The sequence below is a fragment of the Chaetodon auriga genome, chromosome 11, assembly GCF_051107435.1.
Source record: "Chaetodon auriga isolate fChaAug3 chromosome 11, fChaAug3.hap1, whole genome shotgun sequence".
Lineage (NCBI taxonomy): Eukaryota > Metazoa > Chordata > Actinopteri > Chaetodontiformes > Chaetodontidae > Chaetodon > Chaetodon auriga.
Genome location: NC_135084.1, coordinates 21,250,739 through 21,362,500, shown reverse-complemented (window position 1 = coordinate 21,362,500; position 111,762 = coordinate 21,250,739). Strand labels below are relative to the sequence as shown.

Sequence of the window (111,762 nt, the reverse complement as noted above, 5' to 3'; positions counted from 1 at the left end):
AGCCTGATATCTCTCCTCAGCCTGGTTTCCACTGCAGGCTGCAGCGCTTACTCATTGCACTGTTTACTATGAGAGGGTCAAACATATTTAGAAAGCGTTTTCTAATACACAGGTGCCTGTAAGCAAGGCTCTGAACTCCCACCTGTTTTATTGGAGACGCTCAAAGGAAGAATACTGTAAAAGCACAACTGGAATATTAATATTAAACAGGGTTGCGGGTCGGGGCTGGGAAATAACTACAACGACTTCAGTGAATACAAGTCGGACACAAATAACAGCTGAATTAAAAACAAATGGAACAAAACTAAAACAGTCAGTAATACGGTCATGAGAACAGCAGCATGAGCCGCTGCCGACCACCAAACAGATCATAGTGGAGCATTTAGCAGCTCAGAAGACCCAAACAAAGCCTTGAGAGTGATGCTAATGTTGCTCTGTGTCTGCTGGATGTGTATGAAGTCGACTCTGTCAACATGTTTGCCATAAATACTATACACAGTGATAATAGCTTTGGGTTTTTAGCTTGTTATGCTGCCCCCTAGTTGCCAAAACAAGACACTTAGCATTTCTTTTAAACGTTAATAATCCATCATGTGCTTCCTCTGCCGGCCTTGAGAGGCCTTGGAAAAGCCCTGCCCGGCCCCGATGAGCCGGGTTCGGTCCCTCGGCGCGGAGGAGGCGAACAGCCTAACATCTCTCTCCATGCCTGATCTCCTTCCATCCCCCTTCCTCTTCCCAAAGCCCTCTTCACACCGAGGGAGCATTATCGAGGGAATTATCCAACAGCCCTGTACGTTTCATTGATAGGATAATTAAAGTCACAGAGCTCACCGATGACCCTGAGACGTCAGCGTAAGGTCAAAGCTTCACACTCTGTCAAGCAAACCATGACGTTTTCCAAGAAAAGGCTTTCCGAACCCTCCTCTGTCGATTCCTCTCTGTGGCTGACATTATACACTCATCTTGGTTTGCATAACTAGTGTTATCAAGGGAAAATTATGCTGATATTTCCATCCATATTTTAGTGAAGACAGAGGAAAACATCTAATATGGCAGATCTGAGATAACTATCAGAGCTGAGTGCTGTGGAACTGCTTAAGGGTTAAAAGCAGTCAAGCTGCGGAGAAGAGGAGGGAGGGTGAGGGAGTTTATGTAATGCGACATCACAAGTAGAGCTTTCCTGTAAAGTTAGCCCCGGTGGCTATGCTAGTGGTGTGTGTGTGTGTGCATGTGTGTGTGTGTGATATCCCTGCTGACATTACAGGCTTTTGAGGATCGCCCCTCTGCCGCTGAGGGTAAAGAATGCTTTGTCAGACGAGGTCTTAGTTCATTCTTATTCTGCTCTTCAAGATCAAAGATGCTGCTGGTTCGATCCCACCTCCACATGTTGGAGTGCCTTTGGGCAAGACATCGAACCCCGAATCATTTGGATGTAAATGTAGTCTAACCAGTAATTGTTGAGATATTTCGGACCACGGTGGAGGATCCGCCAGAAAAACAACCTCCATGTTCTTTGAACTTAAAGCCATCTTTTTAACTTCTCCCTCTTCCCCCTCCGGTCAGGAGAAACAGAGGCCAGAGGAATATTTTGAATACATTTCCAAAGTATCGGCACAGGAGAAAATATCATATGATTTTGACCTCAGACAAACGTATCTGCAGCAGTGATGAGTTCAGTGAATTTCATTATCCTTCTTGAAATGGAAAAAGCTGGTGGGAAATACACAGATTAAATGTCTGTGCAGGAGAACTGTGTGCTGTGAAGGGGTTTAGCGCTGTTTTCCATTTGTCTCAAGGATACTGTGTTGGTAAATAGAGGTCATTCCACGGCTGATTGCAATCCATAGAAGCTTCCAGATGAACCCACGCTTCCTGTTAGGACAGCTTGATCTTAGTCCCAAACTAAAATGCTGCAGGTCCTGCAGAATTCACAATTCCCTTCCTCAGCTTTTAACTGTCATTCTTGCACATTACAACTCAGATGGTCTGTCCTGATTCGAGGAGAGGATGGTAAGTCATCTGAGGAGATCGCACTGAGGACGCAGTATGTCTTCCGAGGACAGAGCGCTTCTCTTGGACGTGGAAAGTGTTTCTCCTAAAGGCAAATGATGATGGCTGTAAAACATTCCCTCCTGTAGCTCACCGGCCATTAACTGTTGGATTTCAGCCATGCATCACAAACAGGATGTTTAAAAAACTGCTGCTTTATGCTGCGTGAGTCATTCTGGACCGACAGAGGAGTATGAAGAGTCCTCTCTGCGGTCAGTATCGATCCGGTTTGGCCATGACCAGATTAAAAATATCACCAGGATGCAGTGTTGGTGTTACAAGTGTTTGAGTATGTGTATGTTTCTCTATATCTGCTCATGGGCACTGGAAGGAATCACTGCAGCTCACATTTTGCTGCATCTCTATCAATTGATTTTTGAGTGATCCATCATTTCAGTTTTTTACAGTGTCATCATAGAGCACAATAATATAGCATGGACTGCTTGTTCATAAAAACAAAACAAAACAAGGGTGTTTGGGTGAAATAAACAGTTTCTGTTTGGCCCAAATTTCCTCAAAATTAAGCCTCACAGAGATGATGGTGCTTCCCACGACAAAGATTTCATGACCCATATCACACCAGTCGTCTCTGTGTTTGGTTTAAGCCGTTTCTTCATAATTGCTTTTCTATCAGCTACGCTCAAATTTGTCGATGTTGAATGCAGAAGCCTAAAAAGGAGTTTGTCCACTAATTCTGCATAAATATCACTTCAAAAGGTGTTTACTCGTGGCAAAGCCCAAAGCAAATGGCCCTGATGGGCTTCCGTAGAGCCACAGCTCCTCCAGCAGCTCTGAGTGGTGAAACTTCTGGACCGGTGTGATAAAATATCTACTCAGACTCTTCCAGCCAAACGCTTTCAAAGACTTGAGCTTGATGCCCTTCAGTGAAATTCACTATATTTTGTCCAGATTTCCTCTGGAAAGCAACTGTTGGATGAAAACAGTGAGTGGTGCTGACTCGCATCCCCTTTGGGGTAAAATCAAGGTCATGAGAGCAGCATGTCTGAATCTCTAAGGCACTCTTAAAGATGATATTTAACAAGGTTTCAGAGGGAAGTTAATCCACTTATTACCTGTTTCCACACAATTTTTAATGAGTCTTTGATCCCCTGAATTGGAAGTAGCCCAGCTCTCTTCCATTTCTTTCCATCTCGCTTGGAAATCAGTATTGCATCAATAAAATAAGATCCTGAATTGGCCTGATGCGTATTCGTCCTTCAGGCAGGGGAGCACCAGTCTTCACTTGTCTTTTGCCAGTTGAAGAGAAATTTTATCCTTGTTTTTTTCTCTTGCCAAATGTAGCTTGATATTAACTTATTCCACTCGTTGAGTTGTTTATCAGTTGTTTCAATTGGAAGGGTAGAAGAACAGGTAACACCGTAGGCTAGAAATTCACATTCACTCAACTCATGACTCCAAATTGAACAGGTTAAACTTTAAGATCTGTTTACTCATAGATATCTCATGTGATCCAAATTTAGCTGGATGTTAGAGCTCATGATCTGGCCAGGCCTGTGATTGAAACTTAGCATTTGGATCTTTGGAATACTGAATTCTGTTTTGTCTTTTTAAAGAAATTTTTGCTCATTTTTTCCAACATTTATTCCCCAGCAATTTAATCTTATGGTAATTTCAACTGAAATTATACTAGGATATATTAGGACGAGGGGAGGGAGGGATGAGGGGAGGTGGGGTGAGGGATGAAAGGATGAAGGGAGAAATCCGGGTCATGGATGAATGAATGGAGTGACTCAGTGAACTGTCGCCTTCATCTCAGTAAGTATCTATTAAATTCAGACTGACTCTTCATCCAGATTTCCTGCCAGCCTCTCTCTGTCTCTCTCAGCCTTCATCTCTTTCACTTTGTCACTGTCATTAAAGTCCAAACTAAATCACAACCTCATTATTTTTGCGTAGTTAAATCTATATTTTACAAGCTGGTGTTCCGACGGAGGTCACTCTCTCTTCAGCTCACCTCTCTCGTCTGTGACTCTCAGCTAATTGTGAATCCACAGTTAAAAGTGGAGCCATTTTTATCTCGTCGTACATTATTCATCAGCTTACATTATTCAACAAGTGTAATAAGTGCAGAATGCTGGTTAAATGAATAATGGAATGGAAATCATTTAAAAAACACATTTCTTACTCTGTCTAACTGGCAACAGCTTTTGCATGACTGCAGGGTATTAGGCTGCCTTCCAGAGCCGTGCTGTGCTGAGCCGTGCTGTGCTAGCTTCTGTTCTAACTTCCTATGTGATGCTGCACAGATGCTTGTCATATAACATTTATTGTGGATGCTAACAACTGATGTTTGACTGATATCGGTTTTTAACAGTAAACAGCTGCCGTTACTGTTGATGCAAAAGTGCAAAACTAAATGTGGTTTCATCTGGACTTTAATAAGCTTCGTGACAATGAAATCAGGGATCCCTGTCAACAAAAAAATCTCAAGGATCAAAATGAGGATTTGAGAAAAACATAGCATGAAAAAAAAACAGTTCACCTTTGTTCTTCCTTCAAAGGCTGACAGCACAAGACATGAGCCTTACATCCTCTCTTCAGAGGGGCTGGTCATGACGTTACAGCCATCCAGCTGCAACAGTGTCGGTGCAGCTGTAGCCTCACATCAGTTTTAGCTCACTTATCGACTAAATTTTTTTAAATATTTATATATATATATATATATAAATGCAGGGGCAAAGCGTGGAATTTCCTTATCCAGAGGCAAGCAAAATATCACATTTACCTTTTACATAATAACGGCTGGACCATTGTTATGTAAAAACTGCCCACAGGTCTGTGACAGACCGTTTCCTCAATTTGTGTCCAGCCCATGAAAAGGAATTAGCCAATCTTCTTGTTGCCAGCGAGTAAACTAAACTTGGCCAGACCGGGATGTATCTGCAATAAGACCTTTCAAGCGAGCCCAAGCAGTGTCTCACTGTGTCATGGCAGAGTCAGACGGAGTGAGTAACGACGAATAATCCCGGTCATGGCCGGCTCATCATCACTGCAGGTGAAAATGTGACGCTGTCTTCAGTTTCGGCTGCTTGGCTTCTCTCCCTCTGCGGCTGTGAGAGATGACAGTGCACCTGACATTAAGAGAAGCTGGCAGAAAAAGACAAATCATAGATAATTACCAGATGTCCAGAGGGGGGGCAGCGGGGTGAGGTTCACATGAGGCTAAATATTGAATTTTCTTAAATGTCAAGTTAAAAGTTTGGGCTAAAATCACCAGAGCAAAGGGAGCCAGACCGAATGATGCCAAAGCACAGATCTATGAAAATGAACAAATCTGATTGGCCTCCCACTTCCCTCTTTATCCTCCATCCTTCATTCCCCTTAAACTCCATCCCTTTTTTTATTTTTCCCTTTATTTTGTCACCCTCTCATCCACCTTCCTACAGCAGTTTTTGCTCAGAAAAGGGATGAAGATGAAGGGACGAGGCCAGGGAAGAGAAAAATGACTTGAATTCAACTTTTGAGATGTCTTAATGAAACAGTATGATCGACCATGAAATGACTACCGTCAGTACTTTCTACACCACTTTCTCTTTTTGTTTCATGCTTTTATGACGGGAAAGTTCCGACTTGCTGACTCTCTTTCTTTTCCTCTCATCCTTCCTTTGTTCTCTGCGGGTGTCCATATGTTCTGCTCCTTATGTTTTCACCCTCTCTCTGTCTGTCTTTATGTCTCATTAGCTCTCGTTCCTGCTGCCTCGCACACACACACACTCACACACACACACACACACACACACACACACACACTCTTCCTCTTTCTTGCTTTTCTGCTTCCCTGCGTTTCTTTTCTTTTCTTGTCATTCATCCCTCTCTTCTGTTGTTTTCATGTTTTCCGTGGTCAGGTCACCCCTGCCTGCTGGCTCTCTGCAGCTCTGCTACTCAAAATATACTCGTGTACTTACAATTCCCTTGTTTCCTTCATGCCCTTCCTCCCTTTTCACCCTCCATCCTTCATCACCCGTTCCCTGTAAACCGCTCAATCCCTTTATTTCCTCTTTTTTTACCCTCTCATCCACCTTTTGCACATCCTTCATTTTGTCATCACTCTCCCTTCCTTCACTCCTTTTCCTCTTCCTTTCACTACTTTTCCTTCCTTTCCTTGGCGCTCCCTCCTTTCCTCCTCAGTGCTTTATTTCTAGCCTCCCATTCCTCTTCTTTTCCTCTCTCCTGCTCCCTCTTCTATCTCCTCAGTCCTCCCTTCCATATCTTGCTTCCGTTCGTTTCCGTCCCACCTCTCCCCCTCCTGTCTCCCACCTTCCTTTGCTCACCTCACCTGACAGATTTCCATTTAAAACTCATTTTATCCTCTGCTTTCTTCCCATTTTCTTCCCATCTCCTTTGCTCATGTCAAATAAAGATGCATACAGGTCAGTGTGTGCGCTCACATACACACATGTGCTGGCTTTCAGGGCACTTTCTTCCCGCTTCCACTAACTGTATTTTTCCATTTCCGTTCCTTCAGTTTTCTCCTGCGCGTCGTCTCTCTCCAACTCTCTTCCTCTTCAAGTCTCCCTTAAGCCCCTTCCTCATATGCAGTCCATCCCTCAAATGTTCAGGAGCGTTGCCTGTGGGGTCGTGTGTGAAGGGGAGCAGGGATCGATATTCAGAGAAATCAGTGCCGCCAGTTTCCCACCTCAAGGCCGCTACAGCTGTGCTGTGAATGAAAGCAGAAACATTGCAGAGCCAAGCTTGCAATGCTTGAATACACCTGATGAAAGGTGCTTCGCGTGGAGCAAAAACATTATTTGCCTCACAAACTGCTTGAATATTAAACACATTACAAGAGATAAGACAAAAACAGCTGCTCTCCCATCGCGTTCCTGAAAATAATACCAAAGGTCTTCCGTCGCGTACGTCCAGCTTCACATCTTCTTCTTCTGTTGAGTTTATGGTGTTTGGCATCCATAAGTGTTGCATCACTGCCCTCTGCTGGTCTGCCCCTCGGCCATCTTTTCCAGCATTGCCGTGGAATGTGTGGAAATCACTAGCGATGCCTGGAGGGTTAGCCCAGTAATTTACCAGGAACTACGTGTGAAAGAGGCCTTCCTCTCCTTCACTCTTTTTAGTTCTCCACGTCTGCCCTCCTCTCCCTCCCTCAAGCACAAGTACAGCTGAATTTCATCATTTCTTCTTTCTCCTCTGCCTGTCGTTGTCTTATTCCTCTCAGCAATACTAATGTTTTTCCAACCCGCTTCTGTACCGATTCCCTCCTACATTACTTAATCAGATAACCCAAGCCTCCCGTTGCAAAGCTACAATATTCACATTGTTTACTTCACGAGGAAATCCTCCCTCCAGTTGTCCGTTATCACTCTCTCGTGTTTATTGCATTCAGGGTGGCTTGTGAAGAAATGTTGCATTTTAATCATCTGCGTCTGAATAACTTAATGATTGCCTGCATTTACCCAAAATGCCTTCTGGTATCTGATATGGCGACATTTTTGCTTTGAGACCTTGTGGCTGCAGTGCATCGTGGTGCATGTTCAGAGTAGAAAACTGTCTCGGGGTGTATTCTACAGTGGATTTCTCCCTTGTGTTTCCTGAAAGATGATGCACAAAGACACCTTTCTTTCTATCATTGTCAAGGACTGACACCATGTTATAGCTTTTTGAAACATTGGGTGTCATTGTAGCTGCAGGATATTTCTGCATGTGGTGCCTTTTTGTCTACACTTGGACTGGTGGACACAGTGAAAACAAGAGAAGCACTGTCAAAGTAAACATCATGGACCAAACTAGTGGCTAGATATCGTTTAGGAGATGAAAGAAGACAGGCGCATGTTGAAACTGAAAAATGGAACTACTTATAATATATTTGTATGGAACTGTTGATGTTAATGTCTGTCTTTGATGTGCAAGATGTCCATGAAAAAGTCCAGCAGTGTTTGTGCCCTCGCCGGTGGTCCAGTGTGCAAGAAAACATGATGAAGTGCCCTCTGGGGTGCCCTTCCAGTGGAGGAAACACGATGCAGTGCCATAGGAGCCCCTCTGCATGCATTTGGTGCCCTTTTTTGTGTTTCCTGCCCCTGAGACAGCCTGAGCCTGCCACTGCTTCTAATGTCAAACTCAGCACTTACATCACTCTGCACAGCCAAGGTCAAACATCCGAAAGAAGGAGAACACATTTTTTTTTTAGTCGAGGGGGACTTGAAATGTAGATTTTTCTTTCAATAATTTAAGATTAAGGAAAGATTTTGCAGTACATCTGGTCTTTTTCCCCATAACCCTGCGACTGATTTTGAATTAGCCCTCAGCATTAAGTGGCCCTCCATAAAAAAGAGCTACGACATGACGGATGGAGAAGGCAGCGTGCCGAAACGTCAGAGTTTGTAAGTGGAAATAAACGATTGCATCTGAGTTTGGAGTGTGTGGCGTTCCCATTCTTTCTTTGATGTTTGTCTCACTAGAATAACGCTCAGCTTTCCTTCAGGTCCTCTGTAGAGGTCGTATGTGTGAATCCAGTTTCCTCTACACATGTTTTCGAGATGGAGGGGAAAGAGAAACAGGCCGTCCCCTGAGAAAAGTTTTCCATCACAACATGTTTGACACACAGTCAGGAGATGAAAGATTGAGGGTGAGAGCGAAGGGAAATGGGACAGAGCTTTGAAGTTTTTGTACATGAATATTTAAATGAGATGTTAAGAAGTTTAGCTTTGCAATATGTACAACCTCTGTCCACCTCTTGTTTCTTCCCCGTTCCCTTACTTCTTTTCCTATCTTGACCTCCTCCTTGTATTTGCCCCTGTTGATTTTATTCTCTCCTTCTTTTCCTTTCCTTGTATCATTCTCATCATCTTTTGTCCCTCTGTCTTCCCTCACTATATTCCCTTTCTTCTATCTGTTTCCTTGTCCTCTTCTCTCTCTCATATTCCTTCTCTCGCTTATTTTATTTCCAGTATAATCCCCCTCTGTTCCCTCTTCTTGGTTATCTCCTAATTCTTTCCATCTTTTATCCTTTCCTACAGCTTCCCCTTTGCTCTACAACTTCTACAACAAATAGTGTTACATGTCTTACATGTTAAACTTTTCATCTGACTCTGAATTGGCTGTATAATTGATGCTGTGTGTGTAAACTTTTCAATCTTTTCTAACAATAAGAAAAGGGGAACACTGAGGCATTGTTGGGGTGAATATGGATTTGTTTCATTATTGCAGTTATCATCAATGCTTGGTTAAATGAAAATCCAAAATTGCCAGCAAGGACGTGACAAAAGCGAGGGAAAATTAAATGGCGGACAAACAAAAGCAAGAGCCTAAACACAAGTGAGGTAATTTCACATTTCACATCAGTATGTGCTTGAAAGGGAATTAAAACACAAACAGCTCCACTTCTCTTTTGTCCTCACTGCTGCCATCTTACAACCTGAAAATTGGGTTTTCTTACTTGATTTACTGCTCAATTTGCATCCAAAGCTAAATTAAAGCAAATGATTCAGGACTTCTGCTTCTGGATTTAACATGTTTCATCTGCTTCAGGCACAAAGAGGGCAACTCAAATGCAAACTTCAAAGTGATGTGGACAAAACCTCACTAATTCAGGACATAAATAGGACATACAGCTCAACGAGGGAAACAAACGACTGAACAATAAGCAGTGCAAAAAATATAAAATAAACAATAAATACAAAGAATGATGTGGCAGTAAACAATATATACACACTTATGAAGCTGATATCCACGGAGCATCATTAGCATTCACTTTGCTGAGTTGTGTTTCTCGCCACGTGATGAATGTAAATCCAATCCACCAGCTAACCGCTAACTTTGTTTGTCAGCAGTTTGGTGCTGGAACAGTAGCGTTCAGTGGTTTTTTACTGGAAACAGCTGTGAGAGTGAACCAAAATAACCAAAAGTATAGGGTCATAAAACCAAAACAATTAGCTAAAAGACGCTAAAGCACTCACACTGCAAAGTCGCGTTTGTCACTTTGAGCAACACCTTTTACATTACATATTGTAATTATTGTTATTGTTAATCTATTGTTGATCTATAGTTAATATGAATTACTGATTTGTGCAGCTTTAAATGAAGAAGCTTTGGAAACTGGAGGGCTTTAGCAGCAGCACGCTAGCTGTGAACTGTAAAGCTAGCACTGTAAGGACAGTGAGGCAAGCTTAACCAGGTAACTGTAGTCCAGTTATCCAGTTTTCTGCTTGTGGAAAAGTTTAGGCTGGTTTTTGATACCTTTTGTCAGAACCCCCGTTAGACCAGTCCCCCAAATATCTGCTGAAACAAGCAGATTAAAACAAAGCCAGGAAGGATTTGGTGACAATTATTGCTTTATACAGTTAAAGCCAGGTGTGGCATCGCCTCCTGTCCCATCCTGTCTGTGTGAGGAGAGAAGAGGAGGAGGAGAGGAAGAGGGGTGTCAGAGAGGGGACAGCAGGGAGTTACGGTATCGATCCACGTCAGGTTAAGATGACCTGAAGACAACTCCGCTGGGAGAAGCCTTCAACTCTTTCTCTAACTATCTGCCTCTCTTTCTGTTTCCTGCTGCTTTGTGCTTTTGCTCACCGAGCTGAGTCACTGCCTCATTTCAGCTGAATTCAAGGTCTTTTGGAAATACAATATAAGCACATGTAGTTATCAGCCATTAACTGACTGACCGTGTCTGATTTAATTGCTAACGTTCAGTCTATTTTTCCTGCTCTGTATGTGACTCCTATCACACAGCTTTTAACTACATCCAGCTGGTCAGTTCAGTGTTCACATTCATTTCAAAAAGCTTCTTAAAACCACTTGAATATTGTCATAATCATAACGTTGTCGCTCACGTTTGCTCTGTATTGTTTCATTTTGCTGTCGTTGAGTTTTGGTGGTTTTCAGTTGCTCTGCTGCGTCTCACCTCTTGCTGTGGTTTTAACAGTGGATTACAGATAAAGCTACTTTCACTCTCACTCTTCACACACACAAACTAAAATCACAGCAAACACACTCTGTCCAACTCTTGACTCTCTGCCCAGAGAGAGAGAGAGGGAGACCTTGGCAGGCCGTGTGATAGATGTGTACCTTTAATCTCTAAAGCCACCTGGAGAAGGCAGGTGATTGGAGCATTTCTTCTCTCTGTCACTCGTTCTGTCTTTTTTCCTTCAGAAATTTTGATGCCTTTTTTTCTGTTAAAATTACACAAAAAGAGGAAAAGTGACATTTATTGTATAGATCTATACAATAGATGGCATAAGTCAGTCGATTGACTTATGCCATAAGTGGAAGGAGTAATTGTTGTGATTTAGACATATTATGTATTACCCGAAAGGTAATTACAGTTAGTCATTTGGCAGACGCTTTTATCCAAAGCAACGTACATATGAATTCACACACTGATGGCGCAGCATCGGGGGCAGTTTTGGGGTTCAGTATCTTGCCCAAGGATACTTCAGCATGTGGACCGCAGAGGCCAGGGATCGAACCACCGACCTCCTCATTGGTGGACGACCGCTCTACCTCCTGAGATACAGCCGCCTCATGCTGCTGTTCAGAGCAGCCTCCAAGCAGCACGAGACCATCAACAGCACAAACAATCAGGCAGTGAAGGGTCAGAGTTACAGATCAAAGATAACAGATCATGTCGTCTAATCTGGAAGAGCCAGAATGATCTCGTGAGAAAAGGTCGTGCTCGAGCAAAGCAATAAGAGCAGAGGAGAGAGATGGATGTTAAAGTTCCAGATAAGACTGCAGCGGAGTCTGTAGAGGAGAGAGATTACGAGTCAGCAGGTGGAGGTGATTCGGCGTCTTACTTCGAGCCAGGAGATTTCAGTCTTTGAAGGAAAATGTGGACTCTCGCACAGTAATGAGAGTAGGCAACGACGGTGTGGATATGATGAAATCAATTGTTCTGGGCCTTGTACCACAGCAGAAATTACTTTTTCTTAAACATAAGATTTCTATGTAATGCAATCTAACATATCCATGTTATCAGACAAACAGCTGACCCTCCTGCCTTGAAACAGCCCACTCAGACAGAGCAGAAACATTTTCTTAGTGAGCTGCGCTTCTGTATTTCCAAGAGCAACTTCTCTTACTTTGACTTGAGTAGCACTGAACTCCAGCAGTACCACTGTGTTTACCTCAAAAAACTATTTTCCCACTCTTCACTCCTCCGCTTGCGACTGTACAAAGCCAAGAAAAGTGACTCACTCTTTTACATAAAACCCTGGATGAAGCTGTCATTATGGGGCAATTATTTTGGAGAAAAGTTACTGTAGGAAAGGCACCGATTCTTTCAACAGCAACTCCCACCTCCTGCTGTCACACAGCTGGGAGGCCGTTCTTTCTTTCTGCAGCAAGTTTTTGATTGCAACTCTCCACTGTATTTGGAAAAAGGGGATGTAATGTTGAGGAAATTATCTTGAATAAGGTGAAATTGAGACACATACGGTGGATAATCACCAGACACTCAGGCAATCATGTCCACAGGCGAGAGGTGCTGAATGGTGGCCTGATGCACATGCTCTTGCTCTCTCTCTCTCGGTTTGTGTGTGTGTGTGTGTGTGTGTGTGTGTGTGTGTGTGTGTGTGTGTGCGTGTGTGTGTGTGTGCGTGTGTGTGCGTGCATGTGGCCACTCACGAAATACATGCAAATGACTTGTTTATATGTGTCAGGTGTATCAAGTGTCAACACTGTCATACCTTTTTCCTCTCTGTCCTCCATCTCTTCCCTCGTCTACTTGATCTTTCTCCTGCCTTTTCTCACCACTTTCTCCGCATCATAATCATCTTATTTCCTGTCCTCTCGGTGTGATAATTGATATCAGAAGAAATGAGGAAACCCAAGGCTCTGTGGGGTTTTATATATGCAGCCAATCAACAGACAGCCTCCTGGAAAAATCTCCATAATTTGTTTTTCCTCTGATTTTTTCTCCTCCCAGAACTGAGAGCTTAGCAGAAAGGCGCAAACATGTCATTCACGCTGATTTTTGTGTTTTTCATACAAATGATCCAACTCAGTTTAAAAAGCAGCAAAGATTAATAATAAAATACATTAATCATCAAATCTAACCAACACAATCAGTATATGAAGAAATGAAGAAATGGGACTAGTAAACGTCACAGTGATACAGAGGTGAAAAGTGTGTGTGTGTGTGTGTGTGTGTGTGTGTGTGTGTGTGTGTGTGTGTGTGTGTGTGTGTGTGTGCATGGGCAGGTGTGTGTCATTGATCACTATCCATGTGAGTCAGTGCCAGCAGTAACAGCGGCAGTGTTTTAATGAGGAACAGGATCTGATGGTCTGTGTTGTTTAACAGGAAATGAGAATGAGGAGGAGAAAATTAATGGAGATGAGGAGGAGGAGGATTATTGGAGGAAGAAGGTCAGGACTGAGAAGAAGGATATTTGCACTGCCGTGTTTTTACTTGTCCATTCTAGTCCGTTCTGCTCTGTTCTGTTATATTCACGAAATCCCAAAAGGTTCACAGTGGAGTTGATGTGATTTTGTTTAACTGAAATTTGTCATTTATTGAATTGTATTTTTTTTACATAGTAAAACACTTAATTTTTTTTTTTTTTCTCTCTTTGCTGTTAAGCCTGTCTTGTTTGTTGTCTCACTCTCTGCTTTTTTTTATTTAATTCAATGAACCGTAACTTTTTTCTTTTACAAACCTGTATAGAAACGTACTCCTTAATCTAAGTGTGTATTATGTATTTTCAAAGTTTAGTATAAACCCACATCGTCAATAGTTTCCTATTTTTCAACAGGCATAGTCCAGACGCCTTGTTATCCGTCGAAGGACCCCTCACAATTTCAACATGGCGGCGTCCATTCGGGTGTGCTGTGCCCTCCGCTTAAGACTCGGAGGTGAATTATTTCTCTCTCTTATCCTCCACAGTTTTGTTCAGACAGTTGACTGTTCATATCGGTGTATGTGAGCTGTGTTAGTTGTTAGAAGTGTGGCTGGTTTTGGTCTTTTCTGTGTACTGACCCGGGAAAAGCCTGTTGTTGCTGCAGGGCCGTCATGATAGGGACGTCTAGAAAATAACTAGTTTCAGTGCAGTCAGAATTACGTATCAGCATGCGGTAACAATAACATTTCGGTCCTTACACTGTAGACGTTTATAAAGCATGGAAATGTTAGTAATGTTGCGGGTGATTAATGTATCGTCTTGTTTATGCTATAGAAATGATGCCGCAGTAGCCTTGAAGTGATGTGTGTATGTGCCCCGTTGAACTTCATTCAAAAATGTTTGCATTTAATGTTGCGCTGCTTGTTAGTAACTGTACACACCCCTGAGATTATAATTTAAGACTATCTCCACAATGACTGAGTCCATGCTTTAATTCCGCACACTTGCTAAAACCGGAAAAGCACTTTATTTCGGTGAATGTCAACTTTTATCAGGCTTTACTGTCCTCACTGTCTCTTTCTTCTGTGGGTAGAAAACTGTGTGAACCAACAAAGAAACCTGACAGGTGTATGATGCTGATAAACCTTCATCGCTGTCTTCCTGTGTTAAACCTGCTTGGTGTCATCCACATAATGCTTTGATACGTGTTTCTCCTTCAGGTGCAGCACCACTCCGTGCCATAGGGGGAGCAGTTCAGATATCCCAGTTGGCGAGTCGAGCCTCGGTTGTTTCTCTCCAAAGAAATCCTGCACTTCCACTGTTCCCTGCAACAGCCTGGCAGCAAACCAGACATGGCAGCTTCTTCAACAAGTGTGAGTTTACAGAAAGATTATTTCCAAAATTCCTCGTCCCCACGTTATAGTTTGTCAGCTGCTGGCCATTTTATCTTACAAAATCACCTGTGAATTTTGATCAAATGGTAGTTCATCATTTATTGCTTGAAGATGTTCTTGTTGTCTGTCTAAGAATTACAGCCAGGACTTGATCAGCTTAGTTTAGTTCAAAAACCTGCCTACCAACACCGCTGAAGTCACAGACGTGCTTTCTCTGACCCTCTTCTCCCTTTTAAAATGTTCTTTTTTGCTTTTTCAAACACTGTAAATACACGATGTGGCCCCTCTCCTCGTACTTCTATGTGCTTTCAGTCCGGGCTGTTTTTCATGGTTTTGAGGTGAGATGTTCGGCTGTCACATCTAGATGTGATGACTGGGTGTCCACGTTCTTTTGGCCCTGTCATGTATGTTGGAACTTATTTTCCTGTCAGCAGATGCATGTTGGCAGAGCTTGTTTGGACAAAATGCCAGTTTGGTGACAGTCGTTTTAAATGGGCATATATGGAGCTGTCAAACACTCTCTCTCTCTCTCTCTCTCTCTCTCTCTCTCTCTCTCTCGTCTCTGCCTCGCTCGCTCCCCGGCTCTCTCACTCCTCGTTTTTTTTGTATCTTCTTCATTTGCAGTCGCTGCCTGAGCATTTCTCAGACGATTACATGTTTGGTCTCTGTCAGCACGTCTGCATTGTCATGGCAGGAGTACACAAACACACTCTGTCAAACACTCTTTTAAACCCGTCGTATTCCATTGACTCTGTATCTGAGCTCAGATTTCTCCACAAAGAGTCTTTAGATATTTGCTTTCAGGAGAGTTTTGGTTGTGTTTACTTTTATTGTCCAGGTTTTTTCATTGATGATCATCGGCACCGTTTGACTTCTTGAATCACTCAGTTTGTAGTTTTTTTTTGTTGCTTGGATGTTTTGTGTTTGAACTGAGAGCTCAGCACTGATGAACTATCTGATCTGATCTTATCTCATTATGCTGCCATTGTGTATTCAGCAAAAGTTGGGTGGTGGCCAGATGTGAGCTGTTACGTGTATGTTTGTTCATATGTGTGTGTGTGTGTGTGTGTGTGTGTGTGTGTGTGTGTGTGTGTGTGTATACAGTGACGGCTGAGGAGCTGTGGAAAGGTGTGTTGGCAGAGTCGGGTGCTGGATCCAGGAAGGGCCGAGGAAAGAGAGCCAAACGTAAACTGAAGAGAGATCTGAACCGAGGACAGAGGGTCGGAGAAGGTGAGACATCGCCTGTCTGTCTGTCTGTCTGTCTGTCAGCCGTCTGTCTGTCATGTGATGAGAAACTCTCTTGCAGATGCTGAATTTTGATAAATATGCAAAAACAATTAATTAAACTTGAAAAAAACACTAAAATCTCATACAAAGAGGTGTGTCCTGTTTGTATTTGTACTGTAGTAATAATGTTGGTATTGATTTGAAGTCACTCGGTCACATGACATGAAAGCTGCTGAGAAAAACTGTATTTTCTATTCATCATAATGTTCACTGATATGGTCAGTCAGCACAAAGGCATTGAAATAACAGTGCTTCCTTGTGTTGAACAGTAATTTTTTGATGGTCCCTAAATGAAACCTGTGTGTTAAAGAGCGAGGGCTCCCAGGTGAGCTAATCGACCTCTTGCTGCCAACATTGTGGGAAACTGAGTAAGAGGATGGATCCGGAGTGAATTGTTGAATATCCAGCTTAAAGCTAACTTCTCTGCGGATAATTCTGCTTTCTAAAAGTATTAAAAAAAAGAAGACCTCTGTCGCCTCCGCTCACCGAGCTCTCGTTACAAACTCACACATTTGCCTCATGGATAACGGCCATTCGTCTTTTACCTTCATCTCGCAGACTTTAAGTGTCTCATTCCCGGCTGCCTCCACACTCGAGTGTCTGTGCGCTGGTTTAAGCGCATCAAAGCAGCTGCTGATAAAAGGCACAATAGTTTTAGGGAAAAAAAGCCTTCAACAACAGCTCGATCAATAATACAAAGGTGGCCGCCTGCAGGGAAACTCCTGCACGAGTGTAAACTTTCCTGTCGCTCCGCTTCAAATATTAAAGTTGGATTTTTCACATTATGTTGAGAAGTGCGAAAACGTCTCCTCATTTCTGTGAAGCTGCGTGCTGCTGGACACAACACGCTAGAATATTCATTAGTTGATGTTAACTAATTTATTACTCTGCTCCACTGTGGAGGGGGACTACCCTTCATTCACTCTGCCCGTCCTCGTCTTCCTTAAAGACGAACCATCAGTCTTCATTCGGTCGGAGCGTCTGTCTCGGCCTCGTCAGCCTGTCTCTTCTCTCCTTTGCTTCACTTTCACTAAATGTCTCTAAACGGTCGCTCCTTTACGATCCCTGCTCGTCTGTCTGCGATGTCTCAAATAAATAATCTCATTTGAAGCCAATCACGTGACGCAGCTTGTTGTTGTCATGCAAACTGCTCGTCTTTGTTTTCTCCGTGGTTTGGCTTCCGGCTCGGCTCCGTCCTTTCTCAGTCAAGGTCTTGAAGACGATTACGGTGTGTTCCAGTAAAAACTGAGTCTGTGAGACAATTTAATGAAAAAGTCATCTCCAGATAGCAAGTTTTAAATGATCTGACACCAAATGCATCTGTGTCATATTATCCACATATTTATTTATGTCCCACCTCTGTTGTACATTATTTTGCAGATCTCCATATAAACGGATGAGAATTAAGGTTGGGAAAAGGAGTCGTACTGTGGTATTTTCTTCTCCTGCTCCTCTTGTGTTGTATTTCCCTCATTGTTTTTTTTCCTCTCTTGCTCCGTGTCATTAACCCGCAGGTCGCGGTGGTTTTCTGTGGCCTGGTCTGAACACGCCGGTGATAAAGGACGGGACTGTGCGGTCGATGGCTCGAAGAGGCGAGACCGAGCAGCAGGAGATGCGAGCTGAACTAGGTACAGAGGCAGAATTCACTGAATACACACGACATATTTCAGACACGCAGGTGGACAAAGTGAACATAGATCACCCACCAGAGCTCTTACAGCTACGTAAACACTTCAGACCTCTATGAGTTTATGTTCCCTTATGATCTCACCCAAGAAACTTTGTCCTCAATCCATTTTCCACTTTTTCAGCTTTGTAAAAGCAGCCTGGGTTTTCAGCCATGGTCGATGGTTAGAACACATCCAGCATTTTTTAGCAAAGCCAGAGCAATTATTTTACTGGAAGAGAGTGTTTCCAAGAGCTGCTGCAAAGCAACAGCAATGGTAACGAGGTCTTAAAGAGGCCCCGTGGAGTTTTCTTCCAAATGAATAAAAGTTATGTTTTCATCCAGTCTGACCGAAAACCCGCTGTGTGTGTCCTTGAGGGCCAACAAACGTGTCGAGTGCATTTCCTTCCTCATAAAACATTTACAAAGCAGACTCTTTAAAGCTATTTTAGTCCGTTTGCACCCACGTTTGATAGCTTGCCGTCTTCTTCTCTGCCTTTGTTGGCACATTACCTCTGCCCGTCAGTCAGTGGAATGCTGAGAGGCCATTGGTCGGAAACGAGCGTTCAGTAACTCCAGCTGTGGCCTCTGTGCGTTCTCGGTGTCTCTCTGCAGTGCGAATGAGGGACGAGTGGGAGAGGAGGAAGAAGATGAAGGTGAAGAGGGAACGAGGATGGACGGGAAGCTCGTTGGGGGGCACCAGCCTGGGCCCCCCTGACCCTGGACCCAATGGAGGTAAACACTCACAGTCCAAGCTTGTGTGTGTCTGTAATGCTGGATTTACGTTGCACCAGTCCAGCTGTAGAGGAAGTGATGTAAAAAGAAGAGACAGATGAAGAAATGGAGGAATAATTCAGGGAATCTGCAGCCCTGAGTGTGTGAGAGAGGACGAGAGGCCAGGACAGTATGGTGGCCCATTAGGACTGATGAAGACTTTCTTTAAGTCTAACCCTGAGTCCTTTTATTTTGAAGGCCAGAGGTCCTTTACAGTGTAGCTCAGACCAGTCGTGATGGCTCCATTCCATCCAGTGAGTCAGCTTGCGCAACACTGGGTTCCTGGCACACCTGAATGGAATGCAGCCTTTATTACTGCTGTTAGTCACTCGTGTGGGGTTTCCTGCTGTTAGATGTCACTGTATCTGCTTTGTGTTTGCGACAGTTAGATTCTTCTAGGCTTCAGTGGAGGCTCATAAACAGCCGCCTTCGTCTCCTAACGGGAGGTTTATATCAGGACTTCAGGTGTAACAGGCTGTAATTTAAAGAATCTCTGAAGCCAGCAAAGGTGCATCTGCAGGCTAATCAGCTCTCTTCAGTGCACATAAAGCTGCTTTGAATTCACCTGGTTCTCTGATGCAGCTGCTGGCCTCGGCTCTCAGCCTTGTTACGTTTATAAACTTCGCTGTCAGTTTAGTCCGTTTACCTCAAACTACCGACTGATGAGGGCCGAGGTTACAAAGAACACTTCCTTGCTCCTCTCTCCTCCTTCTTGGTGTTTCTTTGGCATCCTCAGCTCTCTTTTTCTCTCGTTTCCTCTTTACATCTCCTCTCTCTTGCCACTGTGCTAATAAGCTCTCACATCATGAGCCACACTCGCGCTCTCTCTCTCTCTCTCTCTCTCTCTCTCTCTCTCTCTCTCTCTCTCTCTCTCTCTCTCTCTCTCCAGCATGTGCAAACACTTTCTTTTACACACACCTTCATCTGTCGCTCGCGCACAAACGTGCACTGGGCCTGGCGAGTGGGATGTTCAGAGAGCTGTAACTAGGTTGCTTGTCTGTGATCAGGTTTGGTTTCCTACAGATGGTGAGCTAATGTCCCAGCTGAGGTGTGTGTGTGTGTGTGTGCGTGTGCGCGTGCACATGTGTGTGTTTCCTCCTCGGAGCCTTTGAGCCCGCTCTCTTTGTTTGTTGCTAATTGGTTAGCAGTGAACAGGCTGCTGTTGGGAGAGTAACATCCTTCAGAGGTCACTGACAATGAAAAGTGTCAACTCGTTACACTGCTGCAAGGGCTTCTGGGTATTTGTTAGGCCAGCAGGAGCCTGGTTTAATCTGTTTAAAGTGTTTGTGCATGTGTGTGCGTGCGTCCGCCCTTTATGTTTGTGTGTTAAAGCATTTTTTTTTTTTAGCTAAGCGTCTTTGCATCTCTCTCCACAGAAACCTACGAGGACTTTGATTCTCGTGTCATTGAGGTGAGTGTCTCCTTTCCGCTGACAGCACACGTGACCTTTCATTTGTTCATGATAATGTTGATCTTGATGGAGAGTTGGTCTTTTAAACATACCCTCAAATTATATGTGAGTGTTATTGACTTTGAATCTTGCTAGCGTAACGTTAGCTTTCTGCCTCATAGCTGAGTCACATGTAAGGTTCGTCCTATTTACTGGAGTCGTGAGCAGTGTTTCCATTGCATAAGAATGTTATGGCTTACCTTATGGTATGATTGTTCCAGGGGTTAGTCAAACCTTCAGGTGTTACTATGAAAACTGAGTTACGGCTTGTGAAAACCTTCAGATTTGCTCGCAAAATGCATGAAAATATAAATTAAGGAGACAACCGTCCGATATGTTGGCCTCCACGTGGTCCATGAATTCCTGATAATGGACACGTCGTCCTAGAACTGTGCATCACAGGTTTCATTCTAATTTATTTCTTTATATATTCATTTATTTTGTTTTTTATTTCCTAATAACTCTGGTCTATTATTTGTCAGCGCTTCCTGTCAAATAGCCTTGAAAAATCAGCTCATCAAGTAAAATTCAAGAGCAACATTGAAAACTGCTCAAAATATTGAATGAGCACAGTGTCGGGCTGTTAAACATTCATTTTTAATTAAAAGGACAAATGTTATAGCGGTTTAAATAAAATCCTTTCACTTCATTCGGAGCCAAAGCTATTATTTTTAAACCTGCGATAACTGGCCGATAACAAACTCCAGGCGGGGCAGTGACATCTCATCAGCAGTCGCTAAGCGGCGCACAGATGGATGATCGGTTCCTCGTCAGTTAACATCTCTGCTGAGCCGACCAGTACCGGGTCGTGGCCCGGTCACTGTGAAGTCACTGCTCTAACTAAATCGGACTGGACAGAATAATGATGCAGAAAGCCTCCGAGGGGGAAACTGTTTTCAGGAAACTCAAGATGGTGGAAAATCCAGTGTGGCGTGTACACATGGACGGTGTTGGAGGCAAATCTGCTGAGTAAGAATCGCTGCAGTTGAGCAGCGCGTCTTATGTCATTTTACGGCTGCGGTGTCGGGAGACAAGATTCTTCTTTCAGCGTTCAGCTTTGACCTCTAATCTTACTGCTTCCTAATGGTGTAACTATCAAAAAGTCACATTGACGTCTGTGTTTGATGCAAAGCAAATAAAAAATGTCATCGACCTTAAAGCCTTTTAGACCCGAAGAGAAGTCAGCAGGTTGAACCAGTTAGACACTCCGTCATCATGGATGCTTCATTTTGAGTGTGTGTGTGTGTGTGTGTGTGTGTGTGTGTGTGTGTGTGTGTGTGTGTGTGTGTGTGCGCGTGCGTGCGTGCGTGCGTGCGTGCGTGCGTGCGTGTGTGAGATAAGGTGAGCTGTACGGTCAGACTCAGTTCATTTAGATTGTCATCCTGTCGTACTGTATTTTACCTTAATTCAATTAGCACTAATGGACCCTGCTAAACTAATGGCGGTAATGCAACAAGGTCACACACGCACACACACACACAAACACACACACATGCGTACACACAGTAGTTACGTGCAAGAAGACCCAAGCGTGCACGTGCCCCAGACTCACACAAGGATACGCGTGCACTGATTTAATACATGCATAGACTGTCCGTCACACAGTATACATGCACATACGTTGTCAGATGCGTGTGCGTGTCTGTGCGTGCGTGTCACATTAATAGTCTTCCCCAGCCCTCCTGCCTGCATAATTAAGAGTGGTGTCACAGACATTAGGCTTCCCCCTGGAAACTGACGGACGCTTTTATGGTGCCATCTCCCTCTATAAATATATTCTGGGTGTGTGCGCGTGTGTGTGTGTGTGTGTGTGTGTGTGTGTGTGTGTGTGTGTGTGTGTGTGTGTGTATGTGTATGTGTATCTGGGTGTGTGTGCACCACTATAAATTCAGGCCTAATGAAATGAAAAAGGCTTACTGGAATAAAAGGCTTGTCTCCCAAGGACGATAACGCCAGCATTCCATTAGTGAACGCATCCAACAGGAGGAACAGGGAGGGAGGAGGAGGAGGAGGAGGAGGAGGAGGAGGGAGGGACGGCGACAGGGAGAGCTGGAGGAAGAGTGGAGGGGAAGTTGTGAGACTAAGTTAGGAAGTCTGGAGGTGAGAGAGAGAGAGAAAGGACAGTGAAAAGAAAGTAAAGAGAGGAGACAATACAAGACGTTATGTGTCATTAATAGAAAGTCTTTAACTGCTTCAGTGATAATGATATAAAACAGATTTTTTAGTACTGTTGGTGATAGTTTAGGTACAGATAAAAGCAGAAAATGCTGCTTTTTTCATACCTTTGTTTGAGGAATATCAACATGGTTTTTCTACAAAACATTTTATTTTTTTAAGTCATTAATGGACAGAATTCGGCAGGAGCTTTAGCGAGATGAGAGAGAGAGAGCGAGGGATGACCGAGAGGAGAGGTAACCGTAAAGAAGAGAGAGAGAGGAGAGTTAGTGCGACAGGGAGAGAAGTGATGTTCATGGCTGCTCTCCAGGTACCAGCAGCCACTTGGACAGGACTCAGTGATTTCATTAACAGAGATGGAGCGTTGTCAGTGTCAGAACAGGAGTTTTTGTCTTTTTTTTCTGTCTCTCCGAAGTCAACAACCTTGAAAGTTTTGCTGAAAGTAAACAGACAGCAGGCGGCACGAGAGCGGCTTCGTACGAACTTTCAATTGGATTAAATGTTGTGTACAAAACTCAATACCTTAAGTGAAATTCACCAAAAAAAAGACGTGCTTAAGTTTATTTTGGTGGCAGTAAATGACACTAAATTGCACATTTAGTTCACAGTGAAGATGTTTTTACAGCAGTGTTCTCACAAACCTTCATTTCGTGTCTGAACGCTGTTTTAAGATAATTATCAAAAGACAAATTCACATGAGTTCAAGTTATTTTGGTCTTGTTTTCTCGTTATTTACAGTCACTCACAGGTTTACTTTGCGTGATTGATCCCTGAGCCAACATGGCGGTTGTTTTTCTGCTCAGTGGCCATAGTCGGCAGTCTGTCACGTCATTTGAACCAACACGCTCTGGCACGGAAACGTATTTTCACTCTGCCTCTGAGTCATATCTGGTGACAGCAGGTCAGAGATCTGTGGGTGCAGGATCCTTCTAAAACAGTGAAATCAGACAGATTTTTAATGTGACACTCTCACTTCTGCAGTCTGTCAGTCGGCCGGATTCCTCAAAAACACTGACAAAGACTTGGTTGCAAATCCTAATAGCAAGCCTATAGTTTACCTGTTTTATGCACAGTTCATGCATTTTTTGGCTGAGGTGGAAAAGTGCCCATGAATATCCATTCACGTGAGTTACGTTCGCTAAGTCGGAACGTATTCAGCAAAGGTGTTTCCATCTCCCGTTCAGTGATATTTCAAAATGCACATAAAAACACCTTGATGACAGCGTGGCTGCTGTTCACACAGATCCTCACGGGGTCTGCTTTGAGTTTAAAGGTGCATCACACAGGCAGAGCACAGGGCCCGGCTGTTTAACTCTTAATTCACAAGCTAAGGAAGCAGAAAAGACCTCGATAACGACCCCACGGAGGTGAAGTACCGGGCCTCCGTGCCAGTCAGTCAGAGCTGAAGAAGCCCTTCAGATGAAAGGCTAAAGGTTTTGGAGTGTCTGCAGCAGCTGCCCGACATTCAACCCTCGCTGGATAACCACCACCTGGATGACTGAGAATCATCTCAGACATCCAAGGAAACACACAGCAATGTCAACATGCAGACATGAACAATTAAGAGGCGCAGGCCATGGCGATAAGCAGGCTGTGACGTTAAGTACATAGAGAATGGATGTGAGGTTTGTAGAAAGAAATTAACGTGATAATTCTACAAGGATTTAGCCTCTCCAGCAGCGTGTTTCCCGCTGTGCAGGAGTAAATCAACTCCTGACACCGAATAGTGTCAGGAATGGTGTAAAGAGTCAAGATGTCGACTTTAAATCCAAGTGAAAGTCAGAGAAGTGTTTAGCGTTGGCGGAGGTTCGTGCTCTCAAAGCGCCTTCTGCTTCCATGTGGCGAAGACTCCTCCCCTGCGCTGCAGCGCAGACAGATCCAGAGCGGGAGCCGAGCGGCAACAGATTGAGAAAATAAGAGATGAAACAGAAGTGAGAGCGAGCTAGAAGCATCCTCCCACCGCCGTGCTGTCGCTCATCCGGCGGAGAGAAAACTCAGCCCATCTGCTCGGCCGCCAAAAACTGCTGCATCTCCTCCGAACGTGACGAATGTGAAGCCAGAAGCCGAACATCACGTACGCCTCTTACAGAAGCTGGCTGCACGTGAGGCACACTGAAACATGAGAGTTAATGAATTTGGATATACAAAAACAGTGCGTGGGCTCCCATCTGGTCCGGGTCCCTCCTGGTCCTGAACTACACACGCACACAGATGCTCCACTGACAGCAAGAAAGGATGTGCCGCTGCCCTCCTCCACAGGTCTGCAGCCACATGTTTGTGTACATTTTGCACCGGAGAAAAATAAGAAGTGTTAAGTGTGTGGAGGCTTCTTGTGGAAGCATTAGGCCCACTTGTGTGTGTGTGTCCTGCAGGGTTGTGTTTTCAGTGTTTTGGTGTTTGCTGCTACCCTGACCCCAATCCTTCTGCCGCGGCCCTGCAGTCAAATTCTAAATCCTTCACTGAAATGTGTGTGTTGCATAACGGGTGACGCTGAAGGCGCGTCTTGACTTTGAAGTTCCCTCGGCTGAAACTCCACGCTGTTCTGTCACTTGCGCTCTCCGTCGGGGACGAAAGCATCGAGGTGAACTGTGTTGCTTTTTTGTTTTTTGGGGGTTTTTTTTTGTTTGTTTTTGGCCTAGTTAAGTCCCCAAAAGGCGACTTGTGGTCCCTGCACACTCTGCCCACTGAGACGCACGAGGCAGTGGACGCAAACAGACACACCTGGATCCTTTCGGTCGGCGCGATGAGGCGTTAGCACGTGCTTGTTCTGCTGAATTTGCCCAACTTCAGTGGACATTAGGACAACCAGACTGAGGAAGGTCCCCGTGCAGGACTGGTGCACCTCCTCTTGGAGGAGAATATGCCTGTTGTAGAAGTTTGATGATGGAGGTTAAGTTCTGTGCTTCTGATTGTGGATTTCTTTTTTTTTTAATTGGTTTTATCGTCAGCGTGCCTTTATAAAGGGATTTCCTTTCAGTCTCTCACTCACATACACACACACACACACACACACACACTTTCTCTTTACTGTTTCTTTTTATTTTCTCTTGCTTATTTTTCTGCCTCCTTCACACACACACACACACACACACACACACACACACACACACAATATGAGCAGCAGAAGCGTTAAAGTCTTCAAAGTAATAAAAGTCATGTTTGCTTTTGTATGTTTTCAGCAGAATATATAAATATTGGATGACAGATGTTCCTGAATGCATTATCACGCCCTCACTCGTCCTCCCACCTCGCTCGCACACGCTAGATGTTCCTGTATTTGTGTGGACTTAAAGCTGTACGTCGGCTGAGTTCAGTACAAAGAACCGCATCAACAAAACTGATAAAGGCACAAAGTCAAAACCCGCTGACACACAGCCGTGACAGCCACGCGGCTCCAAATGGCACAAAAAATAAACCTGACAGTCTTTATGGAATCACATTGTTTATGTTAAATATCATCCAATCAGTGCTGAAAACGAATCGATACCTGTCGCTGTGGGCTGCGGATGGTGACTGTGATGGGAAAGGTGTCACCTGTAAAGCACATCAGCAGCTGAAGAACAGATATTTCCCTCGCTGTCTTTTTTTTTTTAGGGTCTTCTGCCCCCGAGTGGCCGAAAAGAAAAAACGGATGAATGCAGTTTTAAATAGAAAATGATGAAGTAGTTACAGTGGAGTCAAACGCTTAAAGCTACTGTGAAACTGGAGTTTTTGTTCATAGGACATTACGCGAAGCAGAGGCATAAAAATATCTTCTAATCAGCGCTCTAATTATCTTAATTAACTCAGCTTAATTAGCTCATGAGTATAACTGGATAGTTTTATTTATCATCGTGACGTTCTGTGTGTGTGTGTGTGTGTGTGTGTGTGTGTGTGTGTGTGTGTGTGTGTGTGTGAGGGGGTCAGCAGTTTGCTCATCCATTATATTATTATAAGACACACTCATTTTCACACAACACACTCTCTTCTTGTCATATATTTACAGTTTTCCCTCACACACACACACACACACACACACACACACTCATTCTGTCTCTGCTGTCTCCTTCTTCTTCTCTGCTTTTCTTCTCCTTGTTTCTTCTCACCTTCGTTTTCCTCGTCTTCATTTTCTCATCTAATTCTTTTCATGTCCTCTTTTCGTCTCCTTGTCTCTGAACTCCCTTTCCCTCTTCCCTTCTTCTCTTTTGCTTTCCTCCTCTCTCTCTCCTCCACCCCTCCCCCCTTCCCAACCCAGTTCTCCACCTTTCTTTCTCTCCTCCTCTTTGCTGTCTTCTTTCCCCTCTCCATCTGTTACTCCCTCCCACCCTCTCCTCTCTCACCTGCTCTTTCCTCCTTTGTCTAATCCATCACCCTCCTTCCACTCTAGTCCTCTGCTCCTCCCTCTGCTCTGTGATGTATGAATGCTGCCCCCTGCTGTTCTCAAAGTCATATTGCAGATAGTTGATCAACTAATGCTGCACAAGGGAGGTGCGTGTGTGTGTGTGTGTGTGTGTGTGTGTGTGTGTGTGTGTGTGTGTGTGTGTGTGTTCATTCATTTGTTTGTGTGTGTGCGCTCTGTTTACTAACAGATCGATGAAACTCACTTAAATCTGGAGAGGCATTCTGGTCTGGATTGACATCACACACATACACTCGTAGTAAAAATCTGTTATAGTGTTACAACACACACTCACACACACACACACTCTCTCACTCTTTTTGGCTTAACAATGCTTAACACTGAGAGTAGCTGCTGTTGAGCTCAATTGCTCAGTGTAGTTTTTTATATCTTGTGCTCTTAATTTATTTTGTAACTACTTATTTTTGAAGTTACAAGAGCAATGACCAATATCACACACACGCACGCACGCACACACAGTTGTGCTAATTGTCATACCTGAGTGTGTAACATGAAGGTCTTCGTTGTTTGCAGGTGAAGACTGTGTTCAACATGACGGCCAAGGAGGGCAGGAAGCGATCCTTCAGCTGTCTGGTCGCTGTGGGAAATGGCAACGGAGCAGCAGGTTCGACACCCGAAAAACATGCCGCCTGCCTTCAGCCTCCACTGCAGAGGCTGCTGTAGCAGCTACGTGTCTGTTGTCCTCATGCTACAGTGTTCATGTAGTTTTCTAATCAGTAACCGTCATTTAACTCCGTCCCTCCTCCAGGCTTCGCGCTGGGTAAAGCGACAGACAGGATCACAGCTCTGAGGAAGGTGAGACCTTTAATCCAATCAATGAGTCTGTTTTTGTGTTAATATCCCCACTGTGTGCAGCTCCTGGTTCTTAAAGTCAGGTAAAATTGAGTCTAACTGAGTGATGAAACAGCATTTAGGCTGTGACAGGACTCCTCATCTCCACTGAAACCCAGAGTACAGATAGCTTCTCTGCTGTGCTCCTTTACTTCCACTGATTAAACCACATCACGTTTCATTGGTCCACATTTCCATGTCTAAAATATTAGCCTCCTAATTCTGGTAAATCAGAGAAATGACTCAGTAAACTGAGCTGAGGACACTTTACAGCCTGTTAACACAGTATAATTCCACTATTCCATAAACTTCCCAGTGAAAAGCTAATGCTAAAGACGCTAACGGTCAGTGTGTTTGTGTGTCTGTCATCTGTGATCTGCAGGCCAAGAACAGAGCGATCCACTACTTGTACTTTATAGAACGATACAACAACCACACCAGTAAGTGACTGCGTGTGTTTCATCACCCCGTCTCCTTCACTGACTCTCTCCCTCCTCCTCCTCCTCCTTCGACTGCTCCTTCACGTCCTCCCTTGTTCTCCGAAGAGCCACTGGTTCCTTCTACCTCTCCCTCCATCTCCTCCTCCCCTCCATCCTCCATCCTCCTCTTTGGTCTTCTCCCCTCTTGTCCTCCACTGTCCCCTCGTGTCACCCGTCCGTCCTCATGCGAGCCTCGTAACGTTGAAAGTGGATTTGTGAGGAAAGGTATCAGAGTCCACTTGCACCGCTCGTACTTTCTTATTGTAAAACGCCATTTGGCTGCTGCCGCCGGAGAGCAAAGCCAGAAAGATTAATGTGTGCGTGAGTCATCAGCCTCCACCGCGCCCACCGGAGGAGAACGTTAGCTTCCTGCTTTGGCTTGAGACCAGACGAGATGTGTGTGTGTGTGTGTGTGTGTGTGTGTGTGTGTGTGTGTGTGTGTGTGTGTGTGTGTGTGTGTGTGAGGTCCTGTATTTCCACCCAGTTTGAGCTCAAAACTGTGGTATATTTAATTCACAGGGAAAAAAAACAGTCCAATCCGTCATGCCAGCTCTCGCCGCGCGGCCATCTGCAACCTGTCTGCGCCGTCATTTGATTGGCTGTTTGTTTACTTCTCGGTCAGATAGCTTCTAGATCGTTTTGTCATCCCTGCGTCACCTTTGCCGCTCACTCACTCGCTGAAGCCGGCGAAGTCGTTCGATTTTCCGCCCATCTGTTGGTTTGACAGTCGATAAGATATCCGCAGAAGTTAGAATCCAGCGGCCCGTTCGCCTGCAGGCTGTAATCACTCAGGTTTTTGGTGACGGTCCAGATCTGGGATCTCTTCCACCAGATGATCAACGGCTTTTCTAAATGGAAATCATTAGGGAGGCTGCAGGTTTGTAAGGAGGAGAATTGTTCAGATCTGGCAGATGTTGGAGCTCCGCTGACCTTCCAGTTGTTGTTGTTGGCACCAGTGTCTCACTGTCCCAGCGCGAGCGTTACTTACTGAATATTCATGTGGCTTCACTGGTGGTCAGCAGAAAAAAATGAACAACACAAAGCCAAAACGAATCTGAATACATTTTGAATGTGGCAGCGTGTTTGGAGGGTCCTGTTTTGGACATTTTCCACCTTTTGCAGGACAAAGCGAGACCTTTTGGACTGAAAACCAGCCAAGCAAACAGTTTCCAGTCCTTTTCCTTTTAGCTTTAAAATCATTTTTTCAGTTTAGAACTGGAGCCGATGACTGGAAACCAGTGAAAACACTCACAGTTACTGGAAGAGGTGGAATTTGCCTCTTTTTTTTTTTCTGTTGGCTTTGACTTTGTCGCTGTTTGGATCTGTGAGTCACACAAAAGACACACACACACACACACACACACACACACACACACACACACACACACACACACACACTCTTCCAAATGAACCTGGACCTCCTGCAGCAACGGCAAATGTTCAGCTGTGTGTGTGCGACATTTAGTTTTGCATTTTAGATTTCTTCACCCAGCGGGGATGTGTCCTCTGAGCACCAAATGTTCCACTTGTTTTACTGCATCTCATCCATCCTTCCCACCATCCATAACTTCTTCCTCCGTTATTACCGCGGCGTCCAAGTACCAAACCTGATTCATTAAGTGTATTAAATTCCAACCGGATGTCTAGAGGATGCAGGGAACTCGGCCAGAGGTGTTTGAAGAGTGATGTGACTCGAGAAGAAGGTTTTAGCCTGAAGCTATGCAGTTTTCTCAGGCGTCACTCAGCAGCACGCAGCTCAGCTCAGGCAAGCTGAATAACTTATTAGCCACAGCTGCTGCAGCGAGCAGGAGGCGCTGGCATGTGGAAGGACATCTGGTGGGCAGGTAGAGAAGCCCAGGACCTGAGGGAGGACAGGAGAAAAGATGCAGAACAAAACACAAGCGGCTTCGCTTGGAAATGGCACAAAACACGTGAAAATAATTAGACTTTTTGGGGTAATTTTGTCTGTTTATCATGTCGCTGTTTGTTCTCTCTCCGCTGAGTGTAATTAAGTTTTTTTTTCTCTCTGACAGTTTTTCATGATATTGACTCCAAGTTCAAGAGGACAACGCTCCGCATTAAGAAACAAAACCAAGGTGCATCTCGACTCATTAAGCTTTTAGTCGAAGGGATAACGGTTGATGTTAGTGTTGAGGGAAGGCTGTAGCTGGTTGTCTTTCATATCTCTGGTTGTGTGTTTCAATATCACACTTTATATTAATATTATAAAATGATATTTACTCCAATCATGGTGAGCTCCATGTTTGATTCTGTGTCTGCAGGTCACGGTCTGCGCTGCCACCGGGCCGTCATCACTCTGTGCAAGCTGATCGGCATAAAGGACATGTACTGCAAAGTAGAAGGGTCTGTCAATCTCCTCAACATCACCAGGGCCCTCTTCACTGGCTTAGCCAATCAGGTGAGGTCATCTCGGCGTAGTGGGAGGGATCTGTAGCTCCTGGGTAGTGTGAGTTCAGAGCCTGTAATCGCTCTTCTCCCTCACCTCCTGTCTTTGTCTCCCTCCACCCTACAGGAAACCCACAAGATGCTGGCCGACAAGAAGCAGCTCCACGTCGTCGAGTTCCAGTCGCATCGAGGCCTGCTGCCCACGGTGGTGGCGAGTCCTACAGACGGTGCACGAAGCGACCAGGAGACCAAAAACGAGATCCCCGACACCCGTCTGAACTGGGACGAAGTACAAGCCTCACAGGGAATCAAACGCTCCATCTGGGCGAGCGTCAAACGCACTATCTGGTAGTGTGGGGGCGGGCTGATGACTGGACGGGTCCGTCTGATTGGACTGATAGGGGCCGTGACTGTCAGACTGTCTGACGTTTGGCTTTGATGAGAAAAGCTGAAAATATGTGTGAAATAAGAACTTTTTTTTCTCAAGCAGTTAGCATTTTCTGTTAATAACGTCCAAATGTTTCGTCAACCGAGGACTCAAGTTACATGTTTCTCAAGGTGAAGACATCTCATTAGAAAAGATACACCCAGAGAAAAACAACACTGACACCCTGACAGAACTGAAATATTAGTGTAAAAGATATCAAAGTTGACTGTATATCTGTAAAAAAACATCTTCTGCTTTGTCGTCCATGTGGAATTGTTGCAAAATACAGTATGTGCTAAGGAAATAAAGTACAGACCTGTGAACACATCCTGTCTCTGCAGCTTCAAGTTGTTTCTGTAAAGTAATGAACTCTGACAGCAGGGACGTCTTGTTCTTCTCCATAAGAGAAAGGTTGATCATCAGCATAATGCGGCTTTATTCATCCGAGCTGATCATCACAATGAGCCACTGATTGGACAAACAATGAACTAAATGACTGATATTAACTTCTCTGCGAGACTTGGGAGGTTCAAAAATCAGATTCATGAATGTATGTTCTGTGAATGTAATAAAATAAGGTGCAAAATTAATGTATTTGCTCCTTATTTGGTTTAAATGTAGGGTTTCTGCCTAGTTGTAGCCGGAACCAGACTGAAGAAACACACTGACAATCAAGAATAAAATAATTTTTTCCAGTTGTTGAAGCATTCCCACCTCAGTTTTGCAAGTTTCCATAGATGCTCAGACACAGTTGAGGTGTTGTTTGCCATGAAAACCCACCATCTAACGAAGCTGTTTGGAGGTTGTGAGCGTGTCATTAAGAGGCGAATGGAGCAGAGTGGCATCAGACATGTGAAGGCCAACCATTTGCTGGTACTGACAGCTTTGCTAGATTGTGGATTTTCGGGCCACACAGCATGTAATCTTCAGCGGTGTCAGCCGGTAAATCAAGCGAAGGACGGCCCGGGTCGACCAGCATCACCCTGCGGCCTCAGTGCTGTACTATCACCACGAGGATCATCATCGCAGCTTCAATAAATCCTGTCAGTCAGAGCTGATATCCGTCCAATTTGTTGCCTCCATCTGTTCAGCTACAGCCGACGTATCTGCAAGTGTAGCATGAAAGATTTCATTAAGCTCCACGCGGGTGCAGCCATCGTCAGTCAGGCCAAAGCAGTAGAGTCCAGCCCCGGACTTCTGATGGATGAACTCACAGGTTTACTGAGCAAGGTGCGCTCTGAGTGAATGAGAGTGTATATAAATAAAAGAAATACAGAAAAATGTGTGAATAAAGGAATAAATAATTAATATACGACAACATATGACTACACAAATTTTACATTTCTATATATAATGTCTCATTTAATCTATTATCATTATTATTATTGTTATTATTATTAGTTAATTATAAGTATTCATGTACTCATGTTGAGTTTCAGATTTCTAAATGTGAAAACTTTTGTTCAATACACACTTGAGTGTCTATGAAAACTAAAAATGAGTCCGTGGATCAGTGTGGAATGAATGTTTCAGGGAGGAAATAAAACAACAAGCACTCCATCATTTTTTCATCTGTATCTTGTTTTAATCTTGAATACAAAAATGGCAAAACTATACGAGTTTCAGCCCGAGGTCTCATACCTAAAAAATGCAATTCACCATCTTTTATGTGCTGATGATTTGTTGGCATTAATTCAGTTTGACAGAGAAAAAAAACAATTTGCAGCTGTTCTACAATAGAAATCTTAAAATCAGTGAGAAGTATTTTACAACCTGCAACAAACGTCTCATCTCATCACACATCACAAAGGGAGGGAGGGTGACTCCGACTGAAGCGAGGCGAAACTCACCCAAATCACAAAAAAGACAGATTTTCACACCTGTCTCTCTTTTGTTTTTTTGAAATCTCATCCATCACTGTATAAATAAACCAAATTCAATGTTTCTTTCAAAAAAGGCTAAAAAATGTGAGACCTTCTCTCATGTAATAAAAGATCAGTGGCTAAAAATGATTTGTGCTTTAAAAAAAAAAAGAAGAAAGACAAATATATTTCTTCTGTTGAGCTCGTCCGAAACAACATTTTCTCTAAGAGCAGATGATATTTCTGGGATTCAGCTCTTCATTTGCTTTCATTACTCACGCTTTGATTTTATTTCATGGCGCTTCTTCGCAAATCCTCACTCAACCTTCACTGTGACATTAATAAATGAATGAACGAGGCTTTAAAACTCAGAGAATTTGAATTCCACCAGGTTGATGTCACTTGTGGGTAATTCCACCTTACACACACACACACACGCACACGCACACACACACACACACACGCACACACACACACGCACACACACACACACACAGGCACAGTACTTCTCGGACACGCAGGTCTGTGATTCAGCGTCGATTCAGAAGATTTTCCACCGGATGGAGGAGAGGATGGCGTGGATGAAGTAGAGGAGTGTGGCCACGAAGGCGAACACCTGAGACACACACACACACACACACAAATAAAGGCTTAAAGCAAAACTGCGCTCTTTGCTTATAGGTAGGTGGATAGCTGGTTAGCTTATCTTAGCATAGCATAAACTGGAAACTGAGGGAAACAGCTAGCCTGGCTCTAACCTAAAATAAAATCCAGCTAGCAGCACCTCTAAAGCGAAAACTCAATGGTAGGCTAATTTCTGGCTTTGCTAGCTTACTAGCTAACCTCTTGGAGTTATGTATGGATTAAAAAAAGAGATGTAGCATGTTAATTGGTGGATTTTAGAGGTGCTGCTAGCTGAATTTTGTTAGCTTTCAACCAGAGCCAACCACAGCTAGGCTAGCTTTTTCTCCCTGTTTCTAGTGTTTGTGCAAAGCTAAGCTAACTGGCTGTAGATTCATATTGGCAGCACACTAATTAGCATATATTCCAAGATGCTGAGTTTTTCCTTTAAGCTAAATGCTGCAGCTGCATGTGAAGAACATCATGCCGTAGACACTGCGGCTGTTTGTTATTTAACATCCAGCGCTGTCAGCTGGAGTTTTTACAGGATGAATCAGTTCTCACCACAGCAGCGATGTCAATCTGGTAGGTTTTGAGTGTGCCTGATTTGTTCTTGAAGGTGATGTAGGCCAAAATCACCCCTGCGCTGAGGTAGAAGAACGCCGCCAGGCCGTGGTAAGCAAAGTCCTGGACACACATATACACACACACAGATGAAATAATATTAACAACATGGCCACAGCCCATCACTCTTTCTCTCGGTTTTATCTCCACTTTCGTTCATTCTCTCTCTCCCTCTCAGGTCTTACAGCAGTAGCCCAGCCAGGGCTGCTCCTATGACCTCCAGCAGCGAAGATGATCATCCAGAGGAAGGTCATGACGAAGCAGAAGACGGAGACAAACATCACCCAGCCCAGAGGGTTCGGCGGTTCCACGTGGGTCGACGCCACCAGGATCCACACCAAGCCACCAAACACCTGCAAAGAGGGAGGCAACGGTGCAGATGGTACTGAGGTTTTTGAGATTTAGAGTATTTGTTTGTGCTAAACTGACATTAAAATGCCATTAATGGGTGACTCCAGCGATTTAGCATTGCAACACATTTTATCCAAATTTTAAAGTAATCCATCTGATAGCTGTCGAGACATTTCACTCAAAATCACAATTGTCAACCTTACGATGGGGCTAGATGAAAAGACATTATTGTAGATTATTTATATATGTATAGACTAGAAGCCATGTGTGTGCAGTGAGTGTCAGGAAAGTTGTAAATCACAACAAACTGTCCAAAACAAAGTTAAGACTCTGTTCTTCATTGTCATCAACTCTTGCAATCAGTCTGAAATGACTTGCTAAAGTGAAGGTTTTTTTGTTCCTGCAGGCATGAATCCCTACCAAAATGACTGCCATGCATATTTACGAAGTCAAATCGGGAAAAGAAGCAATCCCTGTTTGATTTGTCTCCTGAAACCACCTTGTTCATGACAGTTCAGACACAGATGAATGAAGATGCAATTGAAAATAGAGAAGGTGTGTGATGTTATAAAAAGCCTGAATCTGATTCCGATGAAACAGCTTTTCTGTCATGATAACAGTGAAAAGACCGGTCCTCCTTTTGCTGTTTAGGCATCCATCACTACCATTATTTTGACTTCAGCAGCGTTTAATAGGTCACCTGTGTTATTGATGAAACATCGCCTGAATGCAGGCCGAGTTACACAGACACAGATGGATCAAATCCTTTAAAAAAAAAAAAAGACTGAATTTGTTCTTAATGCTACGTCTAAGCGTTAATTTTTCAATGTTGTCGTATTAAAGTCAAGAGCTCTTTCTCAAGAATCAACAAACTAAACTTACACCGAACAGGCAGCAGTGTGTGAAAGCAAAAATCTAAATTAGACCAACATGAAAAAGCTGTCAGAACACAGTCAGTGAATTACAAATCAGCAGGAGCAGAAACCACATTTGTCTAATCACTGATAAAACAAACATCTCTCTTTACGCTCTCTATATGTGTCTGAGCGCAGGGTGTGTGCTGTTTAGTTTGTGATAACCACATCCCTGTCGTCTAAACTCTCTGGAATTCACGTACACCATGTCGTGCCCCGCCTGGCTGATGATGATATGAGGGTCTACATGTGAAGACGCATCATGTCAGATTTCATGGTTCAGACCCAACTTTGGCACAAAATCAGCTGTCGTAAACATAACAATAATAACCGATTCCTCTTTGAAATGCACTTCATTTGCCTGAAGCTTCTATAACAATAATATTCCCCCTCATGGTGAAAGGATGTCGTCACTCCTTTAAAGAATCACATTAAAGATCAAAGAAGTTTTACTGCAACACACCACAAAATAACCAGAATACACTAATTCTTCAACTTTGAATTACAGGAAATTCAAGACAATGACAAACTTTCTGTTACTTTCAGCTGCTAAACATCGAGAAGGCTGTTAGAGAAAGCCTCAAGCTGGAGCCTTGATTGTGTTCTAGACTTCATTACACAGTATGAGTGTGATCTAAAGGATGATAAAGACGAGGCATGACCCTCTCTCGGAGCCTAATCAAACATTTATTCAAATAAAAAAAAAGGTTTCGTTCTCGCAGCCTTTAAAGGATACGCACAGCACCAAATGGATCACAAGCAGTGTGCAGTTTAAACACTGAAATGGTATCTGGACGGTTAACTTACAGCCTGTTTAAATGTGGTTGAAAAGATGAGGTTACATATAACTGCTGCTTCAGCTGCAATAATGAGGATCTTAAAGCATGAGCTGTGGCCTCAGGCACATGTGAGAGAGAGGAAAAAGAAAAGTCTCTGAAAATAAAACAAAAAGTACTACTGGTCACCATAAACTGTGATAAATGTGCTGCTCACAGACGTGTGTCATCCACATGTGTGATGATGACAGTACAGGAACATGCTGCACCTGGTCAGGTAAGAGGCATGCACCCCCAAAAATCTGTTATATTTGTTATAATAATAATAATTTTGCATTCATGTCTTTATTTCCTTAAGATGAAATTTGTGAGAAAATGTGAGAAAATGCAATTAGAATAAACTTTGCTTACAATGCAAACAGATGCTGTTGCTATAATGCCAGATTTTATTTATTTATTTGCGTCTTAATAAAATGCAATTTAGAGTTTTAAGGGAGGATCAACGACATGAAACCTGCGACCTCATCACAACCCTTCCCTTGATAAATAAAAGCTCAAATAAACATCCTCAAGTTCAATTCGCTTCTCAGACAAATGCAGTGAAACACTTTCCTCGGTGCAGTTGTTTTCCCAGCGGTCATATGAGCAGTTTCTATCTTTTGTCATCGCTCTGGGAGAAGAAGAGTTGACCGCATTCTTTGTTGGATCAGTAGCACTGTGATACAATATGAGTGAAATGTGAGATGCGAAAAGACGCAGGTGCTCCTCCCATGTGAGGAATATGTTTCATCATCTCCCGTTTCACCAAAATGCACATTTTTGTTCGGTTCAGAGAGCTCAAAATCAAACTTCACCTACATCATTTTTATTTGGAGATTTACCAGCATGAAATTAAAACAAATTCTGGCATCATGGAGTTATTCCATCATGCTGGCATGAGATGAAGCAGGAGAATTTATATTATAATCTGCATAAATGACACATATTTGTGGGTAAAAAAAGCTGAGGCTCAAAACAATTATTTAAATTTTCTGAATCACATGCATCATTTTGTAAGAGTGCATGACTTGTTTTACTTTACAAAAAAAATAGGTTCATTGTTGCCATGAAACAAATTAATGACAGCTTGTTGCAGTATTTGTTGCACTTCAAATCATTTCAGCTTAATAAACGTTTTTAAAACAGCTCAGTTTTAAGAATCGACCCAAAATGGAAAGAATCCCCTCATAACTGACTCCAAGGTCATCTACCCTCTGTCGCTGCCCACTCACCAGTTCAGGCAGGTAAAATATATCCGGGGCCGTGGTGCATATCCCCAGTCCGCTGGGCAGGCTCCCCATAGGCTGAGCAGTAGTTGCAGCCATCTCTGCCTGTTCGTTCTGCCGGGGCCGAGTCAACAGCGAGCGACCTGCCCTCTCCTCTGAGCTCAGAGAGCGGCGGCAGGTGTTTCTGACTCTTATAGGGAGGCTCAGTCGGCAGACAAACCCGTTCTGCTATTGTGGGTGAAAGATCCCTTCCCACAACAGCTCCTTGCACCACCCTTCGTCATCCGGCACCCAAGGCTACCTGGTGTTTAATGTGAGCTGCTGACCCGTGAAGGGATTTTGAAACAGCCTAAAGAGGAATTTTGTGCCCCGAGGCTGCTGTTGAACCCGTGCAGCTGAAATATGGACAATGTTGCTGCTGTGTAAAGAAATATCTCGCTGAGTTTTAGGCTAGGCTAACTTTATAATCCTTACATTGTGTTAGCTGAGTGCCTGCAGCCTGTATTTGTATTGCACACAGGGGCTATTACAGGTGTTTCTTTTCCAAATATAGATGCTGCTGATTGGCTTCATGGGTGAGGACGCTTCATTTCAACCACTTCAACCTCACAGGCACTTCAGCAGGCCCACACAGATTGACTCTTTTTGATTTTTATGTTAACACTCGATCAAATGAGTCACTCGTGGTCCCAAACCCACAGAGGATTATCACTCCTCCTCAGCTTGTGGGGCGTTTTAGCCTCTTTCAGCTCATTGTTTTGCATTTAGGCCACAACTTACAATTCAAATGTAAATAAGCTGCTCGCTTACATGCATCAACACTGTTTTTTGTTTTTTTTACATGCAGGGATAGTTAAATTATTGGATATTTGTAAAGCCACTGTGTCGGGTATGCTATCCCAGAGAACTTGTGTCCTGGGGCTATGTAATACCAACACCACCTACCTGACAGCACACTGGTTTGATTTCAATGGCAAAGACAAAGATATTTTACAGACTGAAACCTGCCATATTTATTATCTAATGTTTTGTTTTTTTCACAGCTGCAAATTACATGTTAATTCTATTATCACATCACCATTTCATGCAGCAGAAAGGTGATTGTCTGTTATTGTTTGTTTGTTTTTTTAGCACTTACCCCATGATATTTTATGGGAAATAAAAGGCAGTTTGACAAACAGAACAGTTTGAATGTCCAGTTAATTTATTTCATATACTAGATTCCAAAAATACCTGTGAAGTGAAATCATCAAAATATTTACATCCTGACATTGTTGAAAGTTCTCGTAAAAATGCAAACAACAAATCAAAACATCAAACCGAGCCTTCAGAAAAAGAAAACTAAAGCTGTTTTATTGAAATTGAATAAAACGACAGGTGGCGGGCAGGAGGGAGAGCTGTCATCCATTTCTATCTATACATTTATCTTTTGTTCATTGTAAACGAGGAGGAAACAAAGGCCATTCCTCTGTCCAGTCGAATGTTTTGGATGTTCAAGCTTTCAGTGGTATTCATGAGGATTTTAAATGCTCTGTGCTGCACGAACACTAAGCTGCTCCTGAATGTGTTGCACTCTTTTTAGTGAAACACTTTAATGTCTCTTTCATCTGCTTAAATGTTTACAGCAAGCTGGAGCCAAACTTGCGGCATTATTGATCCGTAAGACGTAAATATTGATCCGTAATGCATCTTTCTAAAGACTGTGAAACGTCCTTAGAGAAATACACCGAGTTTTGGGGTCACTGGTCATTTTACCAGTGCAGTGAAGTCACCAAACTTGAGAGCCAGCTGACCCTCACAGGGAGCTGAAAGCTGCACTCAGAACAGCCGACTGCAGCAAAATTACAGTCAGGAGTCGCTTCCCAAGGATTACACTGTACCACCCAGTGTCTCCTTCCAGAAGTTGTGCTGTTTGGGGCATGAGCAGAGGAGGTGAGTTAGTCTCATCCTCCGACTCACATTTGTCACATTTAGGGCAAACGGAGAAGCTAAATCTTACTCAATCTCACTTAATCTACATGAGTTATTCAGGACAACATCCTTTATTCGTGTTGGTGCTGAGTCAGATTTTGAAAATATAACAGCTGACAAGAATGATTTCGTCAAATCTACAGACCTTTTGGCCTCAGTCACAAGCCACCTCTGAGACACAGCACTCACATCTACGTTGAAATAAACACCCTGTCTGGGCTTTTGAAGCCACAGGTTGGAAACGCAGTGGATCTTATGTGCCCAAATAAAAGGGATGATTAAAAAAAGCTGGGTAGATTTTGAAAAAAAATACCTGAATTTAGGGAGTACAAACATCTTTATGGCATTAACTTAATCTATCAGTGTCAAGTGTTGGACGTCCTCATGAATTTATCTTAACATATCATAGTGTAATACCTGCTCCTATACTGGTTTAATTAGTTATTTACACTCATCATCCCTCCTTTCACCGCATTTATTTCTAACAACATCATTTCATTTGCATCTATTCAGACCAGACTGTCCTCTTAAGAAAAGAGTAAATTGTGGGTTCACATGCAGGGCTAAGTAACATTTATCAGTAACCTGCTTGTTTTCCACTCCTTCACTCACATGTGTTAGGCTAAAATATAAACTGTCATTCTGTGTTTAGTCCACTGACAGGTCAGCCGGTCCTTTGGTTTCTTCTCTTGTTGGTCTGCTCTGTTTCATTAGGACCTCTTCCACCGGATGGCAGAGAAAATGGCGTGGAGGAAGTAGAGAAGAGTGGCCACATAGGACATCACCTGAAAACACACAGAGAAACACAGACGGACCATTGTCACCTTGAGGTAGACAAACAGAGATTTGACTATCCAGAAAACATCTCATTAGAGCAGCAGGATGAGATTTGATATGTATTATTTCATATCCTCAACCCTCTCCGTCACTGCAAATTTGTGCTGTGCTGCCAAATATTATTCAAACTCACAGAACTTTATTTCAAATTGTAGCAGAGACGATAAGTTTTCCAAATATGTCAGGCTGAACTGTGGAACAGTGATTAAATAAGATAAAACGATGCATCTAGATTATTTCCAGTTGGATTGTATAATGAACGTAGTATGACGTCAAAGACAGAATCTATCACATATATGGAAACTGGAACAAAGCAGTTACATAACTAACTAATGAAGTCACTTTGTGCAGAAAACAATATCCCAAACTTTACTCATTTTAAATATTTTTTTGTATTTTAGGTGGGACAGTCACAAAATGATATTTCCTGTAGTACATGTAAACATAGTAACTGGTAGTATCTGCATATGTGTGTGTTTGACATACCACTGCAGCAATGTCCAGTCGGTAGATTTTGAGATTTTCATCGCCAAGAACACTCGTAACGCCCGCCACAAAGGTGACGTACGCCAGATCCACCGACGAACTGAGGTAGAAAAGCACCGCCAAGAAGTGATAACCCACATCCTGCAGGTGGAGGGACGGGAGGAGGAGGAGGGTGGAGAGAGACAGAGAGGAAGAGCAAATGGGATGATTGGAAATCGGTAGTAAAAACACAGGAAGAAAATGAGAAAGGAGTAAGAGAGAGCCAAGATTAGAGGTCAGGAAAATAAAGTGAGGTCGAAAAGATGGTGATTACAGAGAGGAAGGATGACACAGGAAGAGGAGGTTAAAGTGAGGCGCGGATGAAGATGGGAGGGGGCAGAGGAGGACAGGATTAAGTCAGAAAAAGAGTGATAGTCGAGAAGAAGGCAGGAGAAAATGAAAGAGAGCAGAAAGACGTGAGAGGAGAAAAGAGGGGACAGAAAGGGGAGAAGAGAGGAGAGGACAAAATATGAAACAGGATGTAGAGGAGAGGCAGGAAACAGAATGAGCAATCAACTGAACAGTTAGCTAAACTCTGCACACGTTAGCTTTAGCACAGCACAAGTGTAAAATTAGAACTGTGGCAGACAGTTAGCTTAGCTTAACATAGGACTAATAACAATAACACATACCTGAGCATATATTGATGTATATGCAGGCATGTATCTGTCAGATTTATGCAGGTTAGAATCTATGGCGCCGACCATGGCTGTGACAAATCAAAGCCTATCAGCAGCACATCCAAAACCTGACACACCTGATGTGCTGAGGTACTGCTGCTAAGTTATGATTGAATCTATCGATCCGCAGCTAACTGTTTATCCAAATTAACCAATCAACAGGTGATGGGTGTGTCTAACCAGGGAGGGCCAGATGCTGCCCTGATTGGCTCCGCAGAGGAAGATGAAGAACCAGAGCGTCGTCACTACGAAGCAGAAGACGGAGACGAACATCACCCAGCCCACAGGGTTGTCCGGATAGACACGAGTCGATGCCACCAGGGTCCAAACCAAACCTCCAAACACCTGAGAGGGGGCGAGACAGGTGAGTAAAATAGAAGAATGTTGACACATCATCACTTTTTAAGACGCCATTGCCAACTTTGCTTATATTCATGTCTGGCAGTAACAGAGCAACACTGTCATTCATTTGATTGGTACTCCAGGAGTCAGTATGGCATTCCAGTAAAGTTGGGGGAGCTGTGAGAGACAGATGTTGGAAAAACAGCTGAATCCTACTTTTCCCATAATGTAACTCTAGCTATTTTCTCCTCCAGCACTTCATGTGTCAAACTGGTGGTGTGCTCCTTTAAAGTCAGGGCTAGGCCTATAAGGACTGTAAGTGTTGGCACTTATAGTTGGGTGTATTTTTATGGTATTTCTCTCTCCTCCTTCAACAAACATTCCTCGATAGAGCTTGAAATTCCTCCATTTGTTCCTTGATAAGAAGCGTTTTGTAAGGCTTTACAAGATGGTGTGTACAGGAAAACCACTTTCCTTTTAGTGTCCTTTAATTGTTATTGCACAATAAAACATTCTCTTTGTGTTGTGAAAGCCCTTTTTCATGGAGGACAGTAGGAAAAGCACAGGTGTAAATACTAAAATGAATGATGGCTGAATTCTGGCGCCTCAGTCTCCTGATAGCTCAATGTCACAGCTTACTATGACACTAGAGCAGAGCCGGTGCCATTGAAATGTCTGCTGTGAAAAAGACTGATTGTGTCCAAGCTTTGATTTTCTCCTGTCGGGCAGTTAAGGCCTACACACAGATCACTGCAGCTCAATCAATCAGCATTAAGCCCTCAAGTATCAGGTGTGCAGGAGTAGAGCCGGCGCAAACACTTGCAGGGGGCACAGTCGGATACAAACAAGCAGCTCGGCTTTCGAGACAGGAAATTTCCCACAACTGCAGCAATAAATAAAGCCCTCTGCTTCTCAGGTGAGGGATTAACACATGTAGGAAACATAACAGCCCTCACAGCACTCACACATTCACTCTGGGATACAAAACAAAAGGCATTTTTCCACTTTCCCACTGTTCACATGCTGCTGCTGCTGCTGCTGCTGCTGCACAGTGATGTGTGTTGCCTGAACTGATAGAAGATGAACATGGCTGTTGTGTGTGAAATTTGAAAAGCTGGTAGCATTTATGGTTAGCTTGATACATGCATGTCTATGGACAAAACATAGACTAACATACAGACAAATCATTTAGCAATTCAATTACAGTTGCACCAAAGTGAATCTAAGACATCTAACTACTTTGAAATGTTGGTGAAAGGGTTAATCTCGTCACTCAGTCACTTTAACCAGCTGATATCCTGATAACATTTTGGAAAGTCAAATTATCTGGAGGCAAATCGTCTCACAAATGCAGTGAAGCCAGGTTTCACTCAGCTGTGCAAACACAATGAGTTCAAACACTCTATTCATATTCTAGCCACTGTGCATTTTTCTTTTCATGTTAACAAGCTAATATTGAGTCTGACAGTATGTAAAGAATGCCACACCCTGAATAAAACAATACATCTGCAGGTAGTTAAAATATTTATCTACATTTATACATTCATTCAATCCTATAAAATATGATTTTCAGGTCAAATGTTCAAATGAAGTATCACTTGTTCAAACTGCCTTCTGGAAGCTTTGCAGTCTTTAATAGCAATAATAATGAAGTTCTCTGGATTATGTGTGTCCACGTACATGAGGAGTAAAAGGGCTGACTCACTAATGTGGGAAACTTTACTTTTCATATGATCAATATTTGCTATTTAAGGCTAAAATTAATGCGCCTTTTGGCTGATCATACTCTGAAATATGAATGTTTTAGCTTTTACTAAGTAATTTCTGCCATCTTTAATCTTTAAGACATCCTGATCAAACACTTTAACACTTTCATTTAAGTGATAATTTTGCTTCTTTTAAATTAGTTTTTGTTGACTATTTTTGCCACTCCCTTAAAAAAAACTCTGAAATAGAGAAAAAAAATCATAGGCATTAAAACACCTTTAAAGGGAGAAAGCCACATTAGTCAAATACCAGACACGGAGAAGGCGAGCTAGACAGGTGAGGAAAAACACCTGAGGCAACAAGTCATTACTGTGAAAACACTGCATTACCTCACACACACATGGCTTTAAGATATCACAAGCAATGGTATCAGCAAATATTACACAAGCCTTATCCAGACCATACTGCATATCAATCTTGTATCACCATACCAGAGGAATATTATCCGTTCATATCCATTCCAGGTAAAAGGGAGCTGGTCTGCAGGCCATTACATTTCCACTGAAAATCAGGTGGTTCTGAAACATTTGCAGTTTGCTCAGTGTGTCAAGTACTCCTACCTGGTTGAACTCAGTAACCCATATTTCCATATGGCTTATTTTGAAATGTTTGTTTGAAGTTACTGCTAACTCAAATAACATTGGCAGTACATTTCCATACCCCAGTGGCACAGGCCAGCAGCCAGAACAAAGGCCCATGCCAACAAGTAAACCATGTGAGTTGATTGTTGGTTTAGATTTACACCTCCCTCTGCAACTCAACCTGTTTTTCCACCTGTGTCTTATAGATTTAATCTTCAGTTCCCTGAAGAAAACAGTCGGTCTATGAGTGTTCCTGAATGATTCGTGTAAACTACACGTGGTACATTCCTTTAATAAAGTACTGACTTTTAATTGACCTACAGTAATTGTCTCATATTCCATCTCCACAGCGAGGACAGAAGCACCTCAGGACAGATGTAAGAGATGAGGAGGGAAATGGGAGGTTTCAGTAGTTTTTCCCCTCTCCTTGCCCACAAAATGGCCCCAGAAAGTTCAGGTAACCAATGATCAAGTGAACTTCTATTCATCAGGGAATTCAGTTCCCAAATTAGATTATGAAAAGTTGTTGGCAAAGTTACTTATCAAACATTTTATTGTAATTTTGTAATAGATAATAGACAACTTTAGGGTGCAGTTCCAAACTACTGTTTATATAATATCTGTCAAATAACCAATGATTTTGTCAGAATAGAACAGGTCTAGACTTGTTATATTGTTGCAAATTGTTCCATTTGAAATATTCTCTGTGTTGCGAGTTGTTCCATTTAAAATGTTACATTGTTCCTGATTGTTCCGTATATACACACATATATGTGTATAAGAGTGTTATTTTTTCTTGATGATTAACTTTTTGTTGCTCAGACATGTTGTTGAAGTTGTTTTCCTGTTGCTATGGCAACATGTCGCCCTTTGGGAATAAGGTGTCAGGATAAACTCAACAGGTTGCCAAGCTTTCTGAGTGGTATGATTTTGTGCCAACAGTAACTAATATAACGAGTAGATATGAGTTACTCTCACTGGCAGAGCTCTAACCACCTCATGAAGCGCTTTCATCAGCTTATCCTTGTTTACTTTTGGACCAGACCAAACCTATCAGCTCCTCTGATCTTCACAGTTGGTTTGCTGGTCATTCTGCTCTGTGTTGGCTCCACTGATCAAACACTGATGCCTGCTGACCAACATAACAAGACAAGACGGATTCCTATTTGTAATGGAGACTCGCCTCAGTGAGGAAGCAGATAGGAAACAAGATCATTATCTAAATAATGCTGACCCGGGTGAATAAGGGGTGATAGAGGAGGATGTGCAAGAAGGACACAGGCAGACAAAAGAGAGAGGAATAAGATCTTCGTCTGCGACTCACCTGGGGAAGCAGAGTAAAGATGTAGAGATGGAGAGACTGAAAGGCATAATGTTTCAAACATGAAAGAGGGGAAAAACAAAGGCGAACAGGAACCCCAAAAAACAGCAAAACGAGAGTGACCAGATGAGAAACTCACAAACTCAGGAATGAAGAACACGTCAGGAATGGAGGTGAAGATCCTGCCGCCTGTGGGCAGAACATCACCCGAGGTGGTGGAAGCCATAGTCCAAAACACTGTGTGAGTGTGTGTGTATGTGTGTGATTTCCTCTAGAATGAGGTGTGTAACCTGTTTCAATCTGCTTTTTAAAGGCCTTCTCTCACTCCACCTCTCCCCTCCCGCATCTCCCTCTATGTGTCCTCCACTCCACCTACCCATCCCATTCGTCTTGTAGAAACTACCAGTTAGACCAGAGCTTTTGGGCTTTGTTTGTGTAGCAGGAGGATGTCTCCCTGTGTGTGGCTGTGTGTGTGTTTGCTTCTGTGTGCAGTTTTTATGTGTCTGAGTCTGCCCTCATATGTTCGTGGTGTTTGTGTGTGTCTCTATAAGTGGCAGTGACCCGTTTACATGCACACAAAAAAGTGATTGTGAAGCAACTAATGGAGTGTTCATGTGGGATGGAAAGGAGTAAACGCCATACCCTGTGGCCATGGTTCACACTACTGCACAAGGGGAATATTGATATTGCACAGTTCTGTTTCACATGTATTAATGTTGTTTTTCTTTGTGATTAGCAGATGACATGTGAGACACGGCACTTATTTGAGCTACCTGTAACTGTGTTTGTATGGGATCCCACTGAGCAGGATTCCTGCTCAGTTAACTTCAGGGCTAAAATAAATGGATGGAGAGAGGGACAGAGGAACGGGGGGACAGAGGGAAGGAGAGGGGAGGGAAGGTCAATGGTTTGCTAACGTAGAGTGCACATGTGGATGAGCAAGGATCAGCCAGCGGAGGAGGGGGGAGGGCAAACAGGTGTAGATGTAGGTGAAGTGGCTTGGAGTGAAACAGAGCAAGCAAAGAACAAACAGAGAGACAGAGAAAGGCTGGGAGTGGCTGGGATTTAATTTATGGTCTGTTACACTGTAGTTTTCCACCTGACACTAGGAAATAAATGAGCCAACCAGCAGAGACTCCAGGAAGTAACTGGTCCCCGCCAAGAACTTGTTCAGCACATAACCCCCAGTAAACCTGCTAATTTTAAACAGATTAAACAAGATATAATGTAGGAGCGAGCTTTAGAGGTGCTGGTTGACATCTTTTGTTAGCACTGTACTGAGCCATGCTAGCAATGTCTGCTGTTTCCAGTCTTTGTGCTGATGTGATGTGTTATGAGTCAGATGGTGGTTTTGTGTCAGAGTGTGACAAACTGCCAAACACAGCGTGATGGTTTCCAGGCTCAGGGATTAAAACTCGGCACAATATACAAAACCTATTGTGTAGGAAGTCTTTTTTTTAATCTGTCTCAATTTAATATCAATCAGTCTGCTGTGTAAACACAAAATAAACAACAACATGCATGCACACATTTGAATTTTGTCGCTCTGTTGCAGAGACCACCTGTCAGACTGTGTCGGTGGTTTCTGCTAATTGCACAAATCAAGTTGGCAGGGTATTAAGAAACAGCTACTGAAACCTAAATCAAAACTGGAAGTGAACCTAAAGCACTGAACCTAAAATGATTTTGTTTAACATTCGTCCCTTCTGTACAATGTGTTGCCAGATTTCAGATTGCATAATACATAACGATGCCCTTTAGAGCTTTACATCTGTTTTCAAGTTCTGGTTTCAAATGTGAGTCACAGATTAAAGATTACTGGAACAATGAAGCTAAATGCTCAGATTTCACATAGTCTTAAAGGTAAAAAAAACCAAAAACAACTAGCTAACCGCCTTCAAGTGTGGGCTGTTTCTTATGAAATGTACCTTGTGATCTGCACTAATGGTCCTCTCCGCTAACTAGGCTTTTTAAAGGTACCACATAATTCAAATACCGCAGTGAGTCATTCTGTAAGAGAAGCTTTCATGTTGTCCGAATGGGGGGTTTGTCTCTTTCAGGGAGAGAAACTTGCTTTGTTCTGGAGAGGCTGACACACCCTGATTCAAGCTGTTGACCTGCTAGCCGCCACTAAGGTCACTGAAGTGTGTTTGGAGACCCTCCTCTGCTGCTACAGAGCTAAAGGTCAGTGACACCAAGATGACGAAATGGAGGTGAGGGCCACTCCCTCTGATGATGTGATCCAGTCAACCTGACATGTATGCAGAGACATTTCCAGAACCAGAAGAGGATGCAGGACAATGACGTCTTTCCATTTTTCAGCAGTGCACATAGGTTTGCAATGCAATATCATTAAAGCTGCACTAAGAACTTCATGAGGAGACGATATGTCAGCGTAGTGTTCACAACTTGTTGTTTTGCCATTAATGAGGTTTGAAAGTTAAATGCACCAGCTAGTTGCTAACTTTGACTATCTGCATTGTGGTGGTGGGCAGGTAGCGTGCAGCAGGTTTGTTTGAGTCTTATTGCTGAAAGCGGCTGCCTGATGTGGCTGAAAACAAGCTGTGGGCCGTAAAAGCACAACAGTGAGCTGAAAGATGCTAAAATAGTCTGTAAAAGCTTGTAAATTGATCTACGGGATGTTTAACGATGAAGTTTGACTTCTCATATAATGGAATGTGATCTTAGGCTTGTCTTAACCACCAGACAAACACACACACACAGAAACAGAGTCACACTCACCAAGCAGTCAACAACTTGTGTTTGGCCAGCGTTAAGAGAGACACGCCTTGGACTAGCTCCTCCGCTGTGGGTCTGGTTACGAGCCGTAACCCTCCACACACACACACACACACACACACACACGAATACTTCCATGGGAACCCCTGCCAGCTCTGTCAAAATACAATGGCTATTTGTCAGAGTCAAGTGTAGTTACACACTGTAACACACATGCACAAACAGTGATAAAGAATGCATTGTGTTCTACATCCTCACTCACAAAACGACACATTTTTTTTCCATAAAAAGTAATTAAAATATCTCATGACCTCCTTCCACCGCTCTGTGAACCGGGCATGGCGGCCTGATGGTCGGACAAGCTGCACTTCAACTTGAGGGACCCCGTTCAGGCCGTTCAGTCTGTCTGCTCTGCTGAATTCCTGCCAACTCCAGGGGATCTGCTCTGCAGCTGAACCTGACCTCTGACCTCACAGGAGGATGACAAACACAAATGCTTTACCAATATTTAACATCCTGCATACCTGAAACACGATACTCTCTGTTGCTGATGAAATGACTGGATGGTGCATTCTGAGCAGACTGAGCTTCAATTTTGCACCTTTAAGCTGCATTAAATATACATTTACATTAAGAGTTTACTGAATGATGTGTAATGTGGAAGAGGTCACTCACAGTGATGAACCCACGGAGAATAATCACCAACCCCTCAGTTCCCCTCAGCTGGACAGCGTTTTCGCGTCTTTCAGCTCATTGTTTTACAGCTTGTTGCACTGATCCCGGGCTGCTCCAAAAATGGACTGATATTGCTTTAAAGATGTTGATGGTGCTCTGCAGGTTACGACTGCCTTACTGCTTTCCAGATCTAAAACCCAAAAACATGTTATGAGATGCATTAAAAAATCGAGTTTTGGTCAGAATTGCATTATTATTTTGCTAAGATGCCATGTCAAAAAAAATTGGATGTCCTGACATACGTAGTTTGACCAGAACATAAAGCGTCGCCACACTGGTCTCTCCCCTGTGATACTCTGCTAACACGCTAATGCTAGTTAATGCTATACTGATCACTATTTTACGATGGAGATAATGAACTATTGTACGTATGTTTTAAAAGACACTTTAAAGATGATACTGCTGACTCTCTCTGTCTTCCTTTTGTGTTGTGTAAGAAGGATCTAGTGCTCATCCTTTCTCTGAGTATATGAGATTATGTGTCATTTTTTCTCAAATTTATGTTTGCCTGTTCTGGTTTTCGGCTTTTCTTCTTCTCCAAAACAAGCAGAAAGAAAACATCTCTTGTCTTTCTGGATCATCTATCCGGCTCCAGCCTGAAACTGCTCCCTGGAAACTTTCTTGCTCAACTGGTCCTGACCTGCTCTTGCTCCCTCCCTCTTCTTCTTCTTCTTCTTCTTCTTCTTCTTCTTCTTCCTCCTCCTCAGACACAATGGTCCTCCTGGGGCACAAAGAGAAGTGGGTGAGAAGGTCTCAACGTTTCCTGGTGACAATAGCAGTCACGCTCACAATGAGGCTTTCTGTCTGTGGCTGAGTACTGCTCCACTACACAGAATAATGCTCAGTTTTCAGTGATTTGCAGATGGATCACATTTCAAGTTACTGTACTGTCCTCACCTGCACAGTTAAGCCAGGTTCTACCTATTGATGCAACTTATTTTGGACTAACAAGTGCTGGCTGCACATAATGTTTCCTGCACATTCTTCAGGCTTTTTTTATCAACATCTATCTACGTAGGAGTTGCAACATGAGCAGGTCTTCTGTTCGGCTTTAACAGGCCTCTAATTCATTCAAATGATTTATTTAACATGAAGAAGAACAGTTCAGCAAAGGACGAGTGAATCAGAGCAGGATGCGTACGTGCAGTGTGTTTGATGATGTTCCCTGTTTTTATTGCCTATGATTCTTTTTATTGTGCACGGTAGGCGGTTTTTATTGCACAGTGCCGACGTTGCAAATCAATCCCCCTCTCGGAAAACATGCACTGATTTGTTATTGATTCAGTTAGTCGAGTCAAGTTCATCAGAGATACTCAATTATTCATTTAAGCCATTTATCAACATCTGCTGGTTACAGCCTCTAAAATATTGATCGCTTTGGAGTAACTTTTTGACTATCAGTGAGACAAAATAATCGATCAAAACACCTAACGTCTTCCACTAATGTTATACCCGACATTTTATAGACGTAACGAGGCATGATTAGGATTAATCAACAACGAAAGTCATTGTTGAAGTGAAAATGTAACTTTAAGACTGATGCTAATGCTAATGCTAATGCTAATGTTTTAGAGCAGGTCAAATCGTTTCTGGTATGAGACCCTGCCAGCATCAGTTGGCTAGTTTTATTTTTTATTCAACAGATTAACAACCAGATGTATTCCATGGTTCCGTATCAACATCAGGTTTCTATGTGACTGAAGCAACAGCAGTGACGTGATGCTACAGGCGTCTCCTCAAAGACTTAGTCTCCCTTTGTTTAATGCTGCCTTTCGATACTACCCTGATGGTTGCCCAGTTTTTTCAAGCCTAAACAACGCTCTCCGGTCACCACAGGCACCATCATCATGGCAACAGCGCTGGAATGTGGAAATACAGGATTGTCATTATTTGCCAGCTAACACTCGAGCTAACCAAGGACTGTACAAACTTAAGTTCTGGACATGAGATATTGAGGTCAGCCCTGAGTTGAGCAAGAAGCTTTATGATGGTTAGAGGTGACGCTGTGGGTTAAATGTGTTCATTTTGGGGTTATGGTATGAGGCTTTGGCTTGTAATGTTGAGGGAAGGTTAGAGAATCATGCTGTTAGTGGGTCCACATAGGTGATACAGACAGGTGGATGGGTGATACACGTTCACGTTAAGTCTCTTTCATATCCACATGGGAAATGTGAAGCAGCTGGTTAGCTTAGCTTAGCATAAAGATTGGAAACAGGGGGAAACAGGTAGCCTCGCATTGCACAAAATCTGCCCACCAGCACCTCTACTCACTAGTTACCTCTTTCATTTGATCCGTGTGAGAACTGAGGGTAAATGCAAGTCGTGATGCGTCAAACCGTTCAACACAGGTGTGAGGGTGTGTTGTAGGGCGATGTGTGGTGAGATTAGAGACATATTTCTTGCCATCTTTACATCAGTGGAAATAATCTGTCAATTTAAATACTGTTTATTGAATTCCTCAAATTTGACATAAAAATCATGATGAAGATAAATAACTGTGCCTTTCAATGATTTGGGCTGTCTGATTCTTTCAGTTCCACAGATGTAATGTTAACAGTTAGGATGCATTCGGGAAATGCTGTATCACTGTTATGACGCATCCTAACGGCAAACATGACTGTACAGGTGAGCCTGTATGCGCCCAGACTGATGCAACCTCTCACTGCCCATGCTCTTTTATAGCAGGCTATAAAAAGACGATGGCAGACTAATTATTAACTCTTACGCCCTGTAACTCTACACTACACACACACACCTCCATGACTAGTGTTGAAGTAATGGGCGGAGATGAATGGAGCGGCTCAGTAAGATGACAGGGTTGAAAAAAAGGAGCTCGTTACATGAACACAATTCATGATTTTAACCGAATGTTTATTGAAAAAAAAACAAAAATAGAAATGGTAATAAATAGCAGTATGAAAACATGCTAATAATGTCACTGCTGGTTCTATAAATATGGAAATATTGGTATCAGTAAACCATTATTACAGTAACCTGTTTTAGTGTTTACTTTAGAAGGAACAGAGTGAACTCAGTGATTTCATTACAGAGGGATGAAAACGTGACACGGTCCACATTTCCTCTGCCACACTGAGTACACAGAGGCGTCTTTGTGCATGGGCTGTATGTGTTGTTGTCTGTGTGTGTTGGCATTTCTCTTAATTGTCACAATGCAGCGTGCAGGCCAGTGTTATGGTTTCCCACATTTAGAAGTGGAGTCTGTATGTTTTGTTGTTGTCAACAAATTCCAACAAAAGACCAAAACCAACAATGAGCTGATCATTTACAGGTGTTATCTGTGTATCTACAATCTGAGAACAGCCCTCAACAAATACACCCTTTACTCTGTATTTATCTATGTAGTATTTCTTCATGATGTTTTTAAAGATTTACTTCTTCGGTAGGCAACAAAGGGTGACTGAGAGGTACCGGCAGCCTTGAGGAAATGGACTAATGCATTTTTGTTTTTGTCTTTTCTGGCATATTTATAGCACATTTTTTTCTTTTTAATAATTTTTTACACTATAAAAAGATAATCAACTTCAGATTGTACCTTCCCTGTGAGTGATGTGATGTTACTATTACCGAGCCACATGGAGGAGGTCAAAGGTCAACTCTGAGATATCAAAGGCAAGATGCTGATGCATGGGGCTGACAAAGACCTCCAGGCCTCCAGATTGGCCGGTGATGCGCTGGGTTTGTTTCAGAGCATCCAGGGTGGCGTAGATGACTCTGGCTCGCTGCTCCTCTGAGGGCGGGTCGGCCCAGCGATGACGGGGCAGCGATGGCGAGTGCAGGAGGAAATAGACGGACGACATGTAGACTTTAACAAACTCCTGTTTTAAATAGGACAGGTCTCTCTGTAAACACACAGGGAGGAAGGAGCAGTTTATACACACACCTGATCAGCAGTCTGCTGTGACACACAAACACAGTTTAACTTCTCAGCAGAGAAAAGCCTCTGTTTCTAAAACCATTGGCATCCTCTACAGGTGTGTCCTGGTATTACACACACACACACGCACACACTGACCCTCTGTGCTCTGCTCATGTTGGTCTCTGCATCAAGCCAGGCACTCTGAAAGAAAACATCAGTTGCATCTATTTTAAAATTGAGATGATGTTTTGTAAATCCAATAATTTAGAAGCAGTGATGGACTCAGACACTCAGGTGGATTCAGTTAAAGTCTAGAAACAATCACAGTTTCAGACACATCTTAATTTTGACAAGGATGAGTTTCTGAGAAATGAAAATGCAGAAACGCATCAGTGAATCAGTAACGGTGAAGACATTTTTGGTATGAAAATGTTCACAGTTTAAAATATCTGGACCAAAAAACTGACCCTGAGAGCATCCAGCAGGTCGTGTTGGTCCAACAGCACAGGGAAGGTAGAAAGTACAGGACTACAGATCAGCTCTGAAACAGAGAAACATCTTATTCAAACAGATTTCTTTCTGAAAACCATCTCTAGTTTGGATGAGTGGTGCTGGAGGTGTGTGTCACCTGCGTTCTGCATGGTGGGCCTGTCCATCAGCAGTGCGTCAGCTAGCAGCTGCCTGTGCAGAGCCAGCAGGTGGACGCAGCTCAGAGAGTGCAGCAGAGTGTCTGGAAGCAGACTGAGGGGGAAGACATACTTGTCACTAACGTATACATACATGCATGTACGGCTAAAGTGAACCATGAATGCCTCCACATACATCCAGTAATGATTTACTGTTACTGAATTAGATTTTTTCCTCACTGATGTTCCCACCTGAGCTGGGTTCTGGTCCGGTTGTTGGCTGATTTCAACTTGACGATGAGTTTGGGCTGCCGCCTGGCCTGAAGCATCTGCTGCAAAACACCAGCTGGAGCTGAGAGGAGAGGAGAGGCTCCAATTAATGTTGGTTTTTAATCCTATATTAAAATCAAATATAAAGAGAACTGACTATCCCATTCAACAAACATCAAAAGAACACTTTATCATTCTTTTTTTTTTTTGCGTTGCGTGCTTTCATTTAATCACTTTGTCACACATCTGATTGTTCAGTCATTCTGTGGAGAAACAAATGTTGAGCTCTGAAGAGTCCTCTTACATCCTCTAGTGACTGACGCCTCCACCGCAACATCCTTCTCATAGGGAGTGCCACCGTTCACCGGCAGCTCGTAGGTCCTACACACATAGGTAAGATCAGATTTGAAAGTTTTAAGTGGCATACACACTGTTCATAGAGTGGGTGGGTTTCATTTTCACAGTCATCATTCATTCTCACACACTGGACATGTCTGTAGACAAGAATGGATGACCATGAAAGCAAAATTGTGAGTGTGCATTTATGTAATTTCATATTCATGTGTATTTATTTGTTGCTCTGACTATGTGCGTGATAGGACTGTATATGTGCATGAATATGTGCATATTGTGCGTATGTATGTGGCTAGCTGCAGATATTCCATGAACAAAATGGTGTATTCTTGTGGAATATAATACCGTGTGCACTGATATATTTGCATGTGCGTGTGTTTTTGTGCGTGCACCTGTTGGGGAGTGGATTTCCAGTGTCATCGGTCAGTTTGAGGAAAGCCCAGCCGCAGCTCAGGTCCCCTCTCTCACCTGTGGACTAAAACACACAGAGAAGACTGAACACAGCTGCCTCCCAAAAAAGGTCGCAACAGTGTTTTTTTTCCATTTCCTGTGTGTCTATGTGTCTTATCACTATCACATGTGTATCTGAATGTGTGTGCTTGTGCTTACGTTGCGTATGAAGGTGACTCCCAGTTCAAAGAGGATGCCGAGGTCAGGAGAGGCAGAGTTGCAGCGTAGGAAACAGTCACCATCCAGGAGGGCGGGTAGGATACCTGTCATCTGGAGCAAACACACACGCTGGATTTCAGATTTAAATTCAGCCTAAGACACACGAAAACACCAGAGTTTGAGTGAAAGAAGGAGTCAGAGCAGAGTTCACGTCGCCGGACCAGACGACAGAGGAAAACAACTACGCTGTGAAAATACCCTTGGAGAGAAGCTCCAGGTCTTGGGGCTCTTGGAGTTATAGGTTGCTCTCACTGTGTGGATGTTACTTAACACCTGAAACACAAGTACAGCTCATTAACAAAAGTCTGGGATAGAACAAGATGACAACAAAATGAATAACAGCTGTCTGAGATGTGACGTGTGACAGTTGAATGAGCTGACAAACCAACAGGGAACTAATAGACGATGCTTCCTAACAAATCAAGGAAATTTGTGTTATACATCTTGTATGGGTGGTTTGCAAATGGCTTTTGCGGGCCAATTTTAGCTAATAATTAATACAGCAAAAGTATTTATTAACCTGCTTTCACACTGCAGACACTTGGATAGGGTAAAGGAGTACAGCGTGGCAAAAAGCTGCATGTTTAACAAAATTAACCCCACCTGAGTTCCATCAAAGGCACAGAGGCGCACGTGTCTGCTGAGGACCTGAACACCGACGCCAGGAGTAGGAATCATCCTGCAGCTCCACAGCGTGAAACAAACACAAGTCCTGACCTGCCGAGCACGAACCTACGAGACAGAGCGGGCTCGTTCACGACCGGGTGCTTTGCAGCTTGAGAGATCCGAAAAGATCATCTTTATTCATCACAGGTACACTGAATAACACACACACACACACACACACACACACAGAGTGACTCACCCTGCCAGTGTCTGGGTCCAGAAAGAGGTCACTAAAGGAGAGCTGTGATTGGCTGAGCTCAGGCTGAATATAGTGACTTCCTCTGTATGTTACACCTACAAAAAGACACAAACGGTCTTCATTTATTCATTATCTGGATATCCTGCTTTTTGAAGCTTTTGCTTAAACGGTTCAGTGATTACTTGGACAACAATGCTAAACATCCTGTTTCCAGCTCAAATGTGCAGATTTGCTGCTGTGAAGATGTCACTTACGTACCTTATCAAGTGTGAATGTGTGAGTTTTTGTTTGATACTGCATGTGTGTGACTGTGCTTTTTAGAGAGTGCATAACAACCTTCCTCCACCAGCAGTTTATTGAGAGTCGATGGTCTGAATCCTGAAGGTATAGCCCCCATGGTGGAGAGCACATCTGTTGCATCAATCTGACACACACACACACACACACACACACACACACACACAGTGAAAACCATAAATATACTGCAGCATTTGTTGACAGTGAAATTAACAGTAGCGTTCCAGTTCCAGAGTTTGCAGATATTTACCTCAGTCAAAGCCTTTCTGACAGTACTCCAGTTGGAATGTGAAGTACCGCTGTGGAAGAACAGAGGAATTCAACCTGATAATTACTGAGTGTTAGTCTGCAGATGAAGAGCTGTCTGTCATCCCCGTCAGCAGACAGAACCACAGCACACAACACTCAGTCTACATAAAGTAAGTTAGAATGGAGAACCTCTGTTTCTCTCTGTCATCAGTCAGTTCTTCAGCATCTTGCTCTTCCTCCTCCTCTGACTCCTCTTCATTTTCATCATCATCATCTTCAACATCAACACCAGAGCCAGCCTGAAAAGTGAGGCGTTTAACGGCCAAAGATCCTGAGTTTCTTCAGTTTACAGTGACGCAGTTTACAGTACATTTAAAATTACCAACATATTTAAATGAATATACATGAGCTGTGCTGAGGATATGATTTAAAAAATAGCCATTTACAATGTATGGAAACTATGTTTAGTGTGTAAGACGTGTTACTGAAAGGCAGTTGATTCAGCTGTGGTTAAATACTACAAAAGGCTAAAGAATTTTTAATATATATGTATATTTTGTTTCATAATACGCTGTACTTTAGCCGAATGTTTGCTTAAGAGAACAGGAACAGTCAAACTGTTGCTAAAGTGTGATGCAGATGTTCAGCAGGTTGTGTACCTTCAGGTAGGTTTTTGGAACCACTCCTCTGTTGCCTTTACTGTCCTGAGCCAGCCACCATCCATCTGCTGTCATCCTGATAATCCTCAATACCTCTCCCCTCTGAAGACAGCGGGGAAACAAACAAGTCATGTAACTGCACATTATTCATGTATCACTAACGCACAGACTTTCCCTGCTCATAATTAAATAAGTGTGTAGTTCACAGGCTTGTTGGGAAAACTACTGCACTTCATACTGTTTCCCTGTCATGTTTTCCTTTCATTTCTCTGTACCTGCAGGGCTGTGGGCATGTTATTTGGGGGGAAGAGCACCCTCTTATGATGACTAATGTAATAAAATGCAGTTTTAGATCTAAACTTTTAGATCTTTTCCTCATTCAAAGAGCCTCAACTGAAAATACTTAATCTGAAAGACTATTTTTTGTGAATTGTGAAGTGAATTTCACTGTGCTGCTGTGAAAAATGCAAGAAAGCTGCATGAGCAGAACAGTAGAGGAGGTGGCCGAATGCTGGAGTGCTTAGGTTGCTTCTCCAGCTGAACTCTGGCTACTCATGTTAAGCACCCCCACAGACTACTGCATGTCGCTGACACGTAGCTGGTCAGTGCTTTGTCTCTGAAACAGGAAGTACTTTACCTGGACAGACAGATCTCCCTCCTGTTCTCCTTTGAAATCACTGAGGACTGTGTAGATGCGAGGGCCCGACTGAGAGGGCGGTTTCAAAGCTTGCTTCTCATCTTCATCACTGTCGGCATCATTGTCACTACTGTCTTCATCCTCATCATCGTCCTCATCATCATCGTCCTCACTGTCTTCCTTTGAAACATCGCTGTGGATCAAAAAATGGTGAAAATTTGAAGTTGATGCTTTGAAACTGATGTTTCTGTGCAAATCCTTCACAAAAGATGAGTGTTCATTCAGTTGTTTTGGGAAATTGAGCCACTGCAGCAAAAAATATGATACATATAATTGGATAACAAAGAAAGAGTGTGCACATAATAAAGCATCATAAATGATCCCATCATATCTTCTGTCATTGCAGTGAACACATGTCACTGACCCTGCAGCAGCACTGGGCCCCGGTGGTGAAAGCTCCAGAGAGAGCATGTTTACACGCTCCAAGATGTTCTGCAGTCGTCTCTCCTCTTCCTGCTTCCTCTGATCGTAGTTCCCCACTGGAGCCAGCTCATCAGCCTAGAAAATCAAGCAACAAATAAGGACGTCAATTTAACTGACTTAAGAGTCTACTTTAAAAGAACAGCGCAAATACACAATATCGTACGTTCAAACTGATGTAGTGGACATAATCGAGCTATCTGATACTGACCTGTTAGTGATATGTGACTTTCTTTGAATAATGTGCTGCAGTGTTTAACCAATAATGTACAGTAGTATGGTAGATCTCACTGTCACTGAATGAATCCCTTCACTGCCAACACTAAAACATACTGAACTGAATAATTGTATGACTCTACATATTGCAAGGAAGATATTTAATAACAAAATAATATTTCACAAGTTTACCAACAGTAGAGCACTAACCTTTGTAAGTTTTTTCAGTGCCTTTAGTGTCTTCTCTGCCGACATCTGCACTTCTTGACACCTGTTTGAAATTGGACATGTAAGCCAAAATCAAACCTCAAAGCATTACTTGAAAGGGATGATTAAAATCAGTTCATACTATCAGGATGAAAAGAAGAACAGGGATAAAAGCAGTAAAAGCCATGTCGCTTCAATACTTTCAGTCCTCGTCTGGATGAGGGTCCTAGTCTTAACTGGAGTCACAGGGAGTGAGACTCCTTTAAAAGGTACTTCTGCGACTCTGTCAGAGCTGTTTACCTCCGAAACGCCTCTTCAGTGGATCCATCGTGAGTCTGCACATCCTTTTCTAGACTGTCAACCTGGATTAGAAGGACGAGATGAACAGACAGTGAATACAGGCTTGCTGACACTAATGTGCAGTTAAGGTTGGATTGTATCTGTGCTTGTAACAGTCACATCTGTCACACACACATCTCAGCCAATCAGCCTGTCCACTGAACGTGTGAAAAGATGTTAAAGCTAATGTAGTCTATTCTGCTGGCGAAACTTCATTTAAAGTCTGACCTTTTAAAGTTTCCTCACTTCTTGACCCAGTCTTTCATTAAACTAGTCACATGGCCTTTCTTTTAGTGTATTCTAGGAAATTCGGCGTTGACTTCATGAACCAAAAATCATCTCTCAGCTTCTGTCTTTGAAGTTTACTGACATAACCGGAGTTTATGCTAGTACATAGCACATCACTACAGGGCTTTTCTAATAACACTGCAGACAGGTAAAACAGCCTGTCCTCCACATACCGAGCTGCTACAGCTCAAACCTTACGATCACTTTCTTTGTAAAGCGGTCGGTTAGTGGAACCGATGCAACAACCTATTAAGTAATTTCCTGTATGTTTCACATACAATCTCAATCTGTATGCTCCCCCGCAAGAAACACACAAGCAAGCGCCTTTCTGTGACGAACCTGTTTTCTGATCTCGTCCACTTCCCTCTGGACAAGTTGCAGAGGTCCCTTTCTTTTTGGTGGCATTTACACGCTCTTTTACGGAACATAATCCATGTGTTAGCAGATCGCCTAGCTAGCTAGCTGACGCTACACTTCCACTGGTCGCTAGGCAACCGAGTTCTTCTTCACACTTGGCCTTGACTGGATTAAATTAACCGTTGATAGTAACCTATTTCATAAGTATGAAGAATTTATTATTTTCTGAAAAAATACAAAATATGCGTTGTGTACGTGTTTTTTTTATACATTTATAACTTGGTTAATTTTACATAAATCTAGAGACACTAACAAGCTTTCTTCCCGGATTCATTATCGGTTTGGCATTAATTACCGCCACCTACTGGACTGGAGGACGGAGCCGGAGAAAAACAAAACTTTTTGATAAAGTTGCCTCTATAAGTAGTTAATAAATTAATAAACGCTATACATTGTCCATGATACCTCCCCAAAGCTGATCTATGTTGCCCAACATTGTTTGTATTGTGTCGTGCAACACACTTACTCTTTCCGGGTGTTACAGCAAAAACTGTGACCCACCAGACTTGAGAAGAAAAGGCTCATGGGTAGTCTAGATATGTGAGGTGACGGTTTGGAAATATAGAGTAAAGTGCTCCAAATAAAGACATATTATTTTTCTCCTGCTCGTTGGCTGTTCACAGCAGCTCTACAGCTCCACATCTGGTCTGTACAGAGTTCTGTGTAATAATATGCATAATCAATAAATGATCAAAGTAGGCACGTGCATGTGCAGGATTGTGTAAGTGTCTTCCTAATGACCTATGGAGGGCGCACTTTGCTTGTTGTGAAACATGCTGCCTTCATTTATCCTCGTTACTTTACATTTTTGAATTTCTAATGAGGTCGAAATTGTGAATTCAACGCACACCCTGGTCCTGCTATAGAAAAACACAAGAAAGGTCCCTTGTAGGTTTTCTAGAAGTCACCTGTCAGCAAATTACCTCGCTATGCGGCTCAAAAGAGACAAAATTACGACATTTCGGTAAAACGTGAAGGCAGCAAACACTACTCTACATTCACCTCCAGAGTTATGTCATTTCGCTGTCATGGCTGCTCCCATCGCACTCATACAAGGGGCCAGCAGAGGACTGGGGCTTCAATTCTGTAGATATATCTTGAAAAGCAAAACCCCCGCTGCCGTTATAGCGACATGCAGAAATCCGGACGAAGCGGCCGAGCTACGGAGCCTGGCCGGCCAACACTCGGGCAGACTGACGGTCCTCAGGCTGGACGTGAACCGAGAGGAAGACGTCCGCGGAGCTTCGGAGCGGGTTAAGGAGAGCTTCGGTCGCCTGGATCTGGTCGTCAACTCCTCGGCGATGCTTCACCCCTCCGGAAAAGGAGAGACGAGCCTGAGAGATGTTTCTGCTCAGGTAATACATGGCGATGAGCTGCTCTCTCAATATAAGAAGAAGAGTAAAAGTAAGGTGTGACTCTGCCTGCTTGGATCTCTATAAAATGTGCTTTAAAGTGCATTTAATTTAGATTAGCGTGTTGTTTCAAGTGATCCATTTCAAAATGTGAGGTTTTGTAACTACGGAGGACCCATAGTGATTCCCAGCAGGGTCCTAGACAGATCAGTCCTGACCCCCATTCCAAACTCCCATTATAAAATCTCTTATTTTAAATGGATCTTACTTATCAGTCAGTGTACATGATTGGTGTGGCAGCGTTATCGCGGACGAATCGTTAAGATCTGCTTTTAAAGTCGACATAAATACAGTGTAAAAGCCATATTAATTTCAGGATTAGTTAAACGTCTCTTTGATTTGAGGAGAGCAGGAGGCAGTGTCAATCTATCCTGAAAAAACGACATTTTTTAAATGAAGTTCTGCATGGAAGTGGAAAGATAAGTTTCTACAAAGGTCCATGCAACATCATTGTTCTTCCAGCTGTTCAAGGGACTCTGCTGAGCAGCTGAGTCCATCCAGAGGTCCAGGAACCCACCCAGTGATCTCTGCTGATGTTGTCTGGAGTCTGCAACAAAGTGATCACATCGATCACTGAAAGTTATCTGAGGGAGATCAAACAGCTGTCATCTTAAGCTTATCACTTCACTTATTGAGTGATTAATTTATTTTCCCCCATTATTCCCCATCATTATTATATTATCAGTTATTCATGCTCTTATTCATCTACATCCCATGGCTTCATGGAAATAATCAGACCAGGAGGTGGAAGATTTGATTACTTATCACACCCAATCTTTCATCCTGTCCTGCAGCTCCACCAAACACCCACCACACATGTGTACTGATATGTGCTGATTGACTCATTTTCCCTTTCAGGGCATCATTTCCACCTTGACGACCAACACAGTGGGTCCTCTGGTAATGGCCAAGTACTTTGCCCCCCTCCTTCAGAAGGGTGGAGGGGGTTTCGGTCAACAGCCTGCAGAGAAAGCCAAGCAGCACAGCGGCATCATCGTTAACATCACCGCCAAAGTGGGATCTATTGGCGACAACGGTGGGTGTTGTGTTGCTGGTGGTTTTAGGTCTGCACACGCATCATGTAGACTACAACATTGCAAGGACAGGACACATTGAGGGAAAACGGTAATGTTTGTGTTCCTTCATGTTTTCCTCCCTCCACCACGGCCCCCTCCTCTCAGGTCTTGGTGGTTGGTACAGCTACAGAATGTCTAAAGCAGCTCTCAACATGGCTACCAGGAATCTGTCCATAGAGCTGGGCCGCAGTCGACCAAAAGTAGGTTTGAATCTTCCCACAAAATACCATAAAGATACCCTTCCACATGTACAGAAACCCATGACCACAATCCTTATAGACATCTGATGGACGCGTTTCTGATTTTTCCAGGTGGTGTGCGTGTCCTTACATCCAGGAACGGTTGACACAGACCTCTCCCGGCCATATCACAGGAATGTGCCAAAAGACAAGCTGTTCAGCACCGAACACTCTGTGAACTGTCTGATGAGCATCATAGACACACTGAATATGGAAAAGACTGGCAAGGCGTACAACTGGGACGGGTCTGAACTTCCATGGTAGAATTGATAAATGGGCGAAGAGAGAGATGAATGCACTCATCTGTGTTCTTGATATAAATCTCTCAGCACTGTCTAGACGGTGTACTCAGCTGAAAAGTCATCAGAATTGAAATACAGGAAGTTCCTGGTGGAGTTACGGTCAAAGACAAACCTCTACTGCTACCTCACCACCAGCCAAAGTGCTTAAATCACCTCTAACACGTACAATGATAATAATGCCATCACATAAAGGTCTTACACTTTGTGGCCTTAAGATTGGATGCAGTTGTAACTAGTACTGTAGCAGGCTGAGGGCTCATGTCGGTGGTAGAAATACTGTCATATCACATTAATCTTGGGGTGTTGTGCTTTATCAGTCAATATTACAAGCTGGTTTATGTTAAAGGAATACATTTTAGGAGATAAGGGTCACTTTCTTGATGGGAATTAGATTTGAAGACCGTTAGCTTAGCTTAGCATAAAGACTGGAAACATGGAAACAGCTAGACTGGCTCTGATGAAGCTCACAGGTGATCATGTTATATCTCATTAGGTTAATATGTAGAAAAAGTCAAGTGTAAAAATGATTAATTGTGGTTTTACTGCAGATGATGTGCCAGAATATTTCTTGGCCAGGCTCTGTGACTTCCTCCTCAGGGTGACCAGAAGACTCCAGAGAGTGACTGGGCCTGCCCAAGAAATATACATAAACTCCCAGAGTGAAACCACAACATGTCGTTTTTACCCTTCGGCCTTGTACAGAAAGCTGCTTCCCCTTGTTTCCAGACTTTGAGCTAAGCTAAGCTAACCATCTCCTGGCTGTAGCTTCTTAACGACACATATGAGAGCGGTCTGTACTGGTCCTCTAAATCTCAGCAGCAAAGCAAATAAAAGCACATTTTCCAAAATGTCAGACTGTTCCTTTAGGTGTGATATCTAAAAGCAATTTCAGATATTCCCTATTGTGTTTCATGTCAAATTGTTGAATAAAAATCTGTTTTCGTTGTGACATTAGACAGCTGAATTATATGTCACAGTGTCAAAGCATTAGAATGAGGTTTCAGCAGTAACATTAAATCAATGCTGAAGACTAAACAGGGTTATATGGGTGACATTTAGTTTTGTTTACTCGCTTAAAGTGCAGTGAGCTATGACTGATTGGCTGGATAATGTCTGAACTCAATCCTGTTAGGGGATTTTCACACAACATTGACCTGATTCTTACCAAGTGTCAGTTACCAGGTTAATTCATTAGACTAATAGTACAACCGTATGGTGTGAAAAGTTAAATAATGCTCCTGCTCTCATGAAGGAGACCGCTTTTTACTCTACCTGAGAAGCCAGTGCACTTATTTAATCATAGTGAGCAGAAACGGCTTTGGGTGGAACACTGTTGATTACTTTTAACCACAAGATGGCAGCGCTTTAAGACCAACAGAGAGCACTTGAGCATCCACAGTCATCACATTGATGGCTGCCTCAGTGAGTTAGTGACATAGTGGGAGTTATGGTAGTTGTTTTATTGGGGTTTGATGGTCTTCATTACTCAATATTTCCAGTAATTACTGGTGCAGTAAAAATGAAACCATAACAAAGGATAATATTTCCTCAGTTATTGAGATTATTTTTGTTTATCTCCACTTACAACTTTAAATTTTATGGTTAGAATTTTGCATTAATCATTAGATTAGATTAGATTAGATTTAACTTTATTGTCATTGTCAGAGTGCAACACAGAGACAACCAAATGCAGTTTAACATCTAACCAGAAGTGCAAATAGTCATAATATCCAGAAAAAATATAAATACACGTACGTAGTGCAAGTGGCATGAAGTATAAACATTACAAACAGTATGAGGTAGGTGCAGGTAGTGCAAGTAATTTCTTTGAAACCATAAAAACATGTGCAACATGGTACGTAAACAGGTGACATGGGCAACAGGTAGTAAGTGGCAGTGCAGTAAAAGTGAAAAGTGTAAGTGAACAGATGAGGCATACAGTGTTTAAAATATAAAGTGATATGTGCTGTGTGCAGTATGTGCAGTATGGACTGAGTTGTGATGTTCATCTTGTAGTTTCTTGGGGTGGAAAAGGGTGTGACAGTGTCTATGGGAGGGTGAGGGGGGGCTTGCAGGGGGGTCATGAGGTGGTAGAGGGGGTGTTGGTGTCAGTGGGAGGGTGGTGGTGGTTGGAGGGGGGCTGCTGGTGGACAGACTCCAGCAGGGTAACAGCTCTGGGGAAGAAGCTGTTCCTGTGCCTGCTGGTGCGGGAACGGAGGGTCCTGAGCCTCCGTCCAGATGGTACGGGAGCAAACAGTCCATGGCTGGGTACAGTGTATTTTTACTTTATATCATCTTTTTAATCTTGATGATATGTGTCATGGTATTTTTTTTTTTTTTTTTTCAACTGCAAATGAGTTGTTGGTTCTTAGTTGTGATGGTTTTTTGCAGACTTGGTTGGTTTTTAAACTTTAGATAACTGCATTACAGTTTGCACATTTACAAGTCTTTGAAAGTCCTTCATTATCTCTGTTTTATGAATTGCAGCAACAACTATAGTCTTAACCTAAAGGATCTATAGCTTTAAATATCTATACAACATTTAAAAAGGGACATTTAAATCAGAGAGAAAGAAGCATGTCTTGTAGTGTTGTTGGTTCTAGTGATTGTTCTCCTTTATCAAGATGAGATTGTTGTTGCTCGACCTTTGTATCTTGACTGAACTGTGCTTGCTATTCAATGCTCTGCTTGATATCAGGTTTCTCTTGAATAAATATGCCGGATCCCTTCAATAATCAACCTTAATCTTAATGTAACTACACTTAAATAAATAGAGCTATTTCTTTCTCATTACATTTAATTTCAATTTCTTTTAAAGTCATACTGTGGTTAAGATCTCTGAGGGGAGCCATCCCAGGTGACACACAAATCAACCAGGACAGTTTAAAATGCTCTGCAGCGTAACAAAAGACTTGTTATCAGATGTCATGGAAAGATGTTTCTATATATGGCTGTGCCTTTGCACGCAACTACTGACATATTGACTGTCAGCATCATCACGCGTGGAGAGGACTGCGGGGAGTGAGGATGACAGCGAACAGCGACTTTTAGAAAGAAAGCCCCCGCAGCTGCACACTGGTGCCGTGTGTGTTCAGACTTTGTTTAATATTTCAGCTGGGAGCAACCGCGGTGCATTGCTGTAGTGCAGGCGACACGGGCGAGTATTTTCTTGCATTTCTTTGTGATGAAGTGTAGAATTACAGTGTAATTGTACTGCGGAGAGAAAACCGGTCGGAGGAGGTGAACGGGTTCGGGCCTCGGCTGCAAGAGCTGGTGTGACGTAGCCGTCCACCAACACACACACACCGGCTGCTGCCGCTGCGCCTGCCAGGATCTCAATGTGGGGAAATGACCGCGAGTGACCTCAAACGAAATACTGTATTTTAGCGCCTGCTCGTATTGCTATTTTAGACTACATTAAAGGAAAAAATACGTCTAATTTTACCTTGATATTCTAAGGTAAAATAGGCGAAATTGCGGAAAAGGATACGGTCTTTAGCTTGTCGCGCGACTGTCCTACTAGCTTGCAGGCAGCGGGGCTAACATTAGCTAGCTTAGCTAAAGTAGCCGGGTTTTTCGTTGCTAGCGGGAGAGTTTTCACAGTCTTTTTTCTCCTGCAGATGCTAAGCTAAGCTAGGCTAGGCTAGGCTAGCTGCTCCCATGGATAAAGCCAAGTCAATGATAGACAAGAAAGGAGCGTCGGGACCCTTTCATATCAACAACGGGCAGAGTCAGAGGGGCTTTCATGGCCACGTCGCGGTGGCCGCAAACGGCAGCTGTTGCAGCGGCAATGCATTCGGCTCGGGCTCCGGACCCAACAGCAGCACGTTTGAGACCATGCATCATCTTCACCGCGGAGACGACGAGGAGTGCAACGGATCTCCGGCCAAGAGGTGCAGGCTACGGAGGAGGACGGAGTCGGTGAGACGGAGCAGACCCCGTAAGTGTCAACCAGCTTGGGGAAAACCAAGTTTGAGAGCTACTATTTTTACGCTGTTCACATTGTGTCACATGATTTTTTTCCCCCAACGGTTGTCGCGGCGTTATGTAGGTTGTGTGACAGTACATCGGTTGACTGCTGACCTCCGCGATGCAACACCGACCAGCCGGGATTTACACAACCGTGCCGTGTTGCAATGAGACAGCAGCTACCTCTGACAACCCGCGTGTACTCCCATTTCACTCTTTTTAGTAACTGCTTTTACAGTTTCGTGGTTAATGTGTGTTTCATATCACAAGAGTCCCTTCCTCTTTCTGATTAGATTAGGTGGTTAGTGTCTCTGGCAGATCTGTCCAATCTTCCAGCCTACCGTCGTCAGGGAGACCCCCTCTTGTTTGTATGAACCCTCAGGTTGCATTTGGTGCACTGTGATTGGTCAGTTTCCGGTGGTGAAAAAGCTCCTGATAAGTGGGCTTGGCTTGCCTCAGCCAATCAGCACACGACTCTTGTCTTCAGGAGGCAGAGGGAATGGGTCGGAACCCCGCCCCCTTATTTATCGAGTATTTCGGACGATGTGAGTAAAGATCATCCAGGAAAACTTTGCAGTTTTAGCGCAGAATGTAGAAAAGTGCCGTTTTCTCCGCAGTGTGAAGTCTGACTGACTGAGGCCTCGTTAGCTTTCCTTCCACAAGCTTGTTAAATATATTTTTCTCTTAATATATATCTTTTGCTTGTTTCTGGTGCACCTGTGAGCTGATATTTTGCCTCACTATGAAGCTTATAAGTGAAAAGAAACCTGGTAAGTATGAGTTCTTTTTTTTTCTTTAAGTCTCACCTTTGAAATTAATATCAGGCTGGGAAAACAAATCATTCAAGATTAGTATTTCAGTCAGAGAATGCTGCACATTTGAAACATAATAAAAAGTGTTAAAATGTTTACAGTCATGTGGTTGCAGCAATATGTTTGGCTGTTCATGGCAGGGAATTTCAGTGTAAATTCACCTTACTGCTCCTTTTTGGGGTGATTGGGTCATAGTTAGGAATTTGTTATGGCTGAGTGTTGCTGTCATGGTAAAAGTTGTTTTCAGTCTTGGAAATTTGTGCAGAGACCAGCTGCAAGTTTAGGGGCCTTGTTGGTAAGTCATTTAGTCAACATTCCTTACATCTATCAGTAATTGTGTTAGGGAGAGGCAGAGAGAGAGGACAGAGACAGAGATGGGAGAGACAGAGGGGAAAAAGGGTGGAGACATCACTTCTAGTTTCTGCTTCCAGGTAAAATTTTACACTGTCACCTGTGAGAAACCTGTATAATGCAGCATTAATAAGAAGCAGAGCTGGCCTATAGTTCAATATTACCTTTTACTGTCTCTCCATATGATCTTGTAATGACGGTTGTTAATCACTGTCATGTGAAAATAAATAACATCTTAAGTTTCTACCTAAATCTCTGACCGTACGAGACCCTAGATTCATGAGAGTGGACATACAGTATTTCTGAAAACCATAACGTTTTATCTGGAAAACTAAGAAATCAGTTGGCACAATGTGACAGGCATCACTTCAGCTTTTTCCTGTGAGAACATGGATGTTTAAGTAAATGTAGTAATTTTGTGGGAATGTTGTATTTACTGCTGTACAGTATCAGCCATACTGTATAGCAGTAAGTGCATACAGTATCAGCCATAGCCAGCAGCACTTTACTGGTTCGAGGTGCAGTTATTCATTTATTATGCAGCTCCAACTGCAAAGTTTTTGAATATTTATTGCATTTTTAAGGAGTCTCATCTTCAGGGTACTCCTTTTCTAATTTGTCTGACTTTGTTCATACCCAGCATACACTCCAACAGGTTATACCTGTGTTTTTCTTGCTGTCTTAACTTTATTAAATACGTTGACTGGCACACAAGTTCTGTGTTCCAGTAATGTCATTTCACATGTACTCTTGTTCAAGCACCATACAGTACCATTTTCCCTGTTTTCTTGATTTATGGGTCCACAGATCTCACCCTGTAAAAGGTTTGCAACCTGTCAAGTATCGCAGAACATTAAATTCTGCAGTTTGCAGTGGAAATGCAGTCACTGTCACCTTAAGCAGTGGTTATCTCCTTTCACTTGAATATGAATGCTGAGTAGTTTTGCTATCAGTGGTTTATTCTTCGAAGAATAAATATCCAACACAAGAAGATAAAACAGAATCAGCATGTACTTAAATGTACAAGAACTTCTTTTGGAAATAAAGACATGTTGTCAGTTTATTAGACACATCACTGCAGATGTCTCACAGTGTGTACTCCAGAGTCTGTGAGTGCACTGAAGTGTTGGACTGTGAAGCTTTGGTGTCCGATTCTATTCAGAATCGCTTCTTGATTCAAGGCGACTCTCGATTAAAAACTGATTCTCGATTGAATGAATAGAAAAGGAGGCACTGTGTATGTGGCGTGATGCGGTCTGTGCTGAGATGTGGTGATGTTGCATTGAACAGACAGCACAGATTCTCTGCTGGGGTTTGCTGTGATGCTCAGTAGCCTGAGAAAGAGAGGCCCTGCTCTAGAATTGGCCCAGATTACATAATTAAGGGAACATTTCATCAGGAAACCTTGAAATGTCCAGTCAGAGCTCCTCTGCTTTATGGCTGAGTTATCCTTGGATGGAGGCCAGCCGTCCTGATAAACCCGGATAACCCTCTAAGCTTTTCCCCACCGAGGGCCGACCCTGGAATGTATTCCCCTCGGGGATGTGATTTTTCACTTTTGTCCTCAGATTTTTTGTAGGATCGGGGTTACTTTTGGGTAACACTGCCTGTAGTACCCCTTATTTACACCAGAAGCAACTGAACAGCAAATGTCATTGACTATCTCGTGGAACAGAATTGCATTTATTTCAACCAACAGGCTGATTCTCCAGCTCCATCACGTGTTTGTTTTTTTTTTTAATTGAAAATGCTAACTTTTCATTTAAAACCTCTAATGAGATTTTTCCACCCGTTTTCATACAAATATTTTTACCAGACAATAAATACTTTTCATGTTCAACCCCCAACGAGGTAGAAATTGTATGAGGTCGTTTGGGGAAATGTGCAGTGTGTCACTGCAGAGCAAACAATGTGATTATAGAGAGAATGAAGATGTACCAGTAATTATAATAATCCGAGATTTGGTTGTAGACAAAGTCATACTGCATGTGCTGCTAAGGGTGTGGTGAATACTGGGCAGAATAGGTGGGTGGGTAACGAAATTGAGCTTTACAGCAACAATAACAGTGGCTGAAGGTGGAGGAAACTTGATTTTACTCCACCTTCTTCACATACACTCTGCCTGTTTTTTGTGTGCTGAACAGGTGCTATAGGCCACTGCTTGTGTGTCCATGTGTCAGGGAGACACATGGCTTTGAAGGAGGCGCATTGCACCATCACATCTGCTGTGTGGGGTCACCTTAAAATAAAACAGAAAGCTCGGCACTATTGGTAGGCTATATTATTATCAGTGTATAGTGTTTAGAGGGGTTGCACCTACAGAGGTGCTCACAGCAAAAATCCATTTGATGAAGAAGAAGCACAGCACAGAAGCACAATTCAGACAACTGCACTGTTTTACGTACAGTATTAGCAGCACTAATGTGTTTTATTTGCAAGGCCAATGGTTGTTTTTGCCAAAGCTTTTCAAAAAACCTAAATGTGAGGAATAGTCAGAAAATACACAGCCTGTAATGTTTGGTCTCAGTTTTGGAGAAATTTTGGCTTCAGCTCTATTGTTTTGACTGAATTTCACATTTTGTCACAGATAGCAGGATGTTTTGATGAAGGAAGACGGGAAAAGGCAAACTTTACCTGGAATCTCTGTGGGGAGAGATTTCATAGTAATCAGTGTTGAGACTAGGCGTTGGTTGCTGATGCAAAGTAGTTTTTGGGGGGTGGGGTACGTTTGAAAATGAAAATAGGGTCTACAGTCCAGTCCAGCTATTGAGACTCACAGAGAAGCTGAAGCCCTGGGTGGTGTGTTAACTATGGGTGTAAATGTAGTAAAAGAGTAACTCCCATAAAAAGGTACAGGTTTGTCAAAAAGGCCACAGGTCGAGTCAATGTTCGACCGCTGTCTGCAGAGGGACTGTGGACCGGCTGACAAGGGTTCACCAGGGTTTAGGTAATTGGGGTGGGGGGTGGGGGGCGGGTGCGTAAATCAAGACGAGGGGAATTGTTCAATCATGGCACACCCGAAAACCAACCGAAACTCCTTCTTCTATCTGAAACTGTGCACAAGACCGAGCTTCATGAAGAGAAAGCCTTTATTACCTGTAGTTGGTAAACCTAGTAGTGCTAGTAGCTGCTTTACTGAGGCTAGCAGCAGGTGTTAATGTGTTTGTTACTGCAGTCGTATTGCAGTGTGGTAGAAGTAGTGGTTGCAGTGGCAGCAAAATATGTAGTCAATGAAGTATTTGTACCAAGAGCATGACAAAAAAAGTAGTAGTAGTAGTATAAGGCTTCAACTTATTCACAGTTAATATGCTGATTATTTTGTTGATTAATCGTCTATAAAATGTCAGATAACAGTGAGAAATGTCCTAAAACCCACCTTGACATCTTGAAATTGATTGTTTTATCCAAACGACGGGCCAAAACAAAAAGCCATTTCATATAAAACTGAAACAATTAGTCAATGAATCAATTAATCGGTCAACAGAGAATGAATCAGCAACTAGTTTGATAATAATCAGTCATTAATTCTCTTGCCAAATATCTTTGGAATTTGGACGGCTGGTTGGCAAAAAACAGGCAATTTGGTGACGTCACCTTGGGCTTTAGGGAACTGTGATGTCCAGCAGATACTCACACTGGGGAGCCTGGAACAAGGGAATAATTGACATTTCTGCTTTACTTGTTGGTTCATCGTCTGTCAGTTGTCTGTTGCAGTAACTGTAGTACCAAAGGATGTAATTGTAAAAGCAGTATCAGTGGAGATAGTGATAGCTATAGTCCTGTCAGTAGCACTAGTTGTTGTATTAGGGCTGTCATAATAATCAGAATCAATATTTGTTAGTTAATGGAGAAATTACTGGATAATAATGAGGAAGCAGTGAATCGGTGATAAGAATAACGCAGGACAAAACATCCTGTTGCGTTCTGCTCAGTAATGGGTGTGAATTATTGAACCCACTGTATACACACGTGTTCGCTGCCCGCTGCTGTGTTTTCTTGTCTTATCACACTATCATGCTCTGCAAGAGTTGTTCTTGGCCTACCCAAGACTCTCTGTGAAACCTGAGATTAAAGGTCAAGCAATAGGAAATTCACTAGAAACGGTTGCGGCCGATCATTTTTGAGGTCACATCACAAGTCTAAGCAGTAGGCATGCTGGGTAAAAAAATACATTTGTGAGGCCCTTTAGACTTTGTAATTCAAGCCAGACTGTACACGCACATATACTGTAAATATCACGAGGGGAGTGCAAGGTAGAGGTGTGTTAGGGCAAAGACCTTTCACCTACATGGACACAAATCACTCCTCACCCCCCGGCCGCGCTCGTTGTCACACTGAACTTTGGCTGGACGCAGTGTGCCTGTGATGTATGTGTGTGTTTGTTTTAAATAGAAACCCAGGATAAGTGGGTACATATGAGGACTATAGGCCACATGCAGGAAAGGTGGAAATTCATTTAAAGTTTAAAGGTTGAGCAACCTGTTTGTCAGCATTTTCCCGGCAATGCTTTACTTCTCTGAGCAGCAGCACCTGACGGCTACACGGGATTTAAATGCCTCGGTCGAGGAAATGTTCGAGGAACTGCTGAACGGCTGCTTCATTACAGTTCCTGGATGTCTGTGGAAGATGTAAGAGTAAATTTAGCCGCAGGGCTCCAGTGAGTGAATGACAGAAAGAATGTAGGCCGGGACATTGTATTCCCATGATGTCTTTTCAGCCGGTGCCACCATGTTTCTTGACATCACTGATAGCCAGGTCACAGGGAAGCTGTGACGTTTCCGCTGGCATCATGTGTCAGCTTTGTTGGCAGTATTTGTTGTTTTTCCGCTGCACAAGGCAAATGATCACGGGAGGAAAGCAGTCAGTAAATAAGTCTGATGAAAAGGATGATGACCCGCGGTTCAGATATCGGCTCAGAAGTAAGAGTCGCTGTTGTTCTACAGGACTCAGATATGCAGCTTACATAAAGTCAGCTGCTGTCGTTTTAATTCTGTAAAACTTGTTTCCGGTATTTTTACCTTTATCAGTGCGTGTCCCCAATTTAAATAATACCTGTTCCTCACAATTCAGCCACGGCAAAGAGAAATACAGAATAATGTGAATGTTGCACGGCCTTAAAAGGATGAGAGAAACCTCCTCACAGCAGTCTGCCTGTATGAACGAGTTTACTCTCATTTGTTATCTGAAACTACAAGCTCTCTTTGATGCTATAAGGAAACGTTCAGGCTGTAAATTAACGTGCTAAGCACATCTCTGCTGGGAAAACGTCCTTGTTCAGGAAGTGGAAACTCAGCACCACGACCGTGGACCTGAAGGTTGAACGTTTTCAACATATTTTACACTGAATGCTTTGGTCCAACTTTAAGTAACCAAAATAACACCAAAGCACTCAAAGGAAGCATTTTTCTCCTCATGTTCAGTTAATTATACAGACACATAATTTGCTGATGGGAGAGGATTAACTTATTTTTGTCTTTTTGGGGTGCCTCATGGTGGCCTTTTTTTGTTTTTTCCTCTTGTGTTCTGTGTTAAATCCCTTGTAATAATGACTGTAAAGCACAAGAAATGGGTCCATGTGACATAAATGTCATCATCTGTCCATTTCCCCGCCTCCCACAGTTTGTGACAGTGAACACTGATCATCACAGAGACACATGTGACTTTCTGATTGACATTTTTAAAGCTCTTACGCTAAAGCGTTCATCTTCAGGGCTTTAAAAGTTAGCTGCTTGTAAGGATTGGGGTAAAGGTCAAAAGATTTCCACATCGATAGGAAACTATACTCATCAAGGAACCTAAGGTTGTCATTGCGCTTGTGCAACATCCTCTGCCATTTTTAGGTTCAGTGAGGTTTCTTGTTGTAGTGTGACATTTCAGTTTGTGCATAAAGGTAAATATTGTAATGTTTTTGAGTTGCATTGCCCACAGTAAATACAACTTGAGGATTTTCCTCTATGACAACATTAAATTTGAGGAAGGGGAACAGAAAACATGCAGTTTCTTGGCACATATGAGTATAAAAGGTTCACCTTTAGGTCAAAGCATTAGCATTAATGCGAAATACTGCCTCCCAGCAACTCAAAATGTCAGTATGATACTTATTTCAGACAACAAACCCTGATTTGTGCTATTGTGATCTTGTCAAAATAGAGAAAGTTTGATGTTTTGTTTCACTCCGATCACATCGTGCTTGTTGTGAATGTGGTTTTGACTCGGCCTGTGGAGGCAGACACCGCCGTGCACCTCTGACGGTGCTGCTTTTGCTTGCACTGATACTTTTCATTATATCAGAGGAGGAAATCATGTTTTTGTTTGCAGCATTTCGCTGTTCGCCTCAGCCTCGCTGCTTGTTATGAAATATTACTTCTTGTGGCTTAAAGGGCGAAGCAGCTGACCTCAATAAGAAATTCTGTTGCGGGAAACGAGTGCATATTGCACAAGTTTTCCCTCATTTATATGCATTTTAATGAAACACAAAGAGAGAAAAAGAAAAATCCCTGTTGGTCCAGTTGTTAAGCATCGAAAACAATCCAGAGCAGTTTATCTGACATGTTTTTGGCTGAGGGATCTCTGCAAAATCTATACTTCTAAGTTCATGTTTACAGACATCAGAGCAGGTCAGTAGGTGAGAGGGGACGGGGAAAAAAAAGTAAACCAAACAGTAAAGCAGGTGATAGGTGACTTCTGCTGAAAGTAACCCAACACCAGGCGCTGCAGCAGGTGTAGAGGTATTAGTTGTAGCAGCAGCAGCAGCAGCAGCAGCGGGTAACAGTAGCAGCAGCTAACGGTGCTAGCAGTCATACAGTTGGTTTCAGAGTGTAACACCACCGCAGACTGTGACACAGTTTCAACAAAGGCTGAGCATAATGAGGTGCTACTTCACGCAGGGACAGTGTATTAGGGTTTATATGTTGTCAGATGTAAACTTTAAAGAGCAGCGCAGTTGGTGTCACGTGAACTGAAAGACAAGATGCTGGCACGTGTTCACTGTGCTAACTCACTACAAACAGTGTCATATCAGCCATGATATGATTCATAATAAACACTAGATTGAGGGTTGTTCAGGTTCAGCCAAGCACTTTGTAACTCGCTGCTCGCACAGTCCACCACCGTCTGTCCCCATGACTGTTAGCAAAAAGGACATATTTTTTGTTCTAGCCTACTCCTATTTGGAGAGCAGAGACCGGTAAGACTGCGTACGCTGACATTGCTGACACCACGAGAGGCTAATAAAGGCATAAAAAAATGCGTTTCACCCTCAAAATGAAATCTCAAACTCGAATTTGATGGCTGTAATCTCAGAGTGGACATTGTCTCCATAATCCAGACAAAATCAGTCTGTTACGTAACAGCCTGTTGTGAAACGGTCACATCTCCTGATCATCATGTCAGTGCCGTGGGTACATCCCAAAGCGAGGTGTTTCACTGCTGTGGCTGCAGGGAGACACGTGGCTGTGTTTTTTTTTAACAAACGTTACCAACGCCTCGTCTTATTACTGTGAAATTACACTTAGAGCTGGACGGCTGCATGAGTTAGACACCTAACCAGATATTCAGTGAACCAAAGTTCAGTCTAAAGTCCAGAATCTTCTGTAATTATTACAAACATATAAACAAGGTTGTTTATGCTGAATATGGTTTGCAGTCTGTCCGTTGCGCGGTGGGCTCGCCGTCATCACGCGCTAAACATTTAGATTCAACGCATTCTTCTGCTACCGCGTTCCACAACACAGAACATGTTTCAGGGAACGTGTGTTGTCTTGAGGAGTTTCACAGGTTTAAACTGATTGTCTGTGTTGTGAGACAAATGTAAAGCGTTAATGTTTCAGAGGCTGAGCTTTAATTTGACCGTCAGTAACCTCAATGTCTCACCGTGACAAGCCAAGAGCACACAGTCCTCAAACCAGATCTTTGGTATTTGTTGAACCGCTAATGCAAAGAGACGTCAATCAATACAGGTGGCCTCTAAAAATAGCCTCAGCTAAGTAAAATACACGTGATGGGGGGGTTGTTTGGATTGTTACTGATGTGATTTCACATCCTCACCTTGTATTTCACATGTTTTGTGTCTGTCTTTCGACATTTTTCAGCCATTTTGGAAGCAGTTTCTCACGTTGAGTTGGGATCTCTCGTGTCTGTTTTTGTTGATCCACATCAAGTCGAGACTTTAATACAATCAAGGCGACTGTTTCTCTACACCGTTGCATTTTTATACCACCATCCTGAAATGGATGCATTTATTTAGTTTTTCTTTTATTCTGGCAACAAATTGCTCAGTTATATTATCATCAGGGCTGCAACTAGTGATTCCTTTCTCTATTGATTAATCTGCAGATCACATTCTTGATTAAAGGCAACAAAACAGAAAAAATGTCAATCACATTTTCTCAGAGGTGAAGATGATGTCTACCAAAACTAAAAAAATGTTCATTTTACAACAATGTAAGACAGAGAAAAGCAGCAAAGCATCACAGTAGAAGAGCAACTAGTGGGCGATTGTCATTTTTGTATTAATGGATTGTCGAAATAGTTGCAGATGAATTATGTCGTTGATTAATCAACTGATCGTTTCAGCTGTAATCTTACAAATAAAAGCCGACTGCGTTGAATCGGAGAGTAAAGGAAGGCTGGTGCAGTTGTTTTTCGGTGCATTAAAAACCTCTTGCGGTATCAGTTCTCTTCCGTCCATGCCAGTAAATCTTACCTGAATTGAATTAAATTGATCGAGAGACAAGAAGCAAGCAAAACGCGGGAGGAGGAGCCGGAGACAGACGAGTGATGGAGACGGTGCAGGCAGGGAGGTGGAGATGGAGGGAGACGGAGAAAGAAAGATGGACGAGAGCGTGGCTGAGAGGTGGAGAGGAGAAGCTAAGTGAAGAGAAAACAGGCGAGTGAGAGAGATGGAGAGGCGAGGAGACGATGGGGGGGGTCTGTTTCCATGGCGACACTGGCTCTTGTTGAGCTGTGGTGGTTTGTGTTTCCCCCCCAGCCGGTTGAGCAGGAAGATTTTTCTTTTTTTTTTTTTTTTGTACTGAACTCAATGTTCTTCCCGACCGACTATCCGACCTGCCTGTTTCCTCTCCAGCCTGTCTGTGCTGAGTTACCTGTTAACACCACCGTCAGACACACGAAGGACGCCGGGCTGGACCCATTCACATCAGACAGGTGTCACAGCTTGATCTCTGCCTGTCAGTGACGGCAGCAAATCATCACATTTGAGGGGCAGGAAACTGCAAATACTGGGCTGTTTTTGCTTGAATAATGATTGATCGGTCGTTCAAATGGTCGCTGTCAGTTTTCTGTCGATCAGTTAATGGGCTCATCGTTTCAGCTCTATCCCCGCTTCACTGCTGAGGTGAAGTGTCTGCTGCTCCCCTGGCTGAAGCAAAACGTCTGAAACATCTGTTTTTTGCAGCTCAAAAATGAGCTCTAATGGCATCAGTCACATCCTGTGTTTTGTCACTTTGTTCTGTCTTTAAAACCAAAGAAGTTAACCACAGTTTTCTCTTCCTCCCCCTCAGCCTTCCCCTGGTTTGGTATGGACATCGGAGGAACCTTGGTCAAGTTAGTGTACTTTGAGCCAGTCGACATTACTGCAGAGGAAGAACAAGAGGAAGTGGAAAACCTCAAGTCCATCCGCCGCTACCTCACCTCAAACGTGGCCTATGGTACGCCTACACACACACACACACACACACACACACACACACACAAGGTCACATCTATTAACGTGCGTGTATTGAAGGCAGAAAAAGTCAGGTCAAGGACACCTAACAAGAAGATACCAGGACAGATTCTACAGCGTGTGTCGCTCATGTATTGCATAAGGTTGAGGTGTTTGGTCCTTGACTGGAGGTTCAGGTGTTATGACACCAGATCATTCAGCTCTAAACGCCTCAAACTAAACAGCATCACAAAGAAAGTTGATCACACATCGGGTCGGAGTCCTTCTTTGTAAAAGTCGTTGCTCTTCTCACTCAGGTAAAACAGGCGTCCGTGACGTCCACCTGGAGCTGAGGAACCTGACCATGTGTGGGAGGACGGGGAACCTGCACTTCATCCGCTTCCCGACGCAGGCCATGCCCCGTTTCATCCAGATGGGCCACGACAAGAACTTCTCCAGCCTGCACACGACACTCTGCGCCACCGGAGGCGGCGCATACAAGTTTGAGAACGACTTCAGAACGGTGAGCAAACAGAAATGTCCGATTAGCATTAAAATGGCTCTCTCACTGTGAACTCTTGGTTACTGGTAGAGCCGCAACGATTGGTAAATTAATTTATTAGTTGATCAGTAAGTGGTAAAAAGGAAGGGACAAGAGCTGCTTTTCACTTTCCTGACCCAGGTTTACCCTGCCGGTCCAGGGCATTGAATCGCCGACCTTCCTCACTAGGCCATGTAAACAGTCATATTTACAGTGTCCAGGATTGAAGTTCGTACCTGTTATAATCTGATTGGAGCAGAGCATTTCTGTCTCCATGTCTTCGCAGCCATCCATACATGTCTTGAGCATTTCTTCATGTTGCTGCATTTGATATCTCAGTGCCTGTTACCTGAGTTCATTGACCCTTTCTGCACTGCAGCAGGATCAATGAGCTCTCTCTGGGCACTGCAGCATAAGCTGAGCTGAACAAAAACCTCATGCACACTCGACTCTTAAAACGCTTTGAAAACCAGAAAACTGACAAAACGATGCCTCCAAGGAATGAAATAATCTTTTGCTTTAAGTCGTCTTGAACCATTAAAACCCCTTTGCTAGCGTTCAGCTCTGAAACAGTGTCCTGTCAGCGCTTCAACCCTCCTCCGTTTGTGCCGCAGATGGCCGACCTGGAGCTGCTGAAGCTCGACGAGCTGGACTGCCTGATCCGCGGCCTGCTGTACGTCGACCGGGTGGGCTTCAATGGACACCCAGAGTGCTACTACTTCCAGAATCCATCAGACACCCAGAGCTGCGTGAAGAAGCCCTGCACCCTGGACAACCCCTTCCCCATGCTGCTGGTCAACATCGGCTCCGGGGTTTCCATACTGGCCGTGTACTCAGAGAACAACTACAAACGGGTGACTGGGACCAGGTGATGTTTGTATTCTCATCCTAAAACTGTTCCTACAACTGTTTCGAGTCGGTCTGTTGGTTCATAAAATCGTATTTAAGTTCCAGTTAAGTCAGATCAAGGTGTGTGGAGCCTTTTCACGTTTTTCACAGCGCTGTCAGTAGAGGACAGTGGAAGACTTGACTGTTGTCTTCCACTAAATCAGTGAGTTTTGAACTTGAAATTGCTTCACATGAATGAATCTATGCAAAAGGTGAAGGTGACTGATACTTATAGCTTGAGGCGATCCGCTTGATAACTTCGAGTCAGTCACTTGAATTCCAGCCATTCTTTATCTGTGATCACCTTGTGTACCTTAGTACTTGCGTAACAGTAGGACCAGATCGTGATTAGATAGCGAAGTGTTGAAAACAATCAGAAAACGCAGGCAAGAGCTATTTAACATTTACATTTTCTATGTTGTTTAACAGCTGAACAAACTCAGGATCTGTCACGAGTTCACACATTAAACAAGTCGATCCAACCGCGCTTCGGTCAGCGTGTGTGTGTGTTTGTGCACATATGTAGGTGTGTCTAAGGCTTCCATTTCAATCTGTCGCACGGCACCAGGAAGAGGAAAACGCACATAAACCAAGCTGAGATGGTGTGGGTGAGAGTAGTGAGGTGAAGTCCAGGTGTTAAGTGTCTGTTTCTAATCTTTCCTTCATAATAATAAGACGCCATGACAGAACAAAAGCCAAGCAGAGCGACAAGAAGCGGCAAAACATCAGGACAGTTTAACGGCAACAAAAACACCATTTGTTCATACGGCCGTGCAAGCGACACAAAGGAACGACGTAATGACCGCAGCCATCAATCGGCCTGTTTATTCCCCCTCGTTATCTCGTATTATCTTTATGGTTCGTTACATAATCATTCAACCTCTCTGTATTTTTGCTTCTTCCAGTCTAATCTAATCTGATATTAATGCTGAGCAGAGGAGGATGATTTTTATTATTTCAAAACATCCGTCCTCTGTTCACATGTTGAATTGCATCCGTTTCTTCTCCCTCGCCCGTTCACCCAGATCTTCTTGTATGTTTGCATCTTATTTTACGGCTGAAGCCTCACAGGTGACATTTTTATTGGTGGCTGCTTATAAAACTGATTATACAGGAACTTAAAGTTTTGCAGAGGTCAGAGGTTTGATTTTAGAGGACAGAAGCAGATCTTTCTCCATTTATTCCCTTCTTCACCATCTGCTCTTCTTCTTACGTTCTGTGTCCCCTTTCACCTCTCTATTATTATCTCCCTCACACTCTTTCTCTGCCATCTTCCTCTTTCAGTCTGGGAGGTGGTACATTTCTGGGCCTTTGCTGTCTGCTGACGGGCTGTGAGACGTTCGAGGAGGCGTTGGAAATGGCCAGCAAGGGCGACTCCACCAACGTGGACAAACTGGTGAAAGACATCTACGGAGGAGACTACGAGCGCTTTGGCCTGCAGGGCTCCGCTGTGGCATCCAGGTGAGTGCGATGAAGGCTGAAGGTCCACAGTGTCGCCACACTTCTTTCCAGCAAGGATCCTCTGAACGTTAAATGCGTTTTTAAGCATGTAGCATGTGATAATGAAGAATGACCTGTTAAAACTACAAAACTGTGTTGTAAATAGAGCACAGTGATGGAGACAGAGAGCAGAGCGACTCTTCTCCAGTCACTGCTCGGTGCTTTGGTGCCGCAAGTCCAATAAACTAGTTTCACTTCTTGCACCTGATGTGGTCGGGAGCCAATCAGGAGAGACGCTCGGCGGTGCGTTGGGATTTCATCTCTGATGCACATTTTTTATTTCTCCTGCTGCATCAGGGATGATGATCAGAAACACTGAAATGAATGAGCTCTGTATGATGGTGTGATTGATAGCGGGGCGCACACACACTGACTCACTGGCACACTCAGACGTTCACTCGCTAATCTGGGTTTAGCATGTAATACAGTAAACCTGTGTTCAAAGGTTGATCCATAAAGCAGGTGAAAAACAGATTTTATCACAGTTATAATCACTGTTGCTTGTTTTGGTGGTCCTTCATTGAAAAACACTCCACACACGCGCTGACAAACAGCCCCTGTTTACTGTTGTTCCCAAGGTTATTGTGACATTCGGAGCTGCTCCTGTTCTGTGCCTGTTTGGTTTGTCAAGAGTTCATCAAACTGGAATAATGCACGTGAGGGAAGTGTGTCTTTGTGGTCGTGTTGATGTGTGTGTTTGATGTGGTCTGTTTTCACAGCTTTGGTCACATGATGAGCAAAGAGAAGCGAGACAGCATCAGTAAGGAAGACCTGGCCAGAGCCACGCTGGTCACCATCACTAATAACATAGGATCCATAGCACGGATGTGTGCTGTGAACGAGGTACACACACACACACGCACACACACACACACACACACACACACACACACAGGTCATCCAACACACTATCCAACATATCAGCCACAACAGGCGTGTGCTTTATGTAATACTTGCACACAAACACATGAACCATTATAGTTCCAGTAGCTTATGTTGGTGTTGAAATACTCGTAAACACACACGTACGCGCCGTCCAGGATCTGCAGCTTTTCCAACCACTCAGCATGACTAACAACATGAAGTCAACCAAATTCATGCTCGTGAAACACACACACAGATGCACCTGCAAACACGCACTCACAATTTCTGTGTGTGCTTCATTTCTACGCAGGTTCGTTACTGGTTTATTGTCTGGGAGTAATCTGACAGATTAGAGGAGGAAATTAGCCTCGATCAGGCCTGTCAGGACAGACGGACTGATTACATAAGAGCTGTGCTGCTGCACAGTTTGAAGTTTAAACGTTTAAAATACACTGATTTTGTCACAGCCCCCCAAAAATCCCTAATTTTCCTCCCAGCTCACTGTTGCTGATGTTTTGAAACTCAGCCAGTTTCAAATAAACAACGGTGAACTTCCAGGCAATTTTTGGGATTGCAGGTGCAAATCGTCACCACAGTAAGATCAGCCAGTCAAAACAAACAGCTAAATATAGCACAATCTAATTGAATAACAGTTTCATGACTGACGTAGGTAGTAAATAGTACATAATAAATAGCAATAACGGAGGTAAAGCTGGATTTGAAAGTGTTTCAGCCAAACTGAGACTTGTTGTTTTGTGGAGTGAGGGATCAGCCTGGAGTCTTTCTGTGTGCTGTCAGCTTCTTTACAGTGTTGCCTTGTGGCATGGCGATCAAGCAGCATTGTACAGGGCTATCACTGCACACAGAGCTGCAGCGAGGACGTGGCGGTGTCCACCAGCCACAGGAGCTGAGGGCTGATGTTTTTGGAAGGAGTTCACCAGTTTTGATTTTAGTTATCGCTTATGTCGATGTGAGACCTGCTCTAAGGCCTTTAAACCTCCATCCAATCAGAGGTAGATTACCCAGTAATTGGATATCAATAAGCCCCACAGTTTCCCATCATATATCATATCAGAGCACTGGTCTGGCTTTAACACACACACACGTGTAAACACACAAATGCACACGTTGTTCTAAGTGCTCAGCCTTGGTTATCAAATTGCATAATTCAGTTTACAGCGTGAAGATAACGTCTGTCACAAACGATCTCTGTTCACCGCAGAAACGTGTTTATGGTTCTGGTCGTGGTGGTTTATCCATTCACAATCCTCCAAAATCCACCAACCACTGTGGTTGTTTCTTGTCATTTTTGGACTTTTTCCCAAAAATTACTCTAATAAATTCCACTGTCAAACATTTGGAGATGGTTTTTGTCCCACTGTGAACACCAAACTGAGGTGAAATATACAGAATTTGTGCATGTGAAGCTCCCGCTGTCACTGTCTACATCCTGCATGCCTTAAATATATTCAAGCAAATGATGTATTTCCATGATACAAGAAACATTTTCGCAGCGTCTAGCAGTTTTTGGAGCTTTGAAAGCTTTTCAGTTTTTGGCGTAAAACTGAATGTAATCCACATTTAGTTGATGTCTGATTAAGTCACTTTGGATGAAAGGAGTCAGCTAAGTAAATGTAATGTAGCAGGAGGTTGACTTGCTGGTAACCTCTTCACCAGCTCTCCAGCACCACCATGTGGTTTGGAACCGGTGTTGCAGTTTGACATAAAAAAGGAGTTTATCCATGAAGCACTTGTTAATTCATATATGTGTGTATAAGTAATTATTTTTATTTATTAATGTGCTCTTGGACAGGTTAAAACATCCCTAAAAAGTTGTACAAAGACACATTTGTAATGTCTGTTTCACAGACGGAGCAGTGAGCACCATCCTCTGGTGCGATGGGTGGAGTCTAAATGTGTTTCACGTTTTCTTTTTTTTTTTTTTTTTTTTTTCGTGAATGTTGCACCCCGGCCTTTCATATTTTCAAATAAGGATTTATGTTGTATTTGACGTAGTTGTCATGCACATAGTTGGGCTTGATTTCTCTTAATTTGCCTTTTGTCTCTCTTCATGTCAGAAAATCGAGCGTGTGGTGTTTGTTGGGAACTTCCTTCGTATCAACACAGTGTCCACAAAACTGCTAGCCTATGCCATGGACTTCTGGTCCAAAGGACAACTAAGAGCCCTGTTCCTGGAACACGAGGTGAGCATTGGACCAATAAACTCCAAGCTGCGGCCCTGCAGTCAGGCCTGTGGAGCACTCACACCTCCTGTGTCTAAAGCTTGAGCTTAATGCTGGACTACATGCACATGTGTAAAATGTGTGTGTGTGTGTGTGTGTGTGTGTGTGTGTGTTTGCACCAGGGTTACTTTGGAGCTGTGGGGGCGCTGATGGAGCTACTCAAGACTACAGAGGACCCGTGAGGGAAATCAAGCCGTGACATCATCAACCCCTCGACAAGACGATGTCGTCCACCCCTGAACGCTGTGATGTCATCAACTCTCGATGCTGTGACGTCATCACCTTTTGACGCTGCTGACAGGTCTCATCCACAGAGGCCGCTAAAGGAACACAAAGAGAGAGACACAGAAACTGAGAAAAGCCATTTTAATAATTTAACTCTTGTAAATAGCGATAACCTCTAACATTCATCTCCGAAATTCCCCAAACAGAGTCCCCCTATCATAGAGGTTTTAATATTGTGATCTTTAATTTATGGTTTCCTGTAATCACCTCTGTTGATTCCTGTGATCAGTGCTGTGTCAGGAAGCCCAGAGGATTTTAGTGTTTTTTGTTACTGTGTGTGTTTGTGTGAATAGCTACTGTAGCATTACGTCCTGGAGGCTTCGGCGCTCCGGGTGACTCTTTGTGCAACAGTTCTCAGAGAGGACACCTGCACAGAAATGCTCAAGAAAACTCCTTTTCTGCAACCACAGTGAGATCACTTGAGCGTCGACGCCTCCTCCCTTCATCTGTCAGGGTGCAGACGCGCCGGTGTCACCCAGCTCCAACTGCGGCTGGACAGCAGTTGCGGCTGAGGTTTAGGAGGCGTTTTGTCGCCTCGTTGTTGCACAAAAAGTTGCCCACCACGCTCCGGTCTTCTAAGGAGTGCACTGAAGCCAAATCCTGTCGAGATTCGTACGACACCTGCCTCCTTCAGCTCAGACAGGAAGCAGAAAAACGGTCTTTAATTCTCTCTGTTGCTCCAAGGCAACACGGCCTTTTGTTTGTGTCTCCTCCGTCTGCCTACGTGTAAACAACATTAACAGCACCATATTGCCAAGCATGCTGTGTTTAGTGAGTTTAGTGTTAGATGATGGGACCAAGACATTGTCTTCCAAGAATTAGGACTACAGCTACAGTTCAGTCTGGCTCTGTGACCTGTGTTTGTGGTCTGTGAGCTGCTCCAGGATCTCTGTGGGGAGTCTTTGTCTCTTTTTCTCCTGTCCCTCCCTGCCTGTCAGTGTCTAGCTCAAGGACACCTCAGCCGGGTGGAGGCCTGTTTTCTTCACCCTCTAGTTCCTCCGCCAGCCCGCTGCCTTGTTCGGATGTTGTGTGATATCACGAGGCGTTCAGGCTGAGCTAACGCAGGCTGAGATTGAATTTGCTCCATTTGAATCCGGGCAGAAAAAAGATGGACCAAGAGTGTAAAATACACTAATGCAAATTTGCTTGTGGCAGAGTCAGTTCTGCAGGTTAGACTGTTTTTACTGTCTAATGGTGCAGTTACTGTGCACAACATTTGGCCATTCGTTCTGCTGGGTAGGTGAAGCTTTATTCCCCCCACAGCGAGTAAAAACAGTCCAGCATCCTCCCCAACTACAACCCAGATGATCTCTTTTTATTTTTTTTACACCATTTCAGATATGTTGAGCTTTATTTCAGCCAACCATGAAAGCTGGGGTATGGAACATGTTCGGGCCCAGAACTGATCAGTCAGCCACACTTATGCAAACCAAGTTGTGACACAAGCACAAACAGCCTCAGACGTAGTTTGCATGCCTCCGTCTGTCTTCTCGGATGGAAAACCCTCTTACTTGCCTGAATTGCCTGTAATTCTACTCTGTCTTACTGCCACTTTTTAAAGGATTCTTACCTGGTCTGCAATAATTTGGGGAAGTTGGAATTGTAAATTACATGCACACCTCATCCCATAGGCAAGGTTTGCTTGTAATGTATTATGCATGTAGAGGCTTCATCATCAGTGATTACATCACTGCTGTTTTGCAGAAACATGGACCAGAAGTGTGCCCCCCCCCCCCCCCAGCCCGGACCGTTACAGCCTCTCATCTCTGTTTAATGTCGAAGCAGCTGAACTATGAAGCAGGACAGTTCAGTCTCCGCTGTCCACCGCGTCATAGACTCAGTCCAACCGTCTACATGCCTTTACTCTCCATCAGAGAAACTGTGCTCTTTCCCTTTGTGGAATCATTCTTTGTGTAATTCACCTCCGTCTCTCAGTTTTTGTATTTGTTGTAACGATACCTCCAAACCATCACTACCAACGTTTTTGGGTCGGTTAGTTTTCTGTTATTCTGAGCCTGATGTACAAGTGTTAGTTCAGCAGGGGGGATTTTCTTGACAGGAACTTGCAGTTTTTTAAATTTCACCTACAGTATAATAACAAGGGTAAAATCCTTATCAGCTAGTTGAATGTTAGCCAAGTATTACGAGCGTCGTATTGACAAAATCACATAATTGCAGCGATTCTTCACTACACTTTGACCCTGATGAATAACACGTGTGCTGCTATGCAGTTGTTTTTTTAACTTGATTTGTACAGAGTTGGTTTATAGGCCGCATAGTTTTTAGGAAGTTGTTGTTTTACGCTGATGCTTTTATCCACACTGACTCACACTAACATCTAAAGCTTTGCTGTGAAATTGAATGTGCACCATATGCAGCAATTGAATTATAGATTGAACAGAGTCAAAATAGATGAGGGTTCCTTTTAATGAACAATTCGTAACTCACCACATTTTTTAGAGCAGATCCTTGCATATTAAAGTTTAAAATGAGTATTTATCTGTTGAGGACACATGGAGTGTAAAAGACTTTATTAACTACCGATTGGCCGCACTGATCCAAATGTCAGCACTTATGCAAGTGTTAAAAGTAAAACTGTGGTGAAATACTGTGTGAGTAGTGTATCAGAGCATCCGTTACCCATGAAAACACTGAATGAGCAATGTGTTGGATCCTGGCCACTTTCAGGTATGACAACACAAATGCTCTTTTTCTTCTTCTTTTGCCTTCTTCCAACTCCTCTTTGGATGATAATCGTGGCCTCGACTCAGCTTTAAAATCAGGCTGATGTCGGTTATCTTACGCCGCCTGTCGTTTGTTGCCTTCACTGTGTGTTATCCCGGTCACGCCGTGTTTGTGTCCTTCAGCTTCCTGTGTGATTTAAGTTCTTACCCGCTGAACGTCACCACTGCGTTGTTGTCACGTTGTGCATGCAGTTTGTTTGTTTTTCGCCGTCGTACTGTAACAGATTCAGAGCGGTTAACATGCTGCTCGGCATTCACAGCTCACCTGCTGGTCTCAGCCGTGTCATAGCACAAAGACATTAACTTCACCACTGCAATGGTCTTTGTAATAAAATTTGAGAGTTTAGAAAGTCATAACGTGCTCTCAGTATCACAGATCATTATTGATGAGAACTGGAAATTTAGTTTCCCAGCCTTTCTTTTCATTGTTTTTGGGCGAGAGTTTGGTTTGGGAACATTTCAAAGTCATTTTTATAATCGTTATCCTGCTTGTTTTTTCTTTTTGTGGCCAGTAGTACATAATAATGTCAGTTAATGTGTTTTTCCCACGTGATTTGAAGATATTATTGTGTTGAATTTCTTTTCATGGTTTGATCGTTTTTGGTTGGCACAAAAGAACCAGTGTGATTGTTCCTAGAAATGTAAATTCCTGCTCTGTCAGCCTGAAAAAGCCTTTTTTCAATCGTGATTTGCAGCACTTACGAAAGTGTCTCGTTGCGAGTTGTACTTTTTAAACACATCTCATCGATGTGCTGCAGAGCCTGCAGGTGAACGCTTCAGTGGAGGGGACATTTCTTCACAGTTTTAACCTTCTGCAGTCTGCTGCTCATCATGTGGCTCAGTCTTTTGAAGCTGACACATTGGTCTCTACGTATTATAGATGACATGTGTTTGAAAGTTGTCAATTTCAGAGTGCATCTGTGTGTTTTCAGTGATTGTATAAGTACAAGTTATAACACCATTTTCACGCTCATCTAATCTAAAACTGTTCCAAGCAGACAAGTTACAGACATGAGTCCAAATACTTGGAGTGTTTTTGGACCTTACTAATGCAGCTTCAGTGTTTTTGACTCCAAAAACCAAATTAGTATCACTTGCTGGAACTGAAATTCTTCATATAAACTGTGTTTACCTTTCCGGCAACAACGCTCACGAGCCCCACCATTCAAAGCAGCGTCACATCTTCCCCCGTTGACATGCTTGTGAAGTTTCGTCCTTGTTGGAAGTGTTTCACGCACATTTACACAGATACAGTATGAATCGAGTCATTTAAGGAATTAGCTTTTAAGCAGTGATGAGTCAACAGTGTGGGTGTTTGTCTGCTTTGATAATAAGTCTGAGTTGTGATTTTAAAGCTTTGGGGTTTGAACCTCATTAACACCTTGTTTTGGGGTTCATTTCCCTCTGGGACCAGCTGAACTCAGATCAGTATGTATTTCTCTGTACTGTAAGGAACTTTGGCTTAAATCGCCCACCGAATAGCAAATGTTTTGTCATCCATAGTGATCTCTAACCAACAGGCTATGCAGTAACTCATCTTTGTCCCCTTCAGCACACTCACCTCTTCTCTAAAGCTACCAGAGCTGATTTGACTTGTGTGTAAAAGTTTTTCTTTTTAAATATGCAACCCTGTTAGGTTTCCCCTCTTATAGAAATCCTGTTTGAATCTTGACGGAGAGAGTTTCTCCCCTTGGAGTTTGTCCTACTGATTTAGTTGTTAACACTATGTAAGGTGGATGCTCGCAGCAGGATGTTTCAGGCCAGATTATACACCGAAGTGAGCGCACAATGCACGCTTTTTCAACCTGATCTGTGTGACCTGACCATGCTAAGTGTAGTCATGGACACATACAGTCTACAGTTATTACCCTCCATTCGTCCAAACTGTGCATCATGTCGGATGAATGACACACTCGGAAAGGACCTTGAACATGCTGAACCTCTATGGTGATGCTCGTTTTATCTTGAACTGTGTTAGCTTAAACGCCTTGTTGCTGTCAAACCTCGAGTGGGCACTAGTCAAAGTGAGATAATCCTCCTTGTGACCCACTGACCTTTTGCTCGGCTCAAGTTTTTAACCCCACTTTGCTAAACTTTTCAGGATTTCCTCAGAGGTTCTTAATCTGGTCAAACATCCTGTTGCGTGAACACATTCGGCCTTTTAACTCTTTTCTGGAATGCTTGACTGGCAGGACGGACCTTTTCACCCTTGTGTATTTGATTGTACAGAGATTTTGTAAATAATATTAATATGATATATTCTACACCAGCAATCTGTCTGTTGATCAAGTTGTTTCAACTGTTCAGGGTCAGGTTTCCCCAAACACGACTCGGCACGTCATTTCCAATCCCAGTGCAGACAGAAGACGCATCGAGACAAACCACTGTCCTCTGCAGCTTTATCACCTTTAGCAGAGCTGTGACCAATAGTGTTCACAAACACTTTTAGGAGTCTGTTTTAACCTACTCGTGGTGTATGAGTGATTAGATTTTCCTCATTAAGACTAGATTTTGAGAAGTTCTTACTGTAATTGTCTAAAATTTCTGGCATTCATTATAAGCCTACATGTGCTACATACACCAATCTGGTCTGTCTTTCTTTTTTACATTTACATCCATTTTTCTTTGATTTAAAAAAAACAAAACAAAACAGGCATGTCATACTTATTCTGAACATTGATTGAGAACTGAAAGTGAAATGTGTTACATTCAATTAGACCCTTAAACTGACATCACGAGTGTTTTCTGTCTGCTGGATTTCAGTGCTGGTTGTTCACATCGGCTCCTCTATGATCTGGATTTGGGTGCGAGAGTTTGGTGAAGCCAGTGCTGGTTGTTGGCATCAGTTCTGCTGCTGCTTTTAACTCTGGTTTGATAACAGAAAGAGTTAAAAAGAAAAAGAAAAAAAAAAAAAGGCAATTAAAGAAAAGCCGGCTCCCTGCCTTGTGCAATGCGTATGTGCTGAAGTGAAGAGATTTTTTTTTTTTTTTCTAAAAAGGAATTAAACTAAAACTGGATGATACGTGTGTTGTGGATGTTTCTTTACTCACCTGTATTAGTAATGAAAAGACAGAAGAAAACAGGCTATACTATAGCACTCATACAAGATTTAACATTTATCTCCTCAGAAAGACTACTATAATGTGTCTGCATATATAAAGTGCTATAACGCATTTAAGTCATTAAATTCATAATGGTGATGTAATCATGTGTAAGATTATAGTGCAATATAGCAGAGCAACACCTAAAGTGATATAAAATGTAAATGCTGAAATAAGAAGATACCACAAATTTGTACTAAAGCACAGCACTTGAGAAAAAGTCCGCTATGGAAACACAAAAGGCAGTAAACGGTTATTAGTAACACATTACATCAAAAGCTAGCTACCTAGCTGCTGCTAATTTTCATTAGCTAAGGTCCTTGTGTTAGCTTGGTGGGGTTTTATATTAGGCTATTAGCTAAATTTATATTAGACTCAGCTAGGGAGCAAGATTTTTGTTAGCCTCTGCTAGGTAGCTAGATTCATATTAGCCTCAGCTAGGTAGCTAGATTTATGTTAGCCTCAGCTAGGTAGCTAGATTTATATTAGCCTCAGCTAGGTAGCTAGATATATGTTAGCTCAGTTGGGTAGCTAGATTTATGCTAGCCTCAGCTAGGTAGCTAGATTTATATTAGCCTCAGCTAGGTAACTAGATATATGGTAGCCTCAGTTAGGTAGCTAGATTTCTGCTAGCCTCAGCTAGGTCGTTATCTTTATTTTTCTAGCTGATGATGTGTGGTGAGTGTCCTGGAGCAACATGCCTGCTGTGCGTCACCGAGGTGCAGGCCACATATTAGGTGAGAGTTTAGCCCCTTCACTAAAGTGCTTTAAGTATCATGATAAAGTGCTATATAAGTTTAATTTATTGTTATTATTATTTTGACCTCTGAACTTTAACCCCACTCTGCTAGATTGCATAACATTGCCTTGCAACGTAATCTGGAGTCCCAACATCAGCAGGCAGCAAAGAACACCCATAATGATCCCATAAGAAACGCCTCAGCTACGGGCAAATCACCTTATTCATATTCTGACTTTGCCACATTACAGCTAAACCTTACACTAAAATATGCGTCTGCAAATATCTTAGGCTAGAAATAGGCACCTGACAGCAGCAACCTTAGCATCCCTCCTCCTCTTAGCCATGTTTGTTATCTGTCTGGACCTCTGGACCTCAATTCTATATGGAGCAGAAAAATAAAACAGGCCACTGAAAAACAAATATAAAGTAAAATTTGCTTTTATAAACTGCAGATAAAGGAAACACAAAGATTTTCTCTGTTGTAGTGACTGCCTGGAGGAAAATTTGAAGCTTTTTTATTAGTTTGACACACCTTTCCAATGAAGTGACTGCTTCATTTATCTGCTGCATGTTGTCTTCTGTCAGTTTTGGCTCCATGCAACTAGTTCAGAAATGTTACGCCATAAGCTTTTAAAAAGGTGAAATGCTGAAGTCTTTGTGGGTGTATTATATGGGATGAGTGACATTATCTTTACCACAGGAGATAAAACCATTTAAATCTGATAAAGCCTGTATAGAATTGTTATGTACCAGATGGTGTGTATAACCCAAAACTGAGTGGTTACTATTAAATGTAGCGATACAAAAGCACAACACAGCACTAGAAGGACACACTTGGTGTCTCTGTGTGAATATTTAGGAACTTCTTCTTCTTCTCCTCCTCCTCCTCCTCCTTCTCCCTCCCTCCCTCCCCTTTTGTCTTGCAGCCCAATCATGTTGCAGAGCAGCTTCAGGGTGTTTGCAGGAGGGGCAACAGCAAGAAAACTTGTGTTTCTGCTGGCCAGTTCAGTCATGAAGCGGTGACACAGACAAGCAGAGAGCGACTGGAAGCTGACGTAAGTCAACACACGCTTTCTATTCACTTCTCTTTTGTGTTTCTATCTTGTGTGACTTGCAAGCATGATGGTGCTATTTTAAAATGTTCTTCTTCTCTCCAGTCCCAGTTTATGTCTCTCTCCTCATCTGCCTTCATCTCTTTATCCACCTTTTCTTCTTGGTGGATAAAGAGATGGTAGGCTCAATATAATATTTATACTTTGGTGCATTAAAAACATCCCTGTACAATATGCATTTTGAATTAGAAAATAAACATACATCAAACAACATCTTAATATACACCATATTTGTGCATGTGGTTGCCATTTATTGTAAATGCTATATGTAAGGATTTAATTTCAAATGAATGACAGGTGCAAAAATGTTTCTATGGCCATTTTACATTAATTTAACCCATTCTGTCATTTTTAACAGTTCTTGCTGTTTGAACAGGAGTTGAACACATGTGGCTTTCAGTGAATCTGAGTAAACTCTGCTGTTTTCATGGCTCAGTAACAGTTTACTCAGTAGGAGGAAATTCTCTGTTGGTGACGCACACATGAGGTCGAGCAACAAAGACACAAACACACGCAAACTTTACAACCTGTCAGTTTGTCGAGATAACTTTGGGACAATAGATGACAAAGCAAAAGCAGCTGCCGGAAACCTTTGGACGGGTTCGTGTGTTTCAACAGTGCAGATGTGATTGCTCTTCATATTTACTCTCTTTCTGTCTTTTTTAAGTTTGTCGCTTTCTTTCATTGTTTTACATCCTGCTCAAAAGTTTGCTGCCTTTTCCAACAATCATATCAAAGCAAACACAGCTTGTTTGTCCAGATCATTCGAGCTTTCACCTCACCGAGCTTCTGCAATGGCCCAGACCAGATCAGCTACCTGAATGGCACAGCTGGTGTGAACGCCTGGGCTTTTCAAATGGAAACATGGACTGCTTCACTGCAGCTGCCTTGCACCAAGAAGCAATTAACACGCTGAAGGATGTGCTAAGAATGTGGGGCTTTGCCTCAGGGGGTGATTTTCAAATACGGTGAACCAGGATGTAACACTTAACATTTCAACCACCGAAAAATTCCACCACTGACACACTGAACCTTCTGCCTCTGAGCCTTTTGTAAACTATAGTAGATGTCAAGCTAGGTTAGGATATGTGCATGTTTCCCACTAGAAGGAGACTGATGCATCTATCTAGATTCCACTCAGTGACCAAAAAGCCTTTTGCTCCTTTTATTTTGGCAGATTCAACAGTTCCAGTAGTTCAACTTATTTCATTAGTCATTAGGTAAAAAAAAACCTTTGAATAGGAAAGAACTAAGAATGAAAAAAAAATATATACGCTTTTGCAAATAAATGTGAATGGGCTACCCCCCACCCCCCCCTACGGTAGCCCTGAGCTGCAAAACGCAAACGCAAAAGAGAAAACACGAACGCAAAAAAGAAAACACAAACGCAAAAGAGAAAACACAAACACAAATGAGAAAACACGAACGCAAATGAGAAAACACGAACGCAAATGAGAAAACACAACAACGTTAACTCTAACGGAAGAGGTAGGTACCTTCGGGTGGCATGACTTGACGCTGATTGGACGACGTCACTGCCCGTCTCTTTACCAGGAAGTAAACCTACCTCAACGCATCGGTTTCAAAACATGAGCGCGATTGGTGATTCAGACTTAGTTGGTATTATCAAAGAGTACTTTGATGCCGGGCATACATATGACGTCATACTAGATATGCTGTCAACTTTTCACAACATTAAAATAAGTTTGCGTACACTGAAGAGTCGTTTAAAGGAAGCTGGATTGTTCAGGAGACGTCGTCCAATCAGCGTCAAGTCATGCCACCCGAAGGTACCTACCTCTTCCGTTAGAGTTAATGTTGTTGTGTTTTCTCATTTGCGTTCGTGTTTTCTCTTCTGCGTTCGTGTTTCCTCTTTTGCGTTCGTGTTTTCTCTTTTGCGTTCGTGTTTTCTCATTTGCGTTCGTGTTTCCTCTTTTGCGTTCGTGTTTTCTCTTTTGCGTTCGTGTTTCCTCTTTTGCGTTCGTGTTTTCTCATTTGCGTTCGTGTTTTCTCTTTTGCGTTCGTGTTTTCTCATTTGCGTTCGTGTTTTCTCATTTGCGTTTGTGTTTTCTTTTTTGCGTTCGTGTTTCCTCTTTTGCGTTCGTGTTTTCTCATTTGTGTTCGTGTTTTCTCTTTTGCGTTTGTGTTTTCTTTTTTGCGTTCGTGTTTTCTCTTTTGCGTTTGCGTTTTGCACTTCAGGGCCACCGTACTTCAGGGCCACCGTACTACGACAGAAAAACTTGCATATCAGAAAATACTGAAAAAAAACCCCATTAAGAATCAGTTTACTTAATATGTGCATTTCCTCACGTCAGATGCAAATAAAGCTGCTGTCATAAGTGCTTATGACAACAGTGGGCATTCACGCTGGCTCTATGGCTTAACATCAGGTAATGCAGGTATTTTAGCATAAAGCATTTTATAATTATTTATTTAAAGTAGTATGAAATCATGCAGTCCCTCTGAACAACCTTTTCTTCAGCTGTCAGAAGCCAATAACATGCTGTAAACCTAAATAACTAATTGGTATTCAGTCTTATCATTTGTCATTTCGAATGTACTTGAAATGCAATCAACGGACAATCAGCACTTCTTATCATCACCATTTCCCGTGCTTTTACTTGACAAACACCATTAGATTTACAACCATTAGAAGATTGATTATAGAAAACAGACAAACCATCCTCCAGGCTTAAACACTAAAGAGTTAATGAGCCGCACGTAAATCGGCTGAGACGTAAAGCCTGCACCAACCCAAACTGGTTTGGTTGCAGCAAGCAACCTTTTACCTCTTAACGTTCAGTGTCTAAGAGACCTGGAAGTACCTGGAATTTTCTGAGTGCCTGCGATATGACTCACAATCAGAATTTCATCCATTTTGTCTGACAACATTTAGAAAGTAGAACAAGGCTGCTCCAACAAGAATGTGCAGCTTTTATTGAAACTTAAGCCATGCACTGACAGCTCGTGAAAGATTTGCCTTAACAAGCTGGGGCAGGGCAAAAGCTTTCAATATCATCTTACATTTTGGCTTATGAGGTAGCAGCACTGTCATTAGAGGGTCACCACGCCCACGAAAGCCAGTTAGCTTGTATAACTACTCCTATACTCTGCAGCTATTTGGACAGTGCTGTTGGAAGGATAAACATGTGATAGAGGCCTTTTACACTGACAAGCAGGTTAAGTAGCATTTTATTTGAAACAGGTCAGAAACCGGATGTGTTGAACTTTCTTTGTTACTTGGTGAGATTTAATGTCTTCCTCAACAGGCCATTGGTTTACAGCTGTTACAGCAATTGTTTGGTCATCTTTTTTCAACATGAGAACAATGAAAAAAAGACACTGCTGCTGTTTAGGAAGAAGCGGGAGAGTTCGCTTTTTGAGATGGAAATACGAGGGTGGGGTCGAATGTGTTGAACAAGCTCTCTGTAATTACTACCTATTGTTTAGTAGCTGTGCCGCCTTTTGTTTAACGGAAGACAACGTGTTTCTGTGCAGTACGACAATTTAAACACCCCCCAAAGCAAATTGTTTTCCACTGCTCAGACAGCAGGTTTCAGCCACAGACGTGGATGAGGACAAACAGGAGCAGATATATGAGCGCCTGTCTGCCACTTTTCTCTTGCAGCAGGAAGTCTTGGCTGTTCAAAATGAGTCCACACAAAGTGGAATGAGTCTGAAAATGTGTCTGCGTGAAGCTGCTGCCTTACTATTACTGCTCACCCATCTCTTCTCCTACTAATACAAACACATTTGTTCATGTTTTTGAACAGTAGAAAACTAACTTTGTTCTAAAATTGGTCCACAATCGCCTCTTTATTAGTAAGCTGTTACACAGTATAACTTTGCTGCTCTTATTCATCACGCGGCACACACAGTGAATAGAAAGTCATCTGGCCTTTCTGTGTGTGTGTGTGTGTGTGTGTGTGTGTGTGAGTGTGAGAACTTGACATTTCTCGGATAATTTATTCCAAATGATAAAAGTTGCAAGCGTGTCTCAGAGTGTGATGTGTCCTCCAGGTCTTGATTCTTTTGGTGAGCTGGAAACAATCTTGTGCAAAGATGAAAGGAAATAATGCACCAAATGTAGATTGTTTATTATTTGTACTTCATGTCTAAAACTCGGGACTTTCATCTTTATGTGACGCTGATGTTTGTGGTTTAATTCCTGCCTGTTGCATTTTCTGTTTTCTCAGTGACAGAGGAAGAGGAGGAGGTTTGGTAGAACAAGCCCAGCCAATGAAGAGATGCTAAACATTTAGACACAAAAGGAGAAGACTGAGCAGCGGAGCTTTGACCTCTAGCATCCCTTGTAGTGAGGGGATACTGATGATTGGGCCGAGCGATGGCAGTCACCAAGGAGGAGAAGCTCGAGGGAGGCAGACGGGCACCGGGGGTCACAACCCCGCCGGAAGGTGGCTGGGGTTGGATGGTCGTCGCTGCCTGCTTCCTTGCCACCATCTGCACCCGGGCAGTGACCAGGTGAGTGTGTGTGTGTTTTTATCTCCTGATAGGAATGTGACTACACACCCACCTCTGGGGACGTCCTGTCACTGTGGGGACATGATTGCTTTTTGAAGGTAAAGACTTGGTTTTAGGGTTAGGCCTAAGAGACATTCTGCTGTAATGTCCTTATTTTAAGGAGTAAAACTGTCCTTATCCTCATGTAGTACACCAGCACACACACAAACACACAGAGCTGCAGTCGTTGTTGTGAGATTTATGGCAGCGAGTAGTTGAGACTTTTGATCTTATGAAATGTCAGAACATTGCAGACACAGTACTTTTACTTGAAAACAACATCAGGCGGTGAGATTGCATCAGTTGTACAGCTGAACATGTCTTGAGTGTGAACAGGACTGAGACGTTTGTAGCCTCTGGATATGCAGTGTAGCGTTAGCACACAGTTCTGAGGCTTCATGTTCATAGCTGTGGTCATTAATGCCTCTGTGTTATTACTTGGCAAAAGGCCATTTCCACTCAGCCCGCATTGTTTAAGCCCCTAACCTGATTCAGCTGTTATATTTTATGTTTTTTCCACTACGACTCTGAATTCCTGCTGAGATGTTTCCATTTTCTGACTTTGCATAGTCAGCACTTTTACCTTCACAACTCAGCTGTTGGCTGACATTTGATTTCCACTGACACTGCTGTTTAAAACTGGCAAGTTTTCTCACTTTAATTTACCATTATGAAGTAAACGTTCATTGCACAGTGTCTATAGAATAATGACACCATCTGCATTTAGATCGGTTCCCTATAAGCTTCTCTTTCACTATGCAGTTTTGTCTGTCACTGGGTACGATCTCCTGGAAAAATGAAGGCTGACTGGCAATCCAGTCCAGCCGACAGCGTTTCTGTCTGCTGTCATGTCTCCATCATCTGCGAAATGAAAGAATGAACTTGCGCTTTTTCTCCTCGTGTTTTCGTCTACTCCCCCTCCACCCTGATGCAAACCCCTGCTCAAGTTACTTGTTTCCACTTTAATATGTCTACTTTGAAAACATTAGTAGAACAAGTCAGAGATTAAATTCAGATAGAGTGTAATCATGTACAACAGGAGCCCTAAAAAGTAAACATTTTTTGCATCAAATGTAATGAGGCAGGAACATGCTTCAGAGTCCTGTCATGGTTCCTACACCTTGGTTTTGTGTTCCAACAAGCTCTTCCAACAAGGATAAGTCATTTACAGAGCAGATATGTGTGCTGTGGCAGACAAAAAAAAAATCCAAGAGGACGGTGATTTATGGCTGGACTGGCTGGAGCCGGGTGGATGAATGAAGGAGAATGGCGTGGGCTAGCTGGAGATAGCAGGTGCTTAGCAGGATGGCCTGAAGTGTTAACTACCACTGTAGTGTAAACAGCGATCTGGCCATGAGTGGATGGAAACCAGGGCTGATATACTGCAGTGTGGTGAGCCTGACAGACGGCAGTAATTGACGTGGAACCAGGATCCAGGAGAGTTAGGGAAGGACACACAGAAGTGAAGGGTAACACAAGGACACAGAAAGGAAAACTAAGGTCACAGCAGCAGACACAGATGCCATGAGACCTGCGAGTGCTCCCTGAGGTTATGCAAGAGACAACGAGAGTCATAAACAATGGGTCGAGGAGGACAGAGCCATCAGATTGGTGGAGTGACAGCCATAAACTGATAACCACGCTCAGCTGCAGTTAATCAACTCTGCTGACACCAAATACGACCTTGAACACTCTGAAGATCAGACAGGCTGCATCATTGCTGTCATTTAAATCCTGTCTGAAAACATTTTTGTATTTTGTGGAAAATTGTTTAGGATTATTTGATTTGTTGTCACCAGGTTCTATCAGTCCAGTCAGCTCAAGTTTTGTTTCAGCTGCTCGCACAATTTTCAATAACTGCTCATTCGTTTACTTCAAACAAACGTAATTAAATACACATTTATTTAATTTCCAGACTGTTAAATGTGTAAAAATGCACTAAATCCATCCACCCTCCCCCCATCTATGTATCCAGATGTGTTTCCATTTTCTTTGTGGAGTTCCAGCTGCACTTTGAGAGGGATTATTCCACCACAGCCTGGATCCACAGTCTGGTCGACTCCTCCACCATGCTCTGTGGTAAGACCGTCAACACTATAATCCAGAGGCAGATCAGCGCTGCAGTTCAACCAGTTTGATTTGCAAAGCAAAACTTGTACTGGTTTGGCATCTCATTCGTCTGTTTGGTTAGGCACATGAAGTGTTTCAGTGAGTAATCCACACAAACTGTGTCTGCAGCTCCTCTGGGTGGTTTGCTTGGGAACCATCTCTCCTGCAGAGCCACAGTGATCCTGGGAGGTCTGCTGTCTTCTGCTGGTCTCATCCTCAGCTCCTTCTCCTCCTGTCTCGAACATCTGTACATCTGCCTGGGCTTCCTCACAGGTACGCGAGCACCCCACCTCCCGTCACACCTGGCCACTCAGAAGTGCTGTAATCAAAATATTTCACTTAAATTTAAATTTCACTTAAATAAGTTTCACCTCTAAACAGAAGACCTGAAGGATGGAGGACAGAGAAAGGTCAGATGGTAACTTGACCAATGAGAATTGAGTGCTGTGGTCTAAAATGATGGATCTGGGTTTAATCTCCATCCTATAGCTTAAGTGGCCTGAGACAGACATTAATTGACTTCCTTGCAAGTAGAGGTGTAGGCTTAATACTTGACTTAATAATTGACCTTAAGCTGATTTTAAGATAATTTAAAATCAACCAAAAGCAGCTGAGCTGTCAGAGATGCTACCACCTTCAGTTATCCTGCAGAGTGGCACCGATTGAGCTGAGCTGCATTTCACCAAACAGGTATCAAGCGACATAGTTGACATTAATGGTATACGAGCCAAGCCCTAGCCAACTAATTACTGTGCCTAAACCTAACCAAACCTTCACCACAACATAAAACTGAAAACAGTTTCCAGGGTCTGAGCCTTTGAGAGTGTTTGCACACACTTACTGATGTCTCACTTCTTTTAAAAGGCAAAGAAACATTTAAGCTCTGCCCAAGTCTTAGTCATTTGTTTGGGAGGGATTCAATTAAATGCAAAATGTATGTACAGTTCAAGTGCTTCATTTGTCTTGTCTTGCGGTGGACAGCGGGGTGTATCAGATCAGTTCAGATTTGGCAACATTTGGCAGGTTTTGCCAAACTCCAAACCCCTTTATCCATCCTCTGCAGGTCTCGGCTTTGCTCTCAGCTACACACCAGCCATAGCGATGGTTGGGAGGTACTTCAGTGAGAGGAAAGCTCTGGCCTATGGCATCGCCCTGTCTGGTAGTGACATCTCCATATACTTGTTGCTTTGTTTTCTTGTCATTCATACCTTTCTTTCTCATCCTCCTCATACTCCTTCATTCTTCTTTCACCTTTCCTCTTACCTTACTTTTACTGTTTTCCTCTGTGCTTTTCTCTACTCTGTCCTGAAGTTCCTCCACCCGTGCTCCTCCTCTGCTCTCCTTGCCTCATTTCAACCCATCAAATCCAATTTCACCTCATCTTCAGGTAGCGGCATCGGGACCTTCATCCTGGCTCCTGTGGTCCAGCTGCTTATAGATCATTACTCCTGGAGGGGAGCTCTGCTCATCATGGGAGGATTTGTTTCCAACCTGTGTGTGTGTGGTGCTCTGATGAGGCCGCTGGAACCAAGAGGAGGCGACAGGTGAGTCCTCAGCTCAGCTGCTGCTGCACTGCTAATTAGTGAAGTCTATCAAGTTGAGAATTCAAAAAACATGTCTGCTGGCAAAAAACAATAATCAAAATATCTGTTAATTGTTTGGTCTCAGCTTTTAGAAAATGCTTATTCTCTTAGATTCTGATCTAACTCTCGTAGTTTGACACCACCACCATAACTGTGTCCTGGAATGAACTCCATAGTAAATGCACATTAGCAGCATGGATCTTCTCATCTAACTCTCACCAGCGCCGGGAAGCGAATAAGCATATCTTGAGCAAAGCCTTCAAGAAAGAAAATATCCCAATTCAATTTCTTGCTTAATTTCAGCATGTTTTCCTTTGTTATGTTTTACTCAATCTAAAGGATATGGGAGAACAGTATGGCAAACCTGGAGAAAGACTGCATGGCAGCAGCGCTGGATTCCAAAGATGCTGATTTATCTGCTGATTGCAGTCAGGTGGAGCCAGAGCAGCCGGAAGTAAACCACTCAAAGGCCACTCAAGGACTACTCATTGCCAATGGAGCGTTCAAAAACTTTAGACTTGAAAACGACAAACTAGGTCAGGGGAACATGCTATCGAGCCCGGGCATGCCTGATCTGAGTGTAACAGATCGGAGGATAACTGGATGCATTTTATTCAGGAACAAGCTAACAGAGACGATGCTCGGGGAGGTCGAACACTCAGATACTAAACTAGAAAAAGGTAGCACTGTTGAGGACTTGAAACTGGCAGCTGACATGGATGCAAAGATGAAAGACTCAGGACTCACTGAAGCTAAACCAACAGATGACTGTCACTTACATAAAACCATCAGCCCTCCTCCAGAGCCTTCAGTGAACAATAAAACTTCCCCCAGAGGCTGTTTTTGTCTCAAGTCCAGGGACGAGTTTGGATTTCTAATGTTTCCCGACTTCCTGATTCTGTCTGTGTCCGTCCTGTTTCTGGCCTATGGCTGCAGTTCTCCAGTAGTTTACCTGGTTCCTTACTCCATCAATGTGGGGTTGGGACACCAGCAGGCTGCCTTCCTCATGTCCATATTTGGAGTTAGCGACATTGTTGGTAACATCACCTTTGGATGGATCACAGACAGGAAGTAAGTTAAGACTAAAGGCGTACTTTTGTTTGAAATAAATGGCAGGTATTTAATGAAAGCCCAATCACCTTCCCTCTAGGTGTCTGAAGAGGTATCGCGTGCTGTGCTACATGATGGCGATAGGCATGGAGGGCCTCTGCTGTATGTTCATCCCCCTCCTTCACACCTTCTCCCTCCTGGTCCCATGTTCCATACTCTACGGGTACTTCGACGGGGCGTATGTGGCGCTCATCCCAGTGGTGACCTCTGATGTCGTGGGCTCCACCTACCTGACCTCAGCTCTGGGTGTGGTCTACTTCTTGCATGGCATCCCTTACCTGGTCAGCCCTCCAATTGGAGGCAAGTGTTTTTTGGATTTAAATTACATCTGCTGCAGTGTTTGAAGGTGTCCTGTAAACTGCCTGTGTGTGTCGCTGTCACATTAATTTTGAGATCTTGACATATAAAAAGTCAGACCAGGCTTGAGATGATTGGTGGTTTCAGTCTCATTTCAGAGGTCATGTTGACTCTAGTTCCTGAAAATCTCACACAAATATGTCCTGGATACAAGTATTGTCATTGATAATTGATTTGGGCTTTTTGCTATAAAGCTAGTCATTTCATCCATCACCCAGGATTGTGTTTTTTTTCCCACTGAGCTTTAACACATCTTTCCTGATTCTCTGTCTCCAGGTTGGTTAGTAGACAGGACGGGAAACTATGAAGCAACCTTCTTCCTCTGCGGTGCGTCCTTCATGTTAAGCTCTCTGGTCCTCGTAGCTGCCATATTAAGACGCTGCCGGAGGTCCGAGTCTAAATCAGCTGCATGTTTAAGTCCCAATGATATAACTGCTGCTGGAGCTCAGCAGAGCATCATATGACAATGCCAATCCAGACGCTGCTCCTCCAGCTGCTCAGGTGTGCGCCTCACCTCTGCTGGTACGTGGGTTTACAAAGAATATATTAATGGTGCTATTCTCATGTGCATCATACGCCGCTGATGTGTTTTGGATATAAAACCACGAGCCCAGGCTCAACAAGAACAAAGCCCAGAAGAACCAAAGCTGTCAGAAAGTGCCTTTTCTTTAAAGAGTGTGGTTTAGAGACACACAGGGCTTATTATTTTTTCCATTTGTTGTTCAATGTAGATATTTTATTTGTAAACCCAAAGGGATTGCTTACCTTATTTCGTGGAAAACAAAATTTGGAACGGGTTTCCTTTAACATTCACAGGCTGTAGTGAGCTTTCCAGTATGTACAAACTGTCCAAATCAGTTTAATGTAGATTTTAAAGTGTTGCTGTTATAATTTTAAACATATGTTGAAGGGATTTTTCTTTTAAATATGGCCCTTATTTTCCAGAATTTTCCATCTTGCCAATTGGTTGTGTTGAAAACAGTCAAAACCAAACAGTGATTTTGTTCTTTCACAACAAAAACTTCTAAAATACATCTGAACAGTCATCATGATACTTCTGTTCTAGTAGCCTTTTGTTAAACGTTGCTCATGTGATTTCTGTTTGCATTGCTGGCCAACAGTTTCCTACTGTGCTTGTGTCATAGCAGAGGAAGCAGAAAATTGGGATTTGCAAGTCAGGTGCACCACATCAAAATACAACAGACTGAAAACAAACAAGGAACAGTGCACACTGTCCATCACTTTTACCTTGCTTTAAGTAATGATGATGCCTGGGTTGGTACGCTCAATTGTGTTCTCAATCATGAACAGTCTATATGGATAGTTCTCATCTGGTGTGCTTGATTGCATTCATGTAATAAAATGATCATTTCAATACCTCAGATTACACTGCCTGTGCCTGGACCACTGGAGCTGGTCTCTGAGGGATAAATGTGATAAGTGATACTCATGCTGTGATTAGTGATGGTGCTTGAAGAACAAGAGTTTACAGGTAGGGGGACATGGCTGCAGTTCCCTTATACCTGGAAAAGCTGGACACAATAAAATGAAGAAATGAAGAAAACTGGATCAGAAGATTCATGGGGGAAAGTAGTGGCAGTGATTTATGCCAAGTAATGAGTCTGTGAGCATCTCTTTCAGACTGTGGTTTCTTACAGTGACCACTGACCTATTTTACCATGAAATCACATTAAAGTATCACCATGGAAGACCATGCCAGTCTAGGATGGTTGTCTTTGGTGTCTGTGGATCAAATCATTACACCTGACAAGAACATAAATGGGAGTTTTGTTAAATAAAGAAAAATTATGTTCATTCAATTATTCTGTGTGAGTGTTTCTTGTGGAAGTGTGCAATCCCAGTCAGTGCCTGTATTTTGAATTGTATGACTTTTACCTTCAACTACAACTGTGGTTAGCCAGTTAGCCAATAAGAAGACAGCGTTTTGGTGACGTCACCAACACAGGAAAGGCGGTAACTAGCAAGTCGGCTGCAGTTCAGTTTGTGGAAATATTACATTTATACGTTTTTTTCGCCACTGTCAAATACCTTAATACCCCAGCCAGACAGTAGACACCCGTAAGATCACGAATCGTCCTTTGAAGATGCAGCCTGCAGCTGGAGAACAGGTAAAAAAAGGAAATTTCGATTTTTTTGGGCCGGGGGCGCTAACGTGAACGTTAGCGTACAAGTGCTGAGGTTATGAATGGGGCTAGCTAGCCTAGATTTAGCACCCGTTTGTGTAGCTCATGTTAGCATACATTTAGATCACAGAATTAACGGTTAACTATTACTGCTACTACTAATTACTACTACTTATTAACTAGCGGCGTTTGAAAAGCTCCGAAGGTCTTTTAAAAACAAACGTACCGTTGATGAAAAGGACGAGAGGTTCAAACTGCTCGGGTCGAGCTAGCTAGCCTCAGTTACTTGCACTTAACGTGACGTTAGCAGCAAACGGACGACGCTGTGGTTGGTTTTTCTTTGACCACCGCAACTTGATAGCGCTGCCATCATTTTGGCCTGAAAACACGCCAATGCTTGATTTGATCCCATGGCAAAACCAGAAATCCAATTCAGGACTCACTCCTTAATTTAAAAACGTTTTCTACACATTAACAGTTGAGCAGATGTGATGTGGTTATGGAGCTGTTCATAAGAAGGGTTCCCAAACTGAGATCCAGAGACCACCAGGAGTCGTTGAGAGGACTGCAGGTGGCTCCCAGCAAAAGGACAAATAGATTAATTTCACTTTTATTACATTAACTTCCAGGGAAGGTTTTGGGGGGGGGGGGGGGGGAATTCCTTCATTTCATGAAAATGAAGGAATTTCCCCAAAGGAATTAATGAAGTAGTTCTTCTTCTCTCTTTTTCTCCTTCTTCATTTTTTTGTGCCTGTTGTGTTGCAGATCTGGCAGTCACTGTGTAGTGTCCTCTCTCACCCCATACTGGTCCATTCTCACCATGCTGGTAGCCCTCACGCCCTCCAGACTGGGTTCCACTGCTCGAGCGACATGAAGGTACAAAGGGTGAAGTGGGCGCTTTTAGCCACTAGAGGGCAGTAGACTCACATGTGCAGCTTCATGTTCCATCAGTTGCTGAATGTTGACTGTTTCATACCTTTGACGTTTACCAAAAAAAAACAGTCTACCACCACTTGCTACTGGACTGCGAGGAAGTGAAAATGCTGCTAGATGAAATGAGAACAACAAAACTGGGTTTGAATCAACAGGGAGAGGGATGAAAATGCACTGCCAAAATTTCCTCAGCTTGCTTCATGACTCTTTAGATTTAAACTATGATTGTATAATTAGACTGCTTAATTAAATTGTGATTGTAGGTCATGATTTTAGTCTGCAATGACATATTGTTAAATATTATCAAACTGGTAATATTGAAACTTTGAATTTCACTTAAACAGTCAATATCTCTCTGATTTACCAAGACAGGTACACATACGCACACAGACATACACATTCAGCAACACACATACAGTGAGCTGTGTTTGTGTTGTCTCGGCTGTTTACTCTTGTGCATCTGCATGCTGAGCATTCAGGGGAGTGTGTTTGTACAACCATGTGTGCACTATTTGTGTGTGTCTGTGTTCAAAGAGAACATCCCGTTCTGAGTGTATCTGCCCCCACAAAGGGAGCCCTGCATTGTTCCGCTGCCGCAACCACTGTTGCTGCGTGTTTTCTCTGCATCCTCAAACGTGACACGTGCTTGCCGGTACCTGTCACACAGTTTATGCCTGCATGTGTTTGGATTTATTGTGTCAGTGCTCTAATACCTACAGGTCTGTATTCTATGTATCTGCTGTTCTTTGCTGACAGCTGCTGTTTTGTGCTGCTTGTATGAAGTGTGTGTGTCACTCAGAAATAAAGTCACTTTCAGTTCCTGAAAGTGCATTTTGTCAATAAAGGCCTTGTACAGGGCAAAAACTGTATGAAGAGTTCATATTATGTGGGCCTATCTATAGTTTTAGATCAGAATGAAATCAGAGGTCCATCAGTCAGTGTTTCATTGTCGGTTAATAAGAAATGGAGGATGCTTCTTTAAAGGGATTTTAGTTTTGTTTGTGTTGTCATGTCACAAATCTATTTGTAACCACATTTGTATCACCCTCAAAGAAGTCCAAGCTGTGAGAGAGGATTGGTAACAGCGTTGTAAAAGTGAAAAACAGTTGTGTTGTTGTGAAAGTGAGAAATCTGGAGAGGTAGTTAAGTTTCCAGTTAACTGTTTGTTTAATCCTCTGTAATTCAAAACTCATCTGGAGCAATAGCATAGATGAGGGGATGACCCTCAGGGCTCTAATACCTCAAATACATTCTCAAACTGAGGGAAGCTCACCTGCTCACCATTGATGATACTTCTGTCACATATCTACTGCACAATTCAGGTGATGGAGATGGATTTTGATGATGTCCTGAACAAGCATGGGATCATAGGAGTTGTGTTCATTGTTAAACAACCATCATTGCCGATGAAAGTGAATATTCATGCTCCATCAGGAGTGAGCAATATGATGTGATGATAACCATGTCTGTTCTGGTGAGACAGGTGAGTTTGTGAAATGATATTTTGACCAGCTGTTTAAAGCCACCATTTCCTCTAAGCACTTGACTTCCAATATGGCTGCCAGAAGGTGCTTTACATCACCTGAAAACCTCCGCAGGCGGCCTGTGTGATCTAACTCTGTGTGTGAGTGTGTGTGTGTGTGTGTTTTTCAGACAGAAGTTTCCACTGTGTAGGTGGATGCGTGGGAGGCATGCGGAGGAGGGGTTTCCTCTGAGGTTGGCATCCCCGAACACAGAAAAAAAACTCAGAAGAGAAAAGGACTTCCCCCTGCCTCTGTGATCACACACACACACACACACACACACACAGAAAACCTCTGTTTTTCCGTCTGCTTGTTGTTCAGGTTTGAATTAATTTATCTAATGTGAAATACCAAAGCACGCAAAAATATATAGTAGAATTTGTCAATAATTGTCTGTCGTCTTGCTCATAATAGAGGCCGTTTACCTGAATTCATCCCAGCAGGACAGTTTGACATGGCTGTTCATGAAAATGTGATTCCTTCTTCTTCATCATCATCTTCTTTCCTTAAAGCCCCAATACCACACAGGACATACTTCTAACAATGCAAACAAATGGTGTATACAACCTCTGCCTGCGTAGCCAGCGTGCATTCATCAGCATTCTGGCTTCACTGAGGTTATAGACTGCTGATCCACATGGGGGAGGCAAAGCCAATGTGATGCTTTAACAGAGCATTTAAATATGGCCACCGTGTGGGAGCTGTGCTTTTACATATTCTGAAATAGTGCAAAAAGCTTAATGATCGTTCCTGTGAGATTCTTCTGTAAAGCTTCTTCCATTCTCATTTGTTCACACAGGAAGTGAGAAAAGTTTGGACTGTGCATTTTCATATGCTCGATCAGTGTCAGTTTGCCCTTGTATTTGTCCCATTAGTGTTAATATGCCGGCAGTAATGCAGCTCTGGAGAGAAGCACTGTTTCTTTCAGTTTTTCGGGAAGAAAATGATTTAAATTCTAAAAATATTTTGACTAAAATGAAACAATTTCGGTCCAAAAACATGAACATTATTCCTGATCTCAATATCATACTGTACCTTAAAGCCGTATCAGACGACAAGTTTTCATTTTGATGTTATCCAAATATTTTTTGCTCCTTTTGACACAGACAGTGTTCAGCTACAGAACAGCACTACTGACGTCAGCCAGGAAGCGTGAGCTCTGTCACACACACACACACACACACACACACACACACACACACACACGCGCACACGCACAGAGACACCTGCGTTTTTGGTTTACACTAGATTCACTCGCTGATAAACTTTTGTCATGCTGCAGCCAGGTGCGGGAGGGGGGGAGGCATGCGTGCATGTGTGAGTGCATGCATGCGCATGTGTGTGTGTTACCACATCACTCATACACACTTCTCTGTGGGAAGACAAACGCTGTACAAAACACCGTCACTCCTGAGGAAGCACAGATGAAAAGGACACAAAAGGACACATGTAGACACTTCCTCACACACAGATACTGTACGCTCCCTCATGAAATCTTCATCTTTCCTGTCTTATAGACTTAAGTTACTATCTGTCTTGTTTTCTCTCTCAGATGCGTATCTTATTCATTATTTTGTAGTTTTTTCAGCTGTCATTTTTACTCCAAAACTACTGTTGTGATTGTCAAGAAGAATACTGTTTAGTACGTATGAGTAAAAATAGTTTCCAGCACATAACAATGCAGGACAGTCAAACCGTAGCAATGTCTGTGTTTACATGCTTGAAGTATTCCCTCATGGGTTTGATCTGATGGGTGTAATCAGTCTCACCATAACTGGATTACTGAAACCTGCAAACTCTGGATCTCTGCAGGTCTCTGTTGGAGCATGTCTCTCAGCAGTCTCAAAACTTGTCCTGTGGTCCACTGTTTCATACAGGTGTATCTTCTCTATGTGCTCTAGTTTCCAATTCAAAATAATGGACAACATCTTTATTAAATGACTTCCCTTCAGCTGAAAGTGTCGTCCAGAGGACCGTGACATGGTGATGATTGTAGAGCGCTGGATTCATCTGAGACTGATGCCTCCTCCAGCCGTCCTCTTGCTCATGTCTTCAACATCAGGTAACTACAAACTAATACACCTGCAAAAGAATCTCACATAACTTTTCAGGGAGTGTATTTCAAAACAAAAATACTCCTACTAAAACCATATATTCAGTTGATCATCTCAGACATAAAGTCTGTGTTTCATGCCAGATTCAGATGCAGCTGAAAGCGGTTGATGAAGTGTGCAGTCTGCACAGGTCTGTGCCAGCAAAGTGGAAGAGGTTTCTGTTTTATTTTTTGATCACCTTTTTCATGAGTGTGTCACAAGAGAGACCTGTGTCACACTGAGGTCAAGAGAAGGGTCATGAAGCCGCATCTGGTCACACGTGATTCATTCAGGTCAGGTGACAGTTTTTGCTTGGTCTACAGGTACAATGTTTGTCCCACAGTCGAAATATTCACCATAATGTTGTTTATCTGTGGAATGCTGAATGCATAATTATTTGGTTGTTTGGTTGTTCATACTCAGAGTTTATTGAATTCCAAAGCTCCAGATGTCTTCTCTCTTTACTGGCCTGTAAGTGCGTCAGATGTGTCGGGACAGAAGGTAAACTTACTGTGCTAATAATTGAGATGTCTGGGCTCAGACACCTCACCGGTGTTCGATAACTACATCATTGCAAATGAGAGTGGGAATTTTTTTAACTCCTTGATAAAGATGTCCGCTTTGACCCCAAAAGCTCAATCAGGGTCATTTCAGTTGGACTTAAGGCATTTCTGAGAGTTTTATTCTCTAACTGGACTAACTCTGTCCCAGCTGTCATGCTGTGTATAGAAAACAGGTAATTAGATTTTCCCTGTCTGGAGCCTTATTTTGAAGTTGAATTTAATGCTCGTCTTTATTTGATAAGTAGAAACCCATCGTGTCCTCCTGTTTGCAGTGTCTCCATATTCCTGATTTATATATCTGTTTCTGTAATTACGTCATTTATATGTTAAATGTAAGGCTTTTCACAGTCATTTTAAGTCATGTGTTACGAATCTCCAACATGCACACTATGGCTGTTTCGCCATCAGCAGTGTGACTGAGGTCTGGGCTGAACATAAAGTAATTATACAACTAAACAGTCTTAACTGGGGTCTCTTTCCTTTGAACAGTGTCATCATAGTTATGGTGTAAAGGTGAGAAAAGTGAGCTTACGAGCAGCAACTTGAATTCAAAATGAGACATGAAGGAGGGATCACATGATCTTTGCCGTCATCGGGCTGTATGGCGGATGACTCAAATTATGATATTTTTTTAATCTGTAATCGTATTAATGTTTAGTTACTGTTTGTCAACTTGCTACTACATTGTTTCTCTTTAAATCTGGAATATTCAGTATATGTTGTCGCCACCAAAACACCCAGGAGCAGAAAACTTGATATTCGACTGTAGACACAGAATGACTCCATGACTGACAAACTTGTTGTCCATGGTTTTAAAGACGGTGGCTAAAAGCATCCGCAGTGGAGGCCTGTAATTCTAATCCTAAACTGAACTCTCTGTCCTCATCTGTGGCAATCACAAGACGTCCCGCTCCACGTCACATTTGAAAGCGACCTTTGTTGACCGCTGACACCAGACTACCTTAAGTAACCCCCTCGCAATACGAATCCGATTTCTCTCACACTGAAGACAGCTGGAAGATTCAGAGGGTTTGTTTGATGGTCGAGCTTCACAATATGTGGAGATATAATGTTGTAATTAGGTTAACTAAGTTACTCGGTATATTTCATTAAAAGCAGTCATGAGAGGCACATAAATCACATTTGTCCATGTGGACACACATTTATGTTGGAAAGCACCAGATCTCCACGGGTAGGCTGAAAATATTTCTCATCGAAACGAGGACAAGGAGAAGTGGTGCCTCTGGGGGAGGGGACCCCAGAGTTATAAAAGGGATTCAGGTCAAAAATATTCCAATAAAAAGAAGATGCAGAAAGGTTTAAAGAGCTAGAGCATCACCTGTGTAACCATTTATTTTAAAGTCCCTGGTGTGAGTGACTGGAGTTTTTCCTTGTTTTTGTTTTAATCGTTGAGTGTCTGAAGCTTAAGACACGAATGAAGTTCTGGAAGTGAAGAATCATTGTGGCTCTTTGGTGATTTCAACCCCTGCTGCAGTTAATTTTCCACAACTTTCTTCATAGTGTTTGTTTTTAGCAAATAATGTGCCATTAATCCCAGTATCTTGAATGCTGCTCACTGAAGTAACAGAGCATTCAGGACGTTACAGTGTGACTGCCACATCTCAAGCACATCGCACTTATTTACCTTAGAGGGCGCTGTTTCCTTAGTTTCACTGATGTGAGATGCTGTCACATGATATAGCGATGCACTACAAGACCACTACATGCTGTCACATGAGAGGGGACACAATCCACAATTGGCTCATCCATGTACAGTATGTGTCACACCCAGATACCACTTAACTGTTTTTGGTAAAACATGAAGAAATAATGCATCTGCCTGTGAGTTCCACTGAAGCCACCTGGCTGTGGAGTGTGAACTGAGCATGTCAGCATGTGTCTGTCGTCCAAAAGCTCTGCCATGAATCCGCCTTTCGTCCGGTTTTAAGCCACATTTCCATGACACACGTTTTAGATGTTTTTAACCAGAGAGAGGATTTCAGCCTAGGAAATTCTGCATCCCAAGTTAACACAAGCTGAGCACCTGCTCAGTCATGGCTCCACTTACCTGCCCGTCTGGGTCATCTCAGCATGAACATGGGCTAAATATACAGTTAAGGGAAACAAGAGGACTTATTTGTATGTTTCCTTCTGACCAGGCAGTGATGTTTGTGCCCTTAAGAAATGACTCTTCTTGGTGGCAGGGTTCCTTGAGTTCAGACACGCCCCCCCCCCCCACACACAAAGGATTATTTGATGTCTGACTGATACAGAAGTAATGTGTAAAAATTAGAATGTGCCGGTTGTGATATTAAGACTGTATTCTCAGAACACCCTCACACACATTCTAGCATTAAAGCATTACTACACACCAGTAACAGATCAAGTATTTTTCTCATAAGCCCCAAAAGTTATTTCTCGGCAGTCTATCTATGTTTACGTGTACCGTCACCCAGAATACACAGTGTCAGGAAGTGCAGGGACCCTGTCAGGCAGAGGGTTAAGGTGTGTGATTAAATGGACCTGTGTGTGTGTGTGTCTGCATGCATGCATGCATGCATGCAGGTGGTTGTATGTGTGTGTTCTTGCGCTTTATGTTGCTGTAAATTGTCACTGCATAATTTGTTTTCTTGCACAGTCTTAAAGCCAGTCAAGGAAAAAATAACATGCTTTTTTCACACCTTTTAAGACAAATACTTTCCAGTCTTTCTTCTCCACCCTCCCACACACGCACACATACACACACACACACACTTACCTGTGCTTGTGTCCTTGAGGGGACACTCACTGACATAATGCATCCCCTGGCCTAGCCCCTTACCCTAACCTAAACCTAATCCTAACCCTTAAAACTAAGTCTGATCCTTCAAACTGCCCTTTGAAGATGTGAGAACCGTCCAGAATGTCCTCACTTTCCAAAAACTAGCTCCATCCTCACTATGTAGCAAATACAAGTAACACACACACACACACACGCACACAAATGCATAGATACCTTTGCAAGAGTTGCTTCAGAGGATGAGAGAAAAAGAAAGTATCAAGACAAGGAAAGTGGGAAAATTAGAAAGAAAGAAAGCAAAGAAAGGAGAGAAGATGAGAGGCTCGCTTTTTGAAACAACCTCGATGTGGACGGGGGTTTGCTTGGATAATAAAACTCGTGTGAAGAAACGAGTCGGATGAAAAAACAAACAAGGTTGAAGTAAAAGTAAAAGGTGTGCTGCTTTGTTGTGGCAGATTTTGTTGTCTTGCAGGCTGTTGCCTTTTCTCACCTGCGGTTTTCTGTTTACCACAAGAGATTCGATAATCATTTCATAAAACTGTAAGAAGCTGTGTGCCTCACAGGACGATGGGAGCTCAAGTCGAGCTCTTTACAGACAGCGTTGAACTGTTTGATGCTCTGATTTCTGTACAGTCATGCTCTTAATGGCTTTTCACTCTTCTTTTGTCGTTGTGTATTCTGCTGTTTTTATTATTGAAAAATGTGGTGAAGTTGAGCTCAGAGTCAACATGCTGCTGACAAAAGAAACACAAAAGCATATTTCTAAGAAAAACTTATGCTTTCTTTATTCCTGTGAAAACACATCTCTGCTGTTTGGGTTTTTCAAATCTTTTGTACTTTCTTTATTCTGCAGCATATTCAGATTTCATTTTTATTGAATATGCTCCACAGTTGTAACATCAGATGTGTTGTTGTGATGTGTATATACAGTGTAATGCTGGTTTCCTTAAACTCAAAGCTGAAATGACCTCATTTCCCCTCTGGTGTCTTAAAATTACCCTGATGTGTTTAGTCAGATACTGAAGAATCATTTTCTACATAAACTAAATTCACTACACTCAGCTCTGAAAGTGTTTGAAACACATAAATCAGCAGTTGCTCCTTCATTAAGTGCTTTTTTTTTTAAATGCAGTGTGATTTGTAAACCTTGTGTGGTGTTATTGCATCACAGTGCGTGTACATTTTGACCTTTGACCTCTTG

General features: G+C 42.9%; 7 protein-coding genes and 1 long non-coding RNA gene across 16 annotated transcripts; 4 read left to right on the top strand and 4 right to left on the bottom strand.

Moving 5' to 3' along the window:
- The first annotated feature begins 13,808 nt into the window (after positions 1-13,808).
- mrps5 (mitochondrial ribosomal protein S5) lies at positions 13,809-30,967 on the top strand. Its single transcript, XM_076742547.1, has 12 exons — positions 13,809-13,866; positions 14,573-14,725; positions 15,851-15,976; positions 17,548-17,661; positions 18,315-18,434; positions 19,850-19,884; positions 27,011-27,101; positions 27,246-27,292; positions 27,711-27,768; positions 29,841-29,903; positions 30,090-30,226; positions 30,341-30,967. Exons 1-12 carry the CDS (start codon positions 13,818-13,820, stop codon positions 30,563-30,565), a joined length of 1,218 nt encoding a protein of 405 aa, XP_076598662.1. The 5' UTR covers positions 13,809-13,817; the 3' UTR covers positions 30,566-30,967.
- LOC143327906 (uncharacterized) lies at positions 17,359-28,238 on the bottom strand. Its single transcript, XR_013077768.1, has 2 exons — positions 26,975-28,238; positions 17,359-21,972 (listed from the first exon to the last, which is right to left on the bottom strand). It is a non-coding gene; the product is annotated as an uncharacterized LOC143327906 (long non-coding RNA).
- Positions 30,968-32,273: 1,306 nt separating the features above from the next.
- LOC143328420 (myelin and lymphocyte protein-like) lies at positions 32,274-37,195 on the bottom strand. Its single transcript, XM_076743547.1, has 4 exons — positions 37,060-37,195; positions 33,933-34,100; positions 33,688-33,810; positions 32,274-33,118 (listed from the first exon to the last, which is right to left on the bottom strand). Exons 1-4 carry the CDS (start codon positions 37,150-37,152, stop codon positions 33,044-33,046), a joined length of 459 nt encoding a protein of 152 aa, XP_076599662.1. The 5' UTR covers positions 37,153-37,195; the 3' UTR covers positions 32,274-33,043.
- A 1,041-nt stretch (positions 37,196-38,236) lies between these two features.
- On the bottom strand, positions 38,237-48,259 carry LOC143328376 (myelin and lymphocyte protein-like). Of its 3 annotated transcripts, XM_076743476.1 has the most exons (5): positions 48,128-48,259; positions 47,820-47,971; positions 41,247-41,411; positions 40,348-40,488; positions 38,237-39,809 (listed from the first exon to the last, which is right to left on the bottom strand). In XM_076743476.1, the coding sequence occupies exons 2-5, from the start codon at positions 47,952-47,954 to the stop codon at positions 39,735-39,737; spliced, it is 516 nt and encodes a 171-aa protein (XP_076599591.1). In that variant the 5' UTR covers positions 47,955-47,971; positions 48,128-48,259; the 3' UTR covers positions 38,237-39,734. The 3 variants fall into 3 exon arrangements, with proteins under 3 accessions (XP_076599591.1, XP_076599592.1, XP_076599594.1); XM_076743477.1 differs by lacking the exon at positions 48,128-48,259 and having other exon boundaries at positions 47,820-48,071; XM_076743479.1 differs by lacking the exons at positions 47,820-47,971; positions 48,128-48,259 and adding an exon at positions 45,217-45,366.
- Positions 48,260-48,555: 296 nt separating this feature from the next.
- nphp1 (nephronophthisis 1) lies at positions 48,556-59,080 on the bottom strand. 5 transcript variants are annotated; one of them, XR_013077809.1, is made up of 22 exons: positions 58,924-59,080; positions 58,258-58,319; positions 57,961-58,021; positions 57,479-57,612; positions 57,055-57,247; positions 56,418-56,519; positions 55,948-56,057; positions 55,760-55,808; positions 55,549-55,636; positions 55,213-55,307; positions 54,951-55,079; positions 54,546-54,620; positions 54,288-54,398; positions 54,071-54,153; positions 53,629-53,705; positions 53,307-53,406; positions 53,057-53,169; positions 52,896-52,969; positions 52,585-52,629; positions 52,105-52,411; positions 49,192-49,272; positions 48,623-48,681 (listed from the first exon to the last, which is right to left on the bottom strand). XR_013077809.1 is itself a non-coding variant. In XM_076743475.1 (21 exons), the coding sequence occupies exons 1-21, from the start codon at positions 58,987-58,989 to the stop codon at positions 48,666-48,668; spliced, it is 2,262 nt and encodes a 753-aa protein (XP_076599590.1). In that variant the 5' UTR covers positions 58,990-59,051; the 3' UTR covers positions 48,556-48,665. The 5 variants fall into 5 exon arrangements, 3 of the variants coding, with proteins under 3 accessions (XP_076599590.1, XP_076599589.1, XP_076599588.1); XM_076743475.1 differs by having other exon boundaries at positions 48,556-48,681; positions 52,137-52,411; positions 55,549-55,808; positions 58,924-59,051; XR_013077808.1 differs by having other exon boundaries at positions 55,549-55,808; positions 58,924-59,051.
- A 927-nt stretch (positions 59,081-60,007) lies between these two features.
- On the top strand, positions 60,008-62,978 carry LOC143328199 (C-signal). The gene is made up of 4 exons (XM_076743216.1): positions 60,008-60,356; positions 61,272-61,449; positions 61,595-61,689; positions 61,801-62,978. Exons 1-4 carry the CDS (start codon positions 60,030-60,032, stop codon positions 61,990-61,992), a joined length of 792 nt encoding a protein of 263 aa, XP_076599331.1. The 5' UTR covers positions 60,008-60,029; the 3' UTR covers positions 61,993-62,978.
- A 2,050-nt stretch (positions 62,979-65,028) lies between these two features.
- Positions 65,029-88,913, top strand: pank1a (pantothenate kinase 1a). Of its 2 annotated transcripts, none has more exons than XM_076742983.1 (8): positions 65,029-65,970; positions 76,684-76,830; positions 77,144-77,349; positions 77,982-78,235; positions 79,540-79,716; positions 80,475-80,598; positions 82,698-82,823; positions 82,985-88,913. In XM_076742983.1, exons 1-8 carry the CDS (start codon positions 65,691-65,693, stop codon positions 83,042-83,044), a joined length of 1,374 nt encoding a protein of 457 aa, XP_076599098.1. In that variant the 5' UTR covers positions 65,029-65,690; the 3' UTR covers positions 83,045-88,913. The 2 variants fall into 2 exon arrangements, with proteins under 2 accessions (XP_076599098.1, XP_076599099.1); XM_076742984.1 differs by lacking the exon at positions 65,029-65,970 and adding an exon at positions 66,640-66,769 and having other exon boundaries at positions 82,985-83,183.
- A 1,801-nt stretch (positions 88,914-90,714) lies between these two features.
- Positions 90,715-102,301, top strand: LOC143328240 (monocarboxylate transporter 12-B-like). Of its 2 annotated transcripts, XM_076743298.1 has the most exons (9): positions 90,715-90,789; positions 95,043-95,328; positions 97,343-97,446; positions 97,606-97,749; positions 98,540-98,635; positions 98,864-99,020; positions 99,399-100,130; positions 100,210-100,469; positions 100,803-102,301. In XM_076743298.1, exons 2-9 carry the CDS (start codon positions 95,192-95,194, stop codon positions 100,988-100,990), a joined length of 1,818 nt encoding a protein of 605 aa, XP_076599413.1. In that variant the 5' UTR covers positions 90,715-90,789; positions 95,043-95,191; the 3' UTR covers positions 100,991-102,301. The 2 variants fall into 2 exon arrangements, with proteins under 2 accessions (XP_076599413.1, XP_076599412.1); XM_076743297.1 differs by having other exon boundaries at positions 98,540-99,020.
- The last annotated feature ends 9,461 nt before the right edge of the window (positions 102,302-111,762 follow it).

Coding starts and splice junctions, on each gene's coding strand:
- mrps5 (XM_076742547.1), top strand. CDS start 13,818: ATGGCGGCGTCCATTCGGGTGTGCTGTGCCCTCCGCTTAAGACTCGGA. Junction 18,435..19,849: donor TGACCCTGGACCCAATGGAG/GTAAACACTCAC, acceptor CTCTCTCCACAG/AAACCTACGAGGACTTTGAT. Junction 27,293..27,710: donor GGATCACAGCTCTGAGGAAG/GTGAGACCTTTA, acceptor TGTGATCTGCAG/GCCAAGAACAGAGCGATCCA.
- LOC143328420 (XM_076743547.1), bottom strand. CDS start 37,152: ATGGCTGCAACTACTGCTCAGCCTATGGGGAGCCTGCCCAGCGGACTG. Junction 33,811..33,932: donor GCCCTGGCTGGGCTACTGCT/GTAAGACCTGAG, acceptor ATGTGTGTCCAG/GACTTTGCTTACCACGGCCT. Junction 33,119..33,687: donor AGATTGACATCGCTGCTGTG/GTGAGAACTGAT, acceptor TGTGTGTCTCAG/GTGTTCGCCTTCGTGGCCAC.
- LOC143328376 (XM_076743476.1), bottom strand. CDS start 47,954: ATGGAAGTATTCGTGTGTGTGTGTGTGTGTGTGTGTGTGTGGAGGGTT. Junction 41,412..47,819: donor CACAAGTTGTTGACTGCTTG/GTGAGTGTGACT, acceptor GCCCCCTCTCAG/GTGTTTGGAGGTTTGGTTTG. Junction 40,489..41,246: donor GCAGCATCTGGCCCTCCCTG/GTTAGACACACC, acceptor CTCCACCTGCAG/GATGTGGGTTATCACTTCTT.
- nphp1 (XM_076743473.1), bottom strand. CDS start 58,989: ATGCCACCAAAAAGAAAGGGACCTCTGCAACTTGTCCAGAGGGAAGTG. Junction 57,248..57,478: donor GGGCCCAGTGCTGCTGCAGG/GTCAGTGACATG, acceptor TTTGATCCACAG/CGATGTTTCAAAGGAAGACA. Junction 56,058..56,417: donor TTCCAAAAACCTACCTGAAG/GTACACAACCTG, acceptor CTCACTTTTCAG/GCTGGCTCTGGTGTTGATGT.
- LOC143328199 (XM_076743216.1), top strand. CDS start 60,030: ATGGCTGCTCCCATCGCACTCATACAAGGGGCCAGCAGAGGACTGGGG. Junction 61,450..61,594: donor GGGATCTATTGGCGACAACG/GTGGGTGTTGTG, acceptor CCCTCCTCTCAG/GTCTTGGTGGTTGGTACAGC. Junction 61,690..61,800: donor TGGGCCGCAGTCGACCAAAA/GTAGGTTTGAAT, acceptor TGATTTTTCCAG/GTGGTGTGCGTGTCCTTACA.
- pank1a (XM_076742983.1), top strand. CDS start 65,691: ATGGATAAAGCCAAGTCAATGATAGACAAGAAAGGAGCGTCGGGACCC. Junction 65,971..76,683: donor GGTGAGACGGAGCAGACCCC/GTAAGTGTCAAC, acceptor CCTCCCCCTCAG/CCTTCCCCTGGTTTGGTATG. Junction 79,717..80,474: donor GGCTCCGCTGTGGCATCCAG/GTGAGTGCGATG, acceptor CTGTTTTCACAG/CTTTGGTCACATGATGAGCA.
- LOC143328240 (XM_076743297.1), top strand. CDS start 95,192: ATGGCAGTCACCAAGGAGGAGAAGCTCGAGGGAGGCAGACGGGCACCG. Junction 99,021..99,398: donor GAACCAAGAGGAGGCGACAG/GTGAGTCCTCAG, acceptor CTCAATCTAAAG/GATATGGGAGAACAGTATGG. Junction 100,131..100,209: donor GGATGGATCACAGACAGGAA/GTAAGTTAAGAC, acceptor CCTTCCCTCTAG/GTGTCTGAAGAGGTATCGCG.